At 35.4% G+C, this 111,902-nt stretch overlaps 7 protein-coding genes across 9 annotated transcripts; 3 read left to right on the top strand and 4 right to left on the bottom strand.

The window, feature by feature from the left end:
- Window positions 1–1,513: 1,513 nt before the first annotated feature.
- Window positions 1,514–18,849, top strand: LOC142982794 (facilitated trehalose transporter Tret1-like). Its single transcript, XM_076129477.1, has 7 exons — window positions 1,514–1,789; window positions 6,961–7,190; window positions 10,782–11,105; window positions 12,201–12,333; window positions 13,973–14,190; window positions 16,905–17,090; window positions 17,563–18,849. The coding sequence occupies exons 1-7, from the start codon at window positions 1,732–1,734 to the stop codon at window positions 17,797–17,799; spliced, it is 1,386 nt and encodes a 461-aa protein (XP_075985592.1). The 5' UTR covers window positions 1,514–1,731; the 3' UTR covers window positions 17,800–18,849.
- Window positions 18,850–19,915: 1,066 nt separating this feature from the next.
- On the bottom strand, window positions 19,916–61,081 carry pds5 (cohesin associated factor B pds5). Of its 2 annotated transcripts, XM_076129051.1 has the most exons (20): window positions 60,850–61,081; window positions 58,394–58,483; window positions 40,677–40,871; window positions 38,855–39,045; window positions 36,771–36,978; window positions 35,196–36,245; window positions 34,650–34,827; window positions 33,375–33,563; window positions 32,691–32,784; window positions 32,236–32,419; window positions 31,476–31,697; window positions 30,859–30,996; window positions 30,383–30,442; window positions 29,711–29,870; window positions 29,173–29,291; window positions 28,686–28,829; window positions 28,135–28,299; window positions 27,312–27,407; window positions 26,389–26,457; window positions 19,916–24,954 (listed from the first exon to the last, which is right to left on the bottom strand). In XM_076129051.1, the coding sequence occupies exons 2-20, from the start codon at window positions 58,472–58,474 to the stop codon at window positions 24,853–24,855; spliced, it is 3,645 nt and encodes a 1,214-aa protein (XP_075985166.1). In that variant the 5' UTR covers window positions 58,475–58,483; window positions 60,850–61,081; the 3' UTR covers window positions 19,916–24,852. The 2 variants fall into 2 exon arrangements, with proteins under 2 accessions (XP_075985166.1, XP_075985167.1); XM_076129052.1 differs by lacking the exon at window positions 26,389–26,457.
- A 326-nt stretch (window positions 61,082–61,407) lies between these two features.
- LOC142982702 (retinaldehyde-binding protein 1-like) lies at window positions 61,408–83,978 on the bottom strand. 2 transcript variants are annotated; one of them, XM_076129339.1, is made up of 6 exons: window positions 83,735–83,978; window positions 65,394–65,658; window positions 64,595–64,816; window positions 63,507–63,700; window positions 62,829–62,945; window positions 61,408–62,495 (listed from the first exon to the last, which is right to left on the bottom strand). In XM_076129339.1, the coding sequence occupies exons 2-6, from the start codon at window positions 65,650–65,652 to the stop codon at window positions 62,253–62,255; spliced, it is 1,035 nt and encodes a 344-aa protein (XP_075985454.1). In that variant the 5' UTR covers window positions 65,653–65,658; window positions 83,735–83,978; the 3' UTR covers window positions 61,408–62,252. The 2 variants fall into 2 exon arrangements, with proteins under 2 accessions (XP_075985454.1, XP_075985456.1); XM_076129341.1 differs by lacking the exon at window positions 83,735–83,978 and adding an exon at window positions 70,345–70,506.
- Window positions 83,979–86,824: 2,846 nt separating this feature from the next.
- Window positions 86,825–88,451, top strand: ND-B22 (NADH dehydrogenase (ubiquinone) B22 subunit). Its single transcript, XM_076129168.1, has 3 exons — window positions 86,825–86,961; window positions 87,652–87,794; window positions 88,220–88,451. The coding sequence occupies exons 1-3, from the start codon at window positions 86,861–86,863 to the stop codon at window positions 88,408–88,410; spliced, it is 435 nt and encodes a 144-aa protein (XP_075985283.1). The 5' UTR covers window positions 86,825–86,860; the 3' UTR covers window positions 88,411–88,451.
- A 428-nt stretch (window positions 88,452–88,879) lies between these two features.
- On the bottom strand, window positions 88,880–93,675 carry Der-1 (derlin 1). Its single transcript, XM_076129167.1, has 5 exons — window positions 93,290–93,675; window positions 92,267–92,470; window positions 91,654–91,802; window positions 91,233–91,343; window positions 88,880–90,767 (listed from the first exon to the last, which is right to left on the bottom strand). The coding sequence occupies exons 1-5, from the start codon at window positions 93,440–93,442 to the stop codon at window positions 90,632–90,634; spliced, it is 753 nt and encodes a 250-aa protein (XP_075985282.1). The 5' UTR covers window positions 93,443–93,675; the 3' UTR covers window positions 88,880–90,631.
- A 238-nt stretch (window positions 93,676–93,913) lies between these two features.
- LOC142982660 (putative enoyl-CoA hydratase) lies at window positions 93,914–97,254 on the top strand. Its single transcript, XM_076129282.1, has 6 exons — window positions 93,914–94,145; window positions 94,688–94,920; window positions 95,207–95,357; window positions 95,919–96,068; window positions 96,380–96,577; window positions 96,999–97,254. Exons 1-6 carry the CDS (start codon window positions 94,022–94,024, stop codon window positions 97,151–97,153), a joined length of 1,011 nt encoding a protein of 336 aa, XP_075985397.1. The 5' UTR covers window positions 93,914–94,021; the 3' UTR covers window positions 97,154–97,254.
- Window positions 97,255–97,741: 487 nt separating this feature from the next.
- Window positions 97,742–100,282, bottom strand: Prosbeta5 (Proteasome beta5 subunit). Its single transcript, XM_076129283.1, has 6 exons — window positions 100,050–100,282; window positions 99,867–99,968; window positions 99,343–99,442; window positions 98,730–98,923; window positions 98,271–98,409; window positions 97,742–97,944 (listed from the first exon to the last, which is right to left on the bottom strand). Exons 1-6 carry the CDS (start codon window positions 100,191–100,193, stop codon window positions 97,778–97,780), a joined length of 846 nt encoding a protein of 281 aa, XP_075985398.1. The 5' UTR covers window positions 100,194–100,282; the 3' UTR covers window positions 97,742–97,777.
- Window positions 100,283–111,902: the final 11,620 nt, after the last annotated feature.

Below are 111,902 nucleotides of genomic sequence, written 5' to 3'. Positions count from 1 at the left end.
ACCAGTCGGTAAACGATCTATGGGTTAAGCAAACCTTGGCGCAGTCATTCAATAGATGGGTGATCGCATGGTGGTATTTGAATTGGGTGTCTCCGTGCTTCGAAGGGCACGTAAAACGTCGGTCCCGGTTATTGTCAATAAAGATAACAGTCGTTAAGCCACGTTTAAGGCCTTCGAGCGGCTTGAACAACTTTGACACTTCTTGGTTGACCACAAACCATACGATAAGAAGATTGGGGAGGATACCCTTGCCAAGCAGACAGCGAAAATATTTCTTTTGTTCCGATTCGGATTTCGAACCCGAGACCTCGACACGCTACAAAGTAGCAAAATTTATTATTCATTTATTTATTTTATTAGTGCTCTTTATAGTTTCATAGCAATGTACGTATAAGCTGTTTAATACTATTTGCCCAGCATTAGACAATAAAATGATAAGAGACTAGTAATCATCTCATTTATCTTAAGACTCCTGTTATCTATGTAATGCTGAGTCAATATGGACACACAAACACCATACGAATTACAAATAGTAGAATAACAAAAGGTAATAGGTACTAGTTGTTATAAAGAAGGAAAGTATGTATATAATAATGCCCAAGCTATGGTGGTCAGTTTCATTCGAACTGGCCGCCGTAGTGCAGTTGTTCCGACGGCTTTATATCCTAACTCCGGGCAATTTCTGTGAAATTGTTGACAGATAATCTTAGCAGATACTTTTGTCCGACCCAGGATTCGAACCTAGACCTCTTGCGCGGCATACACTCGACCATGCCACAGAGATTTTTAGAAAATGTAATAAGCCGTCGTTTGCTTTTTCTCATTGTTATTTAATTAGTCTCTTTATCAGTACTTTTTAAGAATTAAGTCTTATTATAGTTTAAAATGATTCAGTAACCATCTCAGATTAAGTACTTGATTCTCTACTTCTCTTTACAAATTCTTAGTTCGTTAACATATTTATCGGCATCAATTTTGCAAAAATGTAATGGTGTAATGTAAATTAAAAGTTATGCAATAACAATAGACAGACAGACGCCACGGTCAAGAGGAAAAATATTCTAGAACAGGATACTAACAAATTCAGTTCAATAAAACGACCGGGAAAAATCCCCATCGATTCTAATAAAGATATTAATTTATGTAACACAATTCATTGTCAACACATACACGCCTCCCGGATTCATTCACACTTTCTACGAAACCGCCGGGAAACATCTATGTACACACATGTTCACAAACTAAATTGAACATAAAATTAAACTTATAATAGTCTTTATTTCATTAACAATAGAGTATAAATTCGTAAAGCAACTTCTAAATCAACGGTCATCGAATTCGGTCAGTCGGCGCCGCAGCTAATACACTCTGCAGTTGATAAACTCTTTATCATTTGAATTTAAACTCTAACAAGAACAGATAAGGTTCAGTTATGAAAAACATCGATGATGACATAACTTTGCGTTTGCATAACAGTTACCTAGAACGAACGATTATAGGTTATAATAGCAGTTGTTTGACAGACGTCAGCGTGAACGCAAGCGCAAGAAATTTGCGATAAAAATCGTGATTTTAAATTAAAATATAAATAAAAACAACAAAACAGTAATACATTTATGCAGTGTGTTGAATAAAAGTGGTGTTTTCATATTTGTTTTGTCAAAAGTTAACCTACAAGTGACTTTGTTTTTTTTTTATTCGTGCATTCGGATCACGAATCATTGAGCCAACATGGACCGGCGGAAAAATGAAAGTAGTGCGAAAAGACAAATACTTACTGCACTTATAGGTAATAATAATATTTAAAATTTAATATTTAAAAAAGTATCTATTTGGCCAGTATCTTCTCATTGCATGTTAGGTAGGTACATAGAGTTTATAATAAAAAAACGTATTTATGTACATGTTTGTTCAGTTGTCGAGTCAGATCATGTATCGTTTTATTTACTTTACTCTTGACTTTGTAACATGTGTTTAAAAGTAAAATAATGCATAAAGCTTACATTGTACTTGTTCAGAATGGCTTTTAATGAGTGTTATGTAGAGTAGGTACCTTTATGTTTCTGCACATAGAGAATAACTTAGAGTTTGCTAATTACACCTTTTTATTTCAAGCACTAATTACTAATAGAATTTTCAAAAATGATGATTTATTTGCTGGCAAGAAATTAAATGAAAAAAGCTATACCTTTTTTAACAATATTTTGTATATTCTTGACCCTTAACAAATATATAAACTTTAATTTCGTAATTGAAAACATTCCTACTCGTACTTAAATAAGTATTACTTCTACTTACCTACCTATAATGCGACAGTTTAAATGGATTCTATACTCTCACAAAATACCTCTGAAGGGATTTAATGGATGCAACACTTTCACGCAAAACAGCTGAAATAAATTTAACAGGCGCGCGGACCTTACTGCTTACTCTTAAACCTCTAAGACAGTCCAGTATAATCGATACTTTTTACGCAGATAAAGTAGTATTTTCGAAACATACCATTGCATTTTACTAGTTAATAAGTACAAATAAAAACTAGTACCTGTAGCTCCTGAAGCCTAACAACTTCGTTAAAAGTCTTGTACAAATAGTTCGAAACTGATGGAGGTACGAAAATTCAGAATGTAGAACATCAGTGACCCGCAGGCCTATGTAGCTGACAGTAGCTTGTTTGATACAGCTATTTATTTTAGAAATATTAGGTCTGGGAGAAAGTGTTCTCGCATTATAGTATGTATAAACTTGTAATAAAATCTTTTCTCTACACAAAAAAGCTCGATATTTGGGTACCTCACAAGCTCACTGAAAGAAACCTAATGAACCATGTACTCATTTGTGATTCTTGAAGCCAAAGAGATTTTATTACGAGTTCACACATACTATAATGCGAAAAGACTTTTCCCCAACCTAATAAATATACCCAATCATTAAATAAAATCTAAATAAATCGTGCATGCCAAGACTCTCTATTAAGTTGCCAGCCCATAGTTTCGATTTCTACATAAGCGAAAGTGTTCGTCAGGCCCTTTACTTATACGACTAGTACTAATAAGGACATGTATTATCTTAACGCACTTTTTGAACTAAACGTGACAAATACAATGTTTATAATATTATTTACTCTTGTGGCTGTGCTTGTATTTGATGAAAGTATTTAATAAGCATTAGCCTACGCAAGTAGGTTAACTTTGAACCTGAAGCAAACCAATATATGACTTTTCAAAGTTACGTGTGTTATGAATATGATGATCTGAAAGTGTAGACATTATAATAAAGATAAACAAAGTAAGCCTATCCTTGCAGATAGGTTGTTGTAACCGACGCTATAACCTACAGTACCAATTTGCCCGGGAACCGCAAACCTTGTGTTCGGCAGTCGTATTCAGACCACAGAGGCAATGTCATACAAAAAGTTTTGTTCTTCTAAACAGTGATAGCCGAGTGGTCTAAGAATGCACCTCCTACACAAGTCGTCGATGGTTCGAACCCACTAATGACTTTTAGAAGTTATGTGTGTATTAGAAATTAGAAATAATTCTCACTTGTACGAATGATTAAGTAAAACATCGTGATGCAACCTTGCATGTCTGAGAGTTCTTTTACACAGTTCTTAAAGTAATGCAAAGTCCCCAACCAGCTCTTAGCGAGCGTGGTGGACTCAAGGCCTAACCCCTCCCTCATTACGGGAGGAGACCCTTACCCAGCAGTGGGACATTAATGGGTTAAATTTATTTAATTATTCTTATTTCTTCGTTACGTCCTTGATGAATCAAGGATGATGTCATTGAACGTATAGTAAATATTTGTATGTATGTATGTATGCTTGTATGTATTTGCATAGTATTTACTTGTTATAAGTGTCACGTCCCCGCCTCTGACGTGTTTCAATGCTAATTACTCAATTGTAGACATATTTGTAAATAAATCGGCGGGTATACATTAAGAGCGAGTTTCACAGGTTACGGATAAATGTGAGGCGCCCATAGCCAGTTGCGCTCACCGGTCGATAAACGATCTGTGGGTTAAGCAACCGTTGGTGCGGTCATTCCATAGATGGGTGACCACATAGTGGTATTTGAGCTGGGCGTCTCCGTGCTTCGGAGGGCACGTAAAAAGTCGGTCCCGGCTGTCGTCTACTAAGATAAGAGTCGTTAAGCCATGTCAAAGGCCTTTCGGGCGGCTTGAACAACTTTGACACTAGGTTGACAGTGGTCAACCACTGTCAACCTAGTGTCAAAGTTGTTCAAGCCGCCCGGTTAGTGAACAGCCGGTTAGTGAACCATACGACAAACAAACAAACAAACAAACGGATAACTGTTGGATAAACTGTTCGATAGATTTAGTGGCAGCATGTTATGTATTAAAACATCACATTTCCTCATGATAAACTTTCGGATACTCATTATTTAGAAGTGGTGTGCAATATCAATTTTATTAACCCTGGAAATCATGAAAGACTTTTACTGAGATATCTATATTAGAAAAGAAAAATCCAACTAGCCGTAATTCGACTACGGCGACCAGATTCATTGTAACTAGTCAACTGTGCAGAACTTAGTTTATAGTGCCTAGAAGTGTCCACAATACACATCCATTGGACACTATTCTAGAACTCCTTTTATGCAACTGGATAGTCAAAAAAGCAGATCGTTTAATCTTTCAAATAAAAGCACGATTCCTTTTAGTGAATTAAGGTATTGAATATTGAAACTAGTTTCCCTCCACGGTTCATCGGACTTTTGCCACCCTATACCGAAGAAAGAACGAAGAAAAAGGTTAAAAAAATAATAATAACGGGGACCGTATAAACCAGTCAATATTCTTAATATAAAACTCTTCCATTACTGACTGGCTGACTGATGGACAACGCGCAGCCGAAGTTGCGGTATGAAGATTCTTTAGGAAATGTATAGGAGCACTAAGGATTTTTGGAAATTTCACGAGGACAAAGCCGCAGGCGGAAAACTAGTGTTTTATAAAGAGGAAATAATGACGCGTATGTATTATAAAGTACCGAAGTACGTGTGCCAAATATAGAGTTCGTATTTAAACAATGAGTGAGAATTAACATTAAGCAGAAACGTACACGATGACGTGCAACATTCAGATCTGTACGTATGTGTTGCTCTCGACTTCCTCATACTTCCTCAGTTAAAAACGTCATAACTATACTTTATTTATATAAACCTAGACTGGTGTCTCCTCCCGGGTGATGGAGGTGTTAGGCCTTGAGTCCACTACACTGGCCAAGTGCGAGTTCGAAACTTTGCATGTACTCAATGTCTATTACTCGATCACAGCAAAACTACTAGACAGTTTTTGATTAACTTGACTGCAGATATAGTTTATAACCTAGATTAACTCATATGATATTAAATAGAACATAGAGCAGAAGCTAACTACCCCTAAATGGCTGGTGGGGGGTCGTTCTGTTTATCATCGTCGTGGTAGAGCTGTGTAGAGCAGATAAGCTGGTTATTTGTACTTAATTACTTTACACCTCTTGTTATTGTCTGCCACTTTTGTGACTTAATGGTTTCCCCCATTTAGGGCATTTATGTACCCATGTAGCACAAACATAAATGCATTCCCGGGGAAAGACGAGACTGCCACTGTTTTCTCTAAGAACGGCCATGCAAGCAAAGGCACGGTTCAAAGTTATTATTGTTGCTTTTAGAGTGGCATAATAATAAAATAAAAATACAAAAAACTACCATTAAACGTTAACGAGACAATATAATATATTTAAATCATTAGCGAAGTAAAATAATGTTATTATACGAAGAGTACTCGTGCATCATTAATCAATGTAAAAATTACCGCGGCAAAGTAATGTGTCAAATAAATTGCATCATTAAAGTAAGTACAGTCATGAGCATAAATATGATTACACTCACGTTTTGAAAAAAATTTCTTAATTAATTAGTAGATTATAATGAAAATGTATTTAAGTGAACATTCTATGCTTATGGCAGTTTAATGTCAGCATTTAACGAATCCATGGCTAGAAATATAGTAATGCGAATAAACCTCTGTATTATAACGCCACTTATTAGTGCCAACCACCACCCCGGTGGCAAGCTCAGAGGTGGCAGATGGGAATAAACGAAATAAATTAATATACAATCACTGGACTATTCCAATCATTCAGGGAAAAAGGATTCTTTCCCTCCTGGCTGAGTTCTATATTGGTTAACTCCAATCAAACACAACTCAAAACTAAGTTCAATTATGTTTCTTGATAAAAAAATACGTTGAAAAATATCGGTCATACTCGTGCTCGTGACAGTAGGTACTGCTAGATATGATGCCTACAGTATGCTACATACCAGTGCACATTTATAGATAGATAGTATTACTCATACATAAATATAAAACGATACATCACTCACTGAGCCACGCTGAATCGTTATCATTTTCAATGTCAATTGTACTAAGAACTTCATATTTATTGTTTAATGAACTGAAACTATATACTCTCAACTGTTATAGAACTGTATAGTTTATTAGCCATTATTTTCTCCTACACTGAATTAATTCTAACTACATCTCTGTGGAGCGGTTTGCTTCGCCATCAATACTTATATTAGTCCCATATAATAGGGTCGAGCCCATTGCCATATATCCGATATTGAGAAATATTGTACTTAATATAAATTATTTTGTTTAAGACAACTCCCGCGCTATGAATTGCTCTTGTGTTGTGTGAAACAACTATTTGTGGATCGTATAAATAAGTGGCATAGGAATCGGACCCAAGACCTCCTGACGCAATGGTAGTGGCCTGGCGACCAACTTAACCACTGCGCCACGGAGGTCGTCCAAAGCCCAACCCGCGAATCGAACCCGTTAACCGACTCCCAATACGAACAGCAGTCAAATAAACTACCGAACCGCGCCACAGAGACATTTACTACATATATTTCATTAAATGTGTAATTTTCCTTTTCCTTCCAGCTACAATACCGACATTCACATATGGCATCCAGATCGGCTGGCTGTCTCCCATGGGGCCGCTGCTCAAGTCCCAGGCCACGCCCGCGCGCGCCCCGCTGACAGACAACGATGTGTCGTGGATGGCCGCGGCACTACCACTCGCGGCTATCTGCGGGATACCGTTCTTCAGTTATGCTTCAGATAGATATGGAAGAAAGATCTGCGTTATTTTAGTTTCTTTGTTGTCTTGTGTGAGTATTGTTTGTGTTTGTTATTGTTATAGCCCCTTTCAAAGAGAGAGAATCCGTAAGATATTGCTTGTGTTTTTCTTTATTACTGTTATCTCTTTCAAGAGAGAGAGAGAGAAGCCATAACGCCTTAATCATAGTAGCATAATGAGTCAAATACTCAAAACCGGCATTCTATAACCGTCTAGAGGCGAATTCTGGTTACAATTATACGATCTTAAATTAGGACAATTTGGATTAGGAGGTGACAGTTAAATCAATTATATACCGGACTTATTTCATCCTTTTCACAGTTTAATTTTCACAAAGTTTTTGACGTATAAGACGCATTTCACAATGCAATAAAATCTTTATTCTTGCTTTCAAAAGATATGCCGTTTTCTAAAATATTTTAAAGTAAATACGTTAAAATTGATTTATGTTAGCAATCCACGCGCCACTTAAACGTACCTTTTACCTATACGATGTCCGAATTATGTACATGTAGAAAGATGTATCCATTATCGTTGTTTCAATAGCTAGCAATCTTTATGCTTGAGGAACCATGTATTTCACGCATCACAAATTACTGTTGTAAAACAACATTACTCTAATGAATAATGATTTTTGTTTTATAGTTGCCTGCCTTCTGCCTTTATCTGAATCTGGGGTAGATTTTTATTCCAATCAATCAAAATACATAAAACTCTTTCGTTACTGACTTACTGACTGACTGATAGACAACGCACAACCGAAACTACTGAGCATAGAAAGTTGAAATTTCATATAAAGTCTCCTTAGAAAGTGTAAAGAAGCACTAAGAGAGGATTTTGGAAATTTCACTTATAATTTAAATGCCACGCAGGAAATGCCGTGGGTGCAAAGCTAGTTTAAACAAAATGAAGATTAACTTCTAATGGTACTTAACTGTTATACTAATTATTGTACTCAAGTAAATGTGTTAACAGGGATAATTATAACTAATTCATTTTAAATGGACTTCGTTTGCCTTGACGCCCACTTAGAATAACAAGAGATCTTAATTTGTTAAATAACTAGGCCACCATAATATTATCACTAAGTATTTTGTTATTTTGATTACAACTTCACTTTAGATCTGAAGAAAATAAATTACAGGTCAAAATTGAATAGACATCCCTGGAAAAAATATTATTTTATTAATCTACTAGGTATTTCTGCCCGCTTCTTCGGCATCGAAAACATTTCCCGGGACAAAAATCCTTTGCTTCTGCACGCATCTTAATCCGCCCTACAAGATTTTTCGGGACAAAAATCCTATGTGTTATTCAAGATCATAAACTGTCTTTCAAAATTTTATCAAAATCCATTCAGCAATTTTGGCGTGATTGAGTAACAAACGTCCAGGCAAACATCTTGCACGTTTTTAATATTAGTAAGAAGTAAGGTTCCCTCGAAATCTACTGAAGGAAATGAGCTGCTATGAAATAACACGACTAGAGCCGCAAGCATTAGCTAGTTACAAATCCAATTAGTTAACTGAAATTCTACTTATTGCAACACGCATACTGAAACAGACTTGTAGCAATTAGCCACAAATAACTGAAATTGTTTAACGAATAGTATTTTAAAGTGTGTTTGTTGCTTGTATGCGTTGAGAAAGTTTCCAATACGATGCGCTATGCATACAATATAGGCGAATTTCTACATTCGTAATATTAGGTCGGGGAAAAGGTCTTCTCGCATAATACTATGTACGAACTTGTAATAAAATCTCTTTGGCTTCAAGAATCACAAATGATAGTACACGGTTTATTAGGTTTCTTTCTGTGAGCTCGTGAGATACCCAAATATCGAGGTTTTTTGTGTAGAGAAAAGATTTTATTACAAATTCATACATACTATAATGCGAAAAGACTTCTTCCCCGACCTAATATTTTACTATGTGTTGTATAACTTAGTCTTTGCCACATCTTTTCTACTACCTATAATACAAACTTTGAACTAGTTAAATACTAAACGGAAAAGCGCTCACTGTTCGGTAAACAATCTGTAAGTTAAGCAACCGTTGTTGCGGTCATACCATAGATGGATGACCGCATAGTGGTATCTGAGCACAACGTCTCCATGCTTCGGAGAGCACGTTAAAAGCCGGTACCGGTTGTTGTCAATTAAGGTAACAGTCGTTAAGCCATGTCAAAGGCCTTTCTGGCGGCTTGAACAACTTTGACACTATAATATTCAGGCAATTACAAACGTGCGAACTTCCCCATAATGAAAAGAATGAAATGAATGTGACAATGTGTAAGTGCGAGCGAGAGACTCCGATAAAATGACATGACTTAGTTCTCGCGTTTGAAATGGCCCCAGTATAGGATAACCACTAACCATACGATAGAAAATAATAGAACGGGATTATTTTAGGGTTAAAAACCTTTAACGCAAGGTATTTTACAGGCAAAATTAGAGCGCAGATTATAAAGTTACTGAACTCAATCTTAATTCATAATTTTATTGCATCTATTTGCGTCACATATATACGTCTTAACAAAACCCACACAGTTTATTTGTTTTACTTAACAGTCGACAAATTAAACACGTTATAAACGTGCTTGAATTATTGACTGAGTGTTGTTTAATTATATAGTAAAGGTCGCATTCTTGCACGCAATATAATTCCAATACCTATTGAAAAGAAGCTCTTACCCGTGTCTTCGTCCGCGTGGACCATGAGATAAGAAATTATAATGTTCACCTTTCTTAAAAGACCCTTATTCATAAAAATATATGAAATTATGAAAGGCTTATAAAGTGTTTTGTTTCTTTCACTCCTTAACTAAATGAAAATGAGGAAACATATTATAGTAGCTTTTTAACTAAAATAGGTTTATAGTGTGTTTATGAATAAGAAGGTAAGACGGTCAAGAAGTCATGTCTGCCTCCGTGGCGCAGTGGTCACTACGCCGTTACCATTGCGTCGGGAGGTCGGGGGTTCGATTCCCACACAGAACTATTATTTGTGCCATCCACAAATAATTGTTTCGGGTCTGGTTGTGCTTTGCGTCCGTCGTTTGTACGTTTGTAAAAGTTCCCGCGACACATGAGCAGTTCTTAGTGCGGGAGTTGTGTTTAAAAAAAACCGATTTGAGACAGTCAGTTTGCGACCACGGCCAGTTCTCAAATAAGAAACAAAATTAGAGAGGTTTTATGTTAATGTAATTATAATATTAAGGTTTTCGTTTAAAATGCGACTATCATGCTACAAATTACGAGAGGAAACCTTGAAACTGCATCTCATTTAAAATTATAATATACATCCATTAATCATATCAATATAAATTATAGATTTAAAAGTTTAAGCTACTGAGATATTATTGTTTTCGAAGATTAACGTTTCTGCGCGGACATCAGAATGCTGATCATGAGGTCTCAGGTTATATTCCCAGGTCGTTAATTTAGTTATATTAGAACCACTGCTAGGCGAAGATTTTCTCCCGTACGAGGTCGGGATGAGACCTTCAATTCACCACGCTGGCCAATATACTAATATGAATACACCTACCTATGTTTTGAGCCAGACAAGATAATTTTTTTAAGAAGCCAGTCCTTATACTAATGTAAATTTCCTGTTTCCAGATATCCTGGACAATCAAACTAGCAGCGATCATGCCATCGACTCTCATTATAGCACGAGTCATCGCCGGACTTGCAGCGGGAGGTTGCTTCGTGGTCGTACCAGTTTATGTCAAGGAAATATCCGAAGACACCCTCAGAGGAGCTTTGGGGTCTTTAAACATGACAGTTTGCAAACTTGGGGTCATATTTGTTTACGCTGTGGGCATGCTGGTCTCATACAAAGTGAACCAAGGAGTCTATTTGGCTGTATCTGGGGTTCATGTGCTCCTGTTCTGCTTTATGCCTGAATCACCGAATTATTTGCTGAAAATTGGACAAGAGAAGGTTAGTTATTCTTATAACTTAGTAGAGAATTCACGCATCCTATTATATTAATCATGCAACGCGAAAGTTTAGAAGTTATAACTTAGTAGAGAGCCTTGGTATGCACAATCTTCTTAGATATTTCTGTGTATATACTGAAAGGAACAGTAAGTGTAAAGTAGTAAAGTATTCTATAGCGCGACTATCTATAGTCAGTACTGTGTCGAGTATAGAAAGTTTAACATTTAAAATGTACTGTCAAAATTGTTCTTACGAAGCCCGCTAGAGGCGCTGTTCAAATTTTTCTGCAAAATTTCTAGATAGCTAGCCAGTTGTCCGTTGTCGTTAGTAGTAAAGAATTGAGCTACTGAATTATTTTTTAATGTTGTATACCTGTCAGTCGCGAACCTTGCACACAAGATTATCTTCTAAGTTGTTAGACTACAGTTACAGCTGTCTCTGGATAACGGTAGGTTAATGACCTCTGTGCACGGACTGGAACTTTTATATTGCAACTGATTTTAATTATACAATCTCTAAGTATTACTTTTCAGTGAATGTAATTGGATAAGAAATGATTATATTTTTAAATTATGATAACATACAATAGCAGTGTAATTTTGTAAAACAATTTAATTTCACTGTTAGGTCAATATTTATTAACCCATTAACAAAAACATTATGATAAGTAAGTCTCAAGGTTGAGAAAGAAGTTTTTGATACCTACACAAAGTCAATCTTGGTTCAGTAATTTTATTCTCATTGCGTATACAATATTATACATATATTATGTACATAATATCACCACTCTTATACCTCAAGGTGTAGACTTAGATGTATGAAAAACCCCTACGTTTCACCATTAACAATGTTATTTCCAGATAATAGTAGTGGGAAGCGAGCCTATTAGTACATTGAAATGTAACATTTTTTAGGCTTACATATTTTGCTGTATGACCCCTTTTTACAAGATGGCTGCCGGAGGACAAGGGTGGCGACCCCACAAACTTGAACTAAAGCTTCTACTGACCCTCTACCTCTGAAAAACGCAACCGTTAGTGTAGCATTTTCAATAAGCTATATTGACATTTATATTGTTTTAATTGTTTGTTTCAGAAAGCAGCCAAGACGATATCATGGCTGCGTGGCCTGCACAAGGACCACAAGATAATAGTCGAAGAAGTGCACAAGTTAAAGAGTGAACAGCGAAGATACGACGAAGCGCCTCACGTGTCTCTTCTCACTGTGGGTAAAGTAAGACTAGATACTTTATTTTAAGTTGTTATAGTGATCGATCGGTGGGAGAAAGAATAATAAAATAGGTATTATAAATTTACGATGACCAATGGTGCAATAGATTGATACAAGATATATCCATTCATAAGCTTTATCGAGGCGCCCGTAGCCAGTTGTGCTCAGCGGTCGGTAAACGATCTGTGGAGTTAAGCAACCGTTGGCGCGGTCATTCCATAGATGGGTGACCGCATAGTGGTATTTGAACTGGGCGTCTCCGTACTTCGGAGGGCACGTAAAAAGTCGGTCCCGGCTGTTATTTACTAAGGTAACAGTCGTTAAGCCATGTCAAAGGGCTTCGGGCGGCTTGAACAACTTTGACACTAGGTTGACCACTGATCATACGATAAGAAGAAGATAAGCTTTATCGTCAATCGTATTGAATCAGTAATAAATTTAACAAATGATGTTTTAGCATCCTTTTAATCGTGCGCATCATCGTGTGTTAGGTTCAAAAAAATCTTGATGTTGCGAAAAGAATTTCTTAACGCGTTTAACGCGCCTTAACAACTAGTTAAACGAATTTTATTTCAGGCGCTCAAAATATTATATTATTTAATTTATGGTGTATAGTTGTAAACACGTGCTAACTCACGCTTTTCTCCTTATTTGATAATGTTATATATGATTTCTATTAAATCACAATTGCAAAATTATTTGACATTTAAAAATACTGACAAAAAATAGGGGCTGGGAGCCGCTAGGGGCACTGATCAATTTGCCAATTAAATATCGGACAAGTAACCGGGACGGGTACCTATGTTACTTTGAAGAAGTCTTTTTACTTCTCGTTTATCTTGGTGCCAGTTTGGTTCAATGATTTTTGGATTTTGGAACACCTACCTAATAAAGTTTCTCAATATTTTTTCTGTTAAACCAGAGACATCAAATATACTTAGGGACGTAACAATGTCCATAAATAATCAAAATATCTTTGTTAACGTTTACAATAAATAAAATTACATACATATTCAAGCGCGAAATAGGTGCCTAATAATTATGTAGGAATGCAATATGGCGTGATCGCATTCCATACGAGACAATCACATTAAATGTATTATGATTCAAAAACGTTCAAAATTAACCTGAATTATTCGGTTTTCAGCTTCTAAAGGTCTCATGTTATGTTTCTAACCCTTTCACACCAAAACTACTAAAGGGATATTGAGAAAACTTTGCAATCAGGTAGTTTGTAATAGTTAGTTCTACCACAGAATAATAAGTAGTTCTACTTAGATTATGTATCACAGACAGATAGGATACTTTTTAACCCGGGATACCTTTTCTCGTGGGACGCAGTCGTGAGCAGAAACTAAATATAAATTAATCAGTTTATGATTGAATATATTATGATTTATAGCCAACTAGCTTTTATCCGCGACTTCGTCCGCCACCTTAATTTTCCCATTATGCGTAATTTTCCCGGGGTAAAAAGAAGCCTATGTCCTTTCTCGGGTATCGAAATATCTCCATACCAAATTTTATGCAAATTGGTTCAGTAGTTTAGGTGTGATTGAGTAACAGACAGACAGAGTTACTTTCGCATTTATAATATTAGTATGGATATGGATGATAACATTTTTTGACGTTTGCAGTTCGCGACCGCGTCACGTTTTCGGCGCTTCGGATGACACTAGTCCTCATGGCGATGCAGACACTATCGGGGTGCTTCGCCCTCATGAACTACGCGGCCGATGTGTTCGAGCGCGCCGGCACTCAGTGGAGCCCTAACACTCTGGCGCTCTTCGTCGGCTCTCTGCAACTGGCCGGATCATTCTTCACAACTGTGTCGATTGAAAAGTTTGGGAGAAAGGTAAGGAAACACTATTTGGTGATATTTGTTCTATTTATTAAGATAACTTAAGAAAAATATATAGGTATGTGTCCTTAACTAAACTAATTATAAAGAAAGAGAGAGCAAGATTTTTGTGTTTGTATAGTTTTGGCAATAATTCATTTTTGGGAACGACTTTTTCGCACGATCATTAAAAACATTGTAAAACGTACGTAGTAGGTATACTGTGTGTTACCATAAGGACAAAGATTGAGTGTGTGCAAGGAAACCGCAGACTAGAAGTCGGGGCGAACCCGCTAGTTGTTGATAATAACGTTATCTTAAATATTGTTAGTTAATGAGTCTCTGACAATAATAATTAAAAATAGCATTAATTTATAATAAATAAACAATTATTGTGTTAGCAACAACATTTTTTTAACAAACTGGTTCCACGGACATAGTCCAGTGCCATTATAATCACACCATTCTAAATGCAACACTACTCTCTCAGGAGGGTCGTCCAAAGAGAATTTAGTTACATTTCTTATCTGCGTCCAAGAAGGATAAACGTATTCTACTTTTAAATAATCATTTTTGTTATCTGTCCACCTTTGAAAAACGATTTTCCCGCCAATAGGGTAAGCCTCGTACTGATTTGGCAATCGAATCGGTTTAAAACGCATTGATCGCAACACAATATTCTGATTACAATCGTGTCCGACCAATAACATGAATTTTATCGAATCATTGTAATTGAAAAATGTCTTCGTTAAATAAGCTAACATCGGTGCAGCAAGATCATCAGCTACTGTTGTAAATCTTATATTCTGGTCTTGTCGCATGATTTCAGTGAGAATTTCCCATTTTTCTGGCGTGTCTAAAAGACCCCACGCAACATCCTGTAAGGGAAGTCCCTCGTAATAGTTCATTATAAAAGAATCCATTATGAACAGACTGTCGAGGTATGTTCCTCCCAGTGAGAGCCAACTGCCAACGGAATAAGTAATATTACTTTGACTCAAATCAGACAAGTCACAGATCGATTTAGTTTTACAGATTTGCGAGTTTCTGATATCCAATAACTTGTTTAATTCCAATAGCGCTGCTTTGAGTTTCTGGCCGTTTATTTTCCGGTTTATTTCTTTATATACCATGTCCCTGTTAGCATTTGTTATATTGCTATGAACCACGGGACTGAAAATGGGGTCCATTTCGTCTTTATCAATTCGTTTGTGATGAACTGTGACATTACAACCTTTGAAAGCGGTTTGTATAAAAGCTTGGGCCGTTGCGATAGTCCGATTGAATGAGTTAGCGAAGATGTGAATAGATTTATTGTTAGGACATTCTTCTTGTAGAAATCGTACACTTTTAAACCACTGTGAGAAATATTCACCCAAATTACGTTCTAATTCAGCTCCTTTTTGCGTCAAGTATCCTGATTCTCCGTTTCCTTCCATCCATTTTTTCGACGTATATTTAGAATACCTATCAGCTTTTGTGAAAGACAACCGAATATTATGCCGGCTTAATATTAACACTTGTTTTAGTTTTAAGCTTTCTATCTCATCGTTGCACAAAATGATGAATACAATTAATAAATATTTAATAACTTTCATTTTAATACACTACAGTATCTTTAATCACCATAAATTTAATTACGGAGAGCCTTTAAAGCACAACTTTGGCTAGAGCGTGCAAAGGGACTGGCTAACTCGCGTGTCAGTATAAAAGTATAAAAGTCGTTCGTAGATCACGTGTGACAGTTTAATGAACTATGATAGGAGGGAGAGAGCGATAAATATGTCGGCGATCCCACAAACGACTCACTCGCGATAGACCTCGTTGGTGACTTCTATACAAGTTACAGAAAAAAAAATAGATTCACTATTAAGTTACATATTTATATTTCGCTTTGTCAAAGGTATCTTCGCGCAATTTTGGTGTTTTATAAGTATGATAACGAGATGAAACACCTATAAGTAATATTTCAGTGACCGTAACATAATATAAACATATAACATTGTATTACAACATTACGGAGAAGTATCAACAATAATACAATGACACTAAAGTCCACGGACTTTTGTCTCACGCTAACCGTTGAAATAAACAAACATATGTCGCCTTGTGTATATTATACAGTTAAATTATTGTAGTAGATTGAAGTTGCGCATAGCTAGTGCATTTGATCCTTCAATTTTTTGAACAGATTTCCATATGGAACTGGTATTTATGCGTTTTTCTGACGTCATGCGATTTTTTAGGACGGATAACGGAGATTTATGAAAGTTTTGAAAGCACGTAGAGCCGTGAACAACCGAGTCTAGACGATGCAAGTCGTGCTTTGATATTAATGTTTGTAAACTATACCTACATATAAATAAATATAAATGGCAATAAATATGATTGACTAGCTGACTCGCGCATCTTTGCTTGCGTCACATAAGAGCCGAATGGGTCAAAATTTTCCCCGTTTTTGTAACATTTTGTACTGGTACTCTGCTCCTATTAGTCGTAGCGTGGTGATATATAGCCTATAACCTTCCTCAATAAATGGGACATCTAACACTGAAAGAATTTTTCAAATCGGACCAGTAGTTCCTGAGATTAGCGCGTTCAAACAAACAAACAAACAAACAAACAAACAATCAAACAAACAAACTCTTCAGCTTTATAATATTAGTATAGATTAGTATAGATATAGATTAGACTAGTAGTAAAATACCGTATTACTTATTCTTTTTCAGATCCCACTAGCATGCAGTTCGCTAGTAGTGTCTCTTTGTATGACGACACTGGCCACTTGCTTCCTGCTCGGCACGGGCGTGGTGAGCTGGCTGCCCGTCGCCGCTGTCTGCGTCTGTATACTGGCGTATGGCGCCGGACTGGCACCCGTGCCTATGGTCATCATGGCTGAGGTGTTCACCTATCAGGTAACTAATTTTTATGGCTTATAGTGCTCTATCATACTTTAGAGACGATTTCATTATCAATCATGGCCGTTAACGGGTTAAGGTGATTCTAAGTAGGTCATGAATTTTTAATTAACCCAGTAAATAATTGTGATCCATAAAATTACAGTTTTGGGTCCGATTGTATTTCTTAGGTCCGTTTCGTCGAAGTCACAAGCTTACAAATCAAAGCTTTTATTATCTAAAGCAGATAAAATGTTATTAGCGTATGGATAGTTATCATTAATTCAAACGGTAAAAGAAAACACGATTAAACCTACCATGCCTCTGAGTTCTTTGGATCAGTTCTTTCAAGAGATGCAATGTCTCTAACCGCTTTAAATCATTGCGGTGAATACCAGTACCCTGGTTTGAGACAAAAATGGGTATATATTTATTTTACGAGAATAAACTACATATTGAAGACTTACTTAATTATTCATATTGTCCACAGGTCCGAGCTCGTATGGCAGGCGCATCAATGGCATTCTCATTCTTCTGCAGCTCAATGACAGTTCTATTCTACACACCAGTAGCGAATCAATTCGGTCCATACGTAGTATTCTATAGTTTCGCCGCAGTCACTCTGTTCGGGGTCGTTTACACAGTACTATGGGTCCCGGAGACTAAAGGAAAGAGCTTAGATGAAATACAAAGATATTGGAGAAAGAATGAACCTACTTTTGTATGATATTTTGAATGTGACATTCCCAATGTGAAGATTTCTAAGTTTCAGTGCTATTCTCGCAATTTATGGATAAGTACTTATTTGATAGCGTATCCAGTGGATAAAGTGACAGTAAATATTATGTTATAATAATTATAGAAGACAACGCCCGTACTAATATTGCTCATGTGTCGCGGGGACTTTTACAATCATACAAACAACGGACACAAAGAACAACCAGACCCGAAACAATTATTTGTGGATCGTGTTCCGTGTGGGAATCGAACCCACAATTTCCCGACGCAATGGTAGCGGCGTGGCGACCTACACCACTGCGCCAAGGAGGCGTTCGTATTTAAACAATTGTTTAGATTTCACAGTTATCTTATAGTTATCTAAGAGCACTGAAACTGGTTGTAAAAGTACTTTATTTACGTACTTAACTATTCCAAAGTTTTATTTATTTTCTTTTTCTTGGTTTATGTTTCAACCTTGAGTTACTGTCGTTTTCAATAACCTATCCTCAGACTTGCCTACAGTTCAGCGGTTGAGTAATATTATTGCTGAAATGTGGTTTTCCTTGTAACTAAACTGACGGTAGGTTATTGGAGATAACTAAATAAACGTATAATAAAGAATAAATACCTTCCTATTTTTAAGCTTGATTAAATTGTCTATTTGGCGGGACCAAGCACAAGAAATATATTTATACGAAATTTATAAAAAATGTTATCAAATAATTTTAATAATAATGTCTTCCTAGCTGTACGGCTACAGCGGCCAATTTTATAAAAACCGACCATCGGAGTGGGTTTTTTTTTATAGTGTCCAAGGCACGATAAGGAAAATGTAAAATTATGAAGATTGGTGGTTGGATTATTTACTTATACTAGTCTTTCTAAGTTCCAATATCATTTAATAGTTTATACTACAATATTTAACTGTACCAAGAATGTATTTTAATCACCCATCACACTTATTAAAACTTGTATTTAATATTTATACCTCAAAACGTGACTTTATATAGAAAAACAAACACATATAAAATGCACTTCAAGTTATAAAAGAGGTATATTCCCGGTGTCCACCCCCTGCTTGTCCACCCCGGGTGGACAGAGACACAAATCTTTTAAAAAGTTCTCGGTGTCCACCCCTGGGGGACAGTGAGAATTAACTTTAAATTATTCCCGCTGAAGACACGAGTATATAGTAATAAGTGCCGCAACTTAGGGTCAATCAACATTATATGGGAAAACACACAATAGATAGTGTACCTACTTCTATTTACCCTAGAGATGTTGATAATATGATTAAACTATATACCTACTTAATTAATTTTGTAATAATTATTTACACCCAATTCCAGCAAGCGTAGACATTGAGAATGTTTATTTAAGCAGTGGCTTTGTCCACCGGCGGTGAACATCGAGAGTAGTAATATGAAACTCGTGTCTTTGTCCACCCGGGGTGGCCAGCGGGAATAATTTAAAATTAATTCTCACTGTCCCCCAGGGGTGGACACCGAGAACTTTTTAAAAGATTTGTGTCTCTGTCCACCCGGGGTGGACAAGCAGGGGGTGGACACCGGGAATATACCATAAAAGACAGCTATGTTATATTAAGGACCAATAACAACTTATGAATATGTATAATAAATTATTTATTGGTCTGGAGTACAAACTTATAGTTTTACATCATCAAAAGTATTATTGCGTATAACTTTATTAAGTTGCCTTAAATGTGATGCTCAATCTCATATATTTATATTATTTATTATTAATAAGAGAGATTATAACAGGGATTTTGATACTATAATCTAAAATCATTTTAAGGGCCTGTATAATTTATAGGGGATGAAATGTTGTTGACTAACATCAAAGTTCATCATCAGTCAATGCGATTGGCAAAGTTTGTCAAATCAGAAGAATTATAAATATTGCAGATAGTCTATACTAAAATCCCTTGTCTATGCAGACTTTGAAAGAACACGAGATTAAGAAATTTTATTTAGACAAGCTGGGGTTATACCAGAACGAGATATAATATATTTATGTGATAGAACGAGATTGTTCTAAATTATTGTCTTATGTTAATCACGGAAAGGATTATGAACAGTGAAAATAAATTCAAAACGACCAAAAAATGTGTTTATTATTTATTTTAATACATAACTACAGAGAATCACTGCGACAGTGGAGCGAACGCTGGGTCGCTAATCTTTTATCATTTTTTTGGTACACCTTAAATAAATTTTTATCAATAAAAAAGTTATTACTTAATGCTGATCTTGAACGAATGTTTTGGGCATCGGAGCGGGAAGGGAGAACCCTATAGTACTGACTAATGAATAATGAAAAAAAGCAGGTGTTATTACCTTACAATAAATATATATAAATGTTAAACGTATCCATCGTCAGATCAAACAGTATTTGTATTTAAAGAAACTGTGACCTCAGTGATGTCGACTTGTTGAAACAAAGTGCTTGTGAACTACAGGGTTCGATCCCCGATACAAAACTACATTGATATTTAGAATAATATCACGAGAAATTAAATTATTTTAGTTGACGAATACTTAATTTAAAAAATATACCAATCTCTGAGATACGCCATAGACTTGAGACAAAAATCGTTACAAAAATTGGGAATAGAGCGGGTAGTTGTGTTTTTTATAAAATGTTGAAAACGTCAATGGTGATATCTCAGAAACGGGTGCGAAAATATCGACAACACACATTATAACCTTAAAATTAACCGCTGCGATGACCACAGACTAACCGAATATGTCCAACGTTACAAATAATTGCAGTCAACATTCGCGTCGTCCTCGAGAGAGGTCGCAACTATACAATAGTAAAATAAAAAAGAGGAAAAAAAACTCATCGACCAGCCGAACTGAAATTATAACTAAAAACAACGATAAAACAAACATTAAGATATCAATAAAACTTATCATTTAAAATCTATAATACAGACTCATTATCTCTATACTTAGATCGATTTTTTCACTTCCATGGATGTTTGAGTCAAACATCGTGTTTCAAAGGCCATCGTTTGTATAGTCAAGTTTATAAAAGGCCAGGTCGTAAGCAGTGTTACATACATTTTATTATTTAGTCAATAAAGATAGCACTCTCTTTGATTGAACTTATTGATGTTTATTTATAATAATGTGAAATTAAACATGGATATTATAACATCAATATTTGAAAATATCGCAATGTGATCGTTCAAATTTCTGTGTATTACAAAGACCACCTATCTTACTAATTATCGTGTTAGCTCTGTTATATATTGTTTTGTCTTTATCACTCATATACAGTTTCAAATAAGATTAAGTGACAAAACACTGTACAACCAATCAAAGCTTACAAGACGTTTATTAGTAAGACAGTACATATTTGTAATCAGGAGAAATCTAACTCAATGATAATATAAAATCAACGAAACATTTTATCATCATATTTAATTCCCTCACACGGGAAGAGAACCTTGCCCAACAGTGGGACAGTTACGAGATAAAACAATACAAACACCAGCTTAGACCATGGCTTACACTCCTAAGTACCTATCTATACATATTTATAATTTCAAACAAGAAATTGCAAAACACAAAAAAGTAATAAATTATATTGTTTTTACGACAATGCAAAACTTTATTACCATAATGTATTATGTGTAACGACAATTATATAGTTATTTTATACATAGATACTTAGAAATGTCGGAAGTTTTACATTTCACAATTAATTCTATCTGTCATCGTTTTGTATACGATACACAATTTTATGATATAGCAACACACGATTTTTAAAGTCCAAATAATGTTGATGAGCAAGTCATTTAATTAAAAAGATTTTTCGATTGTTTGTGAATTGACGACAACGTTTGTCCATAAAGACTTTTATGACAAAACTACAATTCTTTTATGTATTAGCTAGTTATAAAACTTTGCAGTTTTGTCTCACGTTACATCAAATAAGATAGCATGAAAAATAGCTAATAGAAAACGAAACATTAATGTATAATAGAATACGGGAATTAACGCGAACACGCATTTTAGTCAGCCTGGGACCACGGCGAGTGCAACCTGCGCCGAAACGTTAGGCATTTTAAGGTAAAATGCGTGTTCGCGTGAATTCCCGTATTCTATTATACATTAAACATGCAACGCGAGAGTTTAAAATTTATGAACGAAACATTAATTACACATTTTTGTATATGGGTCAAATATTGTCACGTTTATTCGTATGATAAAATAGACATAGTTTTGTAGAATTTATAGATACGCCACAAAGTTTTCGCTTCACTCGCTAACAAATGAGGTACAAGTTTGGCAAACAAATAAAGTTTAAGAAACAGGTATATAAAACCTATTTTTTCGACAAAAAAAAAGAAAATCATCCTTTGATCATAATTAAATAAAAAGAAATCTTAGTACCTCAATCAAATGTAGAGAGAGAGTAGAAACATAATTTAAAAATTAAAAACTAAACACAATCGCTTGTAATGTGTTACACAGACATTATTTGGGAGAACTTTACAATGTAGTTCAGAATATATATTGTGTATTTATTTACATGTCTTTCTTTGAGAATAAAGGTTAATGGAGAAATATCGGAATTAGAACATTATTTTTTTAATTATTGAGACTCGGCTTTAATTAAATGAAAACGAAACGCTGTATTTTATTAATTCTAAAGCTTCGTTGAAGCGAAATTAGTTCGATATAATATGGGTATGTCCAGTATGAAGAGCGACGCTTTGTGAATCTTTGAATCACTCTTTAAAAGTGCGCGTGCAGCGTCGCATTTTTTGGTGAAATATCTTATAAGCTACATTCACTTCTAATGTACGAAAGACCGAAACCCAAAATAGAAAGGTATCCTGTTTGAATTTCTCATCAGACATCCCTTTTAGTTATAACATAATATTGACAAATAGAAATATGATGTTCTAACCATGATATTGTCTCCATTCAGTCGAGAATCGTGATACGTAATGTCACAACATAGAGGAAGAATATTGGCAGTATAAGGTTTAGAAGTTCATTACTTCACAATTAGCAGTACACAAACGCAGTCTATGTATGTGCATTGTCAAAGATCATGAAAAGATATAGGTGAAGAGAAAATTGTTCCCAAAAATATCTTATTAATAGCCGTTGAAAACAATTGCTTGGTCGGTTCGTGTTCAAAAAGCTTCAAAATTGATAACAGTTTGGGATATCACCTCCTTGTTTATTACAAAAACGATGTTTAGATCTATTACGCAGTGTCGACATTCTACAGCCAATCGATAGTGCGTTAAATACTTAACCGAAATGCGTACTGATAAACTCATTATGCGCGTTTACGTCGCGGAATCGCGAAGTAGAGGTGTCGGTTAACAACTTGAACAAGTAGGTGTTTAAAAAAAAACTCCATACCCAGGGCTTTTGACTCTCGGTTGCAGTTATTTCAATCGGGTGGTTGAACAGCGATAGCCCTGCAATTACTTTATATTGGACTAACCGTTCATGATGGAAAGAAATAAATAGTTCAAGTTGCTTGGCATATAAAATGTCTAGTCGACAATGCGTAACAGGTCTTCAAATAATGACAATTCTAAGGTGATTTTTAGTTTAAAGAGACGCTTGATTCACTAGATTGTTTGCGATATGTGTATTGAGTGCTGCAAATGCTATCATTGTCAGTTCCGCGTTCGCTACCTAACAAGAGTAAAACCTTGCGAGATTGGAAGAAAGGATATTGCTTTTCGTTATAAAAAGAGTCGGGGATACAAAGTCATGAAATTTGTTGCAAATAAACGTTAAAAAGCGTAAACTGCGAGCTTACCACGTATCTCAGTTGACAACTTACTAGTGTACGTCAAATAGATGGGCACTATTCAATACATTGCTGTTCTGATGTAACGTGTTAATCAGTATATTCTGATGGAGAAAACAGTGTACAGCATAGTGGCTTTCAAATAGTTGTCAACTGAAATACGTGATAGTCATCTGGGGTTGAAAATCTTACTCTTAGTCTTTAATTCTTTCTATTGAAGCACTACGTAACATTTATTAAAATTTGACCAGTTTTAAAACATTTATATGATCATTATTTTGTATTTAGACGTATAATATGTAACAGCAAGGCCCAACGCAAACTAGAGGAGGCACAGCAAAGACATTGAGAACAAAAAATCTATTTAACATGAACCTTAACTGCTATGACATCTGATTTAAAACATGACAGCATAATCGATCTTAGACATGCTTTTTTAATCCGTATGTTATATGAGTTAAGGTTCAATTTTAAATTGATTTATTCTCAGTTTTTTTGCCGTGCCTCCACTGGTTTGCGTTCGGCCTAATACGACGGTATATCTATTACTTAACCCACAAAATGTATTTCAAACACCCGATACTTAAATTTATCTGTTTTACTTGCAACAAGCTTCATAACTCCCAAAAGAAGACAGCAAATAAGTCAATCATTATTACAAATACAAAAGGTCTTTGAGACCGTATTCCCTACATAAAAATACACTGACAGCAATATACACATATCTGAAATTTACTTAAAATATACTGCGTCCGACGACACGTAATTCTCAAAAAAGCTCTCGGGAACAAGAGCTCTAAACATCACTGTAAGGCTTCATTTACTTCTACACTAACATCGGTCTAACGTAAGAATATACATGATGTTGTATATAACACCGACGCTTACATTCGCGGTAAATTGTTCTATGTAATACGTAACCAGCGTAGGAGAAAATGAAGCCTAAAGACGTTTCGTCTTAAAAACAAGACACAGTTCAGTGTCATACAAATAAAAGTTTAAGCGTATACGACAACGCACGTACCCGCATCACCGTATACGTAAAAACTTACTGTACAAATGTCACAATGTCCTTTTATATCCACTGTCGTCACATCACCGAACTAATACGACGTCTTATAGGCATACGTTTTATTCAAGACTTGTTGTCTTACAGGTATAATTTGTAGTACAAATGCATTCACTCGTGTGGATTATCTAGTGTTGTTTGTGGACACTGTACGCGGCGCATAGTGTCCGGGGCCGACTCTCAGTCGCTGACTGTACGCTTCGCTTGCGGCTCGTCCACGTCGGTCTCGGGCGGGTTCTCGAGCCCCGGCAACTGGATCTGTGTGTCCGACGCTTCTGACGGCTGAAGAGTAAATCGTACACATTATATACAGTTCATGCGCTTTGATATACAGTCAACTGTGACATCTTTGTCGTGGTAACTTTAACAATACATTATTGAATTACAAGTATATTTAAAATTATACTCTGATCGTTACATACTAGCAAACTATGTCATAATTAAAAGAATGACAGAAATAGGACAGTGTTTTGGTGTGAGAGAGAGCCCGATAATACAGCATGACGTAGTTCGCACGTTTGAAATGGCCCAAGTATAAACAAAAACAGTGCTTTCATAAGTATGACTTATGTTAAATTATTCGTATACCAGTGAAAATTACTATTTAGCTAATAAAGTTGACATGACAAAGTAAAGATGCCACAGTTGAAAATTAATGAAAAATAAGTATTGAAAATGGGTAGTCTAATAAATGTTTATCTAAATATACAAAATAATTAACACAATACTGATCGTATTAAAGCATTGAGTAAGTTAATACTAATTTTGTATATACAAATAAATAGTAAAATAATATAGAAAAAGCTTATAACTAATTAGTAAATAGATTAAGAGAATAGATTTACATAAACACATAACAAGCCGAGGCCGCACTGGAAGGACGATGTCAGAACCATTAATTAACGAAAATACATTTTAATTCTGAATTAAATTAATTCTTTGGCTGAATTCAAATCTTAGTTAAAACTGACTTTTATTACATAAATAATTATGTCAATGTGAAAATGTGCGCGTCGTCATATATTAGGTTGGGGAAAAAGTCTTTTCGCATTATAGCATATATAAACTTATAATAAAATCTCTTTGGCTTCAAGAATTAGGTTTCTTTCAGTGAGCTCGTGAGGTACCCAAATATCGAGCTTTTTTGTGTAGAGAAAAGATTTTATTACAAGTTCATACATACTATAATGCGAAAAGACTTTTTCCCCGACCTAATATTTCATGAAGCAATAACTATCCTAAGTCAGTCTTGACTAAGATCTGATGGCTTATTTCCGTCACACACTCAGTATAAGGCCATGCGTACACTACGCAACATAAATCTCCGAACTCAAAGAGGTATATACCCATTATTACCTATACACAAATGTCAACGAGATATCTATACTAACAATGTCGCATAGAAACGAAAATCGTTGCGAATCAGAGAACTTAAGAAAATTCCATACTTGGTCAGCGTGGTGAACTTAAGGTCTAACCCGTCCCTCATTACGGGAGGAGACCCTTGCCCAAAAGTGGGACATAAAAGAGTGATATTTTTTATACATTCGTAGCCCAGCAGTGGGACATCAATTGCCTAATTTTATTTTTATCAAAGATATACATTGCGTTGTGTACAAAAAGGGCTAAGTAGACAATGTCACCCTTCAAATGTGGCCATAATCTAACGACATAGTAAACTACAATACAACATAATATAATAGAACTACGACATACCCATAAAACCAAAGTACTCTCTACTGTGTTTACCTTAGCGTCAATACTTCCAGAACGTCCGACAGTCAGCTTGGAAAATTTCGTTACAGTTCAATACACAATACATACTATAGCTTTAAATTACGACTAATAAAAGTTACACTACCTGGTATCGTATGTACTCAAATCGTCACATTTATGTGCAAGAAAATAAAGCCATTTACCAAAATCAATTCTTTAAAAAAATATTAAGAATGTTATAAATAAATTACTAAACATTTTTTTATATCAGTTAAGTAATCGAAATACTTAGTCCACTCGCCGCGTTTGTTTGTGTGATAGCGACAAGTAGACACATCAGACTCAACTGAACAGATATTAAGGCGATTTTTCCAATTGATAGATCAATTATATGGGTAAATTTTAATGTGAAATCCAAATAATATTCCTGAAATGATCCTATGAGATAAATATATATACGATACTAGATAATAAACTTTAACTAAAGTGGTGTTAGGTATGTTAGCAATAGATATTATAGATTCTATCTATAGTATTACTTTATCGAGCTTCTGTACATAATACCAGACAAAACAGTAGGACAATACCTAGCGAAGAACCAATGTCGAAGTAAAAAACAATGTAATATCGTATTTGCTTGTCCTTTCGCATGATAACCACAGGAGCGATTTAATGACATATGATCGTTTATTACTGGGAAAAGGAACTTTATTCTTTAAAAAAAACTCGTTAAATTTAAAACACTTTCCTTTCTTTTGAAGTCAGTTAGAAATAAACCCCTTAGCGAAATAAAAAGAGGGTGTAGCAAGCTAGTAAAACAATATATATTTAGTATTGCTAGGGAACATTTTGTAGAAGGTTTAGAACTTCAATAAGTATTGTCCCATTGTCTCGTTTTAATTAGTACTCAAATATGTGCTTACCTCAACATCATTAGTATTTTCTCTGTCAGGTATAGGTCGAGGACGCTTCTTGCCTCGCGGGACCGCTTCTGCCGTGGCTTGCCTCTTAGGCTGGTACTGCAAATAAAGGATAAGTTTAATAGAAGTGTTAACGGAGGCACGTTAAAGGAGGTGATAAGTCAGTGGTATAAGTTGACACCTCCCACGCCAGTGGTCGCAGGTTCGAATCCGAGGCAACACACCAATGACTTTTCGAAGTTATGTGTGTATTAGAAATAATTATCACATGCTCCAAGGGTGAAGGAAAACATCGTGAGGAAACCTTGCATGCCTAAAATTTGTTTAATACATTTATTGAGGGCATGCAAAGTCCCCAACCCGCACTTGGCCAGCGTGGTGGACTTAAGGCCTAACCCCTCCCTCATTACGGGAGGAGACCCTTGCCCAGCAGTGGGACAGTAATGGGTTAAATTTATATAAGTCAGTGGGTTCACCGGTCGGCAAACCATCTGTGAGTTAAGCAACCCTTGGCGAAGATATTCTATTGATAGGTGACCGCTTAATCGTGTTTGAACTGAGCGTCTGCGTGCGTGCTTCGAAAGGCACGTAAAATTTCGGTGCCGATTATTATCAATCGACAGTCGTTAAGTTATGATGCCATTTTCCCATAAGGTTAAGTACAGTCTAAAAACGCCACTCGCTACGATCCTAAGAAACTTCTTTTACTTCATTCACATCTATAAATCTTGTCAAACAGGACCGTCAGTTCTAGGTACTAGGCACCTAACCTTTGTGAGGGACATTTGGACAAAAATATGAAAAAATAAAGTATGTATGTACATACCTGTAGCTCTGGCGGCAGGAAGACCCTGGTGTTGGCGAAGTACTCGGACTGCGGCGCGAAGTACATGGTGGGGATGCGCGCGTCCGACGGGAAGTCGCGCAGCTCGAAGCTGGCCGAGCGCGCCCAGATCACCGACATGGCCAGGTCGCACACGGCCCACAGTTTCTGTAACGAAAGTATATTGATTAGAATGCTTGCATATTATGCAGGGATCTGGTAAAATCATCATGATGAACTTAAAAATTGCTGATAGATTTTATGCCAAAACCAATGCTCTGATTTCGTGAAAAATAACGCTAAATCGACTCCAAACTATTTGTAAATACACAGTCTGGACCCGTTACACCACATAATTTAGAACATTCGCGTTATTACCGGAGACCAGTGTACGAATTATTAGTACAGCTCATCATTAGAATAAAAAACATCGTGTATGATAGAATACGAATATTAAAGATTCATCAGTCGCTCTGAACAGTCGTCTCGTTACTGAGAAAGCGAGTTAAACTGACCATATAAATAGGACCGTATTATATCTATTGTGTACTTACATAATTAACAGCATCATCGGTTTCATTGAGCGCGTCCTTGTGCAGTTTCATGCGCTCCACCAGGCTCTTGTAGAACCCGTAGCAGTAGAAGTCGTTGCGGGTGATCAGCGGTTCCAGGATGAACCACAGGCAGTTCTTTACCACCTGCAAAACAAACATAAATAATATTCATCTTATTAAGACAGGTTTGTCTATGCCTTTTTTGCAACGACACCAAAATAATGGAATCACAAATGAACTATTAGACGTTTATATATTATTATAATAATAATATTTATCATATCTTGTAAGCAGCTTATTTTTACGGCCCAGAGGTATAGGATCTCAAAGTTTATGCACTGGATTATCACTAAGAATCTCTCGAAATAAAATATTGCGTGAACCAAGATTCAAGCCTGAAACTTCTGATTAGCAGTCGGATTTACTACCACTGCACCAAAGGAGCAAATTACTGGTATTACAGTAGTGGGTTAAATAAAGTGTGTACCTTGAGTTGTTGCACGTTGTCGTAGGCGGTGAAGGCGGGGTCGTGCGTGAGGATGGGCACCGCGAACACCAGCATGTAGTCTGGCAGGATGTGCGGCAACTGGCTCACTGCTCGCTCCACTACACACGTACAATAAATTAATTAATTTTATCATTAAACTATTTAAGTCAAATACAAATACTTATATTTGTTTAATATAATAGGGAAAATTAACTAGAACTGATGGTAATTATGTAACACGTTAATTTACATTCATGCTAGTTTATCCAGGTCGATTGGCTATGTGTGGCGGAAAAACATATCATTGGTGTTACTTGAAGTTTTAAAATAATTCAATGTCAAAAGTCGGTAGTGGTGCCAGCTAATAGCCGGCTGACAATTCGAGCACTGCTGATCTGTTGTATAGTACCCTCATTTGTTTCTCCTTATGGTCCTTCAGACGCCGGTAAAAACTAGATTTTAGCACAAGATCGTCAGAGGGAGGCTTAAGCCCACCAGTGGAGAAGGGGAGAGGTAAGATGTAGATAGTGGTGCGTACCCTTGGTGCCGACGGTGATGTTCCGCACATACTCCCGGCGCCGCACCACGTCGGCCAGCATGTACTGGCGCACCTGCGAGCGCACCCTGCGCTCGGGCTCGCGACCCGCCAGCGCGTACATGCCCATGAAGTCCAGCGGCAGGCACTTGTTGGGGATGCCCTGCACACACACATACACACACACACACAGTTAGTTCATTATTATATCTTCCTTTAATAGAAGCTGGGGAGCTAACTAAGAGACCTTTTTCCCTGTCGAACATATAATCGTCCGCATGCAGGTTACCCGCATCCTGTAACCCATCTCTCAAGCAGGCATCACGCGCGCGGAATGCAGATTGGGTGCGGGTATGCCGCCTGCGTGCATGCTATGCGGACGGTGTTCTTCTGCCTACAGTATTATTATTACTATAACACAGGCCGCTCGTATGGTCGTAGTACGCACATAATAGCGATATTGGCGACATGCACGACACTGCAGCATCAAAAGGAATCTTTGTCCTGCGTGATAGATCCGCGCGCGGTCGAGAATACGTATGACGGAAAAAGGGCTTGACTCGAGCCTTGGAAGATGAACTCAAAACGCGACTAAACTGTCAGTTTGATCGAAACATTGTGCGACAAAAAGTATAAAATCAAAATGCCTGTAAAATCCAATAAAATTCAACATACCTTTGACAATCCTTTGTGTAATTTCGTTGCGAAAGCTTCTCTGACTTGTGGTACTTCGTCCTATAACAAAACAACATATTAATAATCTTACAAAATAGTATACAATGCTATATCGCAGAGATCTTAAACATCTTGTCAATCAAACATCAACTATTTGTTGGTTTCACCACTTAATAAGTATCAGATTGCTTATCATGGGGAAATTTGTTTTTTTTCCCCGAAACAACTACATATTTGTGAATCGCGCAAATCATTGTTCCGTGTGGTAGTCGAACCAAGGACCTCCCAACGCACTGGTAGTGGGTACTACCTTAACCACTGCACCACGAAGGCCGTCAAATCCTTAAACCATTTACAATACTATCGTCACGGAGGCCAAACTGACCCCTTGCGCCATTTATAATACTACGTATCTATCAATCAATGATTCATGAAACAAAAATCAACATATAATGTAACATTGACGTAATACATACGATCATAAGATGTGATAAGTTGTAGAACTGTTCGGCTGTGAACTGATCGCCGACTCCTTTCTGCTCGCATATCTTGAGCATCGCCGCGCCCGCAGCCAGTCGTAAGTGGGCCATCTCGGCTTTTGATAGGCGGTTTTGCTACAACAGAAATACAACATTGTAATAATGAAATAAACGTAGAGAGAGAGGTACGATAATAAGTTTCATAAACTGTATTTTGGCCTTAGATCAAGAAATCTGAGTCGAAAGCCGCAAGAACTATATATCTATTCGCACGTTTATCACCCCTTTTCACATTTAACAGAGTACACACTTAAAAGAGTGTTTCCTTAAGGACCAATTCTTATATCGTCAAACAACTTCATTGGAAATTTCGATTCTCTACATATCCGGAGAAAAACCAGACCATCTCATCATCTGCAGAAAATCTGTTGTTTAGTTCATTATTTTTGCAAAATAATTACACCCTCTACTTTATTCAAATGTAAACTGTAAACAATTGTTGGTAAACCAAAATAAATCAATAAATAAATATTCACTACGCCTAAACATTACATACACGATTCAATATTATACTTGTTATCAGCTCACGAAAGTCATTTAAAGCCATAGCTCACCTGTAACAAGTCTCCCTTATGCACAATGAACGCGTTAAGCATGCGGAAGGTCTTCTGCGCGGACAGCTCGTCCTTCTTGAGCCCCAGCAGCCAGCGCGCCATACACTTGAGTCCCTCCAGCTTGCAGCGCGTCTCCTCGGGCAGCTCCTCCTCGTCGCACCACGCCTCGTCGGGCGACTGTGTGCCGCCGCCACCCTCGCGGACTAGTAGCTCTTTTACTATCTGTAGTAGAGAATATTGTGATAAGTATTGAGACATAAATACTCATTTGATTGTTGAATTACTATTACTAACTAAGCGTTGTTTTAAACCAGCCACTAAGAAGCAAATATCCCACGACACGAATTGACTGGCAATGTTGTACTAGTTCAAACGACGCCGATGTAAGACGCAATACACATGTCCCATATATAGCCTTGGATTTATAAATATTTATTTAGTTTTAATTATCATTTAAACGGTATTTCGATATTATTTTGACCGTGCTTCTGTGCAGGATCGCAATTTAAAACTCCTCACCATTCACTTTGTGCAATAGTTTTGAAATCGACGCGTACAAAAACATGGACAACAGCTAATCCGTTTTTTTACATATGCTACAAACGTGACATGAGAGACACAGATAGACCTTTGTTTTAAAATCTTAACCGCGTCGGCTTTCTCCAGAATCGGATAGTGATTTTTGATCACGTAGGTTACAGGTAAATTTGATACTACAAGCTACAATAGTATACAAAACATAGTTATAATGTTGTCGTACCTTCCGTGAGACGATGTTCTTGATGTGCACGGGGAAGTTGTCGGGCAGGTTGTGCGCGATGTGGCCCAGCGTGACGATGGCGGTGCGGTAGTGCTCGGAGTGCGGGCTCAGCGTGGCCTTCAGCGTGTCCAGGATGTCCGTGAAGATCTGCGTGCGCTGCTCCGGCACGTTCACGAACAGGCACCTGCGACCGACCAACAAGTGTACGTAAGTATACTGCATTCGTTTTTAATATGATACCGAATGAAATACTCTTGTAAATTAAACTATTGTTAAGAAAATTAAATGAGTCACTAACGAACTTCTTAACAAAATCGCATTTTTCTGCTCCTTTTCGTCACTTTTAAAAGCTATGAAAGTATTCCATTAATGGGCCAGACTCGTCACAAAGCCTGTCGCGATCGCTATTATGATGACTAACAAAATGTTCGCACACAAATTTTATTGTTATTTACCTGACAGCGTTCTTCGCTTGTTTGGGTGTGCCAACTTCTGCGTATGCTTTACATAGCGTTATTAATTTCGGGAACAGTGCGGGACATGCTTCACCTGTAAACAAAATAATTTGATTACAACACAGGAAAAACTAATTAATATGTTTTAGAATCGGCGTCGAAAGCTATCCAATGCATTAATTTTCAGGACAACGTACAATTTGTCTTTACGAGCTATCGTCACTGAAATGAAGTTATTTTCCACTCAACCAGTGACAGTATGTATGGTAGTGGACAAATAGTGTAGCCCGGATTTTATGTAATACTCTCAAAAATAACGATTTCCACATCGCCTTATATATTATTAAGTTATATATTATATATAAGTTAAGTTAGAAATGAATTACTTTCAAGCTAACTCTATAGTTTATTAGCTGACTCGCGCAACTTCGCTTGCGTCACATAAGAGAGAACGGGTCAAAATTTTCCCGTTTTTGTAACATTTTTTACTGCTACTCTGCTCCTATTGGTCGTAGCGTGATGATATATCATAGCTGTGGCCTTCCTCGACAAATGAACTATCTAACTATGAAAGAATTTTTCAAATCGGAGCAGTAGTTCCTGAAATTAGCGCGTTCAAACAAACAAACTCTTCAGCTTTATAATATTAGTATAGAAGTATAGATAATGGTAGTGTGTACGTACTGAGCGGGCGGTACTTCCCCAGGAAGGTGAGCGCGGCCAGCACGTGCGGCGCCACGCCGTCGTCGTCCAGCTCCAGCAGCGACGTGAGGCGGCCCAGCACGTCCTCGTGCAGGAAGTGCGCGGGGAACACGAACGACAGCATCACCAGCAGCTTCAGCCCGCGCTCCGCCGCCTTCGCAACCTCGATACCTGTGACACAAGTAAATATTCATTTATTAGCCGTCATGGACAAAAACAGAATGTATTGTGTGTGATCTCTGGCGGTTTTTACCAGTTTCTACTAATATGTTTAAGAAATTAGCCGCCTTTACACACACATTCTATCGCACGTTCTTAGGAGCGTGCAGGATTACGCGGATTATATAAAGCAGCGCGCTTTTCGAAAACGATTGTTGTTTCATGCGCGATAGTTTGTGTAAAAGGGGCTGTTATCTATCAGAAAGGATAACTTGCCCAGAGCATGTTGAGGTAATTGATCTCTGGCTCAAAAAGAATAGTCTTATTAAGTAGGAATTTATTTAGATTTGTTTGATGTTTCGCTATAGGTTACAAGCTAAGCTTCAGCTGATCGTTTTTGTGTCAAAATAAATAACCAAACGCAGGCAGACAATTTCCTAAATAATACTAGTCTAAACATCACTGACGAAGTGTTAACATACATATAATAAGTAGATACATACATAATACATATTATATAAAGTTCCTAACTACCTACTTACATTATAAGGAGCATTATTTTGTGTTTCTATAATTTTGTTTGCTTAAATGTTAATTTAATTTTTAGTTTTGTTGTTGATAATTATTATTTTCTTTTAAATTCCCTGATTATTGTTTGTTTAGTTAAGTATGTCATGTTAGTCAATAAGAGCGCATTCTCGCCGTTAAACTAATAAGTTTGGCGAGTATAAACTAGTTACTAGATTAAGGTAAATTGTAAAAGTACAATAAATAAATAAATAAATAAAATACATAACGAGTACCACGCCTAAACACTAGTCATTTGACGTCCCATATAGAGTACATGTTGTACACTTCGTCAGTGATGTTTAGACTAGTATTATTTAGGAAATTGTCTGCCTGCGTTTGGTTATTTATTTTGACACAAAAACGATCAGCTGAAGCTTAGCTTGTAACCTATAGCGAAACATCAAACAAATCTAAATAAATTCCTACTTAATAAGACTATGTAATACGAATAATATGATTATTCGTATTACGTAGTGTGGTTTACAAGTACAAAGAAGTAACAAAAGTTTACAAGTAATAAATACATACCACACTCCTCAGCGATGCTCGGGTCGGTGCCTTTGACCGCGCCTTCCACGTATCCCACCAGTATGATGAGTGACTCTCGGTCGATCATCACCGAGCTCACTCGCTCCAGCAACATCTTCACCGTGTTGTAGTACAAGTTTGTCATCACCGGCTGACCCAGCTTCTTTAGGACGCTTGACTGGAAATATACGGTTGTTTTTAATATTAAGCACAAAAAATTGTATTTACATTTATCTAGTCCCGATATATCGATGACGGTTTTATGTTGCTGTTAGATGAATTAAAAGAGATCTTTTAACTCTCGCTTTTAATACTTGTTAAAAATCGTTTATCACACGAAGAAACGTGATATATGGATAAAGGAAATACTAATTGTAAAAAACCAGCAGGTTACTCAGAATGTAGGCCCAATTAAATCAACATTGATTGTCAACAGTGCTTAACAGGATTTAGGTAATTAGGATTCTAAAGATTAGCGATACTATATAATGATCAAGGATGAGTACAGATTTAACACAGGTATAGTTACATGAAGGGTATACTCACAGTAGTACGAACACAAACTTCACAGCTAACATTAGGGTTCAAAATAGTCTCCATTCCTTGCAACAGTTCAGGTGCCTGCTTCATATGTTGGGAGAATTTGTTCAAGAACTCCTGAGACTTCACCGACTCGGGCAGGAATTTAGAACTTATGTGTAGCACTTTAGCGATCATTTCCTTTTGAACGGCCGGCGTGGGAGGTTTCCTATGCAACTCGATCCATTCAGCAACCGTACGGCGTACTACTAACTGATGTTTCTGTAATTCTATAAACGCTTTCGTAGCATTATCGTCAACATTCGACATTAAATAGAACAGTTTCTTCATACGAATCGCCGCCGGCAATGTGTACGGTACCAGCGATGTGTTCAACAGTCTTTCAACTAACAATCTATCTTCTAACGCCGTCATGTAATATCCGTGAAGGATTTTATCCTTGATCCATTGCACCGCTTTCTCAGTAGCCGGTGGTACGCTCTCCTCTGTTAAAAACTTCTTGTAAATTAACGCTAGACCGGACATAGCCTCTTTTCGGATTTTGAATTTCTTATCTAATGTTCTTTCTCTTACAAAGTGTAGGAGGTCTTCAGACTCGGCGACGGCCTGGAAGTCTCTCTGTGCAGTCGCTATGATAGCCATCACTACTTCATAACGGACCTGTTCGTGAGCGTCGTGTTGCCTTAGTTTTAATGTCTCTGTTATGTCTTTTCTCAAATCCGGATGGTGTACTAGGAAGTGCATGCAATATTGCACGCACTTGATTCTGATAGGTACTGAAATGTCGTTGAAACGGCCGAGGAAAGCTCGCCATAAGGTCGGGTATTGCTTGGCGAGCTCTGAGCCTGGTTCGGAGAACATTCTGGCGAGGAGTGCGACTCCACTGAGTCGTTCTTGGAACTGCGCTGACTTGAGTTTGCACTCTAACTGTGGCAGTGTCTGTAGTAGGATCGTGGGGCAGCACTGGTATAGCTCGTAGATCAGTTCGTATACTTTGGTGTATATGATGAGGCCTTTGCCTTCTTCTTTGCCGAGGATCAATACGTGATTGAAGAACTGTGGAAGAAAATATAATCATATGAATATATTAGTGAGTTCAGACATGCAACATATTCGGTTATTCATTAAAAATAAATACTTCGTAAAATTAAAAAAGAAAAAAATACGACATGACATTCTTTAAAAAAAGAAAAACTAAAAAGATAAGATTGTAGGTGACAATAATAGCAATTGAAAGCCATTGTGGATGGAATTACGGCTTGATGGAATTTCCAAAAATTATTTTTAGCTGTGCTCCTTTATACTTCATAAGGAATCTTCATACCCAATTTTAACTTCATTCAGTAACAGAAGAGTTTTATATAATTACTAGCGGACCCGACAGACGTTGTCCTGTCTAATAAATTAAAAAAACATTGTCCAGCGGACAAAATTTTGAATGTAAACCATTCTCAGATCCCCTTGAACACACACAAAAAATTTCATCCAAATCGGTCCAGTCGTTTAAGAGAAGTTCAGTGACATACACACTAACAGAAGAATTATATATATATAAAATATCGTCGATTGATTGGTACTCACATTCTGTATATAAGTTTCGAGTGTCTCGCTAGTCTTAACGATGAGTTCCTTGGCGAGCGAGTAGGCGTGCTTGTGGTCTCGCTTGTTGGGCTCCACCAGGTTCATGAGGATCACGTTCAGCAGCTCGTTGGAGACCACGTCCGACTCCGTGATCAGTGGGCACAGCACGTCCAGCATGAAGCATTTCACTTTTGTTGAGTGCTCCGTACTGAAAAGAAAGAAAACTATTTAATACCACCGTAATTTTAGGAATACTATTATCATGAAATGGTCTTGATATTGCTTTTGAATCTTAAATTATGCTTTTTTGATGTTGATAAAGACGCTTGCAAGTCTAAGGCAAGGGTCTTCTCTCGAACGAGGGAGAGGTAAGGTCTTGAGTCCTTGTTGCAAGCGTCTTGCAATAAGAAATTATGTAGCCTTAGGACATATACAAACAACAAACTCAAAGTGTAACTGACCCGAAACAATTAGATGGATGACAAAAACATTAGTTTCAAGAGATAATCGTACAATCGCCGCGCCAATAGCTCTATGGGAATATAAGATGCACAACCATAACCACTGTTTCATGGATGTCATCATTACACGACCAATTGTATCAGACCCAGAAAACTTGAAGGAATTTCACATGAAAGAAAGGCTGGAAGAAAAGGAAAGAAGGGCTAATTTTACATGAAACAGCTTCAGTAAAACACTTTAGTAAAATACGTCATTCGCATCTACTAACGTCATATTCCTTCTCCGAACATACAACGCACAAAAGCAAATAAAACGTATTCAGATTTCATTTTAATCAAATATTACCTAGTATCAAATATATTTCAGGAGCGTGCGGAATTCTGCGAAACATGTTGTTATAGAATCTGTCGGATTGGAATATTAACGAATAAAGCGCTGTACAAAAAATACGAATATCAATATGTAAAATGTAAATCCGAGATCCAATATGAAACATCAAAAATCAGAACTCGGTTATTCAAACAGTTTTGCGACTGCGGAATATTTGAAGCTCGATTCGTGGTATATTAACTTACTGAAACAGTTCAGAAGCTATAGGTTTCAGAAAGCCCAAGAATAATGTAAGACTGTTTCATAAATAGGCCAGTTGACAGGGTCAACAGAAAACTATCAAACTTGTACTCGTAAAAGGTCCTAATTGCTTTTTTTATCCATGGCAATTTTTTGTGAGTCCGTCATCCTAATTGCTTATGCTATGTTACTTTCTTTCATGCATAATAATGCATTTTTACTTATACATCATATTTGGCACTTATTTGATGTTGATGCCAATGAAAATACGACATAGTGACGTCACTATGTCGTTTCTATACAAAAAAATGTTTTTGACATTTCATAAGGAGTAGCTGAGTTGACTGGTAGGCAACTAACCTATTAAACTAGACTGTATTGATACACCTTTGTCTACCCCTTCAGAGAACAAGCATGACGTGATAAAAAAAACTACAACCATATGAAAAAATAAATAATACACATGTCAGCTTTCGTTCATTTCACGATAGCAGACATTACATAGAATTTGTTACGCAATACATTGTGTAGTTTATGTTTTTATTGTACATTCCCTAGACAATAAGAAGCCAGCTCGTATGTCTACAATTTCACTGTTTTCAACGATATCATATAAAAACCTAGGATTATGTAAAAGAATATAAAAACGTCGGATGAACTTAGGCTCACGCTAAAGTAGGTACCGTATCAGACTCATGACTTTCTTCGTGGGCAAAAAAGACTGGACTACCTGCTGTTGATTTGTACAACATTTAATACATTTCATTTTATTTTTTGGACTAGGAGGTGAAGAAAATTTAAATGCTTCTTCTTGAAACCTTGTAAGGAATATTAAAAAAGTACACGAACAGACTAAAGAAAGCACTACTAACTTTCACAGGCACATTGAATAAAAAGATTTATAAAAAAATCGGAGAAATATACCCTCTAAGCAATATTTATCTTTAACTTATGAATCCAGCCGTAAATCTTATGGATTCTCCACTCCACTATCTACGAAAACAACACACTTGTTTTACGCTATTCTCTACAAAACAGTTCTAAATACTCACTTAACAATCTTGAACATAAGCGAGAAGAGTGCACAGAATATCTCCTGACAGTCTTCGAGTTCGAAGCACATGTTGAAAGACTTGACGTACGCCAGGTTCTCCAGCAGGTAGAAGTAGCGCTTGAACGCCGGGTCTTTGGGGTCTCGGAGACCTTGCAGCTGGTTGATGAGGAACAGGAATATTGTTTTTACCTGGGAAATAGAAATAAATAATTAAAAATGTGCAAGAAGAAATGGGTTCTGCAGTTTGTCGGTTGAAAAAAACTATTGACAATACATTGTTTGTTAAAACTTAGTTTCCAGCTAGATATTTTTTAAATTCATAATGCTTGTCAAAAACTACGGGTAAGGTGGATTTTTAATACGCATCGGAACGATGTTTGTATGTATCTTTCAAACTGAAACTTAAAAAATTATTCTGAGTAACAAAAGAAAATAGTTCTTTGGTCTCTACTTAGTCATGAGGGCTTTCTCTCGTTGGTCTCAAAAAGACATTTAAAAAAATATATTTATTTATTTTGCAAACATACTTATGTTACATAGTAATATGAATGAGCGATTTTCAAAATTCAGCATATTCTAGTCTGCTTTAGTCACATTTATCAACAAAGTAACAACAACAAGAAATATGATCCACACTAAACGCAACTAACGTAATTATTTCGCTTAAACACAAGTCATAGTCCTTAGAAGCTCGTACAAAGTTCAGCGAGAGCCGTACTCGCGACAACCAATTAAACTTGGCAAGTATGGCCGTCACTCCAGCTCAGATTACACAAGTTCACGAGTCCCACGTTTACATCATAAACGTGCAATAAACATCAAGAGCTTTTAATAACTTGGCGAAATTGTGTACTTCTTCATAATGAGATATGAAGTACTTTTAGCCGATGTTTTTCTGAATAAATACTGTCAAGTAAGCCATGTTCTATGGGACAGATATGGTGCATAGCGTGTTGCTAGCGACATCGGGCGACATTGCTCGAGTTCCAAGATATGCTAAGTTCCGCATGTTGCTACGAACATGGTTGTGTGATGTCCCTTATACATCGAGCTTCATTTATTTATTTATTTATTTATTCATCCTTACAACTATTTTTACAGGTTTACCCCAATACAATAACCATAACCCGTTTAGCTTAAATGTCGCCGAATACATATTATCAAGTTGTGGGACATTGGTCCCCTTATTTTGAGCAAACTTTGTTGAAATAAAATCGGAAAGTCTTCGGCAAGTAATGTGCGATACAAATACAACACCGATGGAAGTGTATTGGTAAGTAATACGGGCCGTCAAAATCAATTAAGCTCAATGCGATTTAAAGTGACGTGTCTGGATTGTCTCCTCAGATCGGCGCTTTGGGAATTTCCCTAAACACGTCAATGCGAATGTGTATGTGAGCAAAGCGCAATCGTAATATATGACAAATATGTGCAAATCAATATTATCCCAATGAGCTTACTAATTTGCACCAAATTTATTCAAATGAATACTATAGATGTGTGTGCGTGCGACCAAGTGCTTGTATGTGTCAAATTTTGCTATCCCTAATTTTAAGCTTTATACAACTCATACTACTCGCAGCATTTATAAAAGAATACCCTTTTTGATATAAGCACGCGCTAAACAACTTTGTATCCGTGAATTAAGTCGTTGCTAGGCTAGGAAGGCAAAACACAGAAACCTGAGACGTATTAAGAATCATCCCGTCATCTTCACTCTTCCAAAGTCTCTTATTTTCCTGCTTACTATGCAGCTTGCTGCTATATTCACACACAGAAAGATATTCGGCGCGTCCTATACAATGTCTTTGTCCCCTTACCTGTTCCTGATCTTTGTAAGGAGCTTCAGGGGCATACACCCTGAGCACATCAGCGATGCAGCACGCAATGAGCAGCTGGACATCCCTGGAGGGGTGTGTGAGGAAGAAGTCGTCGGCCAGGTGCAGCGCGAGGGGAATGTACTGCTGGTACATGCCCTCATCTTGACCGAGACCTTGGAGTGTGTGGGCTAGGACCTGCAACAAACAAACAACGTATTAGGGAAAGAAGGTATTGAAAATGTAACGGTTTTTTAAATTACCATTAACAGGATTTGTTATGATAGATTCTATAGAAATTGTCATCCCCTCTGCAACTTTTTATGGAATTATTTATCAAAATATTTTCTAATGTTAACGTTTCAAAAGCCTTTGAAGGAGTTTTTGAAGGGCGTGCAGATTTCATGGACATTGCCCTTGTATAGGGTTTTCTACAGATTATTCAGAATTCCACATCCCACAAAACCCTATCAAACATCATCATCATGTCATCCAATAGGCGACTTTTGCTCAATTAAAGATCTAAAATCAGTAATTTGCAGGTAGCATTAAGAACAGTTAAAAGTACATTCAAGTGGAGGTGGTTTATTTTAGGCTTCAAATCCTTATATTAAATCCTACACCTATATTTCAGCTTTGAGCATAATCTTATATGACTTACGTAGGTTTATTCTGTTATTTATATCACCAAATCTTACATATTCCCAGTGACCTTCCACGCAGTTTAAATAATAAACGAACGATTACAAAGAGTTACGCACCAAAAGAGAAAGTAACTGCCATTTCGGTAGTTCCACGTGTTTAAGTTAAACCCTTTGATTCGGTAACTGTTCATGTGTCAATAAAATATTTACACCTCACAGGTGTTCACAGTTTGAGCTGTAACGACCTACTTTTATGATAGCAAAACTTTTACAGAAAGTAGGGCTAGTTTAACCGCTTACGGGTAAGTTACGGATAATTAAACCGGTAGATAAAGTGACAGCAAATGTATGAAAACAACTGCTCCACCAAATGCGCTAACCGATACTTAACCAGAAGCGATAAGACCGGGGCTAAGTATTGAAGAATAAATACTTGTAAAAAACATTAGGTTTACGAAAACTATTATTACTATTGTGTCAAGATATTTTAAAAGGCTCTTTTAGTTCAAAGGTTTTCGTTAAAACAAATGTTGATCTAGGCTCTTTTTTCATGGTCTTTGTTTTAATCAGAAACTTGTACTACGCATTCCTTCTCAATTCTGAGAAATATGATCAAGAAAATACACAGTATTTTTACAAGACAACGTCTCTCGTCTTACATAAAATGTCAGACACGCTTTAATCCAACCCTACAGGGAAACAGTGACGTAATCATATTTAGATAACGACTAGGGATGCAAACGATGTATCGATGTTGAAACTGCAAATTTATCGAAAGAATGGTAAGTGGTGTTCATAAACTTATGAAAGTTAGCCCCTTTACATGTCAATAAGAAAAGGGGAAGGACCTTTTATTATTGAACGGGTATGTAGAAGTTAAAACATCGATCCTACTAATGGTATAAATGTGATTTTTTTGGGAAAAAAAAAGATGTATGTAGGTATGTTTGTTATTATTTTATGATGATAAATAGATTTTGATGAAATTGAGCGTTTATTCTGGATTTACACACAGGATTACTTTTTAACCCGGGAAATCTTTCTACTCGGACGATGTCGCTTGCAGAAACTAGTGTTTTAATAATTCGATGTATCGATACGTGGCATTTTTCATCCCTAATAACAACGATGTTCGCGAGTACATACATATTTATTGAGCGTCACATTTTGCCGTGTAATCACACCGGCGATGTAGGCCAGGTGTCAACTAGACAATACAAGTATTTATCGTCTCTGTAGATTAAACCTAGAGTGCGCTGTGACCTAATAACGTAATGTGGGCGAATTGGGTAAACTATATCAACACGTTCATTGTACCGAGAAAATGATATACTGTGTAATTTGGTGCGTGTCAACCATGCTCGTACTTATATTATAAATGCGAAAGTCTGCCTGTCTATCTTTATGTCTGTTACGCTTTCATGGCTTGACTGATTTAAGTGCAATTTAGCATGGAGATAATTGAAGAACCCAGGATCAGACATAGGCTATGTTAATACTTTCCTCTCAAAAAATCTGCCGAAATCCCATCCCCCTATCTGACGAAATAGGGGATGAAACTTTGAATGCGCGTGAAGCAGTGGAACTCCAGTTGTGAATAATTCAACCACCATATAATCCATATCCATACGAATATTTCACCCATTCTCTCTTATTGGACGCAAGCGAAGTTGCGCGGGTCAGCTAGTAATATGATAAAATAAGGGCTGAAATATTGTATGTAAACAGAGCCAGAGGTTAAGTAGTGGTGAATACAAACAAAACACAAAGTTATTACTACTTGTATAGTTAGTTATTTGTACCGAATGATAGATAGATCGATCGGACTTCGGGTCAAGAGTATGATAGGTAAATGTTTACAAAAAGTCCTTTGCGTAGAGCACGTCAAACTTACGAGTTCATTGACCGCTGTTGTTGTCACCTGTCAGAAACTTTAGTTACGTCTGTGGATATAACAGAGTATATAAGCGTAGCGAACTGTTGTTATGGGTAAAACTACATACATACATCACGCTTGTTATATCCAAAAGTGTAAGCAAAGGTTTGTGAAATACACGTTTCGTTATTCACAATATCAGTCCTATGTAAGTTGAGCCGTTTGCCAAACTCAGGGCTAATATAGCGAAATATAAGGTTGTAAATAAGAAAAGACCTGATGATCAACAGCCGTATATAAGCGTCCAGGCCACAAAGGCAGTCAAAACTTATGACTTTTCTATGTCAATCATTGTTTGTGGGCTAATTTTGTTTAAGAAATGAAGAATTAATAATATAATGGAACAAAAGTTGAAAATCAATGATTATTCACCGGTTCTAAACAGCAGCATGGTTTGTCACCGGTTTGTCAACATATGTTTTAGAAACTCCATTTTCTAGCGTACAGTAATGTTATAACAATGTACACGAATGTGTACATTTTATTGTGACTATCACGGAGCGGAACTAATTATCTCACACTATATTTAGTACAACAATAAAATACTGGCTATCATAACTTGCAGTAGAAAATTAAAATCATCATAAAATAGACATATTCTAGGATGTTGCGACGAAATTAAATTTATTCAGTAGCATATGTACTGGGAAGATTTGCAAAAGTATGTAATAACTCTCCAATTCTCCGTGTTTGTATTTTCGTTCCTACAACAGGATAAATATTTAGTTTCCTGACTCATTCTCGTAAATAGCTTGAAGTCTTTTAACTTGTCTGCTCAAGGAACTATTTAACTATGCAAAGTTAGCAGTTTTTTGTAAAGAAGGCATATTTCCCTAGTATAGCATGGATTAAATAAATAATCTTTGAATCTTAAAACCCTAAAAAACCAATATAATTATAAGATAAAATTAAACACAATTGTATACAGGCTTTAATAGGTGAAGAATATAAAAACTCACCCAAAAACCAAGAAGACGCCACGGTTAATTATTTATTAAAGGAAAATATGCATATCACATACTGTCAAGTACAAACATACAACATTTAGGTGCAATTCCCAGTCATCTCAAAACAAAACGTAACCGGTTGCACACACTTACGAAAGGCTAACAGCATAACCAACTTGATGTACAACTACAACCTTTATGCCAAGGTGAAAAGGATCTTATTTCCATACATTAATTTACCCTTAAGTACAAAGGCAATTTTAATTAAACTTATATCCCGGTAACATGCATTCTCATTACATTAACGGACGCATTTCCTTTAGTAAAAAGATGGCGAAGAGAACAGCAAATTGCTGGTAAATTGAATGAATTGCCGCTGCAGGGGTCTACACAGTCTACAGACAAATGAACAAACTACGGGTATTTATAGAACCTTGCCGTAGACGTTTTACTTGCGATGTTACAAGACCTGTGTTTATTTTATCAATAGTCAAATGGCATACAAATATTTGCATTTCATACATGACTTTCGACTTCAAAAGACAATCTAAAGAAGACTGAATCTTCCGAAGTCTTCGTGGTCAGCGCAGCAAAGTCATCAAAAAAATCTTAGTGAGATTTCTGGTGTGGGAGAGATGTCTATGGTCTGACAACTTAGTTGAAAGCCTGCATGCACGATTTATATTGATTACAATTAATAATTATGTCCATTTTGAAAATAAAGTAGCTGTAACAAACTAACGACTGTCAGCCGCTTAGGCTTGTAAATGACTGTTATCCTGAATGTTGTATACCTTAGCCACCTTGCATACAAGACTCTCTGCTAAATTATTGCAATAAAAAACTTTTTTTCCAAAGATAAAAAAAACAATTGAACAGCAAGTCAAACAAAAACATAATGTTATCCAAACAGACAACCATTCCTATTTATAGTTGACAATCGTTTTCTAAGCAGTAGATAATTTGCGTATGTGTTAACGGCTATGCATCGATCGAATTACCGCACGGCGTAGTAGACACTCTCTAATGAATGCGAACTACTTGAGGCAGGGATATGAACTAGTTAACTTTAATACCGAATGCTAGCTTACCGTGCTAATATCTAAGTTCACTCGTTTAGCTTAGTTATTTAGCTAACTAGATTTGCAGGAACATTATGTTAGATTAAGTTTGCATCATAGCTTAGCATATCTAGCATAGCTAGATAGCGTTTTGAATAAACTTTTAGGTCAATTGTTCAATTCAATTTGCGTTTGTATCTGTACTAATATTTTTCCTAACACTACTTTCGCGTAAAGAATTGTACGCAAATAGAAATCTATCGTATTCCTAATAACTTAAGCTATTTATCTATCGTTAGTGGTCAACCTAGCTTGCAGCAACCGAGTAGCTTATGTCAAACCGCCCGAAAGGCCTTTAAGCTATGTTGTACAAAAAGCAATATGTTGACAAGATATCTTCGAAATCGTATCCAACCTCATTAGGGTCTACGAACACATTGAATGAGTTAAAATCATTGAATTCACCATTCATATAGCTTATTTCCAAATACTTAGGGGTCGGGTAGAATTCCAACCAAACACCTACACACATAGCTGTGGAAAATTCTACCTTCAATATTACAATAATCTAACCTTTGCACCGGTATGATGGTATCCGTAAATACACCTTGATTGGTAAACGTGGCTCAGACCACAAATCGCGGTCGCCATGGCAACGCAACGAAAGTGGTTACGAGCCTGATAACTTGTTTAACATCAGGTCACTTGTAGGGTTATAGGTTACGTGGCGATAAAACGACTATTTCGAATCTTACCTGTTTAGCTGGTAATCCTAGGCATAAGGGAATCTAGAGTTTTAATTGGTGAAAAGGGTTCCTTTTTTTAACCTCATAACTGTCCCACTGCTGGACAAAGGTTTCCTTCTGAATGTGGGAGGAGTTAGGCCTTGATTTCACCACGCTAGCCAAGTGCGTGTTGGAGACTTAGCATACCGTCAATCAATGTATAAAAAAATGTTAGGCATGCAAGAGGGAAGAGCGATTATGATATGCAATTGTAGATAATATATAGCATGTCACGGGTATGGGGTACACGAGCATAGCATTGACATAAGGACAATTCTGACGTAATCTCCGGAAATTTTCAGTCTAAGATGCCGTTCTGCTTTTTGGTAATAAAGTTGGTTTTCGTTCTATGTAGGCAGGATACAAATAGACTTAATTTTATTGGGGAAGTTTGGGCCATAGAAAAAATTAAAATCTACGTACGTCTCAGGTCTAAGTTTGTTGAGGTGGTATAAGTCAGCTATTATGAGCTAGCTATCATAGTGTTTCTATAGATTCTCATAACACTAACTACTTTCCTTGAAATTCAATAAATGTAGTTAGTAGGAAAGGTATAAAGGAACGTCCCTAGTAGTTTTCTTCAATTCTAAGAATAAAGTACCTTATTGCATTTCCTTATAAGTTTATGCACCAACGATAATAACTATAAATTAGATATTGATTTGTAGCGTCTTCGCCAGGTTCCTACACTATACCTGACCATAAGGCCATAATTTTATAATTTACTAGCTGACCCGCGCATCTTCGCTTGCGTCACATAAGAGAGAATGGGTCAAAATGTTCCCCGTTTTTGTAACATTTTTCGTTGCTACTCCGCTTCTATTGGTCGTAGCGTGATGAAATATAGCCTATAGCCTTCCTCGATAAATGGACTATCTAACACTGAAATAATTTTTCAAATCGGACCAGTAGTTCCTGAGATTAGCGCGTTCAAACAAACAAACAAACTCTTCAGCTTTATAATATTAGTATAGATGACCACGTCTATATCACTATAATTTATATCGTAATTAGAGGAAACTAATAAAATAATAAAGTACTAATCAAATAATCCTTGAATTCATTTAGTTTTGAACACTAAACAATTTTAATTGAATATCAAGAACTAACAATATAGAGTAGATTATGATCAATATCTCTTCTGAACAGCTGCAAATGCCAATACTTATAAGAGAGAACACCTTTCTTAGTAAAAAATATTTGGATGATTCAAAAGTAAAAGTAAATTTGTTTCACAATATTCAGTAAGAGTATCCTTGCATAAATTAAATAAATCATAACAGTAGCTTATAAACCAGTCATAAGTGTTGATCAATTCATAATGCGTTTCTTTTCACGCAGTAAGACCGTGCAAAATAAGGATGGACAATATACGCTTACGCAACGGCAATTGATAGAATCCTTGAAGGGTTAGTGCACTAATTCCGAACGTGCAATGAAACGTTCGATCCCCGCCCAGAGGAACATTTTGTATGGCAGATATCTGATTTATTACTCTGCATCGTTTTGAATACCGACCTACTGGAGTACCTATTTGCTTAGAAGAAGATGAAGCAAATTGATCGTAGTTTCGTGTTATTTTCTTTGAATAATTATCTTACTGTAGGGTATGGGTTTCCCGTGATGAAAGAGAGAAGTTAGGCCTTAGACTACCACGCTGGCCAAGTAAGGGTTGGAAACTGACAATTTAATCATTAGAATAAACAGAATAGAGTCACATTGATTATCTTTTCCACTACTGCATAATATAACTATGTATACTCGTATACATAAAATTGCAGTGAAAACCGTTTTGCATTTATTAAATCACGTGACTAGGCCGATTGAACGACTTCGTAAAATTATTTGAAAGATCCGAAACAGACGCCATTTTATCAGTTTTAACTAGAATTTGAAAACAATTACGTCACTTATTGCACAACATAGCAAATATCGAAATTATGATGAAATACATCACTTACGTATGGTGTACCGAGAGCAAAAATTATAAATATACACATACATAACATCACCCTTGTTATACCCGAAGGTGTAAACAGAGGTGCATGCATCACACTCTCGTTTCGTCATTAACAATGTTAGTCACATGTAATAGCGTACGAACTTATGGCAATCTATGGCCTAGGCAAATTATAAATTCATTTTATAGAATAATATGTTTTGGCATTTAGCCTGCAGATAACGTGAAACAAAATTTTGCGAGTAACTGATCGATGCACTAGTTTCTTCCCGGGGTAATACATAAAATAGGTCAGGCAAGTAGCGGTCACGGTACTACGTAACAGGTGATATTATTATTAAAGCCTGAAGCTAAGAGCCGCCATGAATTAATTAGTGGTGCCACTCACCCATGGTTGAGTGGGTTGACATTAGATTTTTACAACAGCAAAAATATGGTTTATCATCCATATATTGAACATATAAGAGGAAAACCGAAAATATATTGATAGACTATCCGCGAAAAAACCATACCGTGGTAAAAGTATCCCATGTCCTTATCCAGGCTATAAACTATCTTATGTGTACCAAATTGAGAAAAAACCGCGAAGTAAAAAGTATTTTATGCATCAATCCAGAATATAAACTACGTGTGTTTGCTTAAAAATCCGTTTAGTAGTTTTTTCGCGAAAGAGTAACAAACAGCCATCAATTTTTAACAAACTTTCGCATAATATTTAAGTAGGAATAAGGTTTGTGTTAAAGGTGGCGTGAACTTGAAAGGGGTCGACAGAGTTGACGGCTGATAGAGATGAGTGGAAGAAAGCGTGTGCCGACCCCACTCAGCGTGGGATAAGGACAAGGGAATGACGAAATTGTACCGAATTAAATGACATGAATGACACGAGGATTCAATTATAAAATATTTAGAAGTACTTGGATCATCTTTAAAAATGACAAATTTGTAGGTGAACAGGATTACTTGGCCAAAATAAGGAGTCACATATTATTATACGGCAGCCAACTTTTGAAATATAACATACAGATAGCTTCTTTCTTCAAAATACTTCTACGTAACACGTGGAAAGAAATAAGCCTTTTATTAACAAGCCAGAGGACTTAATTCAATTTATACGAAACTAGGTTACGGTGAAATAGTCGCTAGATTTTCGTGATCGTCTTTTTAGGCAAAACGGATTGATATAGCATGCAAAAAGTTTAAAATTATTTTACAAATGGGGATAATTGTCATGAAGATCTTTTCATACATCTCCCACATACATACACGTCATACATGTTCGTCAGGCGTCACCCTCATAGGAATAACACGTGTTAACAAGTATATATGAACTGCCGAGTGGCAAGTGTTACACAATAAAAAAATAACTAGGTCGGCACTTTATAAAAATATATTATGAATTCATTCTGCATGCCTACAGTTATTCTTTAACAGATTAAAAATATAAACTTGTTTATTTTGGCACTTTACGAGGAACCATGTTTATTTTTAGTTTGGTCTTTTATGCTATTTTAGTTCCCTTTTAACAATGAGTGAGGCCGTATTGTGCGCGGCGAGAAAGAAAATCTTTTTGGGGACACGAAAAAGTTTGTTATATTTTTTTATTACCACCTGAAATAATAATATCAGATGAGAAAATCCGGAGGAAGACATTTGGGCTTGGGCTCAATTATTATGATTGACTTCAAAAGAAAAAGTAATATTATATTTTTCACAACCATTAAAGCCCACAGCAATGTGGAACTACTGCAAATCCTACAAAATTTTTACTAAACGAAAACTACTTTATACATCTTCTCGTTATAATCAAATCATAGCCAGTACTAGTCTACTCATAGCCTTCAAACCACACACGAAGTTTTCCTACAATCAAGTATAAATAAAACGCTCAGTACAAATCCGACATGTGCCTCCGTCCACCACCTGTGCCGGACTGGTAACTCAGTAAATGTCAAGTGTACAAATAATACACGAACCATCTGTATCGCCAGGTGCACGCCACCATCCGGACGTCTTGATTTTAGAAGGCTATCGAGCGGAACTGAAACTCTTCTTTTTGTGCACGAGATTTTGTAAAGATTTCGCCGCTCTTAGGATTTGTCGTGTGTTTGCTGTATACGAACATTATAAAAAAAATATAGAAATTATTTGGAGCATTCTAACGTGTTCCACAATTTATTCAACAGTCAAAATATGTAGTTTGGTTCATGACTATGTCTTCTCATATTATGTATTAGAAATGCTGCTACCGGCCAAGGAAAAGAAATCCTTCAGTAATAGAAAGATACATAATCTGCAATAAGTATGTATTAGGCTAATTTGTTTTTGAAGTAAAATGCTAGTTGTTTTTTAGATAAAAGGCTAATTTATTTGTCAACGTTTTTTTAAGATAGGGTTACAAAGATTTTGACATCTTCCTTTGGTTGACTTTTCCATCCAAGCTGCACTCAACTGGCGCAGTAGCGTTGCTTTATAATCATCAAATAACACGAAAATGTGCGTGTTCATGTTAATTCCCGTATTTTCTTTTATAAGTAAAATATATTACGAAAGTTTAAAAAATATGGAACTTATACAAAGTCACCATTACCTGTAGACTCTAGAATTTATTTTTTAGGGGGCCGAAAGTGCAACTAGCTTCCAGCGACAATTAAAGCAACTTAAACAATAGCTATCCCATAAAAAATATACACTTTATAGTTTATTATGATAGTACATACCTAAATAAAGTCTTTTAATCGTAAACTTTTTCGCTTTAAAATAATGTCACATAATATTAAACATCAGATAAGGTGAAATTACTATAAAAACTCGATTGAAACACGCACCAACACCTTGCGAGTGATAAAACACCTGTACATTATACTCGATCGAACATTACATTTTTAATTGGCAGTTTAATTATGTAGCTGTAATAATGACCTATTTCATTTGGCTTCTTATCAGATAGGTATGTGTATTCGTATTATTTATAGCATCTATTTTTATATTCTATTAATAAGTTTGTTTAAATATAATGCGTAGTTATCGAGAAATGTATAAAGTGAATTTACTCGGTACTACTAGTATAAAGCAGTCGCTTTCCGTGTCTGTCTCTATGTCTGTATGTATGTATGCTTCTATCTTTAAAACTACGCAACCGATTTTGATGTTGTTTTGTTTAATAGACAGGGTGGTTCAAAAGTGGGTGTAAAAGTTGTTAAGTTTACTTTGTAAAATAAATGTTTAACTGAGCTAAGCCGGGGCGGGCCCCTAGTATTAGGTAAAGTTATCCCGTGGTTACCGCAGAATCTCTGCGACAAACTTCAACGATATTATTGGCTGTGATTATTATATTTCTCTAGGAGATATTTGTGGGATTAACGACAAAATGCCAGAGGAAACTGCTACTAAACTACTTGTTAAATTCTCTAACCTAGTAAAGTCGTTTCCAATAATTTTATTCCGGGCGGGCTATTTAGTTTTGTAGATAGATAATTTGTATTGATAAATAATGATGTACGATGGAAATTCGGCCGTACCGATTATGCAGGTAAAAGATATACGAAATCGATATCAAAAACAAGGCTTTAAGAACCTTTAGATTCCCAAAATACTTTTAAAACTCATAATCATCTATTCTTCACCTAATTTTCATTCCCATAAAAAATCATAGCACTTGAAATTACGTCTCTTTCTGGGGTAAGAGTTTCTTCACGTTAAATATGCATTCTAAACCACGATGTTCACCATAAATGTTTAGAAAACTGTTTGTAAACCGCAAAAAGCATGAGAAAGGGTCATCAAAGTTCCGCGGTCATGACTCATGGGTATGTAGCTTTCTTACTTGAAACAGTATTACCATAGAATAAAGCTGTCGAGACACAGCCTATATACTTTGGACTATCTATATATTTAGCCGACTCTTATCCACTGTTGACTAAACTCAGTAAGCTATTTTTTACTAATCCTGCCCTTGTCTTTTCCATTGCACTCCTTTACATTTCACGGTGTCCTTGGACTGTAATATCTAGAATCAGTGTCTTAATTATGAGACTTTATTTTGTTTTAAAACATTCAATTTCTGTATTTTGGGGACTTGCTGGACCAATAATGTACGTTAAGCACAATCAGACCCGAGACAACTAGGTACTTGCAAATCACAAGATATTTGTTTAGTATGAAAATCGACTACATGACATCCAGATGCAGTAACAAACGTCTTAAGACTGTGTAATAGTTGACAAATATCGTGCTAACTTAAATCCAATAACATCCAATAACCATATAAGCTTTCGTAAACCACCTATACAAGCACTAGCTATATAGTACGCCTGTACCAGAGTCCTATATACCTAGTATCACCTATATACTTATAAAACATAACAGATGTAGTTTTATCTTTCGCAGCAGTACTTAGTGGTATTGTGAGCTGGGCACAGATGTGTGAATACGTGGTACCCTTCCGGTCGACTCTATTGTGTGATAAAACTTACGTTCCAGTTCAAATACATGTACTTTCAAGTTGTATGATAAATGTTTCATCTTACTTATATTATAAACTAGCTGACCCGCGCAACTTCGCTTGCGTCATATAAGAGAGAATTTCCCCGTTTTCGTAACATTGTTTACTGGTACTCTGCTCCTATTGGTCGTAGCGTGATAGTGTATAGCCTATAGCTTTCCTCGATAAATGGCCTATCTAACATTGAATGAATTTTTCAAATCGGAACCGTAGTTCCTGAGATTAGCGCGTTCAAACAAACAAACAAACTCTTCCGCTTTATAATATTAGTTTATATAAATGCGAAAGTTTGTGAGTATGTATGTGTTTTTATGGATGTTTGTTAATCAATCCCGAAACAGTTACTGAAAAGATTCTGATGAAATATGGTACACAGATAGTTGATAACCTGGACTAACACGTAAGGTACTTTTTACCCCAAGTAAGAAAACGAGAGGCGTCACAGGCAGAAGTCAGTGTCTTATAACTTTGAAGTAATATGAAACACGTTAGGAAAATAATATGAATTGTTTGAGGAAAATCAAATACAATTAAATATTTAAGTATTTTTATGTTATTGTTAAGCAAAGTAGGTAGTTAAGCAAGTAGTGGTTTTGTGGCATGTTCAGATAAGGTACTTAACACTTCATCCATCCAAATAACTTGTCATGTAATTGCAATACACAATCATATAATGTATGTACGTTTTTCTTTTAATTAATTTTTGCAAGGGCTTTGGAGAAGGACCAGTTAATTTATATCAAGTATAACTATACTTTATAACGATGACACGAATCACAAGCTTAATACTGCAAGTAAAAGTAGTAGTAGACTTCTCCAATAACTTTAGAGAAAAATTAAATATAATTTTGTACCTATAATCACCAACCCGCACATGTCCAGCGCGGCATTTAAAGCCTAACACCTAACACAATTCGGGAGAAATTTGCCCAGCAGTGGGACAGTACTACAAATAATTGTACTAACAAAATAAAACATCCTTATCAAACGGAACCTTTTAACGACAAAGCGAGCTTGCAAGTTGACAACGTGAGCAACACCTGTCCATACCACTGTACATTCTGAACAACACTTGACATTCGATAGTCACGTCAACTGAGTCGTTCAGTTTACTTCAGTTGTGACGCAACATCGACTTACCCCCGGTTTCTGAGGTACATTTAGCGGTAGTTTATCTATTCAATAGCGTTTAAGCAGTAATATAAATTAATAAATATGACAGTTTGAATAGACAAACTACCGCTAATTGAGCCTCAGAAGCCGACCATTAATGAGTTAAACACATATTTGTACTAACACACAATATCCTTATCAAACGGAACTTTTAAACGACAAAGCGAGCTTGCAAGTTGACAACGTGAGCAACACCTGTCCGTAGCACTGTACATTCTGAACAACACTTTACATTCGATAGTCGCGTCAACTTATTGAGTCGTTCAGTTCACTTCAGTTATGACGCAACATCGATTCAGTCACAATAGAACACCGATAACTACCGTGTACTACTTTGATAGTTCTTTCTGTATATAATACGAGCTTTTTGTGTTAGAACTACGGAAGCTCTAACTGTTCGTAGCTGTAAAACACTCAATGTAGACGGTCAAAGTAAATGACATATTATCTGCATCAAGCTTTATGAAGAGGTACATGAGTTCTATTTAGAGCATAAAAATGGAAGACGAATATTACAAATTAAACGATACGTGGAATAACGGTGAGAAAAGAATCAAATTCTGAGTATAGACTCTTTTGACAGCTAGCAGCCACCTACTGCACATCTGGGTCTACAAAGGCATCATAAAAACTTCTAAGCCTCTTATGCATAAACAACCTATAAACCTATTTTAGTTATGACACTACTATAATATGTTTTCTCTTTTTTATTTCGCAAAGGAGTGAAAGAAACAAAACATTTTATAAGCCTTTCATAACTTCATGTTTTTATGAATAAGAGGGTAAGTCTCACTCTTATACGCTTCAAAGCATCTAAATTTCCAACCTAAAATCTAGGCTGCATTGCTTATACGAAGCTGAAGCACTTACAATCGCATACACTACCGCTATAGCCACCGATAACCAAAATAACCAAATTACATCAATTTTCTAGGCCAACAGAGGTCGTGACCTCCCAAACCTTCCGTCATTGTCTGTGCCATCGTTAGATAAGATATCTCTCCCTAATGTACAGGCCTACGGCCGCCTAAGCCAGCCTTGTTTTGAGCCTAGGCATTATTTATTAAAACCGAAACACCAGCTTTACGCCGTACAACGCCCCTGGGAAAAATCTATAAAACTAGGGCAAGTTTCGCCAGTTTTTTATTTCCATATCCATCGCAACATGTTTATTAAAAATAAAGCTATGAAAAACTAGCTTTTACTAGCAAACGGATTTGGCAAACATGAATGGAAATGTTTTAAATATTTGGCGCTGAATATTGGAGATTTCATTATGATATTTATAAATCTTCAAGCCTGTTATACCAGAAGGCGTAGGCTGAGATTAACCCGCAGGTGAAGAGCTATTTCCAAATACCGGAGACATTATTAAATGGAGGGATTACTTAGGTATGAGATACATTCTAATACAAATTAGAAAATACCAATAGCACTTCGGCCAAACCAAACTCAAGACCTATTCAGATCTCGCGTACACTACCGTCTAATAGACCAAAGAGGCAGTTTCATATTAAGACATTTTTCAAGACCAAAGTAAACACCAGCTACTTTTTCTAGCAAAAAACAACAGTTAATAATAGCAAGCGTTGGTTGGCAGTATTAAAATAATGATCCCAGTAATATTTGCTTTCATTCTATATCATTACTACCAACGAACATTACACTATAATCAAATCAATTACGGGACCGCGTGGGAGAGCCATAAACAATCTTTAAAGCATTATTTATACAAGTCTAAACTTTTATGAACGGTAAATATATTAAGATAAGCTCATATCGTTTAGGCACTCATAACCAGTTGCGCTCACGATAAACGATGTGGGTTAAGCAGTCTTTGCCGCGGTCAATCTATAGATGGGTGACCTCAGCAGTATTTGAGCTGAGCGTCTCCGTTCTTCGGGGAGCACGTAAAAATACACGCAAAGATAACAGTAATTAAGCCATGTCAAAGGCCTTTCGGTTGGTATGACCAATTTCGACACTAGTCCAACAAATTAGGAGCCTTGAATGCAAAGTTCGCGGTTGTCGGAGATATATCTACAGTCTATACTATACAAAAATCTAAACTATGAACATCAATGGCCAGTTTATACAGATTTTTTTTCTTTTGTAATTTAATTGATTTTGGGAATAGAATTGTCAATTTAATCTTGATAAATCGTTCATTGGTCAAACACTATGGGTTGACCTCAAAGCAAGGGATAAAATAAAATAAATAAAAATCGTTTAGCCCGTATTATATTTATGAAAGCGTCCGAAAGGCATATCTACGTGACGAAGGTTTAAAGTGGCACTTTGTAATTCCCTAGATAATGCCCTAAAAGTCTTGTAGATAGAGTGAGAGAGAATCATAGGTTTAATATATCAAAAGGACAGGGCAAAGCTCTTTAAATTCGTCTCGGTGAACGCCGTGATAAATGTACGTGAAAGCTTACGTGATATAACGTTGAGATAAAAGGAAGAAACCTTACAAGCACATCACATTATAGAAATACATAGCAGTTGCGTTCACTGGTTAAACGATCTCTGGGTTAAGCAAACCCTGGCGCGGTCATACGATAGATGGGTGACCGCATTCTTCGGAGGGCACGTAAAAAGTCGGTCCCGGTTGTTGTCGATTAAGATAACAGTCGTTAAGTAATGTCGAAGGCCTTCGGGCGGCTTGAACAACTTTGACACTAGGGTGACCACTAACCATACGATTCTTAGTAGATTATGACAAGGTTTTTGTTAACAAAGGATTAGTTGAACCCAATTACATCCCATTGCTGGGCAAGGGCCTTCTGCAAAAGAAGGGTAAGGCTTTGAGTCCACCACGCTGGCCAACTGCGAGTTGGGGACTGCATGCCTTGAAGTATTAAATAGATTTAAGGCATGCAAGGTTGCATCACAAAGTTTCCTTCATCGTTAAAACAAGTGATAATTATTTCTAATACACAAAACTTTATAGTAATACGTTATAATAACGTATTTGTTATCAAAGGATTACTAGACCACATAGTGTGCGAATGTAAGAATGCGCGTATCATTACAATTTGACGAAATATGATTCATACATCAAGCCCATAATACGTAATACCTAAAAAAATTGTTTGCTTATCAGTATCGGTTCAGCCGTTTAGTCGCAAACTGAAGCGAACGGTGGTTAAAGGAGGTCCTTTACAACTGCTAACTAACGAACAAGCGATTGGAGTATAATTAGCAAGGAGAATCAGTAAAATCAGTACGAGCAATACCGGGCGTATAAGTTAGTATCATAAAAAAATCATGTTTTGTAATACAACTAACATATTTTTTTTTGCCATAAGAAATTAAAGTTAAACATTTGAAAAATTCCGCAAAGTTTATATTCAAATACAAATTGGTAGGTATGTAATAAAAACACGCAGCTTTGACATACTTTGTCATACTCATACATAATGCAGAAAGAGTCACTGACTGATAACTAATCTAAATGCAAGCTTCAGTCGACTCGTCAAAAATAGACACTATATGGATTATTGATCATACTTCATAACTTCATAACCAAACATTATTATTTGCTGCTGAGTATAAGTAACGCAGGCGCTCAAAGCTAGTTGTGGTCAGAAGTCGCTAAACGATCAGTCGGACATTTTATAGATGGGTGACCGCGTAGTAGTATTTGGACTAAGAGTCCACGTTCATCGGAGGGCACAAAAAAAAGTCGGTCTCGGTTCTTGTTGATTAAGATAACACGTAACAGTTGAAACACATGTCGAAGGCCCTTCGGCGGCTTGAAGAACTTTGACAGTAGTTTAAGCAGTAACCATACAATAAATGAGTGGATGGTAATAAATAATATCATGGTAATAATGGGACGAAACGATTGTAGGACGAAATGCTGAACTAGCCGTTGGTTACCAGCCTTTCCAACATTTTCCACACAGGTGTAATTTGTTTTTTACACCTTCAACCTTTGTGTAAGGGTTATGGCTTAAAATAAAAGAAAAAACTCATAAAATTAGAGCATAAAATCATCTAACAATTTTAAAAACACGGGAAGTCTTCCTACACGAAGTTGCAGGCAGAAAGTAATAGTAATTAAAACAAAACAGTGTCACTAATAACTGTTTAAATAAGTGTCAATTGCATTCATTAGTTAATTACATAATTAACTTGATCGTTAACTATTTGTTCTATGTTAAACTGAACAACAAAAAGCGATGATTGATCTTGACATTATTTTTAAAGATTACTTGTTATTATTGTCCTTATGACCAATATTTGTCCAAAGCGGCCAGTGTGTTGAATACTAGCCTTCTGTGCAGGAAATTGTAGTATGTTTCAAAAAGTTACAAATTACAATTTTTAAACTAGTTTAAATTACATTTAATTACAAGTAAAGATGATTGATTACCAATATAATATGTAAAAAGCCCCACACTATCTTGTAGTGAATAACAAGATTATAATGTTTTGGAATATTTGTAATTTGATAATCACTGAAAATTAAATCATACTATCTGACACAAGAGTACAGTATCAGTCTAGTCCTTCACAATTGGTAGTCAGCTACAGTAGCTGTCAGTGACCATTATATGTTTGTTTTTGTAACTTTGCCTATAAAGTGTAAAATTTGACAAATCAATTGGTAAAAGTTTGACATCAAAGAGGATCACAGAACAAAACAAATTAGGAAATCCTGTAATAAATGAATATGAGATATACATTGTAATATAAGTATCTTACCTTTAATCTTCTGACAAGTTCATCTGGACCTAGGTCATCGGTGATAGGCCGGCAGCCTTGCGGGTAAACTATTTCCGCCATGCTGCCAATCTGGAAAAACCATTAAACAGTTATTTAATAATATTTTTTTAAAAAAGAAACTCCTTTACTGTCCTATTTCTGGCCATGAGTATATGCCATATTGACATAGGTACTTAAGTCTACCACACAGATCTAGTGCAGATTGGGAACATAGAAATTATCCAAGTACTGATTAAAGGTATTGATGCACACACAGCAGCTACATTCCTGAGAGTATTGTATTCCTTTTTAACAAGATATTATAAGACTTACTCAAAACTTGCCTTCAATAGGTAATATCAAATACAAAAACCCATTTATAACTTATCTAAGTTATTTTGTTATTATGATATAACATGACCCTGCAAATACAAATCTTAAATAATTAATCAATTTTATCAGCAAATATTTAAAGAAACTAGTTTAAAAATTTTTACATAACAACTTATCGGTACAAGTAGATATCGTTGGTGTTATAATGCTTCCTCATTATTACCTAAATATACTAACGACACAATATCCAAATCACATTGATGACCTAAGGTAAGCAAATTATATATATCTACAGATAAAAGCTTCTAAATATGAAGACAATGCAAAAAGTAGACACTAAATCTACTTTCTAAGGTAACTCTGATCATATTGCATGAAGGATCCACATTTAGTTCATTAGGGCCTGAACTAGAAAATGTTTGGATTGTGACTTGAGTTCATAGTCAGCTATTTACATGCTTTAGGGTCCGGCTCCCCAGACCTCAAGTGGTTATTACTTATAATTTCAATACATATAGCTTGTACTCTACATAAAAAATGAAGACTGTCAAACATACATCTACAACAGGCTATCAAAATACTATGATATTATATGTGGGAATCTTGGCAACAAAATAAGTACCTAGTGACCCTATTCTTGACTTATAACAACTGATTGTGTTTGTAAAGCATTTTCAATCACTCATATCTACTACCCAGATATTGTGGCAGGTGTGGGTCTTATTTTCCTGGATCCTATTTATAAAAATGCTACATAGATGTAGGTTTATATTTTAAACAAGATTTGAACTGGATGTGCAACAAAAATGTGCTTAACAGAATATGTGCATTGTAGTATAACATTAAAGATTATTAGATTGCTTAGAAGATACATAAAAACATTAAACAAACATCTTTTTTTTCCATAGGAGTAGGCAAAGACTAAGGAATAACACTTCCTACGATCTCTACAAACTTCCCACGCTTCATACATATCCACATAGCTTGTCAAACAGGATTACAAGACTTCACTCAGAAATTAACGTTTCGAACAATAGATTATCAATGATAACATCATTGACAGTTTTACAATGCCAATAAATTAATAAGTTGGATCATCTGACTTATAGTCTGATTCTACACAAGTAAAAACTACCTGAGTCCCTAGTCATTTTGACAATGTTTGTCCCATGTAACAGTTACAGTTTATTAGACATATTTCTTTGCCATTTAGGGCCGCCCAAATTGCAGTTGTTAATACTAGATTCAAAACAAACACTAATGTAATCTCCTTTGAGAGCTCAAACATATATTCATATCAAACTATGATGCTGTAAAACAGATTCATATACATACCATATTCTCATATGATAAACAACTGAATACATGAGTAAACAACAAACCTATAACAAGCTTACTTACTCAATACACAAAAGGATTATTATGTGCATAATTTCAACTGAAAAGTAGACCAATCCAATCAAACTGTGAGCTTGTTGACATGAACATTTCAAGGGATTTCAGGGATTTCTAGAAACATCTAGAAGTATTATTCATGAAAACTTAGCCTAACATAATAACTCTATGCTCTGAATAATTTTCAAAAATGCTTGTTTTATGTTTTCTCAAGTAACAAGAATGTTCGTTCTGACATATTGATTGCGTTATTATAAGTTTGTTACGATTATTTCGAGTTCTAAACTCTCGAACTGTATACAAACATCCTAATCTCTCCAGCATTGTCTGTTCTTGACCTAACATAAATCTGGCATGTTATCACGCGAATCTTTATTGATTACGAACGTACACGAAAAATAAAGGACTACGTACTCAAAACAATTAACAAAACAGTGTTTTGAGACCAAAAACATGACATGACTTCCGAAATACATGATATTTATACGATTTCTCACAGAAATATTGTTGCAAACGTGATATTTACCCTATCCTGTTGCTGTGCTCGTGGTATACAACAATCAAATTTACTAGATTATGGCAGACCCACTTTTTACGACCAAGCAAACAACACAACGCTAAGAGGTTAATCCACCTTACTATCATCAAATTATACCAAAATACATCGAATTAACATCTCGATTACACATAAACAGGTAACTAATAAGTATAATGGCTAGAATACGTACAAGAATTCATAGACGTGGGCCTGCGTTCACGTCCCGATGTTTACAAAAACCACCACAATTTAACAACTCAAACAAAGTGTTCACTGTTATAGCATAATCGTTTCATTAAAACGTCACTGGAAAACAATTCATAAGGGTTAATACTTGTCCTATTGATCTAAATACATAGAAAAATCGTTCTAATAATTTTTTTATCAATCTATGTGGACGCCAAACTGCGGGAAAAACTACAGCGAAGTTAGCAACATAATGCTTCGCAATTCAAGGTCGTTCTAGAGTCTATGGTGGAAAAATGTCTATGGTTGCTTATTGCTTATGGTCATTGTTTATGGTTGAACCGTGTACCGCGTTTAGTCAAAGAGCCAATGTAACGACAAAATGTAATATTTCTTTTCTGTATTGTTTATTATAAATTCTCACAAGTATTTTATTGGAATCACCTAATACGATCTGAATCAAATCAGGGACATTATTTTGACATAAAATGCTTTTGAGATCAAGTATTTTTATTAAGAGGAGGGTGATAATTTCAGGCAAGTGGAAATAAAAAGAAAAACGCCAAGTTATAATCAACTTTATTTCTTATTTTAACATATACCCAAATGTATGGATTACTATTAACTAAAACAGAAGCGCTGTTACAAAAATAGCCCTTTCCAAAAGGTGTTTAATTTCATGCAGCAGTCAGTTTGTCATGTTGGCAGTTATCTTAATTAAACAAGCAATATAAATTGTTAAATACATCGCAACACACGGCAATGATAATATTTTCAGAACCTTCCTTATGAATGGTAACGTGACACCACCGACGGCTGCCACAAGCTCTCTATAATAGTTACTACATTTAAAAAAAACAATAAAACATAGGTCTAAAGAATTAATTATAGTGTGATTTGCCATAAAAAATATAATCTTAGTAAGATTACAAATATTATTACCAACCAGTTACATATTTATAAAGCAAATAATCACATTTCATACGAAAATGCTTAACAAAATAACAGAAACATTGAGATCTACTTTCAGTATCATATCCGTAAAACTTTACGCTATGGAGTACTTACAGTCGATAATATTTTTATTTAAAATAGCCATCACAAAATGATTAATTTACTAACCATAAAGCTAATACTAATTTATTAACCTGAAAGCAAAGCAAGATTTGAAAACATAAAAATAGTTGTAATACATCTAAGCCATATATTCAGACTATAGAACAATGTTCATTTTTAAAAGTTTAATCTGAACTCCTCATCGTTATTTCTCAACCAATACAAAAAATGTTAAATCGATTCATATTTAATACGCAATTACATTCTCAATAAAAAAAAATCATCTGAAGAGTCCAAAATATAGTTTCAAACGTCCAAATTAAGCCTAAAAATAAATCTCTTCTACAATAATTAATCCAGTTCAAGTTTTCTGAATGATCCCGCAGTGGAATGTATGTCTTGAGTTAAATCATTTTTCTCTAAAGCGTGTAAATCTACACACATGTCGTCGAGAGCCATCAACGCTTCTCTTTGCTTGAGTAGATTCCTCTTGAGCTCTTCGATCATATCTCTGAGAGGAACAGTACCTCCGTATTCTTTAGGAAGAATGGCTGGATCCACATGTTTCGTAAGATCTTCGCTGGTCCGGTGGAACTGTGAAAAAGGAAATATTGTTATTGCAATATAGACAAGGTCTTTTAAAGTAGTAAGTGCTAAATTTCATTTGCATAATTTGACACATTAATTAAAGTCAGCTTATGCAATAAAAAGTTAAAATAAAAGGTATGAATGTCTGCTGAATTATTCAAAATATTACAATGTGAAATATTATTTCCTCATATTGTTACAATTTATAATATAATTTGAATAAACAATGTTTTTACTTTCGTAAATTTAGGGTCACTAAGATTACCATAACAATGAAACTAAGTTCACTTTATGACATGTAAATTTAGCTATTCAAACAATTTATGAATGTTAATTTACCATAACACGATCCTTGAGTTTATCACTGAGCAAAGACACAGCAAACTCGAAGAACTTAACGCCGTAGTGTGGAATGTTCACGAAGTGCGTGCGCTTGTGACGCATAGGAGTTGAGTTCTGAAAAGTTAAAATCGATGTTAAATATACAATAATAATAATAACGGCAAATAAGTTAAACTTACAATTAGTTATAAAAATTAGAAAGCTGAAGAGTAATAAGTTTATAAATGGAAATGACACGTATCAAACGATTGAAACTTATATTTATTCAAACGGAAGGCTCTTCAAACTCTGCATAATACTCTAAAACGAATCATCCCTAAGCTTCAAGTATTTTCACAGCAATTCGAAATTCATGTCAGTCATGCTCTTACGCTTTAATTACATAATTGTATCAGAAGTGATTAACCGATGCCACGAGCGATATTAATCGGGAAAATTATCTTCTGCGGCTATTTTATCACGCAAGTCCACTCATAGTATATTGACAAGTAAATTACTTTTTCATTAGATACAAGGTAATCTTAACGTGTATAAAGCCAACGGCTATCTCCAAAAAACAAATATCTTCGACCATTGTCATTTCCTAATCGGTCCAAAAACGTAAGCAGTACTCTACGACTTCAAATAACAAAAACCTACAATAATCTACATTTTCTTATTGATTTTGATACTCACCTGTATACAGTTAAGCATGACTCGAACATCAGTGAGCGACCACAAACTGACATGAGGCATCTGCATACCAGCCTCGTCGTTGACATGAGTGTACCCGAGGAGTTGGGAGCGAGGCTCGTCCAGCAGCAGCTCGACGATCATGGAGTGGACTCGTGCCATCACGCAGTTATCGTAGAGGTGTGGATCGAAACGACCTTGAAGAAAGAATATTGATGAGAGATATAACTACAATAAATATCTAATTCATGTAATAATAATCTTATAACATAGTCCCCATGGTATAAGAGTAGCCGTTAACATTCTTAGGGTGGGAACTGGCTTGTGGTCAACCTTGAGTCGGCGTTGTAAAATGTATACCCTTAACAGCTGCTCATTTTGCTAATAACGATAGCTAACAACGTTTTGCGATATATGAAGACGGGGAGCATCAATTATTTTTGCAACCATTCCTTCATTACTTCCATTCTGATATTAAGGCTTGAAACAAATGTTCCTTCCTCTATAAAACTATTTATAGTTGGTCAGTCTTTTGCCGTTAATTTACTTCACGTATTATTTAACTTTACACGTATGTTGGTTTACTCATTTTTTCTGATTTGATATTTGAACTGCAAAACAAACTTCAACGACGTAATTTATGTTTGTAAAGATAATATTGAACATTCAACGCCGCGTGGTAACTCGATCGAGAAAGAGAATAAAAAATATAATGGAGGAAAAATTGAATCTACAAAAATATTTTACGGGTTGCCTAGTCTGACTCCTGGACTAGTACAAACCATTGATAAAAAATATGTCAATCAGACTTTTTACTCAGAAAAAGGAAATTAAATAATCGAGGTAACACATTGTTTTAATCTAATATTAAATAAAATAAATAATGCATTCATCAAATCAAATTAACAATAAAAATAAAAATATCAAAAGCAATGGCATAAAAAGAGTTCGTAAATAGATTGAATCTACAAAATTCAATTTAAAAAATCGCGCTTGACGCTTTGAAAAGTAGCTAACTTCACTACGCAATATCAATAATAATGTTACCAATTTATTTATTTAAAAAATTATGTACAAAAATAAAACCTTACCCATGCAAGACAGCACAACCCGTCTTCCTTCTGCATCTCGCTTTGGCAGTGGGACTAAGTAGCCCGCATCAATGACAGCAGCGATCTTGGGGTCCAAGGGGTCCAGTTTTTGGAACCATTGCGGGTACATTTGTCGGATCGTCAAGTAGCGCTCCAACATAGAACAGGCTTGTGGTATGGAATACTTCTTGGTACGAAGGAAGCGCAGTAAAAAGGGAGTATCTGTGAAAGAGAAACAGTTTTAATAAAAAATATAATTAATTTATAAAAAATTGAGTCGATTTCTTATTAGTTTTGTGTCTGGCCCCTTCGTTTTTTATGTGGTCTGGGTTTTAAAACCAATTTCTTGCCTCACTCACCGGATTTTGTATTAGGCTACGAAAAAACCTCGATGTGGATTACTGCTAAACACAATAGTTTGCTCACACGGAATATAAATCAAAGATATTTGGCACACTGGCACATGCTCCAGAATACCATATTAAGTACTTGTGCATTCGACTCATGCTACTATAGGGCTCAGGGCTCGGTGTGAAGCAACGAACACCTTCACGATACATTAAATATGCATGTATTTACATAGCATAGCGTTTGAATGTTTATTGGTATGGTCAGTATGGTCACACATCATGGATAAAAATGAAAATGGACTCAGGGTACCAAAATTTTCAATAACAAAATACTGATATCTACTGCTTGACCTACTATGGCAGTGTAAAATACGTGTCCATTGGTGTACAAAAAAACGAATTATTAGCTGGAAACAAAAAACCGCTATAAAGCAAAAACAGTATCTCACCTGTCCGACATTTCTTAATAGCAGGATGCTTTTCAATAAAGTGTCTCATTTGCGCCAGAGCCTGTTCTCTCAAGGCCGGTTCCTCTCTCAGCTCATTCCTGGCCTTCTCCCGCAGCTCCTGGGGCAGTTCGCCCGTCTCCCGCTCCTTGGCTTCGAGGATCTGCACTCGGTCATCATCGGTCAGCCTCGGCGCGTCAATGATGTCCTTCGGCTCGTGGTCCCTGCGGCAATCTTCGGGCTGGAGCACTGAGGTTGCCATTTTTAGCTGTTGAGAAAAATGCATTTATTAATAAGATTTTATTTTTAAATGACTATAATTAGGGGACAGGAGAGCTTTATGTTAGAGAAGAGAAGGCTTCATTTTATCGGTTTCAATGCAAAGGTGGGCTAGAGTCAAACTCTCTCACTGCCAGGGCCAGTCAGGGGCTTAATGTTTATCTTTGAATTTTCGTAACTTTTGTTTTTAACTGCGTTACCTTCCCGGCAAATAAGTAGAAAATCCATTATCAACATAACTTCAACTAATCAAAAGCTAAATATTTTAAAACTTTGTTTAATTTTCCATTATTTATTAACAGGTAACATTTATGGACCCAATATTGAAATTGAAATATATAAGTTTCCAGTAGAACAAGCGAGACCTTCAATGCCGTTTCACATAAGTAATAATTAAATTATGCTCACGCAAATACATCTATGTAGGTTTATGTTAATATCAGATTATTAAAACATCATGAAGTAGGTAACCGTAAATATTTGATTACCACTTAACTAATCAAGTTAAGAGCACACACAAAATTACACTTTTAAGGTTTAATATCCGAATTTTATGAAACTGCAAGTAAATTAAACGTAATTGAGTTAATACCTGTGTAAAAAAGCACCTAGTCATTTATTAAACTAATTGTTTGTTAATTGAGTAATTAAGTTCTTCTCGTACGATCGATTACTGAAACCGACTTATTTAGGATTAAAATTATTTAATTCGTGATTTTCAGTAATCAAACATTTTGTGGTCAAGGTGCCGCGCGTTCACGTGTGAAATATCATTATCTAACGCTATTAGAAAACAATGAACCGTATGGCTTAAGGCGCCGGTATCTCTACCGAAGTTTTTCTTTCGAAAAGTGACAGTCTGTACCGCAGTGCCACCCACATACACAACAGGCAAAAAGAACAAAAATTCCTAACACCTATTCTAAGTTTTTAAAAGTATTGGTCTGTTATCTCTATGAGTTGGCTATTATTAGCTAGTATCAGGTAGATAGTCTACTATATGTGGTAAAACTTGCTAGCTGTGTCAGCTGACTTGTCGTCGGAGACAAGGATGGTCCGGCCTTTTCTGCTTGTCCGACTCTGTCACTAAAGTTTGGATAAAGACAACTGGACGAGTGAATTACCTACATAGTTCGCACTAATTTTATGTATTGGATCAATATGTCTTTCCTGAATACAGAAGTACCACCTACATTTGTTGTTTAACCCTTAAAAATGTTAGGCTCAACCCAAAAACAGTTAGCAGATAGGTACATTTATATTTTCATCAAACTACTTATGCAGGTATTGGAATATTACTTTTTTTAAAAGCGTAAGGTTTGTATGTTATATAATTATACATTGATATCTCTACGTCACAGTTGTCAAGACAAATCCCCAGACACAACGTCTACAAGTGTATATTTACATAACATAGTTTGAACATGCACTTGACTTCGTTACCAGTCCGAACACTTTGAACAGTGGACCACAAGCCTGGTTATATGTGCATTCTGATTACTAATCAACGCTAGAATATGCGGTATGGCGGTTGAATGCAAATCGTGATGGAAGCTTTCGAGCGAAACTTGAAGCGTGAATTGAGATAATTAATGATGATATTTCAAGGAAATTAATTAAATCAAATGGTCTCGGTCATAGGTGGCTTTCAAAATGACAATCGTTAGGATCCTATCTCTACAAAGTACTTAAATATGCCTGCGGAGTTGTAGTTACATCTTTAACTATCAGTGGATCCAGGATTATTGGTTTGTGCTTGTCCCAGGCAGAAAAGAATAATGAAGAAAAGAAATGAATTCAATCATCCGCTTTTTTCTTAAACCATTAATTAGCCTTTAATCCACTAGTGCTATTTGTGACTATAAAAGAGTCTTAAAAGCTAAGATGGCAGCCAGAATAGACATTATTTTGACTGCACTTGTCCTAACCATTTTTGAGTAGATTAAAGAAAGTTATTGCTTCGCGGATTAATATTGTAGTCGATCAGAAGGTTTTATGAGTTGCGTATTCTAACGAGTATCTTATAGACAGATAACAACTATAAATTGTAAGCATGCTTTAGAATTCAAAGTTGCAGACTTATAGTCTTCTACGCTAGTTAGACATAATACACGGTGCAATTTTATGAGCTTACTCATCGTAGTTTAAGTTAGGACTTTGGCGGGGTATAGTAAAGACACTCCTACTTGGCTTTACTACCACATTTACTGACGTATGCCTTGTGGCTTCTATGAGCATATAAGATACGTAAAAATGCTGGCACTAAGGTCTAGAAATATGCATTAGAAACATAGTGTAATTTCTGGTCATATTTTTCATAGTTAAGATCGAATAATTTATTCTATATGTAACTCTGAACAGTACCTACTAAGTATGAATTTGTATTTTGTAGAATCATCTTCAACTAATTTGTGTCTAAAATTAAGTGATTGATGGCCATTAAATTAATATGAAAGATAATTTGCTTTTTTGCCTAAAAGTGAAAGTAAAAGGATTACGACGCGATGCAACAAAAACTGTAAGCATCAACATTTTTTTGAAACTTACATTCGCATATCTATCATTAATTTAAACTTAAATAAATAAAAAGTCGCCATTTTTTTCAGTCGGATACGCTCTGCGGCTCTACGCATTTCGAATATGGAATGTACTTAATCTTTTTTTATTCTTTTTTTTATTGTGTGCATAGTGCACATTAAACAAGAGTCTTTTTAGATTATGGTAAGCAACACTCTCTAAAAATTCAAAATGGTAAAATATGTTCGCGAAATGGCTCCACTTTTTACGGCTACTATTCTAATTTCTATTCCGTTCGCACTCGTCATCGCTGACCTTCAAACTAGTTCGCTAAAACAAAACTTTCACTGGCACTTTCCCCTTTAGTCTATTACAACGTATTTTATTGATGTTGTAAAGTATCACATAATGTGAGAACTGTCAAAACTCAGCTGATTTTACTCTCGATTATTTTTGATTTCTTTTTCGGAAGCTGTAGGACGCGGGAACCAGAATTCAATGGTGTAATTTATCAAAACGATCTCTAATCTTGAATATTTTTATGTGTTAACACTAAATTCCACATGCCTTTTTTTTATAGCGTTCCTTAGTACGGCTTATATTTGCTTGTTCGTGAGCCGAATATTATTTACCTTTAACAAGGCTACGAAAACGTCCCAAAATCTCTATTATCGTCTTTTGTACTCAATAAATAATAGATATTTAATCCGTGGAAATTCTGCTAAGAATACTATTTGTAGGTACCTACAGTGTTTTGTCGTTTTTCACTCATAAACAGTAAAAAAAATATCAAAAATGACAAAACACTGTTTAACTAAATTAGAGCCCGTTTATTGGTAAGACAGTAAAATTCTTAACTGAATTTCCACAAATCAAATAACTATTTTTAGTAGCAAGACAATTTTACAAGATTTTTTGTAAACAATCCATATAATGCCTCAATAGTTTTTTTCCGTGAGGTGAAAGAGCCAATTCCCGGCTAATAACTCAAGCACATTTTCTCGTCTTTATCTAAAGTCTATGTAGATACAAAGCACTGTTTGATATGCCAGTGACTGTTCTATCGTTATTATCAATAAACCCATTTGGAGTCCACAAACGTACCGGGCACATGACCAACGTCATTGTCCACCATTACACAAGGAAATTCATACCCTAAAGAAAACTATTTATGGTTGATTTTTGCATGTTTTTACTCTATAGGGTGATAGGCTTAAGACATGGCAATGTACTTAGCCGTGATCACAGGATAAGGGTTTCCTGCCATTTCTTTAAAACCTATTGTATTTTATATGTAAAATGTAAATTTTAAGTAAAAATCTAGGTGTTTATTTTTACTTATTCTTGGTAGTCTGAGGTTTAAGTTATTTTTAGATGTCACCCCTTTGGTTTTGAACAGTTCATTATTATGATTATAGCAAGGTAGTGGATTTATTGCGCAACCTAGAGACCTCCTTAATTACACTGAAGAAAAAATTAGGATCCCAGAAATGTTACTGTGTGCAAATTAGCTAATTCGTTACCTACAACGTGAAAAATTATTCCTACCTTTATGCGTCTAATTTTTCTGAATCAAATCTCTGCAATTTACATTTATATGGATATCGTAATTAACGTGCATGTTGTCTCATTAATCAGCTATGAAAATAAACATTTTTACGAATTCTCCATATTAATAATAATAGTACACAATGACATGAGTTAAGTACACATTGGAAGATTATTTTAACGTTAACGACTTTAGAAACGAACCTTTTCAATCACACAAACATACACGATATAATTAAATGCACGAAATCCCGAAAGCAGGTCAAATAACTGTTGGTACTTAAGTACCGAGTTTTTTGTGAGAACCTTATGAAATTCTTGCTAATTTAGATAAATTTATTGAATTATTTTAGATATCTAGTTAAGTTAAGATAACTAAGACTAATGACAATCTAAACGGATTTTTGACAAACAGGTGAGGTACTTTCTTACTTTTCAAAAATATTTATGGCATACCAAAACACGTTTTTTAATTAATCCAAAAAAAAATACTGCCCTAAAATAAAAAAAGAAAACAATACATCAGCATTTACACAACTGGCAACCGCAAACCTCCGATTCCACATTCAAAAAGTAGCGCGAAAAGGAATAGACAAAATGCACGCATTACCTAACCGGTCACATTTTCAATCACTTGGCCTTCTTGGTCACTCTTGGTAGAGCCTTGGACAGTCTTGGTACACTGTTGTCGGCACGTCACACGGTAAACGTAAGCCAAGTCGTACTGGCAGTGGTCGGTCGATGCACCCGCTCGGCACCGTTAGCTCCCGAAATATTGCGACACGCGGCCCTTCGTGATTCACAGAATATCTAACCTACCTTCAGTTACTACTGTAGTTTATATAGGGTATTGCCCTTTACCGTAAACAGTAGGTTTAATGAAGTGCCATCTCGTAAATAGAGTTTTATTGTTGTTATCGTTTTGATACGGTTGTTAAGTTTAATTGTTGAAGACAACTTTATAACAGTTTCTTTAGTGTCTACTGTGGCATCTATACTTCGTCATAGTAACTTTACCTATACATTATTTCATTACAAATATAATTATGTCTAAGTTTAATGAAAAATGATATTTTTGTTATCTACTCTTTTTTTAAAGACAACTGCACTAAGAATTGCTCTTGTGTCGCGAGGACTTGTACAAACATAGAAGCAACGGACACAAAGTACAACCAGACCTGAAACAATTATGAAATCGAACCCACGACCTCCCGACGCAGTGGTATCGGCGTGGCGACATATTGCACTGCGCCACGGAGGCATCTCTCAGTGCCGCCTATACTTTACCAATTTCTATCAACAACTTCCATATTCTTTACAATATATTATTTTCTACGGCAAACATGAATAAACCCGCAGAAGACCAACGGCATAACTCTATATAGATCCTAAAGTGAGACGGCTCCTCTTGCAAACAGTACCTAACTACGATTAAGCCATACTTCAGAACAGGTCATAAATCACTAGCATTTCCATACAACCTGCTTCAAAATAATGGAAACGAGACATGAACTGGGTACACAAGTTTATTATACATACATATCTACTTACATAATATCACCTATGTTATACCCGAAGTTGTAGGCAAGCAAAGGTATATAAGGGTGTAGGTATAACATACAGTGCCTAGATAAATAAATACAATCAAAATCTGCGAAATACACCCGCGTTTCACCATTAACAATGTTAGTCCCATGTAATAGAGGCTAGCCTATTGCCATATACCGGCACGTTACTAAACTGATATTAAAAATAATCTAATATAAATAAGAAAAAGACTAAAAGCAGTTAGTCCGACTAGGGAATGGAACTCAAGATCTCGTGGTCTCCAGTCTGATATACCTAATACACAAGATTATATCCTAGTACAGGTTAACTTTATATGAACTATGTAATTAAATTGCAAGACGTAAGTTAAGCATTGTACTATACTCCTGTTAATTTTGAATAAATTGAATGGACTACTACAGAGGCAGTTTCCATACAACCTGCTTCAAAATAATGGAAGCAAGAAATGAAGTGGGTGTACAAGTTTACTATAATTTTACATAATCGTTCGTAACATGTTATATAAACATGCGTTGTCGTGTACAGATCTTCGTGTTCTGCACGTTATGGTTTTTGTAACTCACTATAACATAGCGTGGAGAATGTGATTGATTCCGTAATACTTTTCAATTAAAATTGTACTACAAAACAATAAACTGGGGAAAATCTCCTCCCAAATTGTGAGAGCAGTTAGACCTTTATGCCACCACGAAAACCCATTTCGATTTGGGGTCTTTATATTCACCTAAGGACTGAAGTTTCAGGTACCTATGTAAGGTTTCCACATGATGTTTTCCTTCACCGTTAAGCAAGTAATCGTTATTTTAATTGCGAATAACTTCGAAAAGTCATTGGCGTAGGTTCGAACTTATAGCTTCATAATTAGAGGCGCAAAATATATTTTCTTTTGTGGTTCTTACTAGAAAAATATATTTTGAATAATTGAAGACCATAAACAAAAGGTTTACTATTTTATTAATGATGCGTCAGATATATTGTTTTAATCAATGGCAAGTTATAAACTGTCTAATAAATAATTTTATTACTAGTTGTTGTATTTTTCCCGCGCGTGACAAATAGTGAATATTTATAATGCATTTATTAGTGTTTATTGTTGTCTTTGTTAAAAGTGATTTGTCATAAAAAGTATTTTTATTGACACTTAACTCTACAATTACTTTGTCATTACATGTCATCTAGACATCTCCGTCGATTGTTTCTCAATAATTAAACATATTTTTTTTTAATAAAGAGCTGTGCCAATATAAATTAACGCCTGTTCAGAAAGAAATAATCAAAGTATGCTATGGGTTTGTTCGAACTGACTGCAGATTCATATTAGCAAAGTTTTTCAGAAATTACATAAGTAAATAAAATATGTACATCATTGTACATGCACAAAATCACGAATTCCACAGCACTTGACCGGGGAATCGAACCGCAGTTTATGGAACGCAGGGACAATATTCTTGATACACTTTAGTCCTTTCATATCTTCATAGATTTCATTGAGAAAAATATTAACAACTAGTAGAAAATTAGAAATACTCATAACCGTCGGTCCTGTATGATAAAGTGTAAGTATGTTTCTGAATGAAGTAGTTTTAGTTGTAGTAATCATAGCAACACATCCTTTACTCTGCCTACCCTTATGGTCAAAAGGCGTGATTTTATCCATCTATTAAAATAAACTCATACCAACTATATTTGTAATAGGACGAGGCAATTTCAAGTATCAAGTTTCAACACAGATAACTTGGGTGTCAAGCATGCACTTTACATTCAGACCACATTACATAAACTTAACGCAATACTATCGTTACTTTAAACTGTGCAACACTGCAAGAGATGCTTTTTGATTATACTACAGGTATTTTAACATGGCTGTTGGTTCATTATATTAGGTTTGGGAAAAAGTCTTTTCGCATTATAGTATGTATGAACTTGTAATAATACCTCTTTGGCTTCAAGAATCACAAATGAGTACACGGTTTTAGTGAGCTCGTGAGGTACCCAAATATCGAGCTTTTCTGCGTAGAGAAAAGATTTTATTGCTAGTTCATATTTACTATAATGTGAAAAGACTTTTTCCCCGACCTAATATTACTAGCTTTCCGCCCGCGTGTCATTTCATACCCTTCGGGATGGAATTTCCAAAAACCGTCTCTTAGTTCTCCACTACACTAACTTTGACAGTCGTTAACAGTAGTTAAAAGCTTGAAAGTCTGACAACCAGTCTTACCGAAGGGTATCGTGTTATATCCCAGGTAACTGGGTTGTGGAGGTCAGATAGGCAGTCGCTCCATGTAAAATTGGAAAAAAATGCTTGCAATTCAGCTGCAATCGGTGAGACTGGAAGCCGACTCCGAAATAATTTGAAAGAAAGGCTAGGCTCAAAAAAACCTATATTATGGACATAAACATACTGGTCAAGCTCATCTACGTCAATAATTAAAGTTCCTTCATAAATTACGATCAGACATGACAAAAGTCATTATTTGACTAGAGCTACCAGCTAACAGCACCACGCCCATCCATGTATGTTAAACGAAAATAACGCATTTTCGTAATTAGTTCTAACGTAAAATCATAACTAATAGGTGCTCTAGTTGGACTAACAATTACTTATAATATACGTACATCGTAAATATATTCACCTCTGGGAAATGGGAATTCAAGATCCAAAGTGATCGGCGCTTATGACCTTTTTAAAATCATCGCGTATGTGTTAGGCATTTGAGATTAATAATATAATCACTTACTGGTGAAAGAAAACATCGTGCGAAAAGTTTGCGTATTTCAGAGATTTCTTTAACAGTTCTTGAAGGCTTGAAAATTCAAAATCTCGACCGTGGCAAGCGCCCAACATGTTAGCTTAAACTTCAAATTTTGATTGAAACACGCAATAAATAGCTCAATATTTTTTCTAGCGATGAGGATCTTTTAGACCCTATGGACGAATTTTGCTACAAAATTGTTGACCATTAAATGCTGGACATACATTACCGAACAAACCTTTATTCGTAAAGTCAAAGTATGAGTCATAAATGAGGTGTCAATTCTTCCTAATTTATTCTAATTTTATTCGTCTTCTGCGTGCCCTGTGTTAATTGTGTCTAATTATGCTTATTACTTCATTGGTTGCAGCTCGTGTGACATTGTTATGACGTCACTATAGTCCGACCACTTAGTCGAGAGCCTTTGCATGCACGATTTATCTAGATTATAATTAACAATCCTGTGTATTTCTAGAATAAAGTACCTATCTGTATCAAACAAGCTTCCGCAAGCTGCATAAGCATGTCCTGATTTTTTTATTTTTTGTGCTTTGCATGCAAGGCTCTACTAAGTTTTTGTATTATATGTACTCAGGTGGGCTGAGATCTGGATTTCTAACTAATCAAACATAAATCCTGGTCAACATTTCAGTAAAAGTAATAGCCAATATCCTACCGACGTCCATTCCGAATGTTCTGCTATTTTTGTCGTTTTCCGCACTGTAATCATTATATTATACCGGTCAGACTCAATAAAATGTAAAGTCTATTTATAAGGTACCCACTATTATCATTAAATGAACACCTTGGCATGTGCTATGGGACTAAGGTCACATAGAAAGACATGGCGTCACGTTTTAAATGTACAGCGTAATCAGTACATTTAAGGACTACTTACGTAAACCGTCACCTACAAATTAAAGGTAGAAGACCTGCAAATGTAACCACAAACAATGTTTATTGTCGTTTGTTCTACGGTCACAATAGTTGATAGTTTTGTTTATGCTGTAAATTTTAAGGTGTTATTTAATATTTTGTTCAGGTTTTCTGTAACGTGGGTTTATTTCACGTATTGGATCAATTTAAAGAAATGCTTTATTATCTTACGCGCTACGCAAGTGAAAGCCATTGTGCGTATCAAAGAAAAATAAATAGGCGCCATATAAAAATAAAATAAAATAGAGCTAACACAAACAACTGGCTGGTTTCTATTTGCTTTCATAAATTGTCTTTGGTTTTTTGACATTTAACCGTGAAGGTTTTGTTACGAAAATGTTTTTTTCGAAAAGCTGTTACGTTTGGAAAGTGGAGCTTGCGGGGTCGATGCACCTGGCTGTGTACCGTTAGTGCCGAATCGCGACGTCCCGTAGGATATTATACCTGTTTTTGGGCTACCTATTGTATGAATAAAGGGCAATGATTGCACTTAATGCGTCAGTGTTACTGAACTTTTTGATTTATAACTTTACATGGATGTGCAAGTGACATTTATTGTTCTTTTTCTGCGGTATTAAAGGTTATTTAGTTACATAACTTACGTATTTAAAAATGTCTTAAAAACTTGAACATTCACTTTAAATTGAAAACTAGGTTTAAGTGTACCTAAACTAAAGCTTTTTTTCTTCCTTATCACAAAAATGACACGAGGCAGGTCTACTTCATCAAGGACGAGTGCTTATAAAGCTATATAGCTTATAAGCTATTTATATATATATAGATATATATAAATAAAGCTTAAAAGAGTTTGTAAGGATGGAAGAAAGCCTTCCATCCTTACTCACTATTATTGCTTTTTAACATGCTTTTTAACATTCCGTTGCGTCCAACGGAAGATAATCCAAAACAAACCTGTCAAATGGTCTTGTACCAATAAACAGAGCACACACGTGTTCCTACGTGACCTCCATTCAAATTCCCCTAATGATTCAGAGACTAATCCACTCGATGCTCAAGACCTTTGTCATAGAACACAAACCTATTGATCCATACAAGGAGCCAATTATATCAAATACAATGTGCACTATACTCCATTGAAAACGATCATAAACAAGATTTATTTGTTTAAACCTCCATTATTTACCAGTTCCTGATACGTTTCGATACAATTGTATTAGTTATAATCACGGAATAATACCGCCAAAGGCCTGACCGCCATGCGCCATCGAAACTTTGCGTATATTGGAACTGCTCCAAGCTACGTGAATGAAAGAAAAGATCATATGGTTAGATTATATCCTTTACAATAAAATAATTAAAAGAAAATTTGTATCTTTCATGGATGAAAAAAGGGTAAGTACATTTATTGAGTTATCAATTCTACAGCTTTAGGTACTCAGGTAGTTCTGCAAAGATTTTTTTTTGGATCCTTGCGCTTTTTACGGCTGGCTATTTCCTTTCGTTTATACGATTTCTCTGTATTTTTTTTCGGAAGTTAATCGTAAAGACCTTGGTGGAACAGTTACGGAAACTCTCATGATGCCAAACAACTTTCTTGCAAGAAACTATTATCCACTTACATGTTAATTATTCATTATTTAGACATTACAATAAAAAAATGTAGGCAGCATAGTAACGACTAGATTGTCTAGATTGTCTGCATCTATTTATAGCAAATTATGCATAAACTTTCGTCTTTCTAACATTACTCAAGAAACTGGTTATTGCATTTGTCACACTTTAAACCGCTACCGTGTAATGTTCAAATGCATACAACAATGCAAAAGTTATTTCACTCCACCATTAAATTGCCATACGTTGACAAATGAGAAATTAATGAATACATTAAATACGTAAGAAAACCTTCTTTGAAACTCAAATGCATAAAAAAGTTTGACGACATAATTTAAAAAGTCACGAAATTGAACAGCAATAAAGTAATAATGGCGGCAAAAAGTGACATCATTACTTTTGCAACAATCAATAAAAAAAAAAAAGATTCGTCTCAAAACAGCATCTTATACAAGCACGCAGTGAAAGTCTTGTCTTGGTCTTGGCCAGTAGAGCAGAATGAGGACAGTTGTTGTGACTCAGGCTGCTATTAAATGTATTAATCTCAGATATCACAGAACATGTATTCGTAATAAATTTTATGTTTTCGAACGAAACAAGTAACAACATTAAAATGTTAATCGATCGATTGCCTGTTCTTTTTTTTATTTGACACTGCTCCAATTTAAAAAAAAATGTGGGAAAAGTTGCATGATTATTCTATGTTTGTCTATTGTTGATTGTTGTCGACAAAAAGCATTTTTGTATGCAGGATGGAAAACCAAATTTCCATTTTAATGTTAGTGCTGTGTGAATTGGTGCAACGAAATAATAAAGAAGTAGAGTATTTCACATTAACAAAAGATAGTTATTCTGTCAAGCGTGGTATATTTGATATCATGCGAGCAAGCAATGCGGATTTGAGCACCATTTTTCAGATAATTTGTTGGTCTCGATGGTAGTAAATACGGCATTTAATTTACCTACTTTACAAACCAGACAAGGAAACTGTAACTAGAATTTTATAACAGCGCAGATACTAGGTATATTTTGCTGTTAAATAAAAATATGAACAAAGGCGGCAAAGTGTGCAACGGTCATCGGTTTAAGAAGTAAAAAAAAATAGATCTGCATATGTCTTTGACCATACTGTACCCAAAAAAATATAACGGAGAAGTAGAATGTCTATGGGTACCTAACTACCTAATAACTATTACTTCGCTTAGATGCGTTTAAGCTTTAGATAAAACGAACTATGTAGTAACATGTACCCATATTTCACCATAGTTCAACCGTAAAGCGTACCCATTTTAATCAAGTGTGCCGTTTAATAACAAGCCTTAAACACATAACAATAAGGTTTAAAAGGAGTTCGGCATGGCGCGCGTCTGTAACAATCCCCGGAAGACGTGTAGTCGTAGCTATAAGCTTGAATTTGTCAGTAATTCACGCCAAGCAGGCAGATATCTAACATCGCTGTGCGTAAACATACCAGTAACGTTCTTTAGACGTGCTAAGGTAGAGTTCACAGTTTTAAAGATAGCTGTTCGGAATTTATAGGGACGGTATGACGGGTCAGTAAAATTCTGATACAATGTACTTATACCTATATTATTAGGATGATACATTCAGAGTGAAGAACTGAATATGTTTTGCCGTTTAGCAGGGAGGCGAGCTTCCTCGCGTACGTATAAAACAGCGACCTACCAAAACTACCTACCAAACTCAATGTTGTAAAATTTCGGAAAAAAATGTTAGCCAAACTATGACATGAACAAAAAAATCCAAGTAATTATTCTAAAATCTTCAGAAAAAGTATAATAACAGTCTCTTATCATGATAAACGCTTACGAAAAAACTTTTAAAAAATACTGTCCAACGGTGTGTAACACTCCTAACTCTAACAATACATAAGTTTAGGAGCAAAATGTCTTACAAATTTAAGTTCACATGGTACTGTGGCATTTCCCTAGAAAGTAGGTTTTATTGTGCCCGATTTGGTAAACGAAAGTTCATTTAAATGACTTGCTTCTTGTTTAATGGGTTCAAGTTGCTCTGAGAACTTCGCACGTGAAGTTTTTAATTAAGTACAGTCTTTTCACATTAAGGGCACCATGCAGAAGCGAACTACAAAAAGTATTTTACAAATAAAAATAACAACAAATTTTACCTCGATCAATTTTCCAAAAGAAAGTATTGTAGCGTTAAGAAAATACTATTGAAATACTTAATTTTCATAATGCGCTTTTCTTTATTAACTAGCAGACCTAAAGGTAGGTGCCTACTCTACGCCTGTACTTTGTCTTATTATTGGGCAAAGACCGTCCGCGTCCTCAAACTATTCTACTGGTCTCTATCTTCAACAACTATTTGCCAAACACCCCGATTTCTGTTCAAATCGGCGCTTAAAATAAATCAATTAGTAAATGAAATAAATGAACGTAATTTTGCCTTCGCATAGATTCTCTTAATTTTTAACAAAAATATCGCTACACAGTTTTACAATAATAAACAACGCAAACTATTGTTAACAATATTTAGACAAAGGTATTTGTGACAAAACGCCATGGTGTCTATTGTAGTGGGTCATTCTCAGGCTAAATGAACCGTATTGACACGCATTGGTCACACACGAATGTTTAGCGTGGATTTTACTTGTTTATTGTGCCTACGTGAGAAGATGTACTACAAAAGTAGGTACTACAAAATTAAATTATCCTACTAATATTATAAAATGCGAAAGTTTGTGAAAATGTATGTATGTATGGATGTTTGTTACTCTTTCAAATACTACCGAACCGATTATGATGAAATTTGGTATATAGGTAGCTGAAGACCCAGAATAATAGGTACATAGGCTACTTTTTATCCCGGAGTTTGCAAGTGATCGGGATTTACACGGGAAGGTTTTCCAAGCGGACGAAGTCGCGGGCGGCCTTTAGTAGTTAATATAATGTAGTTGATACTACTCTAGTAAGTAAGTAAGAGAAGGCCTATAATTAACTGGGGGTGAAAAGGGGTTTGATAGACACTATAGATCAAAATAAATTTTTCGGGAAAGAATTACGTCTATTCCTATTAATGTTTTTTTGCCAACAAGTATTTTAATAAATTAGGTAGGTATTATGTTATACTTTGCTAGTTTATCGCAAGCTATGGTGATTTGACACCAGCCTTAAAGGTGTTTATTATTTTGGGAGTATTTACTTTACAAATTAGCGTTCTATTACGAATAACGCAAATTACATAAGTTTGTATGAATCTCTGCTAGGATATTATTCGCATTGTATAGTAAAGATTTAAACGCAATCGAAATCTTGCCTGCATGGAATGCTTGTAGTAAGTTCGAGAACTTATCATAAATACGGACTACTAGCACCTGTACCTAAGTTGTAAGTAAGTAGCCATATAATTATAGAAGGTAGTAAATATGTGCTTTTGCGAAACGGAGACTCAAGTTACGTAAAAGTTAACCAAGTAACCGACTTCGGAGCGATTCAATAGTTTTTCCCGCCAAAACAACTGCAATGGCCGCCCTTATACAGTCTATGTTTAAGAAAAACAAAAAGACTAACTTTGGTGAGGTTCTTTTGTCCAATTTGTATGTCTATGTTACTTTTTAGTAGACAACTTTTACATTCGTGTTTTATAAGCTTTGGAAACTCTACAGAGTTGTGGCAGTCAATACAAGTTAAAAAGGCAATTTAATAGGCGCCTATAAAATCTTAAAAATAAACTTTAAATTCCATTTTATTTGCACGTGAATATGAGTCATTAATTGGACTACATTTTAAACTAAATTGAAACATGTTTAATGTCAGGGTTACGAGAAAACAAGGTAAAACCAAAATAAATACTTATACAATGATCCAACTACCTACTTCATTTGTTTTTTATTTTGCAACCATAGACAAGTACAAGTGGAAATCGTTTTCTTCATCGTATGAAAGTGCGTCTGACGAAATTTGAATCAGGGACTGTTACACTAAACACAAGGTACCTACGTATTGGGCCACTTGCATCATAGAGTTGGGTTCTAAATTATTTATATGATGTCAGCTGGTACAAGTGAAACTTAGGACAGTGGAGCACCGACATTAGATTTGAGCAACTTTATAGTAATAGCAGTAAACAACTTGCACAATTCGCCAGTTTTTGACACACTATTAATATCTATTATATTCAACATTTAAGGTCTTAAAGTAGACGCCATGAAATGTACAAACATACTCACATACAAACAATCACGCCGTCTTGCCATAGCGGTAGGCAGAGATCAGAGAACGCCACTTGGTCCGATTCTACAAACTTCATCCTGACATTCCATTCCTTTGCTTCATTCACATTCATACATCTTGTTATACAGGACCGCCAGTTGCAAGTACTACGCACATGACCTTTTTGCAAGACATGAAATGTGGTCGTCTCTATGTTAAGACAGTTTTTTTGAGGGACTTCTTTAAATCCTTACATTCTCAATCGAAGTTTACGAATAAAGACGTTTACCTACACGAACTCCTACGACGTAAATAATGTAAAGGAGTTTTTAAATATAATATAGAGGCACACCATTAGTGGCATCATCGTAATATTTTGCGTACCGTCCTTCACGGCGCCATACACCGAGCACATTGCTGTGTTGACACACAACATCAACACCATTACGCTAATGCAACTTGTGCAATAGTTTCCATCCAAAGATTTTCACTGTCTCGTTAGCCAATGCTCAATGACGAATTGCTAAGCATTGCGATTGTTGTTTAAAGGAAAATGTTGCAGAAAATATTGTATTTCTAAATAGAATTCAATTCTGCGAAATTAACAATTAGTTTGGTCTGATTGTCTGAAGGAGATTGCGCAGCTCGTGATAATTTAATTAAAGTATTAGTAATTTTCTAATTAACTAACTCCTATCCCTCCCAGTGAATTCTGTAAGTAATCCATTATAACTGAATTAAAATTATAAATAACTGCAATGAATAAATGAATAATTGTTACATGTCCAATGTCTACTTTTCTAACTGAATTTCTACTTAACTGTCAATATTAAGATTTCCAAATAATAAAATAAAATAAAATAAAATTTCCGATTATCGCTCACAGTAATAAAATCGAGTGAAGTATCAAAAATGACGTATTCACGCTGTTTATCTATTATGTTCATCTGTACGGCAAATCTCTAAGATATATTAAATTAAGAACACAATAACAATCTATGACTAGGCACAGGTATGCTAATACTTCTAAATTGCCCATAGAAAATAGACTTTTAACAAACACTTTGTAGGTGTAAAAGTATTTTTAGATCTGAAAGGTAAACATACAGTGGAAATATAAAGCAGATATGATAATGTGCTATACTTGGCTACTAAACAATCATAGTAAAATGAAAACTACGATGATATTGCAGTTTTCGAACAATTAGATCGAAACTACATTTGTTGACGTTTTATCGCCGTCTGACAAAGGGATTTGCTCGATAAATTTTAAGAACTGGCTCAAGAAATGTGCTTTTTCCATTCCAACATCTTCGTATTATCCAAAGAAAACATATTATAGATAAGTAAGTGAAGGAGCAATAAAGGTAATTCATTTCAAGAAAACGTAAGTATAGAAGCAACGAAAATTTGTATTCATCAAAATATCAAAGGTTACTCGACCGTATTTTTTGCAGCCACGACTACATCTCAATTGGCATTAAGCTACCATTTCACTGGACTTTGACCGGTGGACTTTCATCGAGGTATTGAATTCTCGAAAATTATGATTGTATACCAACGATTGGATACAATATCTTTGAGTGCCACTTTCGGTAACTCAAAGATCTATATTAATGTAGCTTTGCCGTTTCGTCCGCGTGTTTTGTGACTTAGGACAGAATTTTTCTTGCCGTTTCGTCTCCCGAGCAACAGCTTTTCTACTAGATTGAAAATATTAAGACGATTTCGAAAACTTGTTAAAAGTTTATAAAATAAAGCATCGAGAAAGACTTGACAAGGCAGATTTGTTGATATTGTTCAAAAAAACTTTGATACATTAGCCTATAACGATTTTTTTTAACCCATTACTGTCCCACTGCTAAGCAAGGGTCTCCTCCAGAACAATGGAGGCCTTGAATCCACCACGCTGGCTGGCAGGTTGGGCTACAACGATAATAATGATCTAAAAAAATAACTCCCACAAATGAAAGTGAACAGTAAGTGAGAGGTTTCACTTTCGACAATATTAATCTAGACCTAGATTTGAACAATCAGTAACGGTAATGCTTTTTGAGCTTTTTTGTGCAGCTATGCACTGATAATTATGAGTTATCTCGAATTAGTGCTGCTTTTTTAATGATCGCTCTATTAAATGGTATACGGATAAGTGTTACTTCAGTCCGTGAAAATTTTGTTTTAGATCGTCAAACATTTCGGACAAGAACATTTTTTTATATTTTCAATTATGTTAATGACAAGATTTTTCATCCCTACCTTTACTATTTGTACAAGATAAGACCCTTTTTGACTATAATAAAGAAGTAGAAATTGTCGAAAATGTAAGGCCGTTTTATTCAAATTAAATATCAAGAAAACCTGTAGCGCAAAATGACAAATCTCTAATTAAAAACCACAAGAAAGTGATGAATATCAGGAAGTAGGAAGTTGACTCCAAAATATGGCCCTTGCCCTTTTCCGAAGCCATTAATTTACAAAATTACCCAGTAATTGACCCGTTTTCAACTGGTAAACCTTGGTCATTTACTTTTACGTATTTTATAGTTTTATTTCGCGAAGGTCTGTGTTGTTTTTAATGAACAAGGTTTCAATATTACGAAATCTTATTTTAATGTAAACTTTTGACCCCATAGCCTCGTATAGGCGTAGGTAAGCCCACTACAACGATCAAAAGATATAAAGATTATACAATAGGTAGGTAAGTAGGTACTTTCTATAAAACGTTTAGAATGAAGTATAAATTATACTATTTTCTTTTTTTGAAAATTTTAAGGCAATCGGTATAAATACTAATATTCCAAAACCTAAATTAGTTTTGTTTTTTTGTGATCCCATTAGTACTCTCTTTAATTATGTATGGCACATTTTTTATTTCTAAATTCACAATAAAATTAATAAAAATATAAGTTTGAGTAAAATTCCAACGTAAATGTTTACTAGCAATAAAGAATAATAAAAAATAAATATTTACCTAAGAAGTTATAGCGGAGGAAATTCCAACAGGAGCGAATCTTCGAGTATTTCCACTAAAGGATTTTTCACTTATCTTTGACGAATGATGTTTCACTGAAGTTAACACAAAGTTAATATTTAATTTAATAATATTTGAAATAAGTGCGATGGTCGTAAGTCGTACCCACCGCACCGAGTGTCGGTTCAACACTGAGATAGATACAACAATGTACTCGCTGTTCACTACCACACCACACCAATCTAATAAACACCAACGCAATATCTTACCGACAAAATAAAATTAAAATTAACAACTCTAGATATAAAACCTTATTTTGGAATCATAGACTAGGAAGAGTGTTCTATTTTCAAAAGGATGGCGCGATTTCTCTGATTGGCCGGGCTACACGACCGGTTCTCATCGATTGGTCATCTCGCCGCCGCGGTTTCCCTAACTTTCTTTGACCCCGATTAACGCGCGGTACAATTTTTTCGTGATTGCATTTTGATAGAATTTTAATGCAGCTGGTAATGTACTTTGGTGTTAAGTATTACGTTAGTACGCTATGGTTTGTAATTATTTCTTAATAAGTTTAATAAATAAATGTACTTTTTTAAATATAGTTACTTAATAATAAGTTAAGTATAAATATTAAAAAAATATATTTTGATTGTAGATAGGTACAAATAGGCTGCACTTAGTGGGATTATGGTATTTTTTTTTTATCTTAAAAAACTTACCTATTTCTGAAGTAGCAGAAAACTTTACAAACTTAAAATAATTGTTTTGGAAAAACTACGTACACTTTTATACTAATGTAAATGTTTTCTCATTTATTTAATACTTATTAAAACTCCACCAATGTCATTGTATTGCGACAGTGTGTTGAGAGGGCGTGCAGTAGCGACATGGCTCTATTAACTTTAATGTGTTGCATTTATATGCAGATGTGCCGTCAAGATAATGTACTTATATTTATGTACCGTCACATTTTTTCTTTCCTTGGCATCAGTTAAGTTGTACAATATGCAACAATGGTTCTAAAATCCTCACTGATTTAGATGAACGTATCCCCGGTAACTGAGGTACATTTAGCCGTAGGTTATCTATTCAATAGCGTTTAAACTCATAAGTATAAAAAACGCTATTGAATAGATAAACTACCGCTAAATGAACTCAGAAACCGGGCATTAGTCAACCACTGATTTTGTATAGTTAGTTAAACATAGCCTTTCTTCCAACTATGTTGGCTTCCAGTCTCACCAGATGCAACTACACATGGAGTAACTGCCTATCGGACCTCCACGACCCAGTTACTTGGGTTATAATACCTTTCGGTAAGACTGAACAAACAAACTTTACAATTTTGTAACATTAAGTAGGTATAAGTACTTAGGTGAGTCTCGTAACAAGCCAATATAAATCATGACGCGTTCAGGTCATGTCATACGTTTACATCAACAGGATCTAATCATTCATTTCTATGCACAGCACGTACCATATCTCAGGATCAAATGGCACACAACACATGACTATCTATTTTAACTTACATTACATTAACCTTCGACTACAGTTTATAGGTTTTCCTCTCATAAAAATATTAATTAAATGTTATTTAGAAAAAGGCACATCTTGTGCATGGCATGGCATGTGCAGGCATTGTGTGAGCTTTATACATAATATCACGTCTGTCTGTACGAAGGTGAAATACATCCGCACTTCGCCATTAACCATAAAGTCCTATGTAATGTCAGAGAGTCAGATCTGGGAATCGAACCTGAGACTTCGTGGTCAACAGTAATATACACTATCATCCAGAGCAGTGATCTCTGGTAGTTGTGCCGAATGAAGTTTTACGCTCAGCGGTCGATAATATAATCGATTAAAATGTTAAGTAACCTAACCTTTAGTACCTATTCTATAGATGGGTGGTTTTTAAGAGGCATTGGAGCTGAACTTACCTCAACTTTTAAAGGATAAGTTAATGTCTGTACAATCGTTTTATGTTATTGAAGAGAAAATATATTATTATAAGTTATGGAGTTCGTGGCTAAGTGACAACAACCGTTCGGATCAATCTTTCACGTTAAGCTATGTTTGTCGAGGTTGATTGAGAACTTTAAGGGCAGATTCACTGATCAGCAAGAAAGAAAAAAAATGTAATTAACTGCAATCGGCACGAATGTAACGTAACAGTGAAACAGCAATTAAATAATGATGTCATATTTGCAGGAATAACCTGGTAATCAACGATGTAACTCACAAATACTTGTTTTATTTAATCAGATAACCATGTTTTGGCAGTGACATCAAGTTCGACTCTTTGAAATAAATATAGATGTTGATTCGTACATATGATTGGCATTTGGCACCCCTATTTCGACCCAAAAGAGGTTGATAAAATAAAATTGTAGTTGATTCGGGTAAGATGCAAAATTCTTCACAATGTATGATTGTAACTATGCTGCTACTTTATTTAATGCTATTTTAAAGTTATTTAATGCTAATAAAGTTTTTAAAATCGGAACTTTTGCAATAAAACCAGGGTAGTTTATTTTAATGGCTTGATTGTACAAAGCCTTCGCCACCGGACACGGTCGTCCACTCCAAATCACATATATAATTGAACCAAAGTGACATTGTTCAGCGGATGCGTTACTGCGCTGGTTCGTTGCATGCGTTCATGGCGGCCTTGTAACAGATGTGAACAAATCTTTAGCTACTCCGTTCGCTATTCAAGGTTTTGTAGCCAAATTTACAAAATTAGCAATTATTTGATAGGATTGATCTGTCAGTTCACGAAAATGTTACAGTCGGGTATTCTAGTGTTTTGAAAATTGGCGCCCAAAACATTACGGTATTGATTCAAAATTCAACTGCAATTACTTGTACATTAAAATACAGTGAAGTATCACAAATAAACATGTTTTATTAAATGTAAATTGAATGTTTAATCATCTTTTGATTTACCTGATACGGAAATAAAGATAAAACCATAGACTTAAAGAAAACAGCATGGTCCAAAATAACATGCGGTGGTCTCTCGGCATGCCTTTGCCTACTGACCATAGACTTTAAAAAAAGCGCCGGACTAGTTTTTAAGTTTGACACTTGACATTTGTCAGTGTAGTCAAAACAATAAAAATGGCGAGTGTCCCCTTCCTTGGGATTCGAACTCATTCTCAAAAGGTTTGCAGCCTTTATAAAAGGGCTTTACGCAATTTAGAAGCGTACTACGATAGACGGTAAGTCTGCTATTAAAATTATATTGCCTTCTTTTGTCTTTCTCCCATTATTTATCACATTACGTAATTGCAAGGAACATAACCAAATACTTTACCTTCTTTTTCAGATATTTACGAAAACTGCAATGAATAATATCTTTCAGTGTTCATTTCTTTAATTTCTGAAGTTTTATATTACAAGGTTATTTTATTACTTCATATTGTTTATTATAATCATTTGTTATTGTTGTATTATTTGACATTCAACATTTAGGTAGAAGTAACAATTTGAGTAGGAAACTATATATTGTACAAAAAGTTTCTCGTGTTATAGATATAAGAAATATTAAATTCATAATTTAGCATATTTTGTAAAGAACCATTTATATTACATTAAGAGTAAACATAGGAGTCAGAGTTTTCATCTATTTTGAGATAGTTTGAAATGTAGGTAGTGTCAATAATACTAGAAACATAAGTAGTCTTAGTCCAGATGTGGTCTTATATCCACTTAAAACAATTCCAATAACAGTGTTTTAAGGTTTGCAAACTTTATCTGCTCAACACTGCATTGACAATTTATTGGAATGAAGACATAGTAAATTTTGAGTTTCAATTCCTACTACTCTCATCTTTTTACCAGGTTACAAAATACTGTATCCTCCATACTTATTTTATAAAACACTACTAATTATATCAATATGATTTCAGCCATGTATACCGCTACCAGGCTGTGCTGCTCCGGGAGAGGTTCAACCAGAATGCCAAGGAGACAGACATGAGGAAGGCAACTCAGATGCTCAAGGACGGAGAGGAAGAACTCTTCATGCAGCTGCATCCTATTCCTAGGAAATGTAAGTTAGATTGATGTACAATTTTTATCTTTTGATACCTTTTTATAAGTAGGTCCTTACATGTAAATCAGTAAAAGAGCAGCAATGTTTGCATTGCTGATTTAGAAATTAATTAGTGGCATAAAGATACCTTTAAGCGTTCAGATTTTCTTGTGGCAGTAGCCTAATAACCAAAATACAATAGCTTGTTTCGTCTTCTCTGTCAAATGATTATTGAAAAGCTTCGATAAATTGCCAGAAGATTCAGTCCCCTCAGTATGTGATAAATGATATACCTAGAAAAATTCAGTTACATTCTATTTACAAACAAACTCCTGCAAAATTATATAGTTTTTACACCAAAGCTGTCAATAACGACCTATCATCAGTAATCTTACTATAAGGGCCAATTAACTAGCAATTGATCCTATAATATTTATTTTCAGTCGCATTGAGTGAGGGTGGTGTCGCTCATGAGCGTGTAGTCACTCCTCCCGACTGGGTACTCGACTACTGGCATCCATTAGAAAAGGCCCACTTCCCCGAGTACTTCAAGCGCAGAGAACAGCGCAAGAAGGAATTCATCGCCCTGTGGGAGAAGGAACACGGCCCTGCAGAGAAGGAAGAGAAACATTGAACATATGTATAGTTGTGTAATATAGTGAATGCGTTAATTTACCAAGGAGTTTCATTTGTTTAGTATATTGTTGTAATGAGCTTCAAGTAAAATATATGTATAGTTCTTTTTGTTGTTATTGACTAATTTATCAATATTATATATTTGGATCTTTTCATTCCCTGTTCAAATGAGTCAGATAGATTCTGGCTTGATACTGTTATCTCAAGTTATGTTATATGTTAATTCTAAAATAAGGTTGAAACAGTCAATACTATTTAATATTATAATATTAATATGTGTATCGGTACTTGTAGTACCACATCTGGACTACTGTAGTGTAGGACTCGAGGCCTAAGCCCTCCCTAGTTTGGGAGGACTCATACCTAGCAGTTGTACAGACACAGGTTTTAAAAAAGTAGTAATATACTAAAACTTATGAAAAGAACTTAATTCAGGATGTACAGGCTGATAAAATAAAAATAGAAAATATTGCTTGATATTTTATTGTTGTTAAAACAGTTTTGTTATAGAAATATATTTAGGTTTCCTGATGTTAACATCTTCGTAACAAAGACTAGATAAATAAATATATTACTGCTATACTTTCATAGACAAACTTTATATAAACGCTGAATTATAAATACATTTACCATTTACCAAAAACAAAAAAATACTTAAACATCTTGTGTTTCCATGCTCTCACAACTCGACATTTTTATTTTTTATAGAATAATATTATAAACCTTTTAAAATAAATGCAAGGTTCTAGTGGAGTAATATTTTATTGTGACAATTCATTATAGAAGGAACATTACAAAAATCGCGTTTCAAATCAAACCTAACACTCGTAAACCAATTCGTTGATTAAATAAAAAATAAGCATTTAGGAAGCTGCTTAACTAATTATATAAAAGCAAAAGACCAAACTTTTTTTTAACAAACAAATATTGAAAACTTCAGGGAAATATTTTATTGTTATCAAGTTTATAAAATACCCACTGTCTTTTTTCATAAACAAAATTAAGGCAGGCAAACCTTTTTAAAAAAACAAGTTCACTCACAACACTCCCATAGACAAACATACAAACTCATTCGAGTGCTAACTTATTCAATGAGCACAAAGTCTATTCAATTCAACAAGTTTTCTCTACAAAGCTCATAAAATATCGACATCTTTTAGGTTTTATTTGTGATATTGTATACACCAATGGGCATTATACTAGTTAGACTATAGTCTTTTCGACTTGGCAGGGAGAGGGCTAACACCTTCATGAGGAGGTAATAGGGCTCCTATTGCCTAGTAAACTATCTGTGGGTTAAGCAACCCTTGGTGGAGTCACTCAATAGATGGGTGACCGCTACCGAAATCTTCGAGTAACTTGAATATCTTTGACACTAGATTGATCACTAACCATATGATAAAAAAGGCGGTGTCAGCTTCTCTGCCTCATAGACACCAATATTGAAACAAATATTTTTTTAGATTATCGATATTTATATTAACTTTATAGTAAAATATTCTTATTTATGCGTCCCTTATTTTAAGTAGTGATTGCAGTACAGAAGTCCCACAGGGATTAGTCAAATATACTTTTATTTAAACCTTATTTATAATTCATTTATTATTTATTATTTAATATTTATCCACAACAGGTACAGAGGTTTGAAGATTGAGCTTCTATTAACAATTCCTTCCGAAACTATAGCACACATGACACACAGAAAAGTTTTTAATAAAACATATTATTATGTTGCGCTTTTTTAACGCGTTGCAAAAATCAACACACCAATGTCGCCGATTAATGTTGACGAGATTTTATCGGCGACTGTCTGCCAAAATAATGTAGTTTAATTAGTTATATTTCACGTTATTCATGTTGCTGACGCTGCTGCATATATCATGTGCCTATAGTCAGTTAAAAGAATCGCACTCAGGAAGACACTAGCGTTAATCACTGTACTACAAGTCTCTCACAGAATGAACTATTATAAGGACCTGTTTCACATCCTCTAAATATCTATCAAATAACTTTTTAGATCAGATAAAAGTTTGGCAGCAGTTTTCATACATTTACTGTCATATAGGTTACCTGACACTTATTTATAGAATGTGAAACTAGCCTTCAGTGAGTAAACATTTCAATATGTACACTATAAAGAGTGTTACCACAATCACGTCGTAAAAACCGGGACCGTCGTTGATATCTTACATTAAACGTGTAAACTAGGGTTTATTTGTTCAGTTGCCTCCGAGCGTGTGTCCGCGGCCCCAGTTATGTCCGCCGAACACCGTGCCGCCCGGCCGCGTCGGCACCCTCGCTTGAGGCGCCGTGCCGAAACCCCCCACGTACCGCGTGTCAGGGAACAGTTGCTTCCTAAAAATACGTACATAATATATAATGCCTGTTTTACCCAAAGGTGTAGTACATGGCAGTTAATTAAAGTCAAAAGTCTTAAAATTAAATTAAAATAACGATAATAATTAGGACTATTAAAAACCGACTGATATGTAAAGAAAGTCACGATTTTTAGTCAAACACAGCACGTGTGTACTACACACAGTTTAATGTCCTGTATCACTCTTTTTTTATGATGCCATACGCAAAGAGTAAAAGGCGAACTTTATTTAACAAACACTTTACCGGCTGTCTGTCACGAGCCTATACCTCATGAACCAGAAGAAGAAAAAGAATAAAATTCATATTTATGGGGGCTCCCTTACAACAAACGTGTTTTCTTTTTCGTTTCTTTAAATGATACGCAACCCTAAGTGCGCGAAATCAACCCGTACTGGGCGACTTTATTGGAATTATTTATATCAATCAGTTTTGTAAACTTACAAGAAGCCAGGCGGCGTGAGTAGCGCGGGGCCGCCGAACTCCTGCGGGTACTTGAACAGCAGGAAGAACGCCAGGTGACCGATCAGGATACCCAGCAGTTCCATCACTCCTCTGCAATTAAAACAATATTATATACATAACATAACAATTGACGGCGTCCCTGGAGCAGTGGTTAAGGTGGTGGCCACGTCACTACCAGTTCGTTGGGTGGGAGTTTGTGCGTTCGGTTCAATTCCCGCACGGAACAAATATTTGTGGGGTCCACAAATAGATGTGAGTATGTTATAAGGGCCATATAGCAACAGATATTGGCATTTATAAGTGTAAATATGGATGGTCAGGAAATTCTCGTGCGCAATTCCTTGCTCTTGGTCGGTTTTTTACAAATAGAGTTTAGTAGTGAATAGTGCTGGCTACCCACCCTCCACTGATGATCAGGTTGAAGGCCAGCAGTACCCAGGGCAGGTACATCGCCTTGAACCGCGTGCCGAACCAGAACGACACGATCACGTCCTTATTCAACTGGCACCACACGTACAGCACAGACAGCACCATGGGGTCCATTAGAATCTGTATGGAAAAATATAATTGTTATTGAGATCTTAATTGATACTTTGCTATGTTGTCTGAGAATTTTTAAGATATTATACAAAGCCTGTTATACTCAAAGGTGTAGGTAGAGAAGTCAGTGTTTCAACATTTATAATTTTAGTCCCATGTGAAAGGAGTGAGCTTTCTAAACAGCATCAGGCACACATCAAAACTCTGGGGCTACTGTTCTATAAAAAATCTGATGTAAATTAGAAAAAACCAATAATATTTTATTGCAGAAAATTATTAGGAATGTTATTAAAGAAATTAAAAAAGCCCAAAAGGTCTTTGTTTGACTTGGGAGTCATAGCCTCATGACCAGCAGCGTAATACACTACATTTCAGACTGGACAGGCTGTCAAGAATAATTTGAAGTTATACCTTCTTATTTTACCCAATACTGTCCTTGAGTCCATCACATTTATTATATAGAATATACATACGGGCAATCCAACTAGCAGTCCAATGATGACGCAGCAGAACCAATTAAACAGCAACATATAGAAGTAGTCAGCGGGCTTGCCGGCAAACATGCCCGTCTCCAGCCTCTGAGAGTAGTTGTACAGGAAGTAACAGTTGATGAGGAAGTGGAAGCCCGTGCCTGGACTGATTGGGTAGAAGAAGAGAGCTGTCAATGGTCTCCATATCTGTAAAAAAAAACAAAGAATTAAAATAAAGTGAAGATGTAAGATTTGAAGACCATAAACAAATCAACAGAGGAACTTTTTTTTTCATACAATTTTTTTTTTTAAATTAAAATATTTGGTTTTAACCAATGTATACAAAGTGTTGTGACATACTTATTAAGCATATAGAAAATGCTTACTCACTTTATTGTGACACCAATTGATTATAACTTGAATTACAAGAATGAGTCATTGTGCTATAATCATTCTAAACCTAATGACATAAAGAGAGTTTATAATAGTCTATGGGAAAATGGTGTGATTTAATGTATGTATGTAATATTATTGTTGGAAGAAGTACAGGCCTACACTTCTATCAAAATCCTCACCAAATAGGTTAGTAGTTTGTTAGAGCCTTTAATTTTTTTTCAACAGATTTACTAAATTTTTTATGATTGTTTTCCTATTTTATATGCTAAACAGCAGATTCAAAGAAAGACAAACAATTTTGAATTCAGAACACCTATGTACAGAGATAAATTAACTGAAGATTTTCAAACAATAAATATCAACAATACAACATTGAAACATAACAAGATTATTTGCAGTTATTACTTATTATATAGGTCTCAAAAATGATCATTTTTGCCTTGTACACAAGCAGCAGTATGCTTGCCTGTGTATTTTTATAAACATCTAAAATGCATGAGTGTTCAAACAAAATAAAGCTGCTTTGTTAATTACAACAGATTAATCATAATTATTGAAGCTTTTGTTTGTTTGTACCTTAATAATAATAAGCCGCTAAACTAAGTTCATGGATGGTATACTCTCACTCACCTGAAACTTGTTTATGAAGGGATAGAAGTCCAAAAACAAGTAAGTAGGGCTAACCAGTCCAAACCGGCCCAGAATACTGAGCCCTATCGTGAATGTCAGCCAGTATCTAGTAAAAAACGGTACACTATTGTACCAGTCCCGAAATTCAGACATTTTACAATGTAAACACAAACAACTAGGCCACTAAGAAGTCAGGTTACAAGGAACCCTTGTAATGCCTGCGGACGCTTCTCGACGCTCGTTTGACCACAAATAGATACAAATGATGAAACTATTAACAATATAGCGGTGGTACACGTGTACTAAGAGAATTTGTCGAGAAAATTCAATCAAGAATGATTTTGGTGTTTTTGACAGCGGACTTCAGTGTTGCTCGCCGTTGGTAAATTTACCGTTGACGTGTCCAAAGTATGATGATTGCTTTCTAAATTCCAAGAAAATTTTAATTAAGGCCATTTGTAGTATCCCAATATTTCGTTAATTTTCAAAAATAAATATAATATGGTAAATAAATACAAATTAATCGTTGATTTAATCACAAAAAATACATTTCCGTTCAATAAAATGAGTTTCGTTTTACAAAAGAGATTAAAATGTCAAGATTATGTCACTGTCAGAAATCAGACCGGACTGAAATTGACAGAATTCAAATCGATAGATTCTTGTTGTTATTCTACGGCACAGCGATTTTTAAGTTATTTTTAGATTACGCCGCCGCATAAATTAAGTACAATGAGAATTGTATTAAGAAGATTGTTTTCGGCCATCAACCCATCGGTTAATAGAAATGCCGTTCGTTTTGCTTCCAATGATGCTAAAAAAGAACCAAAGAAAGAGGAAGAAATCAAAATTAAAAGTAAGGTTATTACTTTTTTAGTTACCTTTAAAATACTTTTCACTATTACCTTCTACTTCATATACAATCAGTGTGAGAAATCTCCCGTCCATTGTGCAAAAAAAACATTGCTATAATTGACCTCTGATACGTTGAAATAATTATGGCGCAACTTATTTTATTCTGCATTGCGCGCAAAGCAATATTTTATTTCCTGTTGTTGTTAATAATAATTCAAATATATTTAACATCAAATTATTTGTAGTATCCTTCTCTGTAGTTTGTCTCCTTTTATTTCGGGAACAGACGAACAAGCAATAGGATTCATATAGATTATCACTAGTATGCAGTATAATTTATAGCCATAATTTTTTTAAAGCAAAGGGTTTGACAGCGAAGCATAAATATATATTCCCATTTAACCATAACTTATCTTAAAAATATGGAAAAATATCTGTTTGTGCAAGGGATTGCATATGTTAGACATATTTGTAATTTCTTAAAAATGATATACTGATGAATAATATTAAACTTTAAGCATATTCTTAATGAATGTTCTACAGATATCATAGTTGAAAAATTTGGAGCAATCACTACACTGAACATAGATCGTCAAGTGACTCGCAACAGTTTAGACATCCCCACACTACAAGAGATGGCAGCTGCTATAAATGAATTTGATAAAGACAAAGACGCCAAGGTGTTGGTGTTCTATGGGGAAGGAGGCACTTTCTGTTCTGGGTTTGATATGGACGAAATGGGAGAGAAGGGATATAGCACAATGACTGATGCTGCTGTAAGTTTGTTTATGTATTCATTTGAATATCTTCACTTTTGGGACCATAGTGGTACTTTTGCATTGTGTATGATAAATTATATTGTAAAGAAAAATGCAAAGCACTAGACCATATATTATACATAATAATAAAATTTAATGATGAATATAATCAGATAATATGATTTTAATAACTATGATTTTTACTCATACTATGGTGAATTTAAACACTCATAAAACAAGAGTTTTCTTAAATAGTTCTTGTTGGGCTTTAATCAAAGAAATAAAATAAATAATATATTTCCAGGCGCGTCTCCTTAGGCGACCGCTGTGCGACAAGGTCACGATAGCTGCAGTGTCAGGATATGCAGTGGCTGAAGGTTTTGAGCTGGCTCTCTCTTGTGATCTACGAGTTATAGAAGATACAGCTGTCATGGGCTTTCTCGGCAGGAGATTTGGTTTGTACCATTATTATTTAACTTCCATTTTGTTAACCCTTTGACCCACGGTCGGCTATACTCCACAAATCAGAACATGCTCACGACGCTTTCGTCGGCAAATGTCGACAAAAATATAGCCTTTACCACTAACTGTTTCAATAGATTAAGTGCTCTCACATGAGTGTAGAACCCAAGAACTCGCGACGATACGATATCTAGTTATTATATTGGTTAAATGTTTTTATTTATGTCCCTATCATCGGAAGTGTTAGCCGTCTTATTGCTACCATTGTGTTAACTTTACGTGAAGGATTGTAGATAGCAAAACAACAAATCTTGCTATTGTTACTTCTATATCGTCCACATTCATTGTCTACATCTACTCATTTTACCCCTTCTGTTTCGTTTTGTAGACATGCAAAGTTAAATAGCACATACTAACCCTTTTATTCATAAACACACTATAAACCTATTTTAGTTAAAATGCTACTATAATAATATATGTTTTCTCATTTTCATTTTGCTAAGGAGTGAAAGAAACAAAACACTTTATAAGTCTTTCATTTATTTCTTCGGCAGGTGTGCCACTGTCGTTATACGGAGGCCGTAAGCTCACTTCACTAGTGGGACTATCGCGTGCATTAGATCTGGTGATCACAGGACGCCTCATCACGGGGGTGGAGGCCAATCAGTTCGGGTTGGCAGCTAAACTTACTTCAACAGGAACAGGTAACAGTGCTAAAATTTTAAAAAGATTTCTGTGGCTAAGACAACGTTAAAGTACAAAGCATTAGCACTACTGCACTAATAGTTATTTTCTGCTGATACAAAATTTGGCTTTCATACTCTTAGACATTTTTTACATACATAAAGTCATGCCTCTCTCATAGGGGTTGGCAGAGACTTAAGCAAGCCATTTACGTCGATCCTTACAAACTTTCTTTGCTTCATTCACATTCATGCATCTCATCATACAAGACCACCAGTTACAATATTTAGACTTTTTTGGCACTAAATATTAAATTTCCGTTGTATTTCAGCCCTAGGAGAAGCGATAAAACTAGCGAAGTCCTTGTCAAAGTTCCCTCAGAACGCACTAATGATGGACAAGCTGGCGGCAGTGAACTCGCAGCTGAACCCCAACAGTGAGGAGAGCATGAGAGACGAGGCTGTCATGACCAGTCTACTCGGAAACGCCATTGAAGATATTAAAGATGGGGTTCAGAAGTTCCAAAAAGGTATTTACTATTATACAATTCATACATTTTCTTAACCTATTGCTGTTCTACTGCTTGGTAACAGTCACCCCCTAACTTGTAGGTTGTTTTTTGTAACGTACAATGGTAGGCAGGGATCAAAGACAATAATCTGAGTTCATAAATAAATAATTAGTTTTAAACTGTTACTGTCCCACTGCTGGGCCAACATTATGGCCAATTACAGGTTGGGGACCTTACTTATTTTCAAGAACAGGGTCTTAAGTTCAAACTAGTGTTTTTAGATATTCTTTTGTAATGTGCAAAATAATTAGGAATAGATTTTTTGCTTATCACAAAGCAAAACTGATCATTCGCGATTTGCATTGCACGCTGAAAAATGTTACAAAAGAAAAATTAAGTATATGTCCATTAGTAAAGAAAATATCCAATTTTTCCACAGGTATCGGCAAACACGGTAAATTCTACAAGCTATCAGAGTTGCCGCTCAAAGACTGGGAAATGGAAGACGTATCGGAGGAGATCATCATCAAAGAAGGAGTCTCGACTACAAGCACGACCACGACGACCACAGACAAAGATGAGAAGAAGACGTAGTTGTTTAGTGTTAAGAGTAGCTAGCTATTGAGTTGTGATATAACTATCTAGTATTGAACTGAGGCTTTTTGTTTCAACTGTATTAAATGTAATTAATTGTTTTTATGTTGTGATATTTTGATATTCCTCTGTGAAACGGTGTGTTTTGGAATCGCTTGGAGTGAAATTATGAGCGTTTACAGAATGCCAGATAATTATTAGGTTATATTTTGTAATCTATAAGCAAAAGTACGAACGTATACATTCGTGTACGTAACGTACGTAGGAAAATGGCTGTTACAATGGTGGTCTTTTGTCCAAGGGAAATAAAAATTTTTCTTTGTGTACAGCTTGCCAGCTTTCGATAGACCCCTTTTGGCAGTCGAATTTTGTTTTCTATGAAAATACTTGCTGAAAGAAAATATTTTATCATACATATGAGTGTTGTTTTCAAATGCATTCATTTAAAATTCAATTCATGCATTCATTTAAAATTCAAATGCATTCATTTAAAATTCAAGATGGCAGCATTTTAGATGTACGTTTTAGCAGTACAGTTCTTTTTGCGAGAATATTGTAGAATATCGTATTGAAAAAATAACAATATAATTAAAAATATGACAATATTTATTAAAGGCAGTAAATCTAAGCGTCAGTGATGCCCTTCTCCGCTTGGTACTTGTAGTGGAGCTCGGAGCAGTCCTCGTTGGAGATGTTGACCCAGCCCTTGTCGCTGATGTGGTACACGCGGATGATGCCGCCTGAGTACGCGTCGCGGTGGGTCGCGTGGTAGATCGCACGACGACCTAACTCTGTGGAGAGAATTGTGGAGTTACGACACTGGTATTGGTGATCTAAAGTTAAACATGTTTTGTAGTAATTTCTTTATTAAGTGATGAGTTGTTTTTGTTTGATTAGGCTACTGTTTATAGAAAAGGGTGTATTGTGTATTAACATATAAAATGCTGGCAACATTTATGAATGTTAGTATATTCCATTGGGTTTAGATACTACCTAAACTTAGGATATATCAGGTGATAGATATTATTGAAATAAGAAAAAGCCAGAATTTTAAACAGATTATTTAAAATGACTACGAAGAGAATCTATTTCAAAATATTTTAAACAGATTGATTACCTTGTGCTTCAAGATCAGAAAGGTCCCAGCTATACCCACTGTCGAGTACACCAAAAGCGTATACGGAACCAGATCCTACTGAGAACACCTTGCCGGGGGTGCGCGTGCCTTCGCTGTCTACGTAGTACAGTTGAGCTCCCTGTAACACGGACAAATTATTAACACAAGTTGTTTCTGATGAATGTTTGGCGAGAAAAATACTCTTCTACAGCAAATTCAGAAGGAAGAGACAAGTTTACAAAGTAGTATTCCAAGGGGGAAAATTATAGTCAGGAGTGCGTAGATGATAGATGGCAGATGCACCAAATATTTATATAGAAATGATGTGATACATCATATTGTATGATTTATACAGTATTTATTTATATTAGTATAGTAATTACATAGGGATCAGATTTTAATTAAATAGCAGTATAAACAGCTTTTATGATGAAAGAATCCATAAATAAGTATACTCACTCTCTTATCAATACCAGCGAGCATCATGCCCATACTGAGTCCCATGCCCTTGTAGTTATAGACCATGTTGGCCATGAGCTTGCTGGCAGCCGCTACAGAGATACGCTCGCGGTTGCGCAGCTCGTACAGTCGGCACTGTTTAGCGAGCACACGGTCCCAGTACACACAGTCGGCGGCACCACCGGCCAGAGTACCTGAGATGAAAAAAGTTGTTAAAGACAGGTCCATGTAGAGTTATGTTGTTATATGACAAGAGTAGTTTTTGTTTTTTTTCACTGTTATAATTGTTGCTGTATCATTATGGACTATTTTTTTTGCTTTGAATAGAATTTGGTAACTGAGTTTATTGTCAAATTACCTTTAGTAACACAGGGTCAATGCATAATGGACAAAACAAGAATGGGGTTTCTATTGACCCCTTTTAAACATTTGCAGGTCATGCTCTAGGCATAAATGCTTATATTGTTGCATGCATATGGTCTATTTGCATGTACATGTGTATGATATCAGAAAGTTCAAATGAAAATTCAAAGTAATCAATTTTTTACTTGCAGTTCTACACAAAAGTGCACAGTCATAGTTTAATTTATTGCAATGAGCTGTTACTACTCACCTAACAAGTAGTCATTGATCTCCACAATCTTCTTCATGGACTGTGAGCCGATGAACTGACCACCGGTGGCACGAGAGTCCACTGCCAGTAGGACTCCACCCTGAGGGACACAAGTTATCAATAAACTATACATTATGTTTTTTGAAGTAGTTTGCTATAACTTATATTTCTAGAAGTTATCTAATATCTTAAGTACCTGTTACATTGATTTTAAAACTAGTATAGATGACATATTACTTTATACAAAACACTAAGAAATTATATGATACTATGTTAATATATCAACAGATGACTTGCAGGTGTAGTATAATTTGCCATCCACTGACAAACATGTTCTGAAGCAAGCAAACAAATTCTGAAATGCCTCAACAATGACTTGATTTTATGAAAACAAGTGACAGAACAGGTACATTTACAATGTAGGCAAGTTATTAATGTAAATAGGTCTTATATCATATGGAATAATAATAAATACGACTTTTAACAATAATAGGGGTATAAAGTAGTGTAATAAGTTAAATTACCTTGTAACGGAAGCCAAGAGTGGTGGTTCCGTGGTCGAACTGAATTTTGATCTCTTTGCCTGTCTCATCCTTCTGATTGAACTGTGACAGGGTCTGTACGGGCTAGAAATTCAATAAAACACGATTATTAATCAAATTCTGGTGGTATTTAGATTGTTTTACAGCGTTATAACCTTTACTTACGTTTGCAAACGGAGGCGACGCGAGTTGAGCGCTGTTTACGAAGTTCTGGCTGTATCCAAGCACGTCATTTTGGAAGGAAGCGAGGGAATCGACGGGCTTCAGGTTAATCTTCTCATCTAAATGGCAAAAATCTAGCAGAGCCATTATTGTTTTGTGATTCAAATAATTTCTCAAACACTGGATGAATGACAAGCGAATTTCTTCAAAAACGCCGATTTGTCAAGCTTGACGTTTAGTTCACAATGTTGCCAAAATATAATAGCCGGCAGTGTAACTTGTGTTAAATGAAACAGTAATTTAATAATTATATACTTATGAATTTTGATGAAAATGAAAGACATTCAGATAAAATATGCAATTTTATTAACATATGATTAATTAATGAGCAACAATAAAATAAAATTGCTAATGTAATGCCATCTAGTACTTAATGTTTAACACTATTTTTTTACAATAACATGCTACTTCACACGAGATGTCACTACTAGTCATTTGATAGCGATTAGTTACTCCCATTTGTTGATAGCTACATTAATAAAAATAACTAAGAATTTAAATTTCATACTAAACTATTTCTCAGATTACATAAAAACTCTAAGAATTGGATCAGCAATCAATTCAAATAAACCTATAATTTGATCTAGTTCAGTTTTATAAAAGCTCACAGGTCACTGATCGTTAAACCAAGAAATACGAATTAGGAATCGTATCTATCGCAAGACTAATTCGCTAATGGATAGTTTGCCGCCAAAATGATCAGTTATAAATTCAGAGAATCGTCTTTGGAATAAAATTTACCGAATACAGAGTGTGCCTAATAAATAGCGGGGAGGTTAGCAGAGACCTATCATTATACTATGAGTCAGGAAAGATACGATCTCTCTGGCGATATTCGAAGCCCCTTAGTTAAACTCTGTCATTATAATCTAAGATACGTAGAGATAGCGTATATAATTTATATATTAGTCATTACTTATGTAGTCATTTTGGAAAGCTGTATCAAGATGTTATGTTACTATTTCGTTGTGGAATGCACAATGTACCAGAGGTTATAGTTAAGTCATTTATTGTCGAATGACGCAATACGTTTTGTTTTTATTTACGAACTATAGGCGCAAGCTGTTTGTTCTTAAGACAAATGCTAAATATTTACGTTGGAGGTCGATTTAGTAGGTCTTTTGTTAAGAAAAACTTTTGCTTTATAGAAAAGAGATCAAAAGATAAAAACAAGAAGGTTGTTGTTTGAGGCTTTTAGGTCATCCTATTCTATAACGTATTTAATGCTGTTAACAGTATTTTAAGGGTAAATTTGACGTTCGAATAAGAGTCGAAAAGCTGCATATTTCGCTCCTTCAATGCAAAAGGGCCACAACTCAAAAAAAATTGAAAATCGTTTTATTGCAAAAATGACACCTGAACCGACTATATTTTATAGTAAAAAAAAAACCCCCATCATTTTTGCTCATATTATGGCTGCACTGACTTACTGCCCTTTTTGCATTAGCTCACTTTGACAGGTAATGTCAGTGCAAAACAGCCACTTTGCGAGTTACGCCCGGAGATTCAACGCAAATGCTCGTCAGTTGCATGAAAAAGTGCCACAATCCAAAATATGTCTGTGTTGGGTGCAAAATTTCAAGTTAATGTGATTATATTTTACAATACAAAACTGCCATATTTTGGAAAACGTCCTTTTTGCATTCTAACTATAGTATTTGTTACCATATTTTGTAATACAAAAGTGCCATATTTCTGAAAACGACCGTTTTGCATTCAAACACTAGTATTTGTTATTTATATTTTGTAATATAGCAGTAGGTATATTTTGAAATACGTCCCTTTTGCATTAAATTATTGTGGAATAAATAATCATTTTTAGCGTGCTAGAATGGGAAGGCCAGAAATATGACCGTTTGGTATGATAATAATTTTAGTTTTCGTTACAATTTTAAAAATAAAATAATACATTTTGATGCAGGCAAAGTAAAGAGGCACCCTTTCCTTTCAAATTCCTCTTTCAGGGGCAAGATCCGACCAGTCCTTTTCAAATGCGTCTAGGTCATCCTGCCATCTCCATTTAAGTCTCCCGCGTCTGCTATGACCATCTTCTGGCATCCAGTTGGTAGATATGCGGGTCCACCTTTCCGAATGCATATGGATAATGTGGCCGGCTCAGTTCCATTTCAGCCAAGCGGTCTTCTCCCTTACATCGGCTATGCGAGTTTGGGAGCGCAGTATAGAATTTCGGACGTGATCTGTTCTTTTGATGCATAATATACTATGCTCCATCGCTCTCTGGCTCTTTCTGGTTTTCCGTAAGGGACCATGTTTGGGCAGCGTAGGTAAGGACGGGTAGTAGGTATAAACATGTCGACGAGCTTTCACTTCAGTGATAGTGGAAGGTTACCCTTCATTAGCTCTTTCCTGGACCAGGATCTCTTTCAGGCACTTGTGACACGTTTGTCCAACTCTTTGTCCCGTCGGTTGTTAAAAGAGGTTATCTGGCCCTAGCAAGTGTACTCGTCGACATAGTCCATGACGTGCCCGTCTACCTCGACCCTACGTTTTGTGTTGTTGGTCATAACCTGGGTTTTTGTACGGTTCTTACTCAGTCCAATCTGAAGGTTTGCCGTGCTCAGATCTTTGAGCATTGATTCGAGTTCCGATGCCGAAAAAGAGAAGAGGACTATGTCATCTACAAAACAATGGTTTGTTAACTGTTTACCACTTACAACTATGCTTTTGATTGCCATAACACCGCCAGGCTCCTGAAAATTTCTCTGAGGGTGCTGGTAAATAACTTGGGAGATAGCGGGTCTCCCTGTTTCACGCTTGGAATGATATTGTTGTCTATTGCTTTGATGAGTTTGATGTATGAAGGTTCGATTCTACATAGTATCTTTAAGTAGGACTTGGATGGAGTGATGATTCTATGGCGGAATGAGTAATGCTGTCAAAAGCTTTGGAATAATCCACGAATGCTAAATATAAAGGCTTATAAAACTCAAAAACCTTTTCTATTATCTTATTTCTTTAATACTCCTGCTGCACTCAGTCTACTCGTCACGTTACCCATTGATTGATGATGATGATTGATGTTTAATTTTACTAAATAATGAAAGTTACGCACAAAGTTGATCTCAATAATTTTACTTACTTAATAAAAAGTTCAGATTTTTTAATTTAGATTGTTTAATACAATGTTTTCCTGGTCTATTCAGTTATGGTTTTACTTAGTAATTATTTTTAAACTTTTTGATACGGTTTTTTTACCAAAAAAGTACAATTAACCATTTTTATTTGTAAAAGTGTGTTTAATTTTTGACATATTTCTCACAATATTGGTTCAAATTTTGAATGCAAAAGGGACTTATATGCTTTTTTCTCTTAATAGGTAACAGCTATTACAAAGTTTATTTTGTAGAAAGATAGAGCTAAAAAATACGCATCCAATGATATATTAACATCTTATGTTTAATAAATAAATATATGAAATATTATAAAAAAACAGTTTCAAAAATTTGTTTTGGCTCTCCTGTAAAATTTATAGATTTCGATTTGTGGCCCTTTTGTATTCAAGGAGCGATTTGATTTATAAAATTACGGCAAATAAATGTTAATCCTGTTGTTAACCATTAACAAATAGTTACTGAAGTAATGATGTAATTACTTCTGATGTTAACCTTAAATGTTCTAGTACAAAGACGCAAAATAGTCATTGTTTATTAATTGGTACCTATAATTTAATTTTAAAAAAAATTAGTCATTGTAACCTATAGAAAATGCAATTATTTTTATTTCTCATTTAACTAAGCCATACAATAATCCTCATCCATATTCCCACAACTAAAATCCAAGCTATCCCTTTGCCCTTTTACACCTAATTAAGGGCAAAAGATTCACGAATCAGAAATCATAACACACTAAACATACACTTAAGCTTTATTCTTATTTCTGTTAAATATAAAGGGTTTCTTGTAAGTTTGGCGCCATCACCCGTATCAAATCCACGTCAAAAACCCCTGGAATCGTGTGTTGTGGCGAAACGGAGTCACGACTGAACTAAACTGCACATTAGTACGACGCAACTAGCTGCACAAATGATAGCCCCAAAACTCATAATTGCGAGTTATAATGGCCGCTTTGTAGACCGACAACGAAATAAACTGAAACTAAAATGTTACACTTACGAAATAGATTTTAATTTATATACTTAATAATAATTTCAGAATTGAGAGATTCTTAAGATTCTTTCAATGTAAAATATTGTTATTTGCTGATAATATTTTTTTAACTAAAAGCAATTGGCATTGTTCTTATCAAAGTTGAGGAAGACCACGACATTTAACCTGTAATTACAAACTATATATTATCTTTCATACTTTGATATCCTTGTCACATTAAAATAAACATTAGTCATAGGTAGCTGGTCATTTAATCAAAAGATCCTCGTCTCAATCTCAGAGAGAGCTCTTCCATATAATTAAAATACATGTATACGTACAAATTACATGTATAAATAAATAAATTAACGCTTTTTCTCCATGTGGGTAGCCGGTAGTCATGATAGACCAAAGAACGTCACTTGCTATAATCCCTACAAAAAATATTTTGCCTCATTCACATCCATACATCTTGTCCAGGGAGATAAATAAAAAACAAGAAAAGTATTCGACGATACAGTTCGGTGTGAGATCCAGTCGGATTTAGGACTTATTATCACATTCCATCGGTGCATGCCTACATGGTGGTGGTTGCAATTCGTCAGCTCGGCCGAGGGGCGAGGGGGCGAGGGGGGCGAGGAGGGCGCGAGGCGGGGGGCGGGGGAGGGAGGTTGTTTCCCATAGGAAACAGCCGAGACAGTCTCATGCGACACGCAAGTTTTAGGTAGTCCACTAAAGTGACCATGAATTTTGGCTTATGAGATCCTTTTTTTAGTAGAATATTTTATAGCTCTTAATGATAGAAGAAGAGTCATTAGTTGATAAGTTTGTTAGTAGAAATTAGTTAGATAATGTGACGATGAATGTAAATATTAAGCTAACTAAGTAATAACTAATGGTTCCTCTTCAATAAATTAAGTTTATACGAATAAATTACAAAGGAATTTTGATATTGGATAAAGTTTAGAGTAGATTATATAGTTTGAAAATTTGACAGTTAATCTCCGAATAAATTAATAAAACCTTTGGAAAATCGGCTAAATTACGTAACTTACACATAAAATACAAGAAAATTGCCTTTAGTAATGCAGGTAGTCCCGACTTAAACTGATTTCGTAGATTCAAGTTTTCATTTCGGTTCCAATATGTACCTAAGTGTTACTTATTTTGACATACCCAGGACAGTCCTAAAACGTTTCTAACTTGACAGTGTTTCTACTAAGTTAGTGACTCCCTCCGGCGGCACTCGGTAATGCCTCGAATTTCATCGGCATCTTAATAACAACGGTTTGACAATAAAATTGTACCAATCGGCCCGACATGACGCCATTTTATGCCTAGATTATAAGATATGAACCATTTAGGCTATTTACCTAGGGGTGTTCTCAAAACTAGGGTAAAATACGACTTGATAGGATGTAGATTATTATTATAATGTGGGAATTGTTGTTCAATATTATAGAGCAGAATATTTAATTGAAAAAGAGTGCCATTTTGGCAGTGAATGTTCCCATAAAAATCTCTTTTACTAATATTATAAGATGCCTAAAATCCGTTCAATAACACATTACTGTCTCAACGCTGGGCAAGGGAATGAGATATGTAAGTCTGGAGTTGGACATCTTACGGCTTGAGTGAACCACGTTGGCCACGTGCGGATTAGGAACTTTGCATTTAGGTACCTACAATACATACTTAAACTAAGTTTGTAAAAATATATGAAACAAAAATGGAAAAACGACTATTCTATAGTATAGTTACCTATAACAATAGCAAAGAACAATCTTTCCTTCAATTTTTCTTGTGCAAATTAGATATACCCTGTTTTATGAATTGCGAAAGCTGCTTCTGTACAAATAAAGTGTTTAATTCATCTAAATAAATGGTTGTTTGTGTGTAATTGAGGTAATTGAGGCAATCGCCTCACGCGGCTACCGCGGGATTGATCAATTTGCGCTCCGAACACCACTCTTATGCTCTCACCATCTAAATGAACTGATTTGAATCGAAAATTCGAAATGCATTATTATTTGCAAAAGATTATTTGCTAGTTTTTACCCGCGAATTTCTCTGCATGATTTCTTGAGGTAAGAAGTATCATAATCATGTTTTACTTTGGGTATCTAAACGCCGAGTCTCATTTAAATCTGTTCCGTTGTTTTGGTGGGATTGATCAGCAAACGTCTTTTCAAACGTCCAAACTTTCGCATTTATAATATAAGCTCTATAGATTTATCGCATGGTTAGTGGTCAACCTAGTATAAAAGCTGTTCAAGCTGAGCGAAAGCCTATGATATGACTTCACGACTGCTATCTTAATCACAACCATTCTTAAATGATAACTTTATCAAGTTTTCTAACACCATTTTTTACTCTATCAAACCATTTTTCAGCTGTATTTCCTCTACGATTAGCATGTATATAAATCAGCGTGTGTTGTGCGTTGTTATGTAATTCTAAGTTCACTGTTAGATTGTTTTAGTGCGGCAACATGGATGATCGCGAGGTCGGCGCCTGCGACCGTATAATGAGGAATTTACACCGCTGTAACCACGCGATCTCATTGCAATTACTATTGACATACAGTTGAGGACAAGATAAACGCAATATAGAATTGTGGTATTTTATTTTGCAGAATATAATTAATCAGTGATATATTTTTAAAGATTTTATTGTTAGATTATAGTTGGTAACTTTACTACAAGCTCTGCTTATTTCGAAAACAGATGAACGTGAGTGAGTTGACATATGATATTTATTTATTAATTGTAGGGTAGGAGGTCTAAGTTTATCGGAGTGACAATGGTAAAAATGTTCAGGAAATGTGTTAAAACACTGCATTCGTGTCCGAATATTCTTGTCCAGTAGTGTTCGTGATATTACGAGTCATATATCTGATATAACAACTGCGGCTGTGTGTTTTGTGCTTCGTTAACGAAATATACCGTCATCTGGTAAGTGGTAACGTTATACAAGACTTACTGTTTTATAACAAATGCTTTTCTTACCCCCGGTTTCTGAGGTACATTTAGCGGTAGTTTATCTTATCAATAGCGTTTAAACTAATATAAAAAAACGCTATTGAAAAGATAAACTACCGCTAAATGTACTCAGAAACCGGGCATTATCAAACTAGTCAAGCAGTTTGGCAGAAGACAAAAGAATTGTAAGTCCTGGATTAATATCTTCTGGGTAAGTATCAGATAGTTTATCAAACGGAATCTTGACAGTTCATACGTTTGTTATCGTTTATCCAGCAAATAGGTTATCTTACACTCATTTGTTTACAGTGAAACCGATCTATAGTAGCGTAGTCTTTCTTTCAACTATGATGGAGTCGGCTTCCAGTCTCACCTAATGCAGTTGAATACCAGTGTTTTACATGGAGCGACTGCCTATCTGACCTCCACAACCAAATTACCTGGGTTATAACACGATACCCCTCTATAGCGTATCTACTACAGAGTACCGAGCGTTTGACTTTTAAAATGATTTAAAAAACATTGTTTTTACAATGCTTGTGTTGAAGTTTTTAATACAACATTTCTCGGTCGCTACTCGGTTGTCGATACTAGATAGTGGTAGGAAATAGCCTAGCTTAATTACATGTCTTTAAACCTATCATGAATAACTATCTGGACTATCTATCTAGTAGATATCTTCCTTATATGTTCAATAAAGTAAATATGAGTTCATTTTATTTCACAGCTGGCGTCAAAGCTATGATCGTTGATAGACTAACGGCCTAGTGGCAGTTTTCCGACTTTAAGATAATTATCGAATAACCTTTCCGATTGATATAGAGACAGCAAATGTGTCAATTGTTAAAATTCTATCTGGTAAGCTAACCGATACTTATTTACAAGATGGTGAAATCGCTTATAAGGCACTTGGAACAAAACGCAGCATTGATCTACAATACTGTGAATCCTACAGGCCCTTCCACAATAACTGCTTCTGTGGCGCAATCGGTAGTGTATCCGTCTGCTGATCATGAGGTCTCGGGTTCAATTCTCGAGTCGGAAAAATTACTGTTTATAGTCTAATTTATTTTATTTGCATTGGAACATTGAAAATATGGCGAAACGTGGGTGTATACCGTTCTGCTTACACCTTCGACCCTATACCAGGCGTGATAATATCACGCAATATTATGTATCTATGTATGTCTACTATTGTCTACTATAATAATGAATTCTTGATTATTGCTAAAGCTGATCAATTAATTCATTAAAAACATGACTATACTGATGTACATGCGTCAACTGTTATTCAACGCAATTCAGGGTACAAAAAATGCGACTAATACCTCACTTTGTGTATGCAAATTTTTTATAAGTTAATATCTATAATCAACCTCATTACATTTTTCGCTGAATGAGTTATTGGGCAAAGGTATCAATTATATTCGGCCTATAATGTCCGTGTATATCTCAAGTCGTTATAGAACTTAGATAAATCTCTCCTGATCTACCATCTTGCACCAAAAAGGTCGTCATTATACAAAATTCGAACATTAGAAGAGTACGCACATATATATTTGTATGGTGTGCGAAAGAGACGCAAGATAATGATGTTGCCCGATGTGAAATACGGTGTAATGCTGCACGCTCCTTATTAATATTGGAAAATAAAGAATGTTGCCATTTGCCCTCCGGTGAGGGGAGTATATTTTTGTGATAGTGTTGGCTATAGCGTATATAGTTTAGTTTCGATGCGAATGATACGATATGTGTAACTAAAACTTGAAGGAATGCGGGAAATGCACATTAAAAATGTTTTAATGTAAGCATAATTATTTAAGACTGTATTTATAAGATAGTTTGAGAGTTCTTTGACTTGTTTCATATGCAAATCCTAAGAAAATCTATGGCGGCTTTAGAACTCATCTAGTCTTCCGACTTCGTAGATAAAGTAACGAGAATAAGGCTTATAATTATCTAAAACTTATCTATCTTCTATATCTTATGACATAACAAGAAAACGATTACGAGGGATTAGAGTAAATCGATAATACGTGCATGTCCCAACACTAGCGGGAGCAGGCTCGATGGTGAGCGATAGTAGTGGTCGCGCCGCGGGCTGCGTGCGCGCCACCCTTTCATTTTCTAATTATATAACTGGCAACACCGGCCCGTGCGCGACCGGCCATCGTAACTTCTTCACTTTTGAATTTAGAATTATTATTGCGCATTATGCTTTCGCCCGCCGCGATGGATGGACGTGCGTGTCTTTAAGTCGTTATTGTTATTTGAGGGATATGTCCCATAATTTTATGCTCATCCTTTACGTGTTAACATATGTATTAAGTATGATTTTATCCTTCAAGAATACTTTAATATAAAGACCCGAGGTTCACTTTTATGGCGCAAGTTAACTAATGATACAGGATAAAAGTTTGATACGTATACTTATCTAATTTATATGAGTCATAGTGAATAAGCGGGAAATATTCTAATAACATGATGGTTACGTTGATATAATAAAGATAAGCATGAATACAAAATTGATCTGATTGTAAATAGTAATTATGGTCGTTGCACTTATAAACTCGTTTATATAAACTGTGCACGCAACGGTCCTTTGATATAAACTCGAATTATCACGTCTAATATCTCCGCTGTTATTGATATTTCTTACGGCTCTAATTATAGTCTCAATTTATCATTTATGTACGAATGAAAATGAAGTTTGCTTGCAGCGAAATTACGGGAATTACAGTATATTAGGACAATTAAATCAAGTACTGTACTATGTACATAGAATGAGGAAACTACCGCAAGTTTCGCATAAAAAATGTTCTTTAAATATTTCTAAGAATGACATGATCCTAATTCAAGTGTGTTCAGTCACACCAGCAAGATTGCCATTTCAGGATATCCTCCATATCTGGTGCAATGGTTTGGATATTATTCAAATGAATCGCCTCCGGCAGCGGGTGCCCGCGTCCAATGCGCGCGCACTTGACACTGACAGTTCATCCAAGATGGCCGTGGCGGGAATCGCTTTTCCTATTTTGTTTACGACAAGGAAATGAGACGAACAGGTGATACATCGCAAACTGTATTAAGTAACCGGCTGTAAAACAATTTAATGAGTGTTTTTATATTCCATAGATGTCATACTAACATTATTTCGATTGAACACCGGCATTAAAGCCTTAAACAGAATACTTAATATTTTATCTGCGATGCAAGTTTATGGGCTGTTTATAACAGATAATTGTTAGTATAACGGTGTGCGGCTTTACCTTATCATTAATATATGCGTAGGTGTATAAATGCGTAAATTCTTGATTTAATACCCTTTCTTCGGGCGACGTATTAACTATATACTTACGCAATTCCGCCGAGATATATTATATACTTTCAAATGACCTATGAATGAAAACTCAATCTATGGAGTGATTAATAGTTTAAAAACTGTAATTAAACATTTAACTACTAAGCCATTATGGATAACATTTTATCACATATGACAAGATGGCGCCTGAAGCGGAATACTAAATATCGTTGTTGAAAATCGGTCAAATGTACCAATCATGAACGTAACACGATAACGACTATATTTTAAATGTTTTTTTTGTAATTACATGATGATATTAATTGTAATAATTGCCTCGTAGTTAGTAAACGTGTATTACTGCAATTATTTTTTTATGATCACTTAATTAATTGCTTATATTTATTTTGAAGTAATCAGATTACTGCAATTATTTATGCCGACTTACGTGTTAAATTTTGACAGCTGGAATAAGTATAGCGTATTAATTAATGGCAACAGTTTGGGAAGAAAACATGGTGAAGGAATGTAAATAATACTTGTTTCTTCGATAAATAATTCTTGTCTTTAATTCCATATTAAAGTTGAACATTTTTGGAGTCTGCAATTGCACTGTCGCATGAATTTAAAGGATAAAATTAAAGATTTCCCTGATGAAGCTAAGTAGAAAACGGCTTACATCTGGCAGCGTTTACTGCTTAAAATCACAGCAATTCAAACCGAAGGTATGTCAAAAACAAATGTATTTTTACTTTGACATCAAAAAGCGCGCGAACGCCCGGTCACAGATAATTTCGCGCGCGAAAGATCTCTATCAGGTCTGTGGTAGGGTCACGTGACCGCCGCGAGGAGGCCACGTGGCCATGTTTACACAGTAATGCGCCCTTTATTAACCCACGCACTGAGGATCAAGATAGGGCGGTAAGCTAATAAGGGCTAACCCTAATAAGTTCGGTTGTATATTAAATTTTGACAAGTGGGGTGGTGGTTCTTGATGTATGTTGTCGAGTGCCGTACTTTATTATTACGACATTTTGACTTAGGTACCTACTTATTTTCAAATGTTAGATAACTTTAAACGAGAAATCGTTTCGACACTTTGACAAATTGTCAGTGTTGCTTCTGTTAATAACGTCGTACTACAGATGTACTTAGCACTAAAAACAAGAAAAAGAGGAACACAGGGTGGTAAGACATTTATCCTACATTGTCACTACTTAAATAACCATTATGAGATTAAGTTAATCACTGTAATCACAAGTATGTTATAGAAACAATCCCAGACAATACATGCAATACGCGTTCAAGTGCAATCTTCCTTTTTTTGAAGTCGGTAAACAATAAATGATCGTTCCTGCATTTCAATTTCAACATTAAACTGTTCAATTTCACAGCATTCTGCAACTTA

Source organism: Anticarsia gemmatalis, chromosome 22, assembly GCF_050436995.1.
Source record: "Anticarsia gemmatalis isolate Benzon Research Colony breed Stoneville strain chromosome 22, ilAntGemm2 primary, whole genome shotgun sequence".
NCBI lineage: Eukaryota > Metazoa > Arthropoda > Insecta > Lepidoptera > Erebidae > Anticarsia > Anticarsia gemmatalis.
Note: the sequence above shows the minus strand (reverse complement) of the source record. Positions and strands in the feature narration are given on the sequence as shown.

Coding starts and splice junctions, on each gene's coding strand:
- LOC142982794 (XM_076129477.1), top strand. CDS start 1,732: ATGGACCGGCGGAAAAATGAAAGTAGTGCGAAAAGACAAATACTTACT. Junction 7,191..10,781: donor TAGTTTCTTTGTTGTCTTGT/GTGAGTATTGTT, acceptor TCCTGTTTCCAG/ATATCCTGGACAATCAAACT. Junction 11,106..12,200: donor TGAAAATTGGACAAGAGAAG/GTTAGTTATTCT, acceptor TGTTTGTTTCAG/AAAGCAGCCAAGACGATATC.
- pds5 (XM_076129051.1), bottom strand. CDS start 58,474: ATGGCGGAAATAGTTTACCCGCAAGGCTGCCGGCCTATCACCGATGAC. Junction 40,872..58,393: donor AACTTGTCAGAAGATTAAAG/GTAAGATACTTA, acceptor TGTTTGTTGCAG/GTCCTAGCCCACACACTCCA. Junction 33,564..34,649: donor GAGCATCGCTGAGGAGTGTG/GTATGTATTTAT, acceptor CTTGTGTCACAG/GTATCGAGGTTGCGAAGGCG.
- LOC142982702 (XM_076129339.1), bottom strand. CDS start 65,652: ATGGCAACCTCAGTGCTCCAGCCCGAAGATTGCCGCAGGGACCACGAG. Junction 62,946..63,506: donor TCATGCTTAACTGTATACAG/GTGAGTATCAAA, acceptor TTAACTTTTCAG/AACTCAACTCCTATGCGTCA. Junction 62,496..62,828: donor AACTCAAGGATCGTGTTATG/GTAAATTAACAT, acceptor CCTTTTTCACAG/TTCCACCGGACCAGCGAAGA.
- ND-B22 (XM_076129168.1), top strand. CDS start 86,861: ATGGCGAGTGTCCCCTTCCTTGGGATTCGAACTCATTCTCAAAAGGTT. Junction 86,962..87,651: donor GAAGCGTACTACGATAGACG/GTAAGTCTGCTA, acceptor ATATGATTTCAG/CCATGTATACCGCTACCAGG. Junction 87,795..88,219: donor GCATCCTATTCCTAGGAAAT/GTAAGTTAGATT, acceptor ATTTATTTTCAG/TCGCATTGAGTGAGGGTGGT.
- Der-1 (XM_076129167.1), bottom strand. CDS start 93,442: ATGTCTGAATTTCGGGACTGGTACAATAGTGTACCGTTTTTTACTAGA. Junction 91,803..92,266: donor GACTGCTAGTTGGATTGCCC/GTATGTATATTC, acceptor TTTTCCATACAG/ATTCTAATGGACCCCATGGT. Junction 90,768..91,232: donor CTCACGCCGCCTGGCTTCTT/GTAAGTTTACAA, acceptor ACGTATTTTTAG/GAAGCAACTGTTCCCTGACA.
- LOC142982660 (XM_076129282.1), top strand. CDS start 94,022: ATGAGAATTGTATTAAGAAGATTGTTTTCGGCCATCAACCCATCGGTT. Junction 94,921..95,206: donor GCACAATGACTGATGCTGCT/GTAAGTTTGTTT, acceptor ATATATTTCCAG/GCGCGTCTCCTTAGGCGACC. Junction 96,069..96,379: donor ACTTACTTCAACAGGAACAG/GTAACAGTGCTA, acceptor GTTGTATTTCAG/CCCTAGGAGAAGCGATAAAA.
- Prosbeta5 (XM_076129283.1), bottom strand. CDS start 100,193: ATGGCTCTGCTAGATTTTTGCCATTTAGATGAGAAGATTAACCTGAAG. Junction 98,924..99,342: donor GATCAATGACTACTTGTTAG/GTGAGTAGTAAC, acceptor TTTTCATCTCAG/GTACTCTGGCCGGTGGTGCC. Junction 98,410..98,729: donor TCGCTGGTATTGATAAGAGA/GTGAGTATACTT, acceptor TCCGTGTTACAG/GGAGCTCAACTGTACTACGT.